The sequence below is a fragment of the Eschrichtius robustus genome, chromosome 16, assembly GCF_028021215.1.
Source record: "Eschrichtius robustus isolate mEscRob2 chromosome 16, mEscRob2.pri, whole genome shotgun sequence".
Taxonomy (NCBI): domain Eukaryota; kingdom Metazoa; phylum Chordata; class Mammalia; order Artiodactyla; family Eschrichtiidae; genus Eschrichtius; species Eschrichtius robustus.
Window position 1 is genome coordinate 69,259,902 of NC_090839.1, and position 144,179 is coordinate 69,404,080.

The following is a 144,179-nucleotide window of genomic DNA, read 5'->3' on the forward strand; positions in this document are numbered from 1 at the left end:
ACAAGGCCAATGGCACGGGCGGGCTGCATGGATGAAAGGTAATGAGTTAATGACACTGGTCGTGTTGATGCACAGCAGGGCTTGGGTATCAGCAAATGTCAAGCTGCCAAGGCCCACGTGGAGAAGAGCAGGGCACCTGGAGCCTCTGAGGGCTCCTGCAGGGCTCCTCCCCATCTCTCTCCTGCATCCAAGCTTTCAGTGCTGCTGGGGACTCGCCCCTGCGGATATATGGTATCATTAATATGGACCAGTGCTCCCTAGAAGACTTGGCTCTGACAAGGCAATGTTACTGTTGGAGTCTTTCTATTGTAAGAGAAATAGCAATGACTCCAGTGGGTGTGGGGAAAAGTATAGGTTCCTGCAGAGGGTAAGTTCACTGGGTGCTTGGTTGTTCTTTGGTTCTGTGGGGGCAGGTGTTAATGAAATGGTCCCTGGGCTGTGGGAGGTGGGCATTTCCCAGCGAGGAGGGGGTGGAGAAAAGGCACCCCTCCCCCCAATTCAAGATGGCCGAGAACACTTTAAAAAAATGCTCCTCCTCAGCGGTTGTCAAAGAAATATTGATTGAAACCAGTACCAGCAATGAATGTTATTATTTTTGTCATCTTTCCACTGATGAGGGTGGAAATTGGTATTACCTTCTTGAAAGCATTTTGGCAATAAATATATTAAACATATCAGTGTTTGTCCCAATCACTGCAGCTGGTACCGGGTCCTCAACCAAGTCCGACCTAGTCCCAGAGGTTACAGAGAGAATGGGCTGAAATTTATTATATTTTAAAAGTAGCTACGTATTTTTTTTTTTTTTAATTTTTTTTTAGTAGCCACATATTTTAAACTACACAAGTGATACATGAATATATGGTCATTATAAAGAATAAAACATTATGGATAAAACTAAAGTTCTCCCTTGGGACCATCACTCCCATCTCTCAAGTCCTCACTTTTGTCAGTTTTGTGTATCTTTTCAGACTTTTTATTTCATATTTGCTGATATATGTGTCTGCAGAAATGTGAAGTGTAATTCTGTGAGGGAGAATTTGGATGTATAGATGATGCAATATTTTATGCCTTTTCCTGCAACTTGCTTTTATCACTCAACAATACGCCTTAGACATGTTTTGTATCTGTACATAAAGGCTGCATAGCATTCCACTGAACAAGTGTCATACTTTATTTAACTGATCATTTATTTTAGGGCAATGGTTTTCAAACTTGTTTATCCCCCATCCCCCTATGCCATCGATAATGGAAGATGTTCACATTCATAACGCATTCTCTAGAGATGCAGAGTTAGACATAATAGCCTGGGACCCTCTGCCCTCACCCTGTCCCTTCTCTTCCCTCTTGGGAATGCATATTGGAATGTAACGGTTGCTATTATTGGGGTAAAACTGAACTCAGTCTTAAAAAAACAAGTAAATCACAGACAGACCTTCCAGTTTAATTACTATTATTGTTAAGCATCTTGGAATGTATCTCATGACTGGTCTCTATGTGCTTCCTTAGTCCCATCCAATAGGAGAGAGAGAAAAACCTCTCCTCCCACTATGAAACTGAATGCTTCCTTACATACTAGGCTATATGGCCATTCTGATTTGGGTCTTCAGGCTCCCGCTGTATAGAAAAAAAGTTTCCCAAGCGACCCATCCTAGCTTATGGAAGTCTATGAGAGTGAGTCTTAAGAGTCAAAGAGTGTGAGGGTAGTTCGGCTCTTGCGGGGTCTGCAAATTGAGAGAGAGGCGAGGAGGCGTTCCAGGCACAGGGGGTGGCCGACACCGAGGAACCCCTCAGGACCAAACCACCCCAGCGTGTGTCCCACCCACGTTGAAACGTGGAGCTGAGTCCGTCCCACTTGTAGCTGAGGGCCAGGGAGAAGAGAGCCCGACTGAACAGGACCCACGTGGGCAAAGTGCTCAGGCCTCACTTGTTGCAGAAAGTGCCCGCACGGGGGTAGGGGGCGGGGCGAGCTGTCCGAGGTGAGCAGACAGCGGCCTAGATGCCAGGTGTCAGCAGAGCTGTGTGCCTGGCTCCCCACAGGTGGTCCGGCAGTGGGGAAGGAGGACAGCTCAGGACCCCCTGTGTTGCAGCAGTGATATCAACAGGAGCCAAAAGGATCTGGACTCCAGGGCTGCTCACCTGGGTTGATGCACTTCTTTCTTCGGAAAGATAATAAACTGTAATGAACATCCCCTAGAGATCTCGGAGTATTACAGAAGGAAGGAGCTGTGGCCACAAAGACATCGTCAAGTACTCAGGTGACTCAGGCAGAGTCACACAGTTTGAATGCTAAATGTTCTCTCCCGGTTCTAACCAGGACACCCCAATCAATCACCATAATAATGAGAGTGAACATTTTTTGAGTGTCTACTATGCATAAACCCTTTTCGCCAAGTCTCTCACTCCATCCTCACAGCCTTACGGGGAGTATTGGCATTCCCATTAGCCTTCCCAACTGGGAGCTTGGAGAGGGGGAGGAGCTTCCCAAGGTTATACCTTGCAAGTGGGATTCGGACCCTGCAAGTCCAGGAATCGGACTCTGAGGCCACCCTCCTCACCTTTCCGCAACAGGGAGAGCCCCTGCGGGGAGGTTGTTGAAAGAAATAAATGAGCTTCCGTGGCTAAGGTCCCTGACACTCAGGAGCTGTTAGGAGGAAGTGCTGTGTGCCTAAACCTGGCTTGCAAAGGAAAGCCCTGGAATCTTCTGTTCCCATGGCATATTTACGAGGATCAGGGGAGGGAAGATATGGCTTCCTTAAGAGAACGCCCCAGCTGGTCGGAGCCTCCTTAAAAAGATGGATGCTGGGGCTGTTGGCTCTGAAACTTGCTTCCAAATAACAGCAGGCTGACTTCTCTGGGTTTTTTTTTAAATTTTATTATTATTATGATTATCTCTCAAATTGGGCAAACCACTTAACTACGCCTCATGTGTTTATTTTGACAGCTGATACATCTCCTGATTCTCTTTTGCAGCTCTACAGAGAAGACCCTACTTATAAACTGAGAACAGGAGAAAAATATTCCTTCCAAGGACTCTTGATGGGGGCAAGATGTGGTCCTGCCCTTCTCTAAGAAGACTCTCCTGAGGCTGCAGTTAGTCTTCCATGTTTTCAACCCTCCCCCACGCCCCAGTTTGAAATTTAAAGTTGGCTCCTCATTGCCTTCTTGTAATAGAGATATTTTGTTTTGTTTTCAACATGGCTTTCAACATTAGCTCTCTTTTGATAAAATAGCACCTCCAATTCCTTTTGGGAAGCCATCTCTCCCCAGCTCTCAGCCTTGATTGCACGGAGGCTGATTGGCTAAAGCAATCAGGCTCCTCTTCTGGCCAGAGTGATTGGTTAAAAGTTGGCCAAGTAACCTGGTACAGCCAGTGAGACAAGAGGAGGTGACTGCAAGGGCTTCTGGGAAAGAAAGGCCCCTCATTCTCTTGAAGGGTGTAAGATTTAGAATTACGCTGGCCATTTTTGCTTCCCTAAGGGGAGAGACTGGAGCTTCAGGATCAAGCCAACAGCATGGAGGCAGAGCATGGACACAAATGCCTTTGGTGATATCACTTAAACTCCTGGATCAAGCTGAGCCTGAAGGTAGATACCTCTGGACTTTTCAAGTCTATGAGTAAATAAAAGCCCTTTTGTGTTTAAGGCAGTTTGGGTTGGATTTTCTGTCACCAGCAATTAAATCAGTCTCAATGATGCATTTGCCGACAGAATGCCCCTGAGGGCTGCCAAGGGAGTGGAAGGAGTGTCCACCTGCTCATTGGAGGTTCAATTTGAAGGTGGGACCAATGTGTTGGCAAAAGTGCAGGTGAAGAGGGGCTCTCGTACACTGCAGGTGGAGTGTAAATTAGGGCAGACTTTTGGGAGGGCCGTCTGAATATACTGTATGTATTAATCTGTGTCCTTTGAGAAGCAGGTGCCAAGATAAATTAAGTATATGCAAAGATTTTATTAGAGGAAATGCCTGTGTGAAAGAAAACAGGAAGGGAGCCAGGGAAGGCTGGTAAAGTCATCAGACTTGGATGCAAGTCTGACTCCCAGTGAAGGAGAGAACGCGGAGGCGTCCTAGACTGTCCTGCAGTCTAACGCAAGTTCTCTCTCTCTCTCTCTCTCCTCCCTCAAATTATTCTCAGGCTTGGTTGCCTGGCTTCCCAGCCCACAGCATCTCAGCAGCAACAACCTAGAAAAGATGGGGGATTCTGTGGGCTGTCAGAGACTGGCACAGTGACACCCAGATATGATAACAGGAGACAAAAATACCTGAAGTTGATGCAGCCCACATGACCCTGAGTCATCAAGAAAAGACTAATCCCCTTGAGTATCTTCTGTTTAAGGAAGCAGGAAAATGTATAACATGGTTTAGAAAGATTTCTATCCAAAGTGGAAAAAGTAGAGATAGTTGTGATGCTTGAGGAATGAGTTTTAGTTTTCTGGAAACGTCACCTATGCAGAGCTCTTCATTTCCCAAAGCTGCCTGATAAATCAGTTAGAGCTGGAAGGGATTGTGTCTCCATTTTACAAAGGAGAAAACTGAAACTCAGGTTAAACCACTTCCATGAGATCACATGGTAAGTGGCAATGGTGAGATCTGAACCAATGTCTTTTTTTTTTTTAAGATTTATTTATTATTTATTTATTTAATTTATTTATTTTTGGCTGTGTCGGGTCTTAGTTGTGCACCCAGGATCTTCGTTGAGGCATGTGGGATCTTTCGTTGTGGCGCGTGGCCTGCTCTCTAGTTGTGGCCTGTGGGTTTTTCTCTTCTCTAGTTGTGGTGCGCAGGCTCTAGAGCATGTGGGCTCTGTAGTTTGCAGCACTCAGGCTCTCTAGTTGAGGCATGCGAGCTCAGTAGTTGTGGTGCGTGGGCTTAGTTGCCCCATGGCATGTGGGATCTTAGTTCCCTGACCTGGGATCGAACCTGCGTCCCCTGCATTGTAAGGCGGATTCTTTACCACTGGACCACCAGGGAAGTCCCCCCAATGTCTTTCTGAAAAACGTTTTTTAATGAAGTGTAGTTGATTTACAATGTTGTGTTAGTTTCTGGTGTACAGCAAAGTGATTCAGATATATATATGAATATATATATTCTTTTTCATATTCCTTTCCATTGTAGTTTATTACAGGATATTGAATATAGCTCCCTGTGCTATACAGTAGGACCTTGTTGTTTATCTATTTTATACATAGTAGTTTGTATCTGCTAATCCCAAACTCCTAATTTATCCTTCCACTGACCTTTCCCCTTTGGTAGCCATAAGTTTGTTTCTTCTATGTCTATGAGTCTGTTTCTGTTTTGTAAATAAGTTCATTTGTATAATAGTTTAGATTCCACATATAAGTGATATCATATGATATTTATCTTTCTCTTTCTGACTTACTTTACTTAGCGTGATAATCTCTAGGTCCATCCATGTTGCTGCAGATGACATTATTTCATTGTCTTTTATGGCTGAGTAGTATTCCATTGTGTATGTATATATGTACATATATATATGTATATATGGCATATATATATATGGCACATCTTCTTATCCATTCATCTATCCATGGACATTTAGATGGTTTCCATGTGTTGACTATTGTAAATTATGCTGCTATGGACACTGGGGTGCATGTATCTTTTTGAATTATAGTTTGTCCAGGTATATGCCCAGGAGTGGGATTGCTGGATCATATGGCAGCTCTATTTTTAGTTTTTTAAGGAACCTCCATACTGTTTTCCATAATGGCTGCACCAATTTACATTCCCACCAACAGTGCAGGAGGGTTCCCTTTTCTCCACACCCTCTCCAGCATTTATTATTTGTAGACTTTTTAATGATGGCCATTCTGATCGGTGTGAGGTGGTACCTCATTGTGATTTTGATTGCATTTCTCTGATAATTAGCACCGTTGAGCATCTTTTCATGTGCATCTTGGCCGTCTGTATGTCTTCTTTGGAGAAATGTCTATTTAGGTCTTCTGCCCATTTTTTAATTGTGAACCCATGTCTTTTTTTTTTTTAATTTTTATTTTTGGCTGTGTTGGGTCTTCATTGCTACGTGCGGGCTTTCTCTAGTTGCGACAAGTGGGGGCTACTCTTCGTTGTGGTGCACGGTCTCTAGGCACACGGGCTTCAGTAGTTGTGGCACATGGGCTCAGTAGCTGTGGCTCGCGGGCTCTAGAGCACAGGCTCAGTAGTTGTGGCGCATGGGCTTAGTTGCTCCGCGGCACGTGGGATCTTCCTGGACCAGGGCTCGAACCCGTGTCCCTGCATTGGCAGGCGGATTCTTAACCACTGCACCATCAGGGAAGCCTGAACCCCATGCCTTTCTGATTCCAGATGTGGTAACACTGAGATGTACCACCCAGATCCCCACCTTCAAGGAAGGGGGCAGAGCGGCTTCCAGCTGTCAGCTCCTACAGGGTCAGCCTCAGCTGCAGAGAGCTGCCTTAATCAAAGTCAACTCCTTGGGACTTCCCTGGTGGCTCAGTGGTTAAGAATCTGCCTGCCAATGCAGGGGACACGGGTTCGAGCGCTGGTCCGGGAAGATTCCCACATGCTGCAAAGCAACTAAGCCCGCGAGCCACAACTACTGAGCCTGCATGCTGCAACTACTGAAGCCAGCTCAACTACTGAGCCCATGAGCCACAACTACTGAAGCCCGCACGCTCTAGGGCCCGAGTGCCGCAACTACTGAGCCCGCACGCCTAGAGCCCGTGCTCTGCAACAAGAGAAGCCACTGCAGTGAGAAGCCGGTGCACGGCAACAAATAGACCCTGCTCGCCACAACTAGAGAAAGCCCATGCAGCAATGAAGACTCAACATAGCCAAAAAAAGAAAAAGAGAAAGAAAAGTCAACTCCCTTCCAGGGGAGCCCACATCAGTGACTGAGTAGAGTACGTGGGTAAAGGCCTGGCCATTTCAGTCCTATGTGGTCCACTCTGATCGCCTCTGTTTGCCCCAGATCTCCCTGCCAGGCGGGCCGATAACTTGTCAGGCTGCATCTCAATTCCGCTTCTTCCTCTGCCTTCCCTTCACAGGTACTTATCCCTAATAAACATCTTCTACTTCAAACCCTGTCTCAGCAACTGCTTCCAGAGAACCCAGTCGGGAGCAAGTGACAAGATGGGGCTTAGAAGCTGGATTGCTTACCTCCAAGCTGGCGATCAGTGGTGGTGTGTGGAACAGACAGCCCCCGGCACGAGGTGGTGTTCAACTGTTCAGACTTCCATGGAGTGAACTGGGAGGGTGAACGGGAAGGGGCTGCACTAGTAGGAGCGAGGTATCAGGCAGCTGACGAACAGAGAAGAGTACCTATGAGCATAACTAGATTGTGGCTACTGCTAAGACTTTGATGTTCTACAGAAAGACAATAAACAGCCCAGGGTCTTCCCTGCTGGCGCAGTGGGTAAGGATCCGCCTGCTAATGCAGGGGACATGGGTTCAATCCCTGGTCCAGGAACATCCCACATGCCGTGGAGCAACTAAAGTCCGTGCGCCATAACTACTGAGCCTGCGCTCTAGAGCCCGTGAACCACAACTACTGAAGCTTGTGCGCCTAGAGCCCGTGCTCCACAACAAGAGAAGCCACCGCAATGAGAAGCCTGGGCACTGCAACGAAGAGTAGCCCCTGGTCACCGCAACTAGAGAAAGCCCGTGGGCAGCAATGAAGACCCAACGCAGCCAAAAAAAAAAAAAAAAATATATATATATATATATAGTAATAATAATAATAATAATAATAAAATAAACAGCCGAAGACAAGTAACAGGTTCTTGCTCCAAGCGTGAAAGCCAAAGAGTCTCTTTGGTTGCAGACAAAGAAGTTCTCATCTCTTGCGGCAGGAGGCAGATCAAGCCTGGGACTCAGAGTGTCCAAACTTCAAAGGGAGTTGAGCTCTCAACTAAAGCAGCGTGATATGCTACCGTCAAGGCCCTGGTTGGGATCCTGACAATGGGATGGGGTCATCTGGGTGGTGCCCCCAAAGATGTTTCCACTTTGGGGGCCATTATGAGTAATGCTACTATGACCATTCATATTTGAATACCTGTTTTCAGTTCTCTTGGGTATATACCCAGAATTGGAATTGCTGGGACCATATGGTATTTCTGTGTTTAACTTTTTGAGCAAGTGCCAAACCGTTTTCCGGAATGGCTTTACCATTCTACATTCCCACCAGCAATGTATGAGTTTGGTGATATTTTCCTTTTCCTTGGGGAACCACCTTCCTCCTTGGGCCCATGTGGTTCAGGTGATGTTGACCCCACCCCTCCTGCCCAGCCATGTGCATCTAAGCAGGGTCTAGCCGACCAGCATATGCCAAAGAGATTGCTTCAAGAATGGGCATGTGCCTTGAGCCAGGCCAGTGAGAGTCAACTCTGAATCTAGAACAACCCCTGGACTTTTATTACTTGGACCAATAAATCCACCATCCTTTATTTATCAAGCCAGCTGAGCTGGTTTTCCTGTCACTCGTCACCAAGTGATCACTCTGTATCTTAAGATTTGCTTGTATAAAATCTCTGTCTGGGAGATTTGTCTCCTCCGTGTGTTTTACATTTATTGAGTGTCGACTTTACATTAGGTACATCTACAAGTCGATGCTGGAGTTGGGCTTGCTCCAAGAGGGCGAGACTGGATCAGTGAATGGTCAGAGCTGCGATCTTGCAGACAAAGGGGAACTTTCGGCTGCAGGTGTTATCATTCCATGACCTCAGAGCTGTGATGGGAAAAAGCAGAGACTCTGCATGAAGGTCCATCCACCACAGTAAAAGTAACCCCGCCATCCCACCAGAGTAAAAGTCCTCTCCCGTAGGTCTGGTGTCTACACTGGCATTCCTTTCTTGCTGATGCTTAATGAGGCTGCTGTCCAGCCTTACTCTCTCATAAGGCTAGTGTTGACTTGCCACTGTGGAGGAGCAGGACAAGCCTCACCCAGAGGCTTGGCCCAGCTCCGGCTCCCAGGATAGCAAGTCGCTGTTCCAAGCCTCCCTCCCCTAATCAGAAAAAGAAAAAGGAGCGAAGTAGGAACGGCAGCAGTTCAGCACTTGGATCTGGAGTAGATACAGGTTTGAAACCCAGCTCCATATCTGCTTGCTGGACAAACTTGAATAAATCACTTAACTTCTCTGAGTCTTGATTTCTTCATCTGCAAAATGGAAATATTAATAGTTTTTACTTCTTCCGATTGGTGTGAGCAGTGACGTTGTTGTTCACGATGATGGTGGTGATTGCTGATACCATGTGCAAACCATTGCAGTCACTTTATGTCTCTTATCTTCTTTTTCCTTCACATCAACCCCGTGAGTTGTGTCATTAGCCCCATTTTGCAGATGAAGAATCTGAGGCACCAAGAGGTTAAGGCACTTACTTTGGGCTACACAATTCATAAGTGGTTGAGCTGGGGTTCAGACAAGGACATTCAACTCCAGAGTCCATGCTCCTACCGCTGTGCTGTACCAACTATATCTCCTTCAATGCTCAGAACAGCCCTGGGGGTAGCAACGATTATTAAATCCATTTTACAGAAGAGAAAAGGGAATCTCAGAGAGAATAAGTAATTGCCTGCAAGGACACAGAACTAGAAAGCAACAGGGCCAGTACTTGTACCCATCTGGGTACTCTTTTCCCTACTACACCTGGGCGCTCCTCCAGGCATCCCTTCGTTCTAATGTCCAGGAGCACGAGCCGCCTCTGGTGCATTGGTGAGATGACATAAAAGCACCATCCTTTGGTCTCTATACAAGTTTCTTTCTTTTTTTCATGCTTCTATCTCTAATGTCTTTTCATCCAAATCACAGTTTGCATGTCAACAACGCACCATTAAACATTGTTTAAAATGCATCCACCATAGGGAACTGCCACGCCCCTAACACCCCCCCACCCCCCAGTGACCTCTGGTCACTCTCCAAGGTGTTGAATAATTCACAGTTTCCTGGCTATCCCTGGCACCTCCCCAGCACCCCTGCAAGAGCCCTGGTCTCAAGGGCACCCACCGCTGGTGGGTCGGTACCATATTTGCACGCAATCCTCCTCTTCTGGGTCCGCATGGATGCCATCGTCTGGCTGGCTCCCATCCCAGTAGCTATAGTCATAGGATGAGCCGTCTGTCCATTCAAACTGCCCTTCCTGGGGGGTTGCACCCAGAGGAAAGGAAGCAAGCCAAGGAGAGAAAGATCAGGCATTTGAGCCAGCTCCAGCTTGGGGTAACATTCTAATACCTCCGTATCTAACAGTGCAGAAGCCCTCACTTTTATCTGATATACTATTATTAACCACCATTACTGAAACTGAGCAGGACCCTACAGGGCCCTCCCAGGTACAAAAGCCCCTCCATGTCCCCTGCCTCTTGTTTGCAGAAAAGCTATAGTCTCCCAGACCTTCCCTGAGTCACAAAAAAGCAGGCTCAAACAGTTAATGATTAGGACAATAGAGTCACAGAATCTTTAGTTCCTTCCTGAAAGATATAGATCACAGTGTCCTATGCACATTCCTGAGTTGTTTTGCAGATATTATGACTGCCACCAGAGGGAAAAAGCTAATTGCATGATGACCAGACTGCAGCCATGACATAAGCTGCTCCGTCTTCAGCAGTGCTGAATCTATGGCTAGCTCAGTGCCAAGAACTGGCCTCAAGGAAGTGAGAACAAACTGACCCTGGAGTTGAAGATTATGCTTAAAACAATCAAGATGATGCTGATCTGACCACCGCATGACCAGTTTCAAGCTGACTGTCGGAGCTGGCTGTGCTGTTCTGCTCATAGCCCCCATGCCTGTGCACCCCTGAAACTCCCCTTTAAAACCTTTGTCTCCTAACCAGCAACTGGGAGACGGTTTTGGGGATGCTAGTCCACCGTCTCCCCAGGTTGCCGGCTTCTGGAATAAAGCATCTTTCTTGTTCTACCAACCCTGTCTCTCGAACATTGTCTTTTGAGCAACGAGCAGCCAAAGTTGAGTTTGGTTCTGGCTCTGGCTGGTAACATTACTAGCTGCCGTTTGTTGAGGGCTTGTTATTACCATGCCAGGTGTGCTTTACTCATTTTATCCTCACCATCCTGCAAAGCAGGCGTTGTCATCTCCATTTTACAGATGAGAAAACTGAGACTCAGATTAGTCTACCCAAATTCACACAGTTAAAGCATTAGTGCTAGGATTCAAACCCGGGTCTATCTGACTCCAGTACTCAAGACCCTGACTGCCATATTAAGAAAAAATTTTTTTTTACCAGTGGGTGGGAGTCACCCTTCATCTCTTTTTTTTCTGTCCAAATAGTGTTTTTCTTTCTTGCTGTGGAACTAGTCTGTCCAATTACAAGATAAGTCCTGCTGGGAATTTGACTGGTGTTGCAATAAATGTGCAAATTAACTATGGAAAGAACTGCTTCTTTGCAATGTCCTAGAGCAAAAGTCATTTCTCCATTTATTCAAGTTTTTAGAGAAGTGTCTCCCAAAGCACTGATGATTTTGGAGGCCATGTCATATAATGGAAACTGCATGCTCCTTCTGGGAGAGAGACTAGAGCCTGGGATTCCAGCTCCACCCACTTCCTAGCTCTGCAATCTGGACAAGTTACTTAACTTGTCTGAGCCTCAGTTTCCACAACTATAAAATAGAGCTAATATTTCCCTCAGAGAATTATTGAGAGAACTGAATGAATTAAAAGCATTAAGAGACTTAGCTAGTGCCTGGCACGTGGTGCCTAGGCTTGAAAAGAAAAATATAAAAACAAGTCCTTTTACTGTATCATTTGTTATTATTATTCTTAGGTCTTGTTATACAAGTTCCTTAACTCTAAGTATATTCATAAGTCAATTTTAAAGTTACTATTATAACGGGACATTTTGGTTTTTTAATCTTACAACTTCTATACAAGTTTTTGCCAGATGAATCCTATTGATTTTTTAAAATATCTATACTGAGTCTGGCCACTATTGATACTTCTGCTACTTTTTTTTTTTTTTTTTTTTTTTTAGTATTTGTTTATTTGGCTGCACCAGGTCTTAGTTGTGGCACGTGGGATCTTCGTTGCGGCATGCAGGATCTTTAGTTGTGGCATGCAGAATCTTTTAGCTGCGGCATGCAGGCTTTTAGTTGCAGCATACATGCGGGATCTAGTTCCCTGACCAGGGATCGAAACCCAGGCCCCCTGCATTGGGAGCGCGGAGTCTTAGCCACTGGACCACCAGGGAAGTCGCACTTCTGCTACTTTGATAGCAACTTCGACCACCCTTAATGAGCTCTCACAGTGTGCCGAGCACAGGCTAAGTCCTTTACATACCTTAGCCCATTTACTTTTTACAACCAGGCACTATTATTGTCATCCCATTTTAGAGCTGAGGAAACTGAAGCTCAGAGACGCAAAAAAAAAAAAAAAAAAAAGTCCCAAAGTCACCTACTATCCAGTAAGTGGCAGAACAGGAGCTGGAACTGGAACCCTACCTGAGGCAGGGCTGGAGGCATACATGCAGGAGAGATGCTCAGGATACGACTTGTCCACGGAAAGTGTGGAGACCAAATCTCCAGGTGGAGTGTGCCGTGATATTGCCAGGTATGAGATCTGGCCCAAGCCAGCCTCTTGGGCCTTATTCTCCACCGTTATTCCACTCACCCCTGCGCCGCTCTGCATCCCAGACACACTAGTCTTTAATGTCCTTGAGTGTGCCGTGATCTCTCCCACCTCAGGACCTTTGCCCATGCTGTGCCCTCTACCTGGAATGCTCTTCCTCTGGCTGATTCCTATTTATCCACTAGACGTTAACTTAAATATCTCTTACCCAGGGAGGCTGTGGCAGTTGTAGACGTGCACTGCTCAGAGCTCCTTCAGGAGGACCAGCTGAGGGAGCATGGTTGACTGAAACCCCCTTGGACCCAGCACTGCATTCACAGTGAGACAGTGCTTCCTCCAGGCTGTTCCCAGTTAGTGACTTAGCATGTCAGGGGTACTAGTGCTGGCTTGCTCCTGCCCAATGTGGGACTCCTGGAATGGGCATCCTTTGCCTGGGGACACCCCACTGGCTTAGCCAAGACTTTCCAGGGTGAGCTGTGATCTAAGGCTCTCCCCACTCAGCCATTCCCTCCCCCTCTTCTTTCACAGGGCTCAGACCCACATCGTGGCCTGAAGGTCTTCCCTGCCTCTTCAACCCTCCCCTCTTTTTTCCTTCGCAAATGTCTTCCCTCAAAAGCCTCTTACCCATCCAATCACGTTTTTGTGTCTGCTTTTTGGAGAACCCAAACCTAAACAGAGGCCACCCCTGGCCATCCAATATGTTCCCATAATACCCTCTTTCACAATGATTATCATAGTCTAACTGGGGCATCATCGTGTCTGATCTGTCTGTGTGCTGGGCACATAGAAGTGACCGGGCACACAGGTTCCATGAGAAAGGCTGGTTAAGTCAAAATGGAATCTTGGCTGGGACTTCCAAAAGGGCTTGATGGTCAGCACTTCCTCACCTGCCTGTGATCATGAAGCCCTGTCCAGATGTCAGCTGGGATCCCAGGAACGCAGCTGTTCACGAGGTCATACACAAAGACATTCTCCTCCCAGCTGCGAAGGTAAGAAACCCGGTAGCCTGTTACTCATTGCCTCTTGCCATAGGATTGAGTTGAAAATGGACAGAAGTCTTTGTTAGCCCTCCCAGACCAAAGTAAACAGAGGATGTGATGCAGTCCTGCTTTCTCCTTTTCCTTTTTTAACTAAGGCACCCATATGGGCTGTCCTCTCAGGGGCATCTCTGGATTTGGTCCAAAAGCAGGACTCAGCACTGTTACTCATCCTAGAAATGTAACGACACTAGCAAACAAGGTGGATTATATTGAAGAGACAAAGAAAGGAGCTGACTTTGCATTGTACACATCAAATAACGAAAATCTCCACTGGGTGTTTTTGCTCTTTCTCAAAAGCCCCCCTTACAGCGCCAGTCCTTACATAGCCTCCTCTCTCCTAATCCTTTCTCACAGAACATCTTCAAAATCTTTTGTTTTGCTGGAAAATTCAGCTCGAGGCTTGAACCTGCATAGCCGACTCAGCAAAACCAAATCCTGCAATTATCAATCCACCCTCTTCAGCAGGTATCTTAGGCTGTTCAGGCTGCTACAACAAAATACCACATACTGGGTGGCTTATGAACTACAGGAATTTATTTCTTACAGTTCTGGAGGCTGGGAAATGAAAGATCAGGGTTCCAGCATGGTCAGGTGAGGGCCCCTTCTGGGTGCAGACTTCTTTCTGTGTCCTCACATGGCAGAAGGGGGCAGGGGAGCTCTGTGGGGCCTCTTTTATAAGGGCACTAACCTTATTCATCAGGGCTTCACCCTCAGAACTTAAGCATTTCCCCAAGGCCCCAACTCCTAATACCATCACATTGGGCATTAGGATTTCAACATATGAATCTTGGGGGCACACAAACATTCAAACCATAGCAGAAGGCATTGGTGTCTTCTTGGGGGATTCTCACCTCCTATTTCAAAGAGCTTATGAAGTAATTCACCCAACAAAAGAAATTGATGGAGGACCCTGGAGGCAGTCTGCTGCCAAAAACAACAGAGAAATAGGGATGGATGAATGGATAGATAGACAGATAGATAGATAGGAACACAGATTTTTTTTCTTCACGTCATTAAAATGTTTCTTGAGCACTGATTTCATGCCAGGTACTATGCCGACTGTTTTATATACATGAACTCATTTCATCCTCGCATCAAACAGGCACAGCGGCAGATGCTACAGGTTACCTACCTCACAGTCATTCCTAATCCTTTTGCCCGTTGCCTACAATCAAATTTAGGAAGGCCAGATTTCACTTTCTCAGCCTCCTTTGCAGCTAACATTGGCCATCTGACCAAGTTCAGCCAATTGGATGTATGGGGGAATTGGTAGAGGACATCTTGGAAATATTCTCCTCCCCAATAAATGGAGAGTGGTGTGTGGAAAAGGCCCCAGTTTCCACCACTGCCTTCCTTCCTGGGGTTGTAGCTGTGTGTGGACATGATACTTGGAGCTGCTGCATTGGAGGCCCTGGAGGGGGGCCAAGGTAACCGCTCACCTAGTGCCCCAATATCCATGAGCCTGGGAAATGTCATTTGCAGGGATGAGAAGGGTGGGCATGGGATGTGACAGAAAACGAACAAATAACAGGCACAGTTCACAGACCCAGAGGGACAGATTCCACTGGACAAGGGATTCCACATTTTTGGCTTCCACATGGCACTAAAAGGTGAACATTGGTGTGTTGAAGAAATCATTACAAAGTAATAATAATCAGCCCCAGACCTAACAAACACCTAACAAATAACTCACTTCAAAACAGGACTATGTTGAGGTACCCTTTACGTTACAACAGTGTATATCTGCTCCCATTGGCGTCTTCTAAATCAGGGGTCCCCACCCCCCCGGGCTGTGGGCCAGTAGCAGTCCGCTGCCTGTTAGGAACCGGGCCGCACAGCAGGAGGTGAGCGGCGGGCCAGCGAGCAAAGCTTCATCTGCCGCCCCCCGTCGCTCCCCATCGCCCGCATTACCGCCCGAACCATCACCCCCGCAACCCCCGCCCTGGTCCGTGGAAAAATTGTCTTCCAGGAAACTTGTCTCTGGTGCCAAAAAGGTTGGAGACTGCTGTTCTAAATGACCGCTCTCTACAGGCTGCCACCTTGTCTAGAACACCCACCAATAGATTTCCTTTTGCTTGAGGCGTTGGTGGCAAGTCAAAGCACACATATCTACTCTCCTTAATTTTGTGTTTGTGGAAGACATTCTTAATCCATCCCAGAAGCACTCAGAATTCTGGCTCTCAGAATCCTTCTCAACACAGTGCTCTAGGCAGTCACATGCTGGCAATTGCTAAACAAATATTGTTATGAACTGAATGTTAGTCCCCTGCCCCACAATTCATATGTTGAAATCCTAACCCCTAATGTGATGGTGTTAGGAGGTGGGGCTCTTGGAGGTGATTAGTTCATGAAGGTGGAGCCCTGTGAATGGGACTAGTGCCCTTATAAAAGAGGCCCCAGTGAGATCCCTTGCCCCTTCTGCCATGTGAGGACACAGCATGAAGATGACCGTCTGCAAACCAGGGAGTGAGCCCTCACCAGAACCTGACCATGATGGAGCCCTGATCTTGGACTCCAGCCTCTAGAACGGTGAGAAATAGATTTCTATTGTCTATCAGCCACCCAGTCTGTGATATTTCTTTATAGCAGCCTAAATGGACTAAGATATTATTAGAGGCAATGGAAAGGAAAGAGGGCGGGTGAGTCAAGGCTTACTCGCCCTCAGAAAGATGATCTGACGTGCGCACGCTAAGTAAGCACTGACCTCTTGAGACACCCATAATTATAATTAATAAAAATAATAACAGCTCCCACCATGGAGCATTGAGTTACCCAAGCACTTGTGTAAGAACTTCAGATCCATTTTTATCTCCTCTAAAGCCCCTCAACCTTAAAGTCAGTGTGACTACTTCTCTTTCCCAGCTGAGGACTCTGGCTCAGAGAGTTTATGGGACTTGGGCGAGGTCGCCCAGGTAGGAAGTGATGGAGTGGGGACTAGCCTAGGGCTGACTGACTCTAATGCCCTCAATCAATGCACATAACATTGCACAGGTTTCTTCCTTTAGAACATCAGCTGCCCCCATTCCCTAAGCTTCCCAAGCCTTCAAGATCCTGATCCAGGACCAGTTCTTCCAGGAAACCTTCCACGAGCACCCTCTATCCAATTCTTGCCCACCTGTAGCACAAAGTTTCCAGGCTCCCCAGGGCAGGCTGGTTGGTTTAGTTTTCTATTTCCGATGGGCTGGTCTCCCCAAAGAGAGAGACCAACACGGACCCACACGACGCCTTTTTTCTATTTGACATCTTATCTCACACCATCACCAGGCTCTGAATAGAGCCGATGTTCCAAGACAATGTGTTCTGTCTAATAGCAGAGTGGTAGATTTCTGGGGACAAAGTGCTCTCCAGTCCAATGGGTCTTTGCCATTGGTCCTACCCAGCTAGGCACTGGCGTCCCCAAGTGCCCCTCTCAGGCACAATTCGGGGTGTCCTACATCAACTGCTGAACATGCATGGTGAGCGGTCAACTGGGGGAGTGGCTGCCCAGGCATTTTAGCACTAGTGCCATCTTTGTTCAGCGGCACCTGCTCAGGAAACTATTTCAATATTTTATTGCATTTTCCCCATATCTGGCCAAAATAACTGGGAGATAGAAAGGCCCAAGGTGCTACTGCAAGTAGTAAGGAGCAGAGATCAAATGAACTTAGTTCAACTGTCACTTGAAGCAAAGATGGAAATTATTAGGTAAGCTGAAAGTATGAAAACCTTAAACTTTAATCAGACGCTCCATGAACATAAGTTGATAGTGTGCTTAATTATGAAGGAAAAGAACAAAATTACAAAGCATGAAAAAATGCCAGAATTAGAAAATTGGATTGTGTCTCAAAGACAAGATGTAATTAGAGATTTTATAATATTGTCTAGCTTTATGGGAACTGAACTTACAACAGATGAATGCATTGTGCAAATTCAACTTTTCTACATGTTTTTGGGAAAGTATTATATACCAAAGTGGAAAACTACCTGTATAAGAGAGGAAATGCTGGTATAACATTTGGGAAACGTTAGTATAAGAGAGAAAAAGAGGGATGTCAGGACTTGAGAAGAGAGGAAGGAGGTAAGTTCAGGCAGAAAAGAACAGGATCTGGGTCAGGGGCTGTTGGAAAACCCCTGAATTTGCCTGGAATCCTTTCTAATGCCTATTAAACCAAGGGATAGATTACATGCACCGTGAGGCAGGCTGAGCCGTCCTTCCTGTGGACTGGCCAAAGGGAAATCTTCATTTGGAATCACTTTTAAATTTACTCTTTATTACATATATTTCATTTTTCTCTATAGGTTGGTTATTTTTGAGAACTTATTTTATCCATCTTTATAAGTGCCAGTCACGTGCTGTGCTCTGTATCACAGGGGGTTTGACCCCTGAAGATTGCCTTTCCCAGGCTTCCATGTCAGCTGCCCTCCATGTAATGGGAGGCACTGATGGGAAGGATGGGAGGGAGAGAGAAGCCAGGGTATTTCTTTCCCTCTCTGCCTGGGGAGGTGCTGGCAGGGGCTGCCTGCCTTCTGTGGCTCCAGCTCCCATAGGACTGGCCCGCCCTCCAGTTAGGGATGGAGTTGGCTTCCTGCTGGAGTGAGTCTCTAGATACACTACTGCTTCTTTAAGTTCTCAGAGTCCATCACTTGTGTATGCATGAAATTCTCTCCGTGTTAAATGTTTGTAGTGGTTCCTGTTTTCCTGGTAAGACCCTGACTACCTCACTATATTCTTCAGCACCACCAAGGATACAGTGGGTGCTCAATAAATCTGCTGGATGAGTTGATGCAAGGATTCAAGACTTCTTTGGAAACTAAGATAGAGGACCCCTTCTCCACTCTTAACAAAACTCAGTGACTCTAAAGCATAAAGAACCAACTGTCATTCTAACTTCAAGTCTCTGAGATTCTTGAAAAATGAGGTAAGATTGTAAATTTGTAGTTTAGTGGCAATGGAACACATCACACCTGGCTTCAAAGAACCCACAAATCAGCAAGGAAGACAGATGTGAAAAGAAGTCACTAAAGTGATGAAGAAAGTGTTCCTGGAGAGGTGGGTGGTGAGTGCAGTCAGGTGCCATCGAGTCAGGGGTGACTTCGGTGGAAAGATGGCAGAGCTGAGTCTGGAAGGTTAAGGAAGTGTCTCCCTGGAGGAGAAGATAGGGACGGGAATTCCCAGTGGAGGGAACAGAATGTGCAAAGTATGCAGGCGTAAATGGGCTGGACCACTTTGGAGGACTTTGAGATGGTGAGCATGGCTGGGGCTTAGGAGGCATGGAGGAACATTGAAGGAGGCCTTGGTGGGTGGGCTATGGAACCCAACTGCTCAGGTTCAAATCCCAGCTCCACACTTTATAGCAAGTTACCTTCTTGGAGCCTCAGGTTCCGTATCTGTGAAATGAGGATACTTACCTAATATGGTTTGCGGGAACTTGATGCTTATAAACTCTTAGCAAATAAATGTCAGTTATTATGTCTTATGTTATGTTCTTTACATACATATTATGTGAGTTATATCATAGGGTCAAACCCCCTGTGATACAGAACAGGGCACAGCACAAGATCGGCACTTACAAAAATGGACCTTCCAGCCTGCTGTTTGCTACCCTTGCTAAATGCTTTGTCCTCTACTGCCAAGGCCAGTTTCAATGAGAAATTGGGCTGAATAAAAGCTGCAATTACCAAAGAGAAACGCCAGTGGGACACACCATTCTCCACACCCCTTTCCAAAGTGGGTGCTTGGTTGGGCTACAGAGGACAGAGGAGTCCACTCACCTGTGGATGGAGGCCAGTTTGGCGGACTTCCTGCCGATGGAGAACTCAGAGCAGTAGAAGTCAGCCTCAGCCCAGGTCTTATTGAGAGGGAAAAATCTATAGCAGTGGCCTTTGAACTCCATCCAGAACAGTGGGCACAGGGAGGCCTGGGGCAGCTCTGGCATGGCTGGGGGCAGAGAGAATACGGATTGGGAAGAAGATTGGCCGTGCAAACGTTGATGCTACAGCTTATGACATCTTTATAAGCATGAAAGTAAAAAGTGTCGCCTTATGATTAACGCATACCTAAAGTTTACAAAATAATAAAAGTAATATGTGCTCATTATAGAATCCTTGGAAAACGTTACTACATTAGAGTGTTTTTCTTCTTGTCATGTTGAATGCAAAGATTTTTTTAAAAATGCAATTGTGATTATACCGACCATACACCCCTGTCAGTATTCTGATTTCTAAAAATTAAGAGTATAAGCATTTCCCCTCATGTCATTATAAATTTTTGTAAACATTGTTTCAAATAGCTCTTTAATATTCCCGAGCGGCCCCCCTAGAGTTTATTTAATCATTCCCCAATTTTGGGATAGATTGTTTTCTCTTTTTAAAAAACAATTAGAAATAATTCTGAGATGAAAAGCCTTGTGCATAAAGCTTTTGCAGCATTTCTGATGATTTTCTGGGGATAGATTTTTAAGGCTTTGATACAATTTGCTAAATTGCCTCCTGAAAGCAATTTATGCTCCCACGGTGATGTCTGAGAGCGCCCATCTCACAGCGCCCTTGCCTGCGCTGAGTGTTGCCACTTTAATGGCAATCTTTGCAAATTTTATAAGCAAAAAAATGGTATCTTATTTCAATCTGCACTTCTGGGCTCTCTGGCCAAGGTGTATATTTCCCTACTGTAGTCAAGACTATTTATATCTTTAGCCCGTGGAACTACTGGGGTTCAGGATGTGTTCTTAATTCTGAAAAGGGACAAACGAAAACCCCATGTTTGAGACACTAAAGTTCTCCAAAGTCTCAGCCCCTCCGGAGGCCTCTTAGCATATACTTTTTTTGGAAACCACGATTGAAGATGACTGACTGGGGGAGAAAGGCATGCTGAGAACCTGCATAGAACTCAGTTGGATGGCTCATCTGTGAGAGCAGGCACCGGGCAGTGGTGAAATTGTTAGACTGGGGTGCAGAAGCCAGGGTCCCAGCTCCAGCTCTGCGCCTGACATGCCATGTGATGCTGGCACATTCCTTCCCTTCTCAGCTGTCCGACTGGAAGATCTTTGGGGTCCTTTTTGTAATGCCCAGGGGTGTGAAATCTTGCCTTCAAAGCCACTGTAATAGCTGGCTGGGCTCATGAATAAGGAAGTAGTGGACCACCTTTACTGAGCATTTATGATGTGTCAAGCACATAGAGGGAAACTGAGACTTAGACAGGTTAAGTGGCTTGCTCAAGATCATCCTGCTGGTAGTAGGCAGAGTAGGGATTTGAACCCAGGCCTCCTGACACCAAAAAGTCTTTAATTTTAAAATCCACATGCTACTTCATCATGGGAAACCAATAGGGCTGAGGACGGTTAATCATGTGTTAGCCCCTACTTCATCGGGTTGCTAGGCCAACTAATTGGGTCAAATAAAGTTGCTGAGTGCTTGGCATGTGTGGACGCTCCATAATAGTATGATTATTAACGATTAGCTCAGGGTTTCATCACTGAGGTTAATGGGCTTCAGGGGTCCAGTGAATCCCTTGAAATTAAATGCAAAATCCAGAGTTTGTTTGCATGTATGTGCACACATACGCATCTATATGAATTTTTCTGGGGAGGGAAAGGGACAGTTGCTTTAGTCAATAGAGCTATGCTGGGACTTCCCTGGTGGTCCAGTGGTTGAGAATCCGCCTTGCAATGCAGGAGATGAGGGTTCGATTCCTGGTCGGGGAACTAAGATCCCACATGCCGTGGGGCAACTAAGCCCGCGTGCCACAACGAAAGATCCCGCACGCTGCAATGAAGATCCCGCATACCGCAACTAAGACCCGACGCAGCCAAATAAATAAAGAGATAGAATTTAATTTAAATAAATAAATAAAGCTTTAAAAAAAATAATAGAGCTATGCTAAGCAGGCAGCTTCCATCTGGACTACCTGTACCTGATGAGAGCCATTGGGCTTCCCTGTTTGATCAGAACCAGCCCTTCCCCCACCCTAGGCAGCTGCACTGGTCAGTCCTGGCTTGTCCCACCTCTCCCCACCAGTCCCTGCCAACTGTCTTTCAGTGTGTGCCAGTATCCATACTGGAGCCAGCTGATTCAGAATTTGCTCTCTTAACCCTCCCTTACATGGCAAAGGGAGAGAACTCTTGCTTATGGAGTTAGGGGTCTCAGGACCTCGGCCCTTCCCTGCCCCTCCCCGGACTTCGGTCTCCTCCTTTCTCAGGTGAGAGCATTGGTCTAGGAGGACATTGCCTCGAAGCTGAGAGGGCTGAAGGACCCCCTGTGACGCTGGGCATTGCTGAGCTCCCTGTGGGGACTTTTGCCCATTCCTTCCACACAGAAAGATTCGGCTGGATCATTCCCAGGGGTCTGCTTTTGGAGCAGTTCCTCCTTTGCATGGATGAGAAGCAGCAAATCATTTCCATCTGCTTTCCACCCATCACTTGTAACCAAGGACACTCATTGGTGAGAACGTGGCCACGTCTGTCCCGGTGTTGGCTGGAATAGTTAGCCCAAGAGTATGATATTTGCTGGTGCTAAACCACTTTCCCAACTCTCACCCATCCTATAATTATTTTGCACCCTAACTATTCCTATTAGAGATGGAAGTAGGGGATGTAACCACCCCAGTTTGCCCAGGACTGTCCCAGTTCTAAATCTGAAAGTGCCACATCCCAGGCCCCCCTTAGTCGATCACCCTGGAGCACTGGTTCTCAACCAGGGGTGATTTTGATTCTCAGGGGACATTAAACAATGCCTAGAGACATTCTTGGTTGTCAAAAATAGAAGTGGTGGTGCTATTAGCATCCAGTGGGTAGAAGCCAGAAATGCTGCTAAACATCCTACAATGACCAGGACATCCCCACAGCAAAGGGTTTTCTGACCCCAAATGTCAATAGAATCCTCTCCCTACATGGAAGGCAGGACTCCAAAATGTAAAATAACCCCACAGGGCAGCAACACAAAACATCACAGCAAACGTCCACATTTCTCAGCCTACCTGTAGTTTCTTTAACAAAAATTAAGCCACACAACCGATTAGAAGTAGACTTTGTGTTATTTTTCTAATTTTGGAGTTAAAATATATAGCTATTATAAACCCATGGCTTAACAGCCCCGGGGCATTGCTAGAACACTGTGTTTAAATTTAATGGTACAGACTTCACCAAAGGATGCTGCAGAGGGGAAGTCTTGCATTTCCTCCCTGAGTTTGGGATGAAGCTGACAAACTTCTTCGTCATCTCTCTGACAGGGAGGATTGCCCCCTCCCCACTCGGCGTATCCTTTCCTGTAAGGTGGGACTCTTCACGGGTCTCCTCTCTGTGAAAGGGTCCGAGTCTCATCACTCCCTCCCCGGTGTGGATGTGAAGCCCGAGCTTCTGTATTAGGGAGGCTGACACCACACCCAGAGCTCTGCCGTGCATGTGCCCGCTGCTTTGGTTTCCATCTCTAACTTTGTTTCCCACCCCTGGTCGCCCTCCTCACTTTCTTGGAAGCCCAGCTTAATTTTCAAAGGATGTTTGTAAAGTTTATCTGTATTTCTGGATGTCTATAGTGGAGACGTTTTCTGTTCTTTAATTTACCATAAGGTCTGATCTGGAAGTTTCCACCCTCGTTGTCCTCTATCTCTTTTTCTTTTCCTTCACTTAAAAAAAATTAAACTTTTTATTTTTGAATAAATTTAGATTTACAGAAAAGTTGCAAAAATATTATACAGAGTCCCTGAATAACCTTCATCCAGTTTCCCCTGATGTTAACATCTTACATTCCCACAGTACATTTGTCATAACTAAGAAATTAATATGGGTACATACTCTTCAGTAAACTACAGGCTTTATTCAGATTTCACCAGTTTTTTCTTTTTCTGTTCCCAATATCCAACCTAGGATACCCCATTACATTTGCTCTACCTTTGTGATTTATTTGATATCAAATATTATAGTATAGCTGTCTTGATTAAAGCTACTGTTCCTTTCTTTCCCCAGAAAAATGCACACAGATGTGTACACACACACACACACACACATACATACACACACACACACACACACACACACGGCATGCGGGCTCTTAGTTCCAGACCAGGGATCAAACCCGTGCCCCCTGCAGTGGAAGCGTGGAGTCTTAACCACTGGACTGCCCGGGAAGTCCCATACACACACAGTTTTGATTAGACAAAACTGACAAGAATTGGCTCGAACTGACCAGAATTGTCTAGCATTGTTGGATATTTGCCCCAAATCATCTTTACCTCCTCCCTTTCCCTCTACGCACATCCAGTCAATTTTTAAGTCTTGTTTATTCCATCTCCCAGCACCTCTCCAATTCCTTTCTTTCTTTCTTTCTTTTCTTCCCTCCTCCCTTCCTTCTTTTCTTCTTTCCTTCCGGCCTTCCTTCCTCCCTCCCTCTCCCTCCCCCACTTCTGTCTCTGTCTCTGTCTCTCCTTCCACATTCTTCCTCCCCCTGTCATCTCTCACAGAGACCTCCTCAATTGCCGCCTGGCTGTTCTTCCTGCCTTATCTCACCTTCCAAATCCTGAGGCATCCTTCCAACACCCTGATCTCATCTCACCAAAGCCCTCCAGGAGTGCCCATCGCCCTCGGGAACAGGGCTCCCACCTGCCCCTGCAGCTTGTCCCCTGTCGCTCACAACATGCTCCAGATTTGCTTCAGCTCCTGCCATTTCTCAAAGCGTGTCCAGATCTTTGCAGATACTTCCCTCGGCCTGTCTTCGGCCAATTCGAGTTTCTTCTTTGAGTCTCAGCCACATGGTGGCTTCTTTAGGGAAGACGAGGTAGGAGCCTCTCTAAGAGCTCCTAGAGCCCCTCATCCCTCCTTTCACACATCCCCGTGAATTCTTGTTCAGTCTGGCCTCCCCCTGCACAAGGTCTGCTGTGATCGTCCCTCTCCCCAGTGCCTGGCACATAGTAGGTGTGCGATAACCAGTTTTGAATGACTAAATGCATGCTAGGGAATCAAATGCTGCTTCTTTGGGTCCACTGCCCCTTTTGGGGGACAGTGGTGAGAAGGGTGTGGGCACCGCCCATGTGCCCTGATGCCTCCAACCTGGTGTATCTTGACTCTAGGATGGCGTGCCGGGACTTTTCTAACTCAGCACCGAAGGCAGTTGACTGAGCCTGGTTTTCCGGATTACTTAGCGCAGAGACTGCTGTGAGGAGCTGTATCAGCGTCACCAGGGAGCTCGTTAGCAACGGAGAATCTCAGCCCCCACCTTCCCGCCCTTCTCCCCACTCCTGGTCCCTTTGATTGTCTCCACCGAGCAAGTGGTGGTTATGGATGCCTGGGGTGAAACATACCAGAAAATGGGGCTGTGACAGGTCACTGCTCAATTACTCCCCTTTCCACCTGGGCAGGCAAAGGCCTTTAATTGGGAGGACCTGGGAGGCAAAAAGGAGCCACTCGCTTGCACCGGGATGATAATGAACTCCACCCTGCCTGGCAACCCCCTACCTCCTTTACCTCTGGGATTTTAGAAACAAGGATTAGAAGGATCTTAGAGGACTTTCTTTTTTTCTTTCTTCTTTTAAAAAAATATTTATTTCTTTATTGGTCTGTGCTAGGTCTTAGTTGCAGCATGCAGGCTCTTAGTTGCAGCACACAGGATCTAGGTTCCCCTAACCAGAGATCGAACCCGGGCCCCCTGCATTGGGAGCGTGGAGTCTTAATCGCTGGACCACCAGGGAAGTCCCTTAAAGGACTTTCATCAACCTGGAACCCAGAGTAGCCTTTGCTAATTTGTGTCTCTCTGGGGAAGAGATCTCTATAGCTTTATAGCTTGACACTCAGGTAGTGATGGTGACATTATAACCAGGGCCAACCCTACTGAGCTTCCGTCTGAGCCAGGCATTGTGTCAGGTGCTTTGTACATATCAATTCATTTAGTCTTCATACATCCTACAAGGTAGGTACCACGATCATCCCCCCATTATAGACGAAGAAACCAAAGCACAGAAAGGTTGAGTAACTTGCCTGAGGTCACCCAGCTCCTAAGTGGCAGAGCTGGGTTTTGAAGCCAGGATGTGTGGCTCCAGACCTAATTTAGAGATTCCTGCTGCATTTAAGCCCATTTCCTTTTGTCTCAATCTTGATGGTCTGGTTCTTTATTCATCCCCTTATTCATTCAACAAGTCTTATTTGAGCACCTACTTGGTCTCAGGTAGTTGGCTATGTGCTGGAGATACTGTGGCACACTACACAGAGGTGACCTCTGACCTCATGGATCTTACACTCTCTGGAGGCTGACATTAAGAAAAATAAGCACAGAAATAAAATGTCATTAATATGCAATTAATATGGATTTGCGTCATGCAGGCAAAAACTTGAGGGAGCAGCGCTCAAATTATTTTGGAAACTGGTCATTTGTTTGCCCCTTTTCTCTCCCTAGTTGAACTGGTGGCCGCCCCAACCCTGCCTTCAGGGTGTCCACTGGTGATTATGACAGGACACAAGAGTGAGTCCCCTTCCGGATGGGGAAAATAAAGGTGTTTCCACAGGAGCACCTAAAAGCGGCACATAACCCAGATTTGGAGATCCAGGAGGCTTCCTGGAGCGGGTGATGTGAGACCCCCACTGAGACCTGAAGGATGAGGAAGAGTCAGAGGAAGAGTGTTTCAAGTGGCGGGCACAGCATGTGCAAAGGCCCAGAGGTATAAGAGAGAAGGGAGCATTTGGAGAATTGCAGAAGGTTCAGCCTGGCTGGGAATTTGAGAGAGGGATGAGGCTGGAGGTGACGGAGGGGAGGGGTGGAAGCGGGGGGCGGGGGGGGGGGGGGAGGGATGCACAAAGAAGCTTGTTGCTCTGGAAACCGAGGCCAAACTACATGGTATTTTACTTCAATTAGCAGCACCAAAGGCCCCCAGGGTCTCCCAGCTGGGGTGGGAGTCAAAGCCTTTGGAAGCTCTGAGCTTGTTAAGGAAAGAGGACATGCCATCGGAGTTCAGGACTTGTTTTTTTAATCTCTCTCTTTTTAAAAGAATAAATTGTCACCTTCCCACACGATCTGGCTGCTCGCTCCCCTGGCCCCAGTCCAGCCGCCCACAAACACACTACCCTGCTGCCTCCTGCCCAGATCAGCCTTGAGAGCCAGCTGGGAGTGGAGGGGGAGGCTCTGGGGGCCACATTGGCGGCCTCCCCACCCCCCGTCACTACTGGGCCCCAGATGTCCCAGGGGGTCGGAAGTGTCTCCCAGTGTCTGGGAAGGCGGCCACTGGGAGGGCTCTGTCACCTTCGTTGCCTGCTGTCTCCCTGGTCCACACATCCCACCCTCAGTGGGCCCTTCCCAGTGAGCCCTGGCTCTGGGGTGCAGAACTGCTGGTCCCAGGCCTCTCATGCCTCAGCTTTGCTTTCCCTCCTTCCAGGCTGCTCTTGTGCTCACATGATACAAAGGAGACAGTACTGGGTGATTTTTTATATTGCTCATAACAGTGGCCATTCATTGCGTGGTTAGTATAACCGTCGAGACCAAACTGGGAGGGGTATCTGTATCATCCCCATTTTATAGGTGCAGAAACTGAGGCTCAAAGACGTTAAGTCACTCGCTCCCACAGCTAGCAAGTGGCAGTGTCAGGATGAGATTAAAGTCTGATGGACTTGAAAATTCCTAAGCACTACAGTGCCTCCAGAAAACATCTTTTTCTGGTCTTGGTTTTCTCATTTGGCAAGACAAATATATTAAACGCCCAATTTAACAGCATTATGGACTGAATGTTTGTGTGTCCCCCTCCAGTTCATATGTTGAAGCCCTACCCCCCAGTGTGATGGTATTTGGAGCTGGGGCCTTCAGGAAATTAGGGCTACATGATGTCATAAGGGTGGACCCCCATGATGGGGTTAGTGCCATTAGGAGAAGAGGAGAGACCAGAGCTCTCCGTTCTGTGGCCATTTGCAAGCCAGGAAAAGAGCTCTCACCAGGAACTGAATTGGTCAACACCTTAATTTCGGAGTTCCCAGGCTTTAGAACTGTGAGAAATAAATTCCTGTGGTTTAAGCCTCCCAGTCTATGGTATTTTGTGATAGCAGCCTGAGATAACTAAGACCAACATAATTAAGTAATAATTCAATGTTTCCTGGGTGCTTATTTGGCTTGAGGTCTGTGCCCTCAAGTTGCTCACAGTCTGGAGGGAGGAATGCATAGCACACATGGCAATGAGTCCTCATATACTAAGGGACATTCTAGAAATATGCAGAGGGCTCTGTGACCATAGAGGAGGGGTAGGGAATGGGTTAGAGTGTCCAGGTTGGGGTACTCTAGGATCTGACTCTGTGATACAGACTGGAGGGTGGGGAAGGGTGTACTCTAGGAAGTAGGGACACCCAGTTGCCCAAGCCTCTGTGCTCCAGCCTCAGAGCTTAGACTCTGGAGTTAGATGACTCCAGTTAGAAACTCACCTCTTTGTGCCTCAGTTTCCTCATCTGTAAAATGGGCATGATGATAGTGCCTACTTCACAGGGAAGCCAGTGCCTGGCTTATAGTAGGTGTTCTAGTAAACATGAGCTATTACAACAGAAACAGCCTGGGCCCTGGAATAATCCTGGTGCTGAGTGCACAATGCCAGTTTCTTGGAGGGGAGAGGAAGAGGCTACAGAACTTGACTGATTCTCCCTTCCCACCCCTGAAGCCCTGCAGAAGCAGGCCCTGAGCATCAAAACGCTTTGCTAGAATTTCCTTTGCTGTGGAAAGTTCTTGGGCTCAGGAGCCAGGAAAAGGAAACTTTTTTATGGTTATGGTTGAAGATAACAGCAAATATTTATGTAGCTTTTACCAGGTGCCAGGCCCTCTTTTAAGCACTTAATATTTGTTAATCCACTTAAACAAAGTGATCAAAGCCAGGTTCAGAGAAGGGTTTTAGGAAAAGGATCTAGTCTGGCTAAATCCTTCCTAGTCTCTCAGAAGTGTCTAAAGGTTTGTTTCCAAAGCAGATCTAAGGGTATGGCTGGGTTGCACTATTTGCGTATATTTGCATGTTCATGAAGGTCCAGAGCAGTGGGATGAAGGATGGAATGACCCTGTTCTGTTTTGTACCTAAAGGCTCAGGATGCAGGAGAGGAAGAAGAACCAGGCCCACTTTCAGTAAGGAGGGCTATGGTTGTGCGCCCACCTTCATGGTCTGCAAGGGCTCACCAAGACCCCAGATAAGGCCTCCCTAGTGACACATCAACACGCACACTCACACGCACACACACACCCACTTGACACACGCACACACACTTAACTCACACGTTCTCTTCTGCATTGAAATCACTTTCCTCTAGCAGATTTATCCACTCAGGCTTGAACTGGGCTTTCTGCTGGACTGGATGGATGATGACCGTGGCCAGATTATTTGGCCTCTGTAGGCCTCAGTTTCCACAGCTGTATTGTGGAAGGATTGGGCCAAGTGGATTTCCGGGACCCTTCCTTCCAACTCCAACTCTGAGGTCTCCAAAGTTGCTGGGTTGGAAGGGATCTCAGTCTCCTCATCTGTAGAGTGGGACTGAGGCATGGGGCTAGATGTCTGGAAGTTCCTTTTTGAAGGCATTTTGTCACAGCAGAAAACTGTGTCTCCTGGTCAATTCTATCATAACAGCAACAACCACAGTGGCAGAAGTAGTAAGGTAATAAGCCATTTTTCAAGTGCTTTCTATGTGCTAAGTGCTTCACTTGCATGATCTCATTGAAGAGTCCCCAAAACATCTGATGGACACCACTATCATCCTCACTTTCCACAGGAGGAAACTTGAAGCTCAGAGAAAGATCCCATGGTCACAAGCTAGTGAGAGAGAGAGGACTCCCCATCGCTCCCACTCTCAAACTCAGCCTCAGGACTTTCCTCTTATGCTGGGCAGAAAGGCAAGATCTTGGAACACACGAATATCTTTCAAGGATATTTTGTCCAACTTCTCTCCTGCTCACCCATTGCACGGATGAGGATATTGAGGCACAAGAGCAAGCAGGCAAAGACACTGTTATGGACTGAATGTTTGTGTGCCCCCCAGATTCCCATGTTGAAGCCCCAACACCCAATGTGATGGTGTTTTCATGGGGTCTTTGGGAGGTGATTAGGGTTAGATGGAGTCATGGGGCCCCCATGATGGGATTAGTGCCCTTATAAGAAGAGGAAGAGAGACCAGAGCACTCTCTCTCTCTGCCATGTGGCTACTTGCAAGCCAGGAAGAGGGCCCTCACCAGGTAACAGATCAGGTGGCATCTTGATCTTGGACTTGTAGCCTCCAGAACTCTTCCTGTTGTTGAAGCCACCCAGTCTGCGGTATTTTGTTATGGCAGCCCGAGCTAATACAGACACTCAGAGAGTTTATGGCAGACCAGAGCCCCTGATGCTTGCCCAAATGAACTGACCACCCGTTATCTCCCATCACTAGGGTTACCAGATTAAAAAAAAAAAAGAATTCCCAGTTAAATTTGAATTTCAGATAAACAAGAAATAATTTTTAGCATAAGGTATGTCCCATGCAATATTTGAGACACTTACAGTAAAAAATGGTTTATTGTTTATCTGAAATTCAAATTCACCTGGACATCAGGTATTTTATCTTGCAATCTTATCACCCCACTATTTAAATTCCCCTCAACACTGTAACTGCCCAATAACATGGCTTTATGGGGATCTTACGGATGTTTTATTAGTGTTAGTTTTATTTTAATGGGGATAGAAATAGTATCTCTGCCACAGAGTTATTGTGAGGATTAAATAAATCCATATGTAAAAAGTGCTTAAAACAGTGCCTGGCATATAGTGAGGGCTACAAAAGTAGCAATTGTTGTTATTGGTATTATTATTATTATAGCTTTAAACCATGTTTGGAAAGAACCCTCCTGGTAGAGGTGACAGGCAAGATCCTCCACCTTGAAGGGACTGAAGGACTCGGGACTCTTCCTACCCCAGAGTCAGCACCCTAGCCTCCCTACTGCAAGGGTGAAGAAATTGAGCTCATTTGAAGCCCTGCGTCCTCCAAGTGGGACACTGGGAGGCCACATGCCCGAGGCTGATGGGCCCCAATCCCTGGGGACACAGAATGTCCGCAGAGCTGGGTGTCACTGGGCCAGGCCGCCAGGGAGGTCACTAGAGGGACTATGTCCTCCTGCCTGCCCAGCTCCCTGGGAACAGCTGTCACAGCCAAGGTGGGAGCGGGGAGCCCAGATGCCAAATCCCTAACAAAAATACCATCTTCAGATCTTCCTGTGGTGCCAGGCACTTTCCCCAGATTATCTCATCTCCCTTGCACAGTAGCCCCAGAGGGTGCTATTGTGACCACCGTTTTCTGAAGGAAACTGAGGCTCAGAGAGGTTAAGAAACTTGTGCCAGGTCATACAGCTTTTAAGATGCAAAGCTGGGATTTATCACCAGGTCTCTTCGCGTCTGGCCCTAGCACAATGCCCATGAGCTGGAGGGAGAGGAGCTGGAGGGGCTGACAGGAGGCTCAGCTTGGCCCCCCCAACATTCCTTGGGTCGGGCAGGCCTGCAGCCCAGGCGGCGAGGCCTCACTGACAGCTCAAGCATTTGCGGGGTGTCCTCCTCTCCACCTGTTCCCGGCCCTGGCCCCGTGCTCACCTGGGCTGATATTGATGTCCGTTTGCGGAAAGGCCTGCGCGGAGAGGAGGGTCAGGACGGCCGCGGCCCACAGTCCCCACCTCTGCATCCTGGGCCCCGAGAAAGCCACCTCGCGGCCTGAGCAGAGGAGAGAGGCCCTGCCGTGGGAGCTCGGGTCCTGACGGCTCTCCTGCCCAGAGCTCAGGAGGACTGGGTAGACCCCAGTCTCCTCCCCCGCCCCTCCCCTAACTCCTGTTTCCTCCCTGCGCGGCCGCGGGCAGCTCAGAGTGACAGCCTGAAAGCTGCCCCTGGCCGGCCCCCTTCGGAGAACTCAGAGGAAGTGCAGCCCTGCTTCCGAGCCACCGAGTGGCCTTGGGCACGTGCTTGCTTCCCTTGAGACTCTGTAAGATGGGACAATAGCAGCGCGCACATCCCAGCCTGGCACAGCAGGTAAAGCATCTCTGAGCCCTAGGAGGAAATAGTACCAGAAGGTAAAAATACAAGTCAGCATCTAGGGCAGAGGTCTCCTGGGCCAAAGCCAGCTCACCTGTGGATGTGATTTGTTGGGTCCATGCTGTGCTTTAAAATTTCTAAAAATTCGTTGTCAGGGTGTAAGATCAGGAGATTTTAAGTATAAGTCGAGATTTCTGCCTCTGCTGAGACTCTGAAGATCTGAGAAGACTTAGGCCTCCTTTGCACATGGGCACAATTACGCAGCGCTGAGAAAGGCCTCCCCCTGCAGGCGGGGCCCCAGCGCTTCGGCTCAGCGGGGGCCCCAACGTGTCGGCCCAGCTCCAAGGGCATTGGATTCCCCGCAGCGAGGAGGAAGGGCAGGCGCGTCACCTCCTGCAGGGTCTCTTGGAGGTTAAAGGATGTGCCGGTAGAAGGTTCTCGACACAGAGGAAGTGTTCACCAAAAAGAAGCAAACGTTATCATTAGTGTACAGTTCTAGCATGTTCAAACTTAAAATAGATCCGCTGGTGTTTCATTGGAATCTCACTGCACTTACGAATTGATACCTCTAAAAATCAGTCTTTGTGTATCCTCTGCCTCGCTGAGCCTCACTTTCCTCCTTTATAAAATAGGGGATAATAACAGTACCTACCCCACAAAGATTAAATGTAATAATTTGTAATACTTAGCATAGAAGCTGGCAAGTAGTAGGTGTTGAATACCTGATGGCAAATTTTTGCTATGATTGTCACTGATCCAGTGCAGGTCTTTTCCTGGCTTTCCCTGCACACTCCGTCCTTTCTCTCCCGAAATGCTCAGCCAGGTGCCCTGACACTTTGTGTGGCTGGCATCCACCAGGACTCAAGCGTGCCCTAGTCGCTCACTTTCTCTCTGGAACACCTGCCACTGTGCCTGTGAGGAATAAAACTCGTGCCCACGCAGCGTGTTTTGCCGGCCCACACGGGGCTGAAAGCCTGCCAAGGCCTGACTCAGGCTACGAGCACAGCCCAGGCCCAGTTTCAGCCATGGCATAACTCATGTCTACCCGTTGTCTCAAAGCTTTGTGCTGATGCACCCCAGAGCATGCACATTTATTTATAAAGACATACGTTTATTATATAAGTGATGTGCATCGTGTCTGTTATAAAAAAGCCCTCCCCCAAATTGACTTTTTAAAAAAGTTGATACAAACTATAAAAATGGAAGAAAGTTGGAAGGCTCTCTCCCCACTCCCCATCATCTGGTGTGCTGACTGTACATCAGAGGCCCCTGCTGTCATGGAAATCAAACACCCTCTGTGTGAATGAACCAGGGGGAAAAGGAGGGTCGTCAGATGCAGGCCGCTGGAAATGCTTTTGAAAAGTGGAGGAGCCTTTGACTTGGCAAATAAACCTCCTAAATGATCTGTGTTGATAATACAATATGTGGTGGCTGGAGGTTTTGGTAAGTTGGTTCATGCCCCCTCTCTGGATGGAAACATGTAAAGTATTTGTGACACGCTCATTCCCAAGTGTGGTCCACGGACCAGCAGCATCGTTATCTCCTCGGAGCTCGTTAAAAATGCAGAACCTCAGGCCCCACCCCAGGCCTGCTGAATCGGAATCTGCATTTTGACTAGATCCCCAGGGAGTCATATGTACATTAATGTTATGAAGCATTGTTCTAGACAGGGGTAGGCAAACTTTCTAAAAAATTCTGTTTTTTAAGAAAAATTGTTGGTATTTAAGGCGTACAACATGATGACGTGATATACATATACATAGTGAAAGGATACCACAGTCAAACTAATTAACATATTACCTCGTCGCAGGGTTACTTTTCGTGTGTGGTGAGTGCACCTGAAATCTACTCCTTAGGAAATTTCCAGTGTTCAGTACAGTGTGAGGAACTATAATCATTATGCTGTACCTTAGATCTCTAGACTTATTCATCCTACATAACAGCAACTTTAAATTTTTTTCTGTAAAGAGCCAGATAGTAGTGGCTTTGCAGGGCACATGGTCTCTGTCACAACTCTGTGAAAGACTTTAGGAATGGGCCTGGCCAGGTTCCAATAAAACTTTATTTACAAAAACGAGCAGTGGGCTGGATTTGGCCCACGGGCCATAGCTTGCCACCCCTTGCTCTAGACCTCAAGTTTACTGGCTAGAAAATAGACAATTTATTCACTTAACAAATAGGATCTTTGCTGCCATTTGGAGGTTGTAGAGGTCTCTCTGTAACACAGTATATATTTTCTGGGTTCTTAAAGACATTACTCTTCCCCACCCCCGGGCCCACGCGCACACACACACGCATACACACACTGTGCTCATGGTGGCCTGGGGGTTCGGTGAAGATCTATTTCTTTCTTCCTATCATCTGTCTGCCTATCTATGTATCTCCTTTAGTTTCTTAGCTTTTTAAAATTGTCATTTATTTACCAGTAAGTAAAACAAAGTTCCCTTCCCCTCACCACCACTATAAAAGGGACAGTAGAGGCTAGTGTATTTCATGCCTTTCAATCCAGGCACATCTGTATCTGTGTTCAAATTCCAGACCTGCTTCTGTGTGACCACACACTGATTATTTAATCCGTCTTAGCTTCAGTTTCCTCATCCGAAAAATGGGGACAAATCAATACTTTTCCTCATACAAGTGCTTAGAACAATGCCTGACACATAAATGCTCAATATATATATATTGTTAACTACCATTACATCACTATGGAACCTTCAAAAATACTGAATAGGAAGGTATAAAATTGAGAAGCAAAACAACTTCCCAAAAGTTAACCCCTGCAACCTTCAGCGCAATGTCTTCCAGTCTCTTTTCTAGACATAAGTTTTAAATTTTTACTTAGTGGTGCTCATTCCTGAATTATTTTAAATGGTATTTTTGACCATGAAAAAAGAAAAGGTATCCCACTGGTGGTGGAAGACAGGCCACCCAGAAAGGAAAGGAATTCTTCCTCTTTCCCTGCAGTGATTCCCAGCTTTCTGAGAGTAAAATATCAGTACCCAAAATAGCTGTTCCTGGTGCCCTGGGAACCATCACATCTGGGCAGGGCTGGGCAGAGGTCATAGCTTCTGTCAAGTCCCAGGGGGTAGACTGGAGTCCTGAAGGGTTCTGGAGTCCCCAGAGATGAGACAGCTCAAGATGGGCCCTGGGAAAATAGATGCAGATTTAAAACTTCACACCACTGTTTCTACTCTACCTCCTTCCTTTGAACTCAGGTCCCCGCACCCCAAAGAGGGTGTGTAGGTGGCCCATGCATCTCCTTTCCCACCTCCTGGCTGAGAAGGAATTAATTAAGATGCTAATTAAACCGGGTAGGTGGCCCACAATAGGGCACCTGGGGTCCAGGTTTCTATAGAAACCAAGTCATTTCTTCACCTTTCAACACATTTCCCTCATCTCCTGACAAACTATCCTTGGAGACATGGATGGCTCTGACATCTGTGCTTCTGCTGTTCTCTCCAGTCACTCAGCAAACATTGCCTGATGTGTGCCCAGTAGGAATAGCCATCAAGTGCTGTGTGTTAAGCCTTTGCAGGCATTATCCCGGCTAATCCTCACATCACATACAACCCTATGGGGTAAAAACTGTCATCCTATTTTCAGATGAAACAGCCCAGCAGAGCGGTCAGCCACACCAGCTCTGTATAAGTTTGTTAGGGCTGCTGTAACAAAGGACCACAAACTGGGTGGCTTAAATAACAGAGCTTCATAGCCTCATAGCTCTGGAGGCCGGAAGTCTGAAGTCCAGGTGTTGGCAGAGTTGGTTCCTTCTGAGGGCTGGGAGGGAAGGAGCTCTCCTTGGCCTGGGTCTCCAGGCCTCGCTCCTTGCTTGTAGATGCCGTCTTCCCTCTGTGTGTCTGTCTCTGTGTCCTAATTTCCCCTTAATATAAGGACACCAGTTGTATTGAATTAGGGCCCACCCTGATGACCTCATTTAACCTTAGTTACCTTTAAGGACCCTATCTCCCAATACAGTCACATGCTGAGGTACTGGGGGTTAAGGCTTCATGAAGTATGTGAGTTTGGGGGGAGATACAGTTTAGCCCATACCAGGCTCTAGAGTCAGCTGGGCCTGGGCTGGCATTCTAGCTCTAATGCTCACTTGCCACTTAATCCCATGAAACCTCAGCTTCCTCATTTATAAAAGAGGAATAATAACACCGCTCACGTGGGTTGCTGCATGAGGACTAAATGAGATGCTTAGCATTTGGCACGGTGCTTAGTCAGCCTCGTGGTTATTGTAAATGAGGGGAGCAGATGCTGGGGATGCCCCACTCCCAGCCCTCGGCCACCTGAGTTCCCCCGATGCTGAGGTGGGCTGGGCCATGCAGAGGGACAGCTGACTTGCTCAGGCACATGCCCCTCATTCTCTGCCCGTGGAGTTCTCGGTGCTACCCAAGCTGGCTCAGCCCACACAGGACAGTCCTATATTGCCAATCATTGAACGCCTCCGGGGCTTTACCCTCAGGCCCTGAGACATGAGGGGCAGTAGTTAAATAGTCCAGCCTCCCCACAGCGATCATTCTCAAGCGTATTCTACGTGGGCCCCCAGCACGACTGAGCCCCAGCTGCCCACAATGCCAGTTAAAGCAGCCTTTGCGTTTCTCCTTCCCCTGACTTATCCTTCCATTTATGCTTCCTGGGCTCACCTCCCAAATAAACCATTGGCACCCAAGTCCTTGCCTCAACATCAGCTTCTGAAGTGCCCCATGTAAGATAATGAGGAAACTGAGGCCCAGAGCAGCTCCGCGGCTTGTGTGAGGGCACAGGTAGGGTGTGCTGGGCCTGGGGTGTGAACCATGGCTTCTCTGGCTCCAAAGCCCACGGGCCCAATCACCGTATAACCTCATCTCTGGTCCTGAATGCCTGTCCTGTATCTGTCTTTCCTCATTCTGTTTGTTCTCTCATATTTTTATCCTCTTCTGTACAACCATGGGAAGGAAGCCATTTTATAGAGAAGGAAAAGTTTCTCTTTTTGTCTCCTTACAAACATAACCTAACTCAACCTCCCTGCCTTTCCCCCTTGACCTCCATGCCATCTCCACTCCAGAGTGAGAGACACCAGAGGGACCCACGAGGGGGCCCTGCAATGTCCAATGTGGCCAGAAGGGGTGAAGCCATCTCAGCCCACAGGGGGTTTACCTAAGTCAAGCCCCTTTTATTGGGCATGGCCAATAGAAAGCTAAGTAGCCATGACTCTTGCCCTGAACAAGCAAATAGTTTTATAGAAAAAAGCATTACTTTCCGCACCTGGAAAATGGGGATAATAATAGCTTCTTCATCAAAAGGTTGTTGTGAGAACTAAACAAGACTGTGCAGGTATTGGGCTTAGCACACAGTAAGGCCCCAAGAGTTAAACAGAAATATAAGCTTCTTGTGGGGAGCTTCTTGTGGGGAGGAGCTTCTTGTGGGGAGCTGTCATTTCTGTCTTGGAAAATCAGGAAGTGGTAGTTTAAGCTGGGTCTTGATGATAAGTATGAGTTGGAACTATTAAGCTGCTGGTAACCATGACGCTCACTGAATGGGGAGAGCCTGTCCAGGAGATAGCGTGATCAACAAAGCCCTGATTACTTCATCTGAGCCCCTGGATCCAGCTATGCCTGAAGCCAGGACTTCCTTTGTTGCTTAAAGTATTTTGTGTTAATTTCCTGTTGCTTGCAATGGGAGGGACCTAACATAAATCCTCATCTTCTCTTTGCACGGGTTCTCCTGTCAGTCGTCAGATGAATATATCTTAACGTTTCGACTGTTCTTCCTTCCCAGACCACACACTAATCTTACCAACAGTGTCCAGCGTGACCGGTTGTCTGGTTATACCCACTGTGGCCCTCGAGTCTTCCAGCTGAGGCCGTAGGTATCATGGGACAGAGACAAGCCATCCCTGTGTCTGGTCTGAATTCTGGAACCACAAAATCTGTGAGCATAATAAATACCAGTGCTTTGAGTCGTTGGGATGATTTGTTACACAGTGGTAGGAACTGAAATACCCTCCTACCCTCCATGCCCATGTTCATGAAGAAAAAGATAACTCAAATGCATGGCACAAATAGATAATCTTTAATTTCAATAAATAGCTCCCCATTATACCAGACAATATGCTGTGGGAAAAGGTACAGAAGCATCCAACAGAGAGAGAGATCTATTCTAACTACACTAATTTCTTAGCACGAGAGAAATGACTTTGGTTCACACACAAACACAGGGCGATCCTCAGGGTGTGACGAGGAGGGGTATCGTCTTGGATGGGGGATGCGGCAGCCGTGGTGGCCATTTTATTCCAACTGTACTTTGCTGGTCTTCTGTGAGTCACAATCGCCATGATTCGGTCAAAAAATGTTACTTCTGCTCTATCATATTTTATTTACTTGACTTACACACACGCTACTGTTACTGAAGGTGGGGTCTTGACAGACGGGAGGACGCTGGGTGAAACTTCACTGACGGGCGAGGCAGAGAGAAGGGAGTACTCATGACTGAGGTCCCGGCCCAGCGCCTTGCTCACTAAGGGGACACGCAGGCGCACACACGTGCTCACCTGAGGGCACACACACCAGAACATCCACATACATACGCACAGGGAGTCCCCAGAAAGAAGCTAACACAAGGACGAGTTCAATTAAGCCAGGAGAGCCTTCTTACACTGGAATATTTTTTGTTGCCATTTGGTTTCTCCAAATAGTCTAATCTATTTATCACATCCACTAAGGAGAAGACAGAGTACTTACACTTTTGGGGAAAGGTACCAGGTGTGAAGAACCCCTTAGGAACGGCAGCCCATTCAGAAGTCACCCAGTGGGTGTGCATTTTGGGCATGGGGGGTCAGGCCTCCCAACACTGGCCAAACTCTTGGAAAATTTTGTCCCCATGGAGGTTGGCACCTTTGGGGAGGCCCTTTCTCTGGCCTGAGGTTGAAAGTGCATTTTGGGGCAGGGGAATCCACAAGAGCAAGCACTGCCCATAAGTCTCAGAGCAGAGCCCACTCAGCTCATGACCTACGGACGGGACTTCTGGAAAGTTCTCAGGCCTCGCTCCTTGAGGGCGGCCAGTTTGTGATCAATGGTCAGCTTCCTTTCAGTTCTGAGAGGAGTTGTGTGTGTGTGTGTGTGTGTGGTGATGGGTGCGTGTGCAGGTGTGGATGTAATAGTATACATATATGGCATATTTTTTGTCCTAAGTTTTCTTCCTTTCTTCACAGATGAAAGCTGCCTTCCCTGCAGCCCTCAGGTCACCTCCAGCGACGCAGGGGACACACGGTCACACTCGGCCCGGGACCGCAGGCTGTGCCACTGCTCCGCGGCCGTGCGGTGGGCACTGAGCATCCGCCGCCAGTGGTTGGATTCTGAGGGGCCCGAAGAGTACTGGCCGATGACGATCCTCCCGATGAAGTCGTTGCTGCTCTTCATGTTGTGGCCGAACACTAGCCAGAGGGGCGAGAGGAGGAGGGGGCAGGACAGGAGGCAGGAGCAAGACAGAGGCGTTAGTCTCCACACTCCTCAACTGCAGATGCAAGGTCCTCGCTTTCAGGACACTGTTACTTTCAACCATGAGAATTCCCCGATTCCCTCATCATCCTCCCACGAGTTCCTTGGCTGCAACTTTAAACTTCCGACCCATAGACTCACCACACTGTCCTCAGGGCACTACAGCCGGACAGTCCTGGTGGAACTGCCAGCCACCAGTGGAGTCCAGCTGAGCACTTAAACCAGGGTTCTCAAGCCCGGCACTGTTGACATTGGGGCCTGGATAATTCTTTGTGGGGCGTCCTGTGCACTGCAGGATGTCCAGCAGCACCTCAGGCCTCTACCCACCAGATCCCAGTAGCACCCACCGCCCCCAGCTGTCACAACCCCAGAGTCTCCAAACATGGCCTGGTATCCCCAGGGGGTCAATTCATCCCAGATAAGAACCACTGGGCCATGGGGCCAGACATCCTAGGTGAATCCTGGCTCTGTCATTCAACAGCTCTGAGACCCTGAGACAAGCAAAGGAGCCCCCGTGACACTCAGTTTCCTCCTCGGTTACACAGGAATCTTAACAGTACTTTGAGAGCTTTCAGTGAGATAATGCACACTGTGCCTGGCACTCAGTAAGTGCTCAATAAACACTACACTGCTCTTTTGATCCTCAATTTCTACCTCTTGACCTTTTACAAAAGGGACTTAGGCAACAGGGGCAAGTTTCCTGAGAGAAAGGGCTCCAGCAATTTCTCCTCCCCTTGTTGCACTGCATGTCTCTTTGGAAGGCTGTTAATTCCCATGCAAGCTTAATTTGTGTCTTTCAAGCCTAATGAGATAGTTAGCTTGATTTATCTTCCCAGCCGAGTTCTGCCTAATTCCTTATCTGCATGTGGGTAGTCCAGGCATGCCATCTCACTAACGGGGAAGCAGGCTGTGTCTGTGTTATAAACGAAAGACTACAGAATGGGGACTATCACAAATTCACCCAGCGTGAGCAGAGCACAGGCAGGCTGGATCCCAGGAGGGATGCCCATTATCAAACAAACCAGCTAAAATATGCAGCCCAAAATAGAGCTTGAATGCTAACAAATCTCTGTTTTCCCCTGTGGGGCTCACATCAAGAATTCCAAATGTAAAAATATGGGGAAAAAAAGAAAAGTGGAAAAACAAAAACAAAAATCCCATCCATTGTCTTTAAACCCCAAAAAGACCTAGAGTGAACCAGGCTAAGTGAAACGCTGTGCCATCTCCATCAAGAGTGTCCCGTACCTGTCAGCTCCGTGAACAAAAATTGGACCATGTATATTTTTTGTACATTTGGTAAAGTGTTCACTATGCATAGGTAGACCTTATTTATATGAAAATCCCTTACAGAAGAGAAAAATTAGGAATAGAATCTTTGCTTAATAAAGGAAATTGCTGAGAAGCTCTCTGATGCATCTGAAAAAAAAAAAAAAAACTTTTTTGAATAGGTAACATTCAGGCTCTTGAACTACACCTAGTGGGCAATGTAAGGTTTAATTTTCACCAAATGAAAACAAGTTACCAGAGTCCCCTTCCCCATGAGCCTCAAATCTAAAGTAAGACATTAGGAGACCATTTCAGGCCCCATTTGGTTTTCTTTCCTGGGGGCAAAATGTTCTATCTTCCTCTGCCTCTCCAAAGCTCAAGAATGAAAATGCAGAAACATTCTAGTCAATAGGTGTAGGTTTTGCTTCCTTGGCAAGTGGTTCCAAGAAAGGAAATCTCAAAGGTTCTCATGCACTGTTGGTGAAAGAGGAAGCACGTTCAACTTTTGGGGGAGGTTCACAGTATCTGCTCAAAATAAGAATGTCATTACTCAAGATCCAGCAATTCTACTTCTAGGGATCTGTCCCATAGAATTATCTGCTCAAATGGACAAAGATAAACGTACAAGAATTATCCACTGTAGCAGGGGTTGGCAAATTAGAGCCGTCAAGCCAAATCTGGTCTGTACCAGTTTTTTGTAAATAAAGTTTTACTGGAACCCAGTCAAACCCATTTATTTACATAATGCCCGCAGCTGCTTTTGTGCTACAGCAGCAGAGTTGAGTAGTTGCAGCAGAGGCTGTGTGGCCTGCAAAGCTGAAAATATTTACTAGCTGGCCCTTTACAAAGAAGTGTGCCAACCCCTGCTCTAGAACATCATTTGTGAGAATGAAAAATGGAAACAACAAAAACACTTCATGATGAAGTGTGGCTGAGGCTTGTTGGTGCCCTGCCTGCCCCCTCAGCCCACCCCAGGGGCTACCCATAGCTTCTGTTGCTGGCATCCTACCATGAGCGCCCGGTGCTCTCTGCCTGGGACATGCCAGTGTATGCTGACAATGTGACTTCTGGTAGGGGCCTTGGGCCACTCAATAGAAACGTGACCTCTGAAAAGGCTGGGGACTAGGGTCAATCCAAATCCTAGACACCAAGGCTTCAGTGCTCTTCCCTGGTTGGTGATCCTCGGAGCATGCTGCCACACGTCGTTACTGGGAGAATTAAGTGCTGTCCATACACAACTGGAAACTCACGGCCGGTCTCTCCTGGACTCTGCCTTTTGCTGATTTGAGTCTGTATCCTTTCACTTCAATAAACCGTAACCAGGAGTAAAACAGCTTTTCTGAGTTCTGTGAGCCCTTCTAGAGAATCACTGAACCTGACGGTGGTCCTGGGGCCCTCCCGAGCTGCAGTTACCCATGCATCAATCGTCCTTGATTGGGGGCTTCCCTGGTGGCGCAGTGATTAAGAATCCGCCTGCCAATGCAGGGGACACGGGTTCGAGCCCTGGTCTGGGAAGATCCCACATGCCGTGGAGTAACTATGCCATTGTGCCACAACTACTGTGCCTGCGCTCTAGAGCCCGTGAGCCACAACTACTGAGCCTGTGTGCCACAACTCCTGAAGCCCGTGTGCCTAGAGCCCGTGCTCCGCAACAAGAGAAGTCACAACAATGAGACGCCCACACACCACAGTGAAGAGTAGCCCCCGCTCGCCACAGCTAGAGAAAGCCCGTGCACATCAACAAAGACCCAACACAGACAAAAATAAATAAATAAATAAATTAATTAATTAAATAAATTTTAAAAAAAATCGTCCTTGATTGGCCTGCCTCCCTTCCTGGTCTCACTTCCCCAGCCTCTTATTGGTGTTTCCTGGGATCACCTTCCTAGCAGCCTGCACGCACCCACGTCCTTGTCTTAGGATCAGATTTGGGAGCACCTAAACTAAGACTGGAGAGGACTAATCAAATAATTTCTGATGTGACAATACCATGGAAACCAGAACCATGGTAAAAAATGAGACAGACCTATATATACAAGATGGAAACATCTCCAAGACATATCGCTAGGAGACAAAATCAAGTTGCAAAACAGTATACGTAAACACAATCTCTTTTTGCTTAAGAAAATGTTAACATATAGAATAGAAAACAGTATCTGGAAGAATATTCACAAAATTGTTAAGAGTAGCTCTCTCTAGAGAGAGGAAACAGAGAACTTGCCACTTTCTCTACTTATTATGTAAGTATGCACAGTTTGAACTTCTTACAAGAATATATTATTTTGGAAAGAAAACAAAGGAAAAAATAAGTCGATATTAGACAATCAACATCGAAATCACCAGAAGGGGCAGAAGGATGAACGGAAATCTGATAGCCTACGTTCCTTATCCCAATGTGCAAAGTAACTTGGCTTGGTAAATCCCTCAGCACTTGAAAGGTGGTCGCTCCTCAGTGATTCAGCCCTTCTGATGGGAAGCAGTTGCTGCTATGGCCATCTGACCTAACTGGCAGGCTTTGGGACTTGCAAATCACTTGGTAAAGTTATGGCAATCTTGACAGTCTTTTAAAAACCATACATTTAAAATGCAAATTATAACAAGCTGAATAAAACTAATGACTTCTATCATAAAAGTTGCCTGGGAGAGTATCAAGATTTGCCATCACTGTAAATTCTAGGGAGTGTGAGAATAGGGAATTAAGACTGGATATTTCTTGAATCCAGAAAGGGGCTCAGAGACAGGAGACCAGATACCCCTGACCACTCCACTTTGTAGACAGGGAAGCCAAGTCACTGAGCAAGCTGGTGAGACACTCGCAGTATTTGCAGCAAAAAACCTGTAAAGGAAGCAAATTCCTCACAACTAGATCCCTACATTTCTCCTCTTTAGAAACAATAACATCTAGAAATTTTGTTGTGAGGCACCCCAAATATCCCCACTGGCTGCTATGGGGGACTCGTCTCACTGCAGTCAACAGTATATACCTGCAAAATGTATAGGCTCTAATTTACCCTCATCATCTGGAGGGAACTTCAAAACAACCTTTACAAACCAGAGAGTGACAAAAAGGCATAGATGTCAACAAGGACCTACTGTATAGCACAGGGAACTAAGCTCAATATCTTGTAATAACCCATAATGGAAAATAATCTGAAAAAGAATGTGTGTGTGTGTGTGTATGTATAACTGAATCACTTGGCTGTACACTTGAAATTAATACAACATTGTAAATTAACTATACTTCAATTAAAAAAAAAAGGCATAGATGTCACAAAGTCCACGCACAAAACCTGTGAAGAGGGCACCTCACACTTCCTCTTAGATCCTATTTATTCTTCATGGCTTTAGACATAATTCAAATAAACTTGGTCATGTGGTTTCCCCATCTGGTGTAATTTAAATTAATCTGGTAGACTGTGACTACCAGACAGATACCAGAACTTAAAAAAGTACAACAGAACCAGGGCCATTTGATGAAGGGGCAAACAACCCTTTTCTCCTTCATAGAGCCCGGGGAAATTCACTGTGTGATCATTTATTTTTATAATTAAGATTATGAATCAGTAAGAAAGCTCAACGTCCTGGTTAATGGGTCAAAGGAAGTACAAACAGTTTTCTATCTAACAGTTAAAACTTTAAAGCCTTTTTTAAAAAAAAATAAATTTATTTATTTTTGGCTGCGTTGGGTCTTCTTTGCTGCGCGCGGGCTTTCTTTAGTTGCGGCGAGCGGGGTCTACTCTTCGTTGCGGTGCGCGAGCTTCTCATTGCAGTGGCTTCTCTTGTTGCGGAGCACGGGCTCTAGGCGCACGGGCTTCAGTAGTTGTGGCACACGGGCTCAGTAGTTGTGGCTCGCGGGCTCTAGAGCACAGGCGCAGTAGTTGTGGCGCACGGGTTTAGTTGCTCCGCAGCATGTGGGATCTTCCTGGACCAGGGCTCGAATCTGCGTCCCCTGCATTGGCAGGTGGATTCTTAACCACTGCGTCACCAGGGAAGTCCCTAAAGCCTTTTTTAAAGTTTAAGGGGAACGCGTTTGGCGAGTAGAAAATTTACTCACACAAAACCCCTTTAGTGCCCCTCCCCCAGGGATCAGAGTACAGCACCAGGCATGCCAGGAACGTGCTCTGTGCCCTGTCACACTGTTCTCTCTCTAACCTCGACAAACCTCAGGCACCCTGACGGCCACAGTCTCCAAGGATCACCCTCTGTGTGGACCAGTGAGTCACTGAAGTCCAGCTCTATCCTCAGACAGGGCGTGGACACACCTGGCGTATTCTACTTTCTGAAATTTATCTCTAAAGAATCACCAACATATTGAAACCATGTACAAGCTCCTGTGTCCTTGTCATGTTGCAGCAAAAATAGAAATGAGGTTTTTTTCTTTTCTGACAAACAAGGAAAAGAAGGGAACAATGGGTAAGCTAGGGAAACAACATAAACTGGCCTGAAAGAGTTAAGCAATCCTAGTTTTACTTTAACTGATACTTGTCCTTCACAAAGCTAACTCCTTAAACACTCTCTGACTCATGTGAATTACATCCTGCACCTGGTATTTACATCCCCTACACTCTCTTGTAACAATTTACCCCTTGTAGCATTCTTCATTTCAGAAAGAAGGTCACCAGTGATAACCCAGAGATGAACAGACCTAATTACTGGGCTGCCTGACGCCAGCTGTGACTGTTTTTAATTTTTGCAAAAAAAAAGAATATAAGGCCGTCACTGCTTTGATCCTCATCACCTATCCCAGACCTCAGACTATAAGACCTCTCCTGGGACTCCCCTGGTGGCACAGTGGTTAAGACTCCGTGCAGGGGGCCCGGGTTCGATCCCTGGTCAGGGAACTAGATCCCACATGCGTGCCACAACTAAGAGTTCCCGTGCCACAACTAAGGAGCCTGCCTGCCACAACTAAGACCCAGAGCAACCAAATAAATAAAATGTCAAAGAGAAATGCACACTTAGATATACATCCCAAGGAGGGGAAAAAAAAAACACCTCTCCTAATTCCCCGAAGAGGGGGGCACAGTTCTTGAGGCACTAGCCTGCTGAGTTCCCTTTTTGTCTGGCAAAGAATAAAGCTACTCTTTCTCCTCCAAAACTCTGTCTCCATATCTTATTTCAGCATCCGTGTAAAAAGAGCGCATATTTTGACATCAATATCTGTCTGCTTCTGTGGTGCCGATTGCCATGGCAATTCAGGTTAGGGAAACACAACTGGCAAAACAAAAGCATGATAAGAGGCACCGATGGGCTCAAGGCTTTGAAGGAACATGGAGAGTACCACTGCTTTATGAAGCACCTACTATGTGCATGGCCCAGGGCTAAGCATATCACATGGATTAACTCACTTACTCTTCATATCAACCCACTAGAATGGGGTTTCTCACCCTCCGCGCTGCTGACACTTGGGGCCAGATCGTTCCGTGTTATGGGTGCTGATCTGAGCACTGCAGGATGTCCAGCAGCACCCCTGGCCTCTGCCCACTGGATGCCATTAGCAGTCCTCTCCCCAGCTGTGACAACCCAAAGTATCCCCAGACATTGCCAAACATAATCCACCCTTTCCCCTTCCACTGAGAACCACTGCTCTAAGGCAGCTGCTGTCACCGGCCCATTTTACAGCTGGGGAGCCCGAGGCCCAGAAGTGCAGGGAGAGCCCTGCTCCAGTCAACATCCACGTGCCCTGAGTGAGTCAGGGGCACGTTGAGGCTTTCACGTGTTGATATGTGCTGTAAAAATGATTTTGTTCTTTCCCACAAGAGCTAAACTCTTTTGGTTGCTAATTTAGTTTGCCAAGGCAGACGGTTCTGGAAGGGAAGCTGGACGACTTAGAGTGTGGGTGTGATAAACACTGCAAATGAAAAGGAAAGAAAATCTTGATCTTTACCAGTGGGAGCAGACTTGGCAGCTACCCAGTTTGCAGGTTTGGTTCACAAGGTGACGCCTCCACCTGCACAGAGACCCCCGCCTCGTGGAACCCCGCCTCGTCGCTGTCCCCTGCAGTCCACCTCTGGACTGAGCACGCTCCCGCATTTCTGAAAAAGCTGCACGAAGCTACCAAAACCCATCCCAGCTGCTTCACGATCCTCCTGAACTCCTCACTGTGGAGGGATCCCCACGTTTCATCAGGCTGTTCAGGAGTGATCTCAGCCCTTGCAGGAGCCCAAAGCAGTCTACACGCCCCTGCTTCCTCCCCTTCCCCCTCCCCACAGGCCACTCCACAAACGTACCCATTCTCTTTTCAACTTTTGCAAAACTTCCTCAAATTACAGTTGGTCCCCTGCATCTGTAGCCATGAAGGCCATTTCATATAAGGGACGTGAGCAGCCACGGAGTGTGGGATCCAGGGTAGGTCTGGAACCACCTGCCTGCAAATCTCTGTTTTCTTCTCTCTGGAACCTAGAAGCTGTTTCAGGTTTTTCTTTAAAACCAGGTAGATCATTATCACTTCCCTGGGCCTCGGTTTCCCCATTTACACAATGAGTGGGTTTACGTAGGATTTAAGGTCCCTTTCAGCTCTGAGATTTCTTCAGTTCTAGTTTCATCCCTGATTTAAGGGTGATGCTTTTCATGCTTTCTTGGCTCATTTTGTGATTCATAGCAGCTGCATGGACGGAATTTTTTCTCCATGTTTTTCCTTCTAATAGTCATCGTGACAATTTAGATAGCAGTATTACAATAATTTAAAATCAGCAATGCCGAATCCTGACATCAGGCACTGAGCAAAGTACTTTATATATATATATATATATATTTTTTACCTTTAATTATTATTTATTTATTTATTTGGCTGTGTTGGGTCTTCGCCTCTGTGTGAGGGCTCCCGCCAGCCGCGGCAAGCGGGGGCCACTCCCCATCGCGGTGCGTGGGCCTCCCACTATCGCGGCCTGTCTTGTTGCGGAGCACAGGCTCCAGACGCGCAGGCTCAGTAGTTGTGGCTCACGAGCCTAGTTGCTCTGCGGCATGTGGGATCCTCCCAGACCAAGGCTCGAACCCGCGTCCCCCGCACTAGCAGGCAGATTCTCAACCGCTGCGCCACCAGGGAAGCCCCTATATTTTTCACTTAATCAACACCACATCCTATTAGGGAAGGTGCTATTTATACACCCATTTTGCAGATGGGGAATTAGAGGCTCAGAGGGCTTAGGAGGTTGAGCGTCCAAGGTCACACAGCCAGCATGGGCATAGAAGGAATTGAAATTCAAAGCTCAGCATCATTTCTCCTCCTTCTGTCTCAGAAAGAAGAGACTTCTCAGCCATTCCCCCCTTCCACTGACCCTGACACAAGACAAAGACAAGATTAGGAACAGAAATATACACAACAGGTCCTCAAGTCAGCATGTCAAGGCAGAGGTGCCAAGAGTCAGAATGGTCCTAAAACCCCCTCACGACAGTGCCGTGTTGGAGACCTTCATACCATCACTCTGGGGTCCAGCAAGATCAGGTTAACCTCCAACATCTGAATGGATGGCTGCTTCTTCAGGGGCGCAGCAGACAAGGAGGTTGTATTATGTTTAGGGACTATTGATATGTAAAGTATAATAATAGCAGCTAACACTTATATAGAGCTTATCATGTGCCAACCCTGTTCCATGGACTTTGGATACACTAAATTATTTAGTCCACACAACTCTATTTACAAGGAGAGTACTATTATTATTATCTCCTTAGGCCTAGAGGTCACACACTGGCATCATGGTCTGCCTCCCTGAAGATGGACCTGGAGAAAACCCTAAGCAGGCTTCGGTCACTTGGGTGAAAAATCCTGGGATCCCAGTACTCAGAGGTGATGTGGAAAGGAAGATGTGGGCTCCAGGTGGGCACATCTCCTTGTCTCCCTGGACTACTCGCCTTCAGAACCCCTCACCCCATTTAAAGTACAAGGCCCAAGAAGACCTAAATAGACATTTCTCCAAAGAAGACATACAGATGGCCAAGAGGCACATGAAAAGATGCTCAACATTGCTAATTATTAGAGAACTGCAAATCAAAACTACAATGAGGTATCACCTCACACCAGTTAGAATGGGCATCATCAGAAAATCTACAAACAACAAATGCTGGAGAGAGGGTGTGGAGAAAAGGGAACCCTTTTGCACTGTTGGTAAGAATGTAAATTGATACAGCCACTATGGAGAACAGTATGGAGGTTCCTTTAAAAAATAGAATTACCATATGACCCAGCAATCCCACTACTGCGCATATACCCAGAGAAAACCACAATTCAAAAAGACACATGCACCCCAATGTTCATTGCAGCACTACTTACAATAGCCAGTCATGGAAGCAACCTAAATGCCCATGGACAGATGAACTGATAAAGAAGATGTGGCACATATATACAATGGAATATTACTCAGCCATAGAAAGGAATGAAATTGGGTCATTTGTAGAGACATGGATGGACGTAGAGACTGTCATACAGAGTGAAGTAAGTCAGAAAGAGAAAAACAAATATCATATATTAATGCATATATGTGGAATCTAGAAAAATGGTACAGATGAACCAGTTTGCAGGGCAGAAATAGAGACACAGATGTAGAGAACAAACGTATGGACACCAAGGGGGGAAGGGGGGGTGGTGGTGGGATGAATTGGGAGACTGGGATTGACATGTATACACTAATATGTATAAAATAGATAACTAATAAAAAAAAAGACCTCTTTAAGTAATAGAAGACATGAAGAGATGAAAAATAAATAAATAAAATAGAAAAATAATGTCCAAGGCCCAGGGTAGAGGCCCGTTTTGCCCAGGTCTGCAGGCAATGATGGCTTAAAGTGTTGGATTCTTTAATCCAGTGGTTCTCAGCTGGGGCCAATTCTGCCCCCCAAATTTGGCAATGTCAGGAGACATCTGGATTGTCACACTGGGATGGGGGGTTACTACTGGCATCTAGCGAGTAGAGGCCAGGATTGTTCCTAACCATCTTACACTGCACAGCACCACAACAAAGAATTATCTGACCCCAAATGTCAACAAGTGCCAAGGTTAAAAATCCTGCCTTAAGGGAAAAGCATGGGTTTTGGGGTTTCCCTTCATTAACACCCAATCCATTGTCACCAAAGGAAAGTCCCTGTGACCCAAGTGGCTACAAAGACCTACAGGGAAAAAGAGCTGGGAGGGGAGAGGGAGGGAGAGAAGTCACCTCTCTGAGATAAAGAGGGTTTGGGAGCTCAACAGAGAAGCAATTCCAGAGCAAATTCAGGGTGAGAGGAAACCGGGGAGTGGCAGAAGGGACTGCTGAGAATGTCGCTGTGGCTTATGAATCAGATCTTCCTCCTTTCCCAAGAGAAAGAAGTCAAGATTGCAATCTGTTCTAAAATTCCTTCGGACCACGGCCGGACTACTTCTTTGTGTCTGTGTGGAAACTGAGCCATGTGGAGCCTGCGTTTACAGGGATGACATATGGGTTGAAGAATCACGTTCAGATCTGTGTGTGGATCACACTGTCTAGGAGGAAGCATTTAAAAGTGTGACTGTAATGTAATGTGCTTGTTTTTACATGAACAACTGAAACTTACACGTCTGAATGAGGATCATCTTTGTAATATTTGTTTAAGAGATGCTGGCATTGCTTTGGGAGAAAATGTTCACTGCAAACTGTCTTCCGAGCTAGTTATAAGACACCCATTGAAGCTTTAGAAGATGCCCCTCGTCTTCTAAAATAACTGAGAAAATAAAGGAGAGATACCACGAACATGAGAATCACTTGGAAGACTTTTAAAAGTATCAGTGCCTGGGCCTCACCCCAAGAGATTCTGTTGATTGGTTTAGGGGTGGGGGACTGGATGCCAGTGTTTTTCAACTGTTCCCCGGGTGATTCTCATGTGTGGTCAGGTTAGACACATTGTATTAGAAGCAGATCAAAATATCCACTGGACTGGTGGCTTAGCTGGGGAAAAACCCCACACGTTTGGTGTCAGAAATGTTGTGAGTAGAGAAAAACAGACAGTTTTTTCTTTTCACTGTGTTCCAATAAAACGTTATTTATAAAAACAGGGAGTGGGCCAGATTTAGCCCATGGGCTGTGATCTGCCAATCCCTGATCTATCTAGGGCAGTGATGTTCAAAGTATAGTCCCCAGACCACCGGCTTCAGCATCACCTAGAGCCTGTTAGAAATGCAAGTTCTCAGGTACCATCAAGGATCTACTGAATCTACTGGAGATCTACTTGCCCTATATAATTTTTCCTTATTCCCCAACAGAGTCTCTTTCTTAACCTTCAATGCGGGTCAATGCAGCAATTGCCTTGAATCCTAGCTCAAGACAAGGTGTCAAATCCTAGTGATAGGTGGAAGCCCAGCTGGGATCCAGCCAGAGTGACAGTGGTAGAGCTGGGGTTGAACTCAGGTCCTGATGACCTCCTGGGTCCCTACTCTTAACCTCTCTTGGCATTTGCAGCATTCTAAATCATGCTTTGAAAGAAATAATGCTGATTTGGATGGGCACATTCTAGTATGTTTAAATATCACCCTACTTTTAGAATAGATACATAAATTGTTGTATAGTTAAACACTGAAATACTGTATTAAAAATGTGATGGGGACTTCCCTGGTGGCGCAGTGGTTAAGAATCCGCCTGCCAACGCAGGGGACGCGGGTTCGAGCCCTGGTCCGGGAAGATCCCACATGCCGCTGAGCAACTAAGCCCGTGCGCCACAACTACTGAGCCTGCGCTCTAGAGCCCGCGAGCCACAACTACTGAAGCCCACGTGCCACAACTACTGAAGCCCACGTGCCACAACTACTGAAGCCCACGTGCCACAACTACTGAAGCCCACGTGCCACAACTACTGAAGCCCACGTGCCACAACTACTGAAGCCCACGTGCCACAACTACTGAAGCCCACGTGCCACAACTACTGAAGCCCGCGCACCTAGAGACAGTGCTCCACAACAAGAGAAACCACTGCAATGAGGGGCCCGTGCACCACAACGAAGAGTAGCCCCCGCTCGCCACAAGTAGAGAAAGCCCACGTGCAGCAACGAAGACCCAATGCAGCCATACATAAATAAATAAATATATAATTAAAAAAAAAAAAATTGAAAAAAAAAATGTGATGAAAGGGGACTTCCCTGGTGGTCCAGTGGTGAAGACTTCGCCTTCCAATGCAGGGGGTGTGGGTCTGATCCCTGGTCGGGGAGCTAAGATCCCACATGTCTCGCGGCCAAAAAACCAAAACATAAAAAACAGAAGCAATATTGTAACAAACTCAATAAAGACTTTTAAAAAAACGTGATGAAAAACCACAAGTACACATAATTATATGAATAAATTTCATAAGGATGATGTTGAGTGAAGGAACTGGTATGATTCCACTTACACAAAGGTCAAAAAGAGACAAAATGAATGTATGATAAGAAAAGTCAGCACAGTCCCTGGGGGAGGGAGTAGTAATTGAAAAGGGCACAAGGAAATTTCTGGGAATGCTCTTTTTCTTGATCTGAGTGCCAGTCACATGGGTGTGTTCGTTTTATAAAAATTCATGAATTGTATCTTTAAGATTGATGCACTTTTCTATATGTATACTACACTGCAACGAAAAGTCAACTTTAAAAAACAAACGAATGGGGCTTCCCTGGTGGCGCAGTGGTCCTGCCAATGCAGGGCACACGGGTTCGAGCCCTGGTCTGGGAAGATCCCACATGCCGTGGAGCAACTAGGCCCGTGAGCCACAATTACTGAGCCTGCGCGTCTGGAGCCCGTGCTCCGCAACGAGAGAGGCCGCGATAGGGAGAGGCCCGCGCATCGCGATGAAGAGTGGCCCCCGCTTGCCACAACTAGAGAAAGCCCTCGCACAGAAACGAAGACCCAACACAGCCATAAATAAATAAATAAATAAAATAAATAAACCCAACGTTAAAAAAAAAAACAAAGAAACAAACGGGACTAATGTCTACAACTGACCTTGAAATGCATAGGAAAAAAATGAATCAAGAGATAAATAGAGAGATGGAGAGACGTGTGATAAAGCAAGCAGAAAATGTTCATTGCAGAATCTAAGTGGTGGGAATATGGATGTTGACAGAACCATTCTTTCAAAATTTTTTAAAGTTTCTTAATAAAATGTTGGAATTAAAAAAAAACCCCAAACACACAAACAGCTTAACTGTCCTACTTTTATATTTTGTAGCTTTTGCTTGCTTCTTTATACCATAGAAATATCAATTTCCAGGTCTGTGTGCCCATTCCGTTCACAGGCTGGTCACAGGGCTGTTGGATCCTGCAGCAGGAAGGCAACTTGGTGAATCACTGGGGACACAGAAGTGAGCAGGACAAGACTTTCTGGGGAGACGGTAAAGACCCCCCAGTGGGTCCTGCCAGCTTATCCCAATGACCACAATAACCAGACCACACATGGCCAGAAACACTGTCCTGCGCCTGAACCGAGGGGTCTCACACCCTGATGATCTGTCTACTCGCAACACCAAACTAAAGGTTCAAGTTGACTTTGGACCACTGACCACAGAGCAAACCCCTGCCTTCAATGCCGTCCTCCTTCCATATGATCTACACCACAAGTCATTCGGGAAATGCAAATTAAAATCACATCCAGTTGTTTCATTAAAAAAAATTACGTACATAGAATAAAATCCATCCATTTTTAAGTATACAAAGTTTTCTCCCTAGTACTTAACATCATTTCTACTCGGCATAACTCAGCGCTTTGTTCACTGCCTGTTTTGTTTACAACATTCAAGCACTCACTGGGATTTTTGTCTGATTCCTTCACTGATGTATGTACAGAGCCTGGCTCACAAGAGGTACTCAATGAATATTTGAGTTGAATGAATATATACATTAATATGGAAAAATATCCAAGATATATTATGTGAAAAGAGCGAGTTGCAGGAAAATATATTTATATATTTTGGATGTTAACAACAGAGGATGGAGATCTATGCATACACACATGTGCACACATGTCACACACACACACACACACAAGTGCGTACATTCCTGGAAAGAAGGCTACAATAAGTTGTTAAGAGTAGTTACCTTTAAGTAGGGGGACTTAGGGATTTTTACTTTTTATTCTACTCTCTCCTGTATGTTTGTATCATACACACATATGTATTATATATACATATATGAATATACATTTACATGTACATATAATAACAACATAAAAAAGCCTCCAGTACTCCTTGTCCCATGTAACCCCTTCACGTCACCACATGCAGGTGACATGCACCCATAAACCACAATGTGGGGTGCAGTAGAGACCTGATTGAAAAATACTCCGCTCATCTTCCCAGGAGGGTCGCCCAGCCCTGTCTCCCGCTGAGCCAGGCCACAGTGCATCTGCCCAGGCCACACTACCTGGGACATGGGGCTTGTTTGCAGAGCAAGATGTTTCTGTCTGGCCCAATGTTTATGGGCAGAAACAGGGAAGCCGTTTGAAACCCTGCACAGATGAGCACGAATTCAGCCAACAGGCTCTGCCCCGGAACTCTTCACACTTAGGCAGCTAAAGCGAAACTGCTGGGAATGATGAGAGGTTAAAATGCCATAAAGAGAAGAAACATGCCCCAAACAGGCGCATTACAGGAGCAGACCGGCTCTGAGCCCACACCAACCTGCCCTTCACAGCTCCTGGCGGAGGCCAGCACCTCACCCGCAAACTCCAAGGAGACCAGCAGCATTGCTACTCCAGCTCAGGGGGTCCCAACCTCAGCACCCCTGACGTTCTCCTCTGTCTTGTGCAGTGTAGGATGTTTAGCAGCAGCCCTGGCCTCTACCCACGAGATGCCAATAGCTTCCTCCAAGTTGTGACAACCAAAAATACCTCCAGACATTGCCAGATGTCCCCTAGGTGACAAAAATCAGCTCAGCTGAGAACCACCCATCTAACAGCTTTTCTACTTGAGCAGGTGCCCGGGGCTTGCCAGCCAAAAGGTATTTGGTGAATATACTGCAAGGACTTCTCTTGTTAGGCTGAATTCCCCAAGCCTGGAATTTGGTGGTGTGGGATCGCCCACTGACACTGATCATGAACTCAGGTAACAGGTGCTCAGAGAGGCAGTGGAGCAAGCTGGTTCAGGGTCCAGGCTGGCTCCTTTGTTTGCCTCTTGGGTGCCTGTGGCAGAGACAATCAGGTGGTCTCCAAAGCCTTTTGGAGATGGTAATAGGAACATACATACCAAAAATTACCTTAAACGTAATTTAAGCCAAAAGACAGAGGCTCGCTGAATGGATACAAAAACAAGACCCATATATATGCTGTCTACAAGAGACCCACTTCAGACCTAGGGACACATACAGACTGAAAGTGAAGGGATGGAAAAAGATATTCCATGCAAATGGAAATCAAAAGAAAGCTCGAGCAGCAATACTCATATCAGATAAAATAGACTTTAAAGAATGTTACAAGAGACAAGGAAGTACACTACATAATGATCAAGGGACCAATCCAAGAAGAAGATATAACAATTATAAATATATATGCACCCAACATAGGAGCACCTCAGTACATAAGGCAACTGCTAACAGCTATAAAAGAGGAAATCCACAGTAACACAATAATAGTGGGGGACTTTAACACCTTACTTACACCAATGGACAGATCATCCAGATAGAAAATTAATAAGGAAACACAAGCTTTAAATGACACAATAGACCAGATAGATTTAATTGACATTTATAGGACATTCCATCCAAAAACTGCAGATTACACTTTCTTCTCAAGAGCACACGGAACATTCTCCAGGATAGATCACATCCTGGGTCACAAATCAAGCCTCGGTAAATTTAATAAAATTGAAATCAGGGACTTCCCTGGTGGCGCAGTGGTTAAGAATCCGCCTGCCAATGCAGGGGACGTGGGTTTGATCCCTGGTTCGGGAAGATCCCACATGCCGCGGAGCAACTAAGCCCGTGTGCCGCAACTACTGAAGCCCACCCGCCTAGAGCTAGTGCTCCACCACAAGAGAAGCCACAGCAATGAGAAGCCCGTGCAACACAATGAAGAGCAGCCCCCCACTCTCCACAACTGGAGAAGGCCCACGCACAGCAACGAAGACCCAACACAGCCAAAAACAAAAACAGATTATTACCTTAAAAAAAAAATTTAAAAAAATAAAATAAAATTGAAGTCATACCAAGCATCTTTTCCGACCACAACGCTATGAGATTAGAAATCAATTACAGGGAAAAAAACATAAAAAACACAAACACATGGAGGCTAAACAATACGTTACTAAATAACCAAGAGATCACTGAAGAAATCAAAGAGGAAATCAAAAAATACCTAGAGACAAATTACGATGAGAACACGACGATCCAAAACCTATGGGACGCAGCAAAAGCAGTAATAAGAGGGAAGTTTATAGCAATACAAGCCTACCTCAAGAAACAAAAAAAATCTCAAATAAACAATCTAAACTTACACCTAAAGGAACTAGAGAAAGAAGAACAAACAAAACCCAAAGTTAGTAGAAGGAAAGAAATCATAAAGATCAGAGCAGAAATAAATGAAATAGAAACAAAGAAAACAATAGCAAAGATCAATAAAACTAAAAGCTGGTTCTTTGAGAAGATAAACAAAATTGACAAACCATTAGCCAGACTCATCAAGAAAAAGAGGGAGAGGACTCAAATCAATAAAGTTAGAAATGAAAAAGGAGAAGTTACAACAGACACTGCGGAACTACAGAGCATCATAAGAGCCTACTACAAGCAATTCGATGCCAATAAAATGGACAACCTGGAAGAAATGGACAAATTCTTAGAAAGGTATAACCTTCCAAGACTGAACCAGGAAGAAATAGAAAATATGAACAGACCAATCACAAGCAATGAAATTGAAACTGTGATTAAAAATCTTCCAACAAACAAAAGTCCAGGACCACATGGCTTCACAGGTGAATTCCATCAAACATTTAGAGACGAGCTAACACCCATCCTTCTCAAACTCTTTCAAAAAATTGCACACGAAGGAACACCCCCAAACTCATTCTATGAGGCCACCATTACCCTGATACCAAAACCAGACAAAGATACTACAAAAAAAGAAAATTACAGACCAATATCACTGATGAATATAGATAGAAAAATCCTCAACAAAATACTAGCAAACAGAATCCAACAACACATTAAAAGGATTATACACCATGATCAAGTGGGATTTATCCCAGGGATGCAAGGATTCTTCAATATACCAAATCAATCAATGTGATACACCATATTAACAAACTGAAGGAGAAAAACCATATGATCATCTCAATAGATGCAGAAAAAGCTTTTGACAAAATTCAACACCCATTTATGATAAAAACTCTCCAGAAAGTGGGCACAGAGGGAACCTACCTCAACATAATAAAGCCCATATACGACAAACCCACAGCAAACATCATTCTCAATGGTGAAAAACTGAAAGCATTTCCTCTAAGATCAGGAACAAGACAAAGATGTCCACTCTCGCCACTATTATTCAACATAGTTTTGGAAGTCCTAGCCACAGCAATCAGAGAAGAAAAAGAAATAAAAGGAAAATTGGAAAAGAAGAAGTAAAACTGTCACTGTTTGCAGATGACATGATGCCATACATACAGAATCCTAAAGATGCCACCAGAAAACTACTAGAGGTAATCAATGAATTTGGTAAAGTTGCAGGATACAAAATTAATGCACAGAAATCTCTTGCATTCCTATACACTAACAACAAAAGATCAGAAAGAGAAATTAAGGAAACAATCCCATTCACCATTGCAACAAAAAGAATAAAATACCTAGGAATAAACCTACCTAAGGAGGTAAAAGACCTGTACTCAGAAAACTATAAGACACTGATAAAAGAAATCAGAGATGACACAAACAGATGGAGAGATATACCATGTTCTTGCATTGGAAGAATCGATATTGTGAAAATGACTATAGTACCCAAAACAATCTACAGATTCAATGCAATTCCTATCAAATTACCAGTGGCATTTTTTACAGAACTAGAACAAAAAATCTTAAAACTTGTATGGAGACACAAAAGACCCCGAATAGCCAAAGCAATCTTGAGGGAAAAAAACGGAGCTGGAGGAATCAGACTCCCTGAGTTCAGACTATACTACAAAGCTACAGTAATCAAGACAATATGGTTCTGGCACAAAAACAGAAATATAGATCAATGGAACAGGATAGAAAGCCCAGAGATAAACCCACGCACCTATGCTCAACTAATCTATGGCAAAGGAGGCAAGGATATACAATGGAGAAAGACAGTCTCTTCAATAAGTGGTGCTGGGAAAACTGGACAGCTACATGTAAAAGAATGAAATTAGAACACTCCCTAACACCATACACAAAAATAAACTCAAAATGGATTAGAGACCTAAATGTAAGACCGGACACTATAAAACTCTGAGAGGAAAACATAGGAAAAACACTCTTTGACATAAATCACAGCAAGATCTTTTTTGATCCACCTCCTAAAGTAATAGAAATAAAAACAAAAATAAACAAATGGGACCTAATGAAACTTAAAAGCTTTTGCACAGCAAAGGAAACTACAAACAAGACGAAAAGACAACCCTCAGAATGGGAGAAAATATTTGCAAACAAATCAACGGACAAAGGATTAATCTCCCAAATATAGAAACAGCTCATGCAGCTCAATATTAAAAAAACAAACAACCCAATCAAAAACTAGGCAGAAGACCTAAACAGACATTTCTCCAAAGAAGACATACAGATGGCCAAGAAGCACAAGAAAAGCTGCTCAACATCACCAATTATTAAAGAACTGCAAATCAAAGCTACAGTGAGGTATCACCTCACACCAGTTAGAATGGGCATCATCAGAAAATCTACAAACAACAAATGCTGGAGAGGGTGTGGAGAAAAGGGAACCCTCTTGCACTGTTGGTAGGAATGTAAATTGATACAGCCACTATGGAGAACAGTATGGAGGTTCCTTAAAAAACTAAAAATAGAATTACCATATGATCCAGCAATCCCACTACTGGGCATATACCCAGAGAAAACCATAATTCAAAAAGACACATGCACCCCAATGTTCACTGCAGCGCTATTTACAATAGCCAGGTCATGGAAGCAACCTAAATGCCCATCGACAGTCAAATGGATAAAGAAGATGTGGTACATATATACAATGGAATATTACTCAGCCATAAAAAGGAACGAAACTGGGTCATTTGTAGAGACGTGGATGGACGTAGAGACTGTCATACAGAGTGAAGTAAGTCAGAAAGAGAAAAACAAATATCGTACATTAACGCATATATGTGGAACCTAGAAAAATGGTATAGATGAACTGGTTTGCAGGGCAGAAATAGAGACACAGATGTAGAGAACAAATGTATGGACACCAAGGGGGGAAAGCTGCAGGGGTGTGGGGGGGGAGTGGTGATGGTGGGATGAATTGGGAGACTGGGATTGACATATATACACTAATATGTATAAAATAGATAACTAATAAGAACCTGCTGTATAAAAAATAAAATAAAACTAAAAAATTCAAAAAGAAAGAAGGGCTACAAAACCTCAGCGTTTGATCTATTACAGCTGCTAGCCTTACCTTAACTAATACAGTGCCTTTTGAGCAGGTCACTTGAGCTCTCTGAGTTTGCTCCTCTGTAAAATGGGAATAACACTAGTACGTTCCTCATTTGGTTGTTGTGAGGAAAAATTGAGAGAGTGCTTGGGACAGTGCCTGGAACATACTGAGCCTTGATAAAGGCTGGCTATTATGATTAGCGGGGAGAAGAGCTACAACTGAATTCCTGCCTCCCCCATTATCTCTTCTGTGAATTCTTTTCCAAGTCACACTCAGTAACCTGGAGAAGAATGATTTGCTGCCGTCCTGAAATGCCTTAGCGACACACTGGGATTTTAGGGATACTTCTTGTAATGAGGCTGGGGACCCTCACTGTATCACGCGGTTGTCCAGGCATCTCTTAAGTATCTTGGCCTCTCCGTACCAAAGAGGCCACTGAGAAGCCAATTTGACCCTGCACAAGGATGGAAGAGGACCCCACCCACGAATCATCCACAGGCTGCCTCTCCTCTGCTTCTCCAGCCCCGATAAAATGAAGTAGAATAAAATCTGAAAGCAGACACATAATGGGAAGTTTGGCACCAAGCCAGTGGATACCCTTCCCGGATGCTGTAACTCAGGATCCTAAAGGGAGTGGCTGAGAGTTAAGCCCCCAAAGACCCTCCCTCCCAGGCCAGTGTGGGCACCAGCTCCTGGACACAGAGGGAAGGATGAGCCCTTCCGCCCACTCTGCTTATTCTTCACCCACTTGTATGCTTTGTTTGTTTTTTTTTTTCTGGTAAATTATGCCCTTGCCTAAGGCCATCTCTAGAGATAATTGCCATTATAAGTCAACTACATTCTGTCCTGATTTAATGCAGGGGGCGGGGGTCAGGCAGACACCCAGGGAAGCAGTTTTCATGTCAGCTTACAAACAGGGAAAGAGAAAATTACACCCACTGAGCATCTGCTGTGTGCTAAGTGCCCTGCACTCACATCAGCTCACCCATCCTTCGTGAAGGCAGAGCCCCATCTGCCTTGCTCACTTCTGTTTCTCCGGTGCCAAACAGTCCTAGGCACACGGGAGGTTATCACCTAAGCTCCTGACCATGGCCCCTACTTAGCACTCTGACCTCACTGAATAAGTCACTCCCCTCATTAACTATGCTCTCGCCACTGTACCGTCTTTCTTTTCTTTGAACAAAACAAGCTCATTCTTACCTCAGGGGCTTTGCATTTGCCATTTCCTCTGCCTAGAATGTCCCTCTCTCCCATATTTGCAGGGCTGCTCCTTTCTCAGCTTACGTTACCCAGTTTAAAGTAATGTTCCAGGCCCTCTCTGTTGCCTTACTTTACTCATCTTTAGGTGTTTATTTATTTCTTGTTTGTCTCACCCCAACTAGAATGCCAGCATCATGAACGGATGGATTACTTCTGTCTTTCTGCTATCTCTCCAGCAACTAAGCACAGCAACTCAACATAGTAGAGACTTGATAAATATCTGAGGCTGTAAAACCCAGCGATTGAGAGCCCAGATTCTGGACCGAGATGACCCGAGTCGGAATCCTGGCTCCAGGATCTTGAACCAGATGCTCATCCTATTGCTGCCTCAGTTTCTTCATTCTTCATTAAAATGATGACGATGCCCATGTCACAGTGTTTCTATGAGGATTAAATAAGTTAATTCACGTGAAAACAGTTGGAGTAGCTCCTGGCACGTAGGAGACGCTGTGTATGTATTTGCTATTATTATTGTTAAAAACTGAATGAACAGGGTCGGGGAGGGGAGGGGGGAGAGCAAGAAAGAAGTCAAAAGGTACAAACTTCCAATTATAAGATACAGAAGTATAGGGATATAATGTACAACAGGATGACTATAGTTAACGTAGTATGATACACGGGAAGGTTGTTAAGAGAGTAGATCCTAAGAGTTCTCATCACAAGGGGAAATTTTTTTTCTTTTTATTTTATCTATATGAGATGATGGATGTTAATTAAACCTACTGTGGTGATCATTTCACAATACATGTAAATTAAACCATCATGCTATATGTCTTAAACACATACACTGATATATGTCAATTATTTCTCAATGAAACTGGGAAAAAAAGAAATCTAAAATAAGAAACCAGGAAAAAAAACTGAACAACCCCAAGGTAGATTCTATGTGCATCTGAAAGATGGAGAATGGAGGCTCAAAGATATTAAAAGGTCCTGCACAACGTGATACAGCAACCAAGCTCTGGAATCTGGTTTTCTGATTTCTAAGCCACAGCTATTTCCATGACAGTGAAAGCTCTCCTCGAAATATACAGAGACAGGTAACACTATAGCTTGTGCCCTGCAGGCCCTGGCATTTTAAAGGTTAAGCCTTCTCCAGCTGACTGGCAGCTCTGGGTTGGTGAAGTCAGGACAAGGCAATGGACAGAAGGGATATCTGGAAAGGATACTTTCGATTTCTGATTTTACTTCACGCACAAGCCTTCACCTCCACCGCCCCCGGGTGCTGGCCTTGGCTGCCCGGCCTGACTGCTGGCAGCCAGCTCTGAGGCACAGGCGAGGCTGAACCTGGCCTCCACTGGCTCCCCCTTCCCACTCCATGTAGCTCAGGCCCTGCAGGGACACATATGGCTGGATAAATTCCCAGCCCCCTGATGGTCTCCCCCATGGGGACTTGCCTGGAACGAGGCTTCATCAAAAGGCACCAAAATCGTTAAAAAACCATGCAAATGGAATAAAAATCCCCAGGAACCCTGGCAGCTGGCCTGGTCTTCAAAGGCTGCCACTGGAACCCAAAATGAATGTTTAAGATCCAGCCAAGTTTTACCGCCTGGGTGGACTCTGGCAGCCTCAACGAGCTCTCTGGAGAAGAGGCTGAAGTGCGGGTGCCACTGCGGGCTCTGTGCTCTGCCAGGGGAGCCCCAGGGTGACGGGTCTCAGCTTCCCTCTCCTGATGACTTGGCTGGAGTTCTGCGTCTGCCCACATCCAAGGTCAAAGCCACAATCCGCAGAGCCCTCACCAAGCACTGTGCTAAGCATGTTACATACAGGATTTCCTTTTGTCCCTGCAACACTCCACTCTGTGAGGTGGCAACGGAGATGTACAGATAAGGAAATCACAGATAAGGAAATCGTGGTTCAGAGTTAAGTATTTGCCGAGATAGAGGATGGTCCTTTACATCTAATCCACCAGCACGTTCTGTTGACTCTGCCTATATAGTTACATCCTACCATGTTACTTCTCTGAAACCCTTCTGCCACCTCCCTGGTCCAAGCCACCATCACCTCTCCCCTGGACCAGCACCACAGCCTCGCACATGGTGGGGAGCAGCCCCACTCCCCCTCCTGCTCTCCTTCAACCCAGCTCAACAGCTGGAATACTTTAAGATGATACTTTTGGATACTTTATCCAAATCCTATCACTTCCCGGTCAAAACCCCTCCAAATGTGTCTGGAAGCACTTAGAAAACAATTACAAGCTTCTTGCCCTACAGGCTCTATTTGATCTGTCCTCTGCTACTTCTCCAAACTCATATTGCCTTCCTTGCTCTAGATATATTGGGGTAACGTGGGAGAACAGAGGAAAGGTCTTCTTGCTATTCAGACTGTGGTCCTCACACCAGCACTGGTGTCATCCAGAGCTTATTAGAAATACAGATGCTCAGGTCCCCATCTCCGACTTACTGATTCAGAATCTGCATTTTAACAAGATCGCCAGGTGATTCATATACACCTAAGTGTACGATGAACAGTCAGGAAGGCTTTGGAATCAAACAGATTGAGTGGGAAGCTCAGCTCAACCACTCACCAGCTGGGTGACTTGGCACAAGTGACTAGTTACTTGCTGTGCAGTGAAGAATTCACCTACCCAAAGCAAGGTGTGGTCAATGCCCTTGGCTCCTGGGAGGTAATCTCCAGGCCCCTGGAATGTCCTGCGGAGTGCCTTTGTGTGTCTCGGGGCTCTGGCCATGGGACTAACAATGGGATTTATGATGGGAGCTTTTGGGCTCGCAGTTCAGTTCAGACCCCTGGAGAAACTGATGACTAAGACATGAGCTGGACCTCCGGGAGGTGCTAGAGATGGAAGGTCGGCCACCGGACAGCGTGTGATCAAGCCCCAGTCAGAACGCCGGACATCAAAGGCTCGGTAAGCCTCCCTGGTTGGCAATACTCTGTGCACACTGTCACCCTTAGTGACCAGGAGGAGGTACCGCTGCCCATGACTCCACGGGGAGAAGATGACGGGACCCTCTGGACTCTGCCCTGTGCGTCTCTTTCCTGGGCTGATTTTAATTTGTACCCTTTTGCTATCGTAAAACTGTAGTCTTAAGTAGTGCTTTCCTGAGTTCTGTGTGTCAGTCTGGTAAATTATTAAACCTGAGGGTGGTCAGAGGGACTGCGAACTTGTAGCCAACTGGCCTGAAGTGAGGGTGGTCCTTGGGACCCCTGAGCTGGGGACCACTGAGCCTGAAGCGAGGACAGTCTTGTGGGGATGTTCTCTCAGGCTCTGCAGTTGACTCAATTCATTGCACTTCCCTTCTCTGAGCTTCAGTTTCCCCAACTGAAAAATGGCCATCAAGAGATCACACCTTATATGGTTGTTGAAAGATTAAATGAGATACTGAGTACATAGGAGCCTCATGATAACTACAAGTATCGGTATTACTGTTCCCATTGTTCAGACAAGGAAACTGAGGCTCAGAGACGTAAAGCAACTTGCCCACAATCACACAGAGTGTGAAGCCAGGTCTGGCTGACTTTGTCCACAATGCAATACTGTCTACTCATGACTTGCTGATGTTTTCTGGGAAGGGAAGGACAGTCGTGGTCCTGCTGAGCTGGGGTCGTCCACCCTCATCCCAATGCTCCCCACTGTTTCTCTTCTCTCCTTCTGGGATTCATGTGACATAAATATTAGACTTCTTAATATTTCTCCATAGGTCTTTTTTCCCCTTCTTTTCGTCTTCCCCCACCCCCAGAGAATTTTTTTTATTCTCTGTTGTTCAGATTGCCTAATTTCGCTTGATCTCTCTTCAAGTTCATGAACTCTTTCCTCTGTTTTCTCCATTCTGCTATTGAGTCCATCCAGTGAATATTTTATTTCAGTGACTGTACTTTTCAGTTCTAAAATTTCCATTTGGGTTTTTTTTTATATCTTCTATTTCTACATCTGTTGATCTGCTGTCTTCTCTATCTTATCGTTCTTTTTAAGAGGGTTCGCTCTTACTTCCTGAAGCATGGTTATAATAGCTGCTTTAATGTCTTTGTCTGATAATTCCAATACCTGGGTCATCTTGTGGTTGGTGTCTGCTGATCATATTTACTCTAGGAACTTGCCAGATTTTCCGGTTCTTCATAAACCAGGTAATTTGTATCCTGGACATTTTGATCTTGTATTATGAGAGTCCAGGTCTTGTCGAAATCCTATTGAATATGTTGATTTTTTTAGCTGTAGCAGGCAATTGATCAAAGATTAGGTTCAGACTGCAAGTTCTAACCTGCCTTCATGTGCTGTTACTCCGATGCCAGTTCAGTGTGCAAAGCCTTCGCAGTGCTATTCCTATCTGTGCCTCACGTGTGTCCCCCAGGGGTCTACCCTGTGATTCAGTTCTCAGAGTCTCTGATACACCGTGTAGGGCCATCTCCACTCACGTGCAGCTTGGGATGAGCTCAGGAATTCATACATAAGCTTATGGGATCCCTCCTGGAGCACCTCCTCTCTGCAATCTTTCTCATTCTGGCTTCCAGGGGCCCACTTTCAAGGCCCTCTGGCTAGAAAGTGGAGGCTTTAGTCTTCCCACTCTGCCGCTCACTGCGCATGACTGGGTCTGGAGCCAAGTGCCTACTGCCAGCCCCGCACACACTGCCAAACCCAGGGCACTGAAGGCAGCACAAGCCGGCCTGGTCCTGGGGCTGAGTCCACACATCTTCAGCGTCCATCCCTGGATCCTGGACGCCGTACCAGCTGGCAGCTTTGGGGTGACGGTGATTAGGTGAGGGAGACAACCGCAGGCAGCGGGGCTGAGCTAGTAACCTCAAAAGTGCCAGCGTTTCAACTCACACACACTGCGATGATTAAAGCAGCAGGTATGGATTTCTAAGTGGTCACTTCTGGGATGGACAGGTCCACATGATGATCTGCCTTTAATTCCCATAATAGTAGTGATTTGCTAGATTTTACACAAGAGAAAGTTGGGACTCAGAGAGGTGGAGTCATTTGCTTGAAGTCACACAGCTGGTTAACAGTGAGGCCAAGATTCAAACCCAAGTCTGTGTAATTCCAGGGTCCACTCCTCTATGGCAGCGTCCATTAATCTCACCATCATCATCAATCTGGTATCGCTCTTTTTTTTTTTATAGATTTATTGATTGATTGATTAATTGGCTGCGTTGGGTCTTCCATTGCTGCGCGCGGGCTTTCTCTAGCTGCCGCGAGCAGGGGCCACTCTTCGCTGAGGCACGAGGGCCTCCCATTGTGCTGGCTTCTCTTGTTGCGGAGCACGGGCTCTAGGCGCGAGGGCTTCAGTAGCTGTGGCTCGAAGACTCTAGAGCGCAGGCTCAGTAGTTGTGGCGCACGGGCTTAGCTGCTCCACGGCATGTGGGATCTTCCCGGACCAGGGCTCGAACCTGTGTCCCCTGCATTGGCAGGCGGACTCTTAACCACTGCGCCACTAGGGAAACCCAATCTGGTATTTCTTGAGCACTAACTATGTACAAGGCACTGCCTAAAGCTCTTTATATGAATTGTTGAGACTGGAATGTTACAACAGGGGAGGAAACTGAGGCTCAGAAGAGGGATATCAATTACCCAAGGTCACAGGCACTTGCTGAGTGGTAAAGGTGACATCTGAACCAAATTGCATCTCACTTCAATCCATACTCTGAGTAGCCATGCGACCATCTCTCCAGGAGGCGGAGCTAGGCCTGGTACCGAGTGAGCAGGGCTGGGAGAGGAGAAGTCAGAGCCTGCTGGAGGCTGCAGAAAGGGGGTGGGGCATAGGTGGGCCGAGGCCAGATGCTGGAGAACATCTGCCCCAGAACAAACCCACAGCATCTCGATCTCAACGGAGTTTCTGGCTCTCACAGAATGGCTATGCCCCTCTCAGACCGGCTTGCCCTTCTCTCCTCTGCTAGAAACCCACTGCTCCACTTCCCAAACCCCGACACTTTTCCAGCATGTTCTCTGTTGCCCATTCAACCCTGAGGTCTTTCCAGGTAAGAGGGCGGCACACTGTGCTCCAGACCTCCCCTCTCATTTCTCCTCCACGCCTCCCCACCCGTCTCATCTCACCAGCAGATGCAATTAACCAATTTGATGCTACAGCTGCAGAAAGCCAAGCAATTATGGAAAACAGACCAGGTGCCTTGGAACTCACTCTCACAGAGGGGCCTGGGAAACCTCCAAGCAGACAGTGGGGTCGGGAGGGAGGCGGAACAGGACAGGCAAACGCTTGCCAACCCAGGCTGTGCAAGAGATCCACTTGGGAAGTTTTGATAAATACACACACACACATCCACGCACACCCCAGATACAAATGCCCTGGCTGATTCAGCTGCTCTGGGCCAGGGCCTGGGCATCAGGATCTTTTTAAGTCCCCACGTAATACTAATGTACAGATGGGATTAAGAAATCTAATGACGTGCAGAGGTGAGGATCACAGCTGGAGAGTCTGATTCTTTCTAACACAGGCAGATAGACTGTCACTCACCCTGAGGCACTTTCTGGGTCTCTCCATATCTGCTCCCCAAAGCATGGTCTGCAGACCTGCAGCATCGGAACACCCGGCTGCTGTTAGAAATGCAGAATCCCAGGCCCCGCCCCAGACAGAGTCAGAATCTGCATTTTAACAAATCCCTGGGGAATGCCTGTGCATGTGAAAGTTTGAGGTGCCATGTTCTCTAGTCCTAGCTAGAGACACTAAGAGTTGGCAAAAAGCTAGGAGTGTCATTCATTGCCTGGCTTCCCTTCCCGGCGTGCTGCAGCCGCTCGGCACTGGTTATCACTGACAGGCCCCCTTTGAAGCCTATGCCCAGGCCAATTCCTGCAGCAGCTGCCTTGAGAAATTCTAGCAGGACAGGAGGGCAGCAGGGCATGGGTTAGCGCCCGTTAGCACCAGGTTGAAATGTGAAGTCGGCCTCGATTTCTCCTCCAGCCCTGCCTGATCTCCTCTCCCTCCCTACACCCTTCAGCTCCCAGCTCACATGTCACCTCCTCTCACTCCCCAGACTGGCTCGGGCACTTCTGCAATAGGCCTTGCTTCTCTGCTTCATAACCCTTAGGCCAACTCACAATTACATCGCTTTGCTGTGGCATTTGATTGATGTCTCCCTCCAGAAGAAAGCTCCATGAGAACATGTGTCATGAACGTCTGGTTGTCTACTGAATAAGGAGCATCTAGCACAGTGCCAGGCACATAGTAGGTGCTCAAAAAAAATTCATTTGGTGGGGACGGACACCTGGTTAGCTCCTGTCTTGGGCAGCTGGACCCTGCTCGCCCCCAGCTCTGCCATCAGAGACCGCCTGTAGGCAGCGGGTCCCCACTCCTGCTGCCCCCAGGCATGGGGAACCTTTTCTAAGCTAAGTGCCTCTTGACTAAGGTCGCCAGATGAGTAAGAGCTTTGAATGCTTTTCAGAAGGCCAGGAAGCCCAGGGTACTTAGGGGAAACAGAGACATAGGGCCAGAGGAGCACGACATAAACTTTAGTTCCTTCTAACCTAGCGATCTCCCCCAAACTTCACCTCCAAGCAGACAGAGGGTCTTCCTCTGACACTCAGAAGGAGAGGGACAGGAAGATGAGACAATACCCCATCCAGGTAAGTCTGTAAAATAAGTCCTTCCCTTTTTGGACTTTCCACAGAATCTCAGACTCTAAGTTGACAAAGTGGGTAGAACATATTATTTATTTATGTATAATTACCCGTCTTCTTTCAGAAGCTTTAAGATGGCATCTGGCTGCATAAATCTGGTGTCTATCAAGTAGTAATAATAGTAGCTAATACTGAAGGAGCACTTTCTCTGAGCCAAGCACCATTCTAAGCCTTCACATATATTAACTCATTTTGGGCTTGACAACATCTACTGACGTAAGGGCCACTGTCCCCATTTTACAGATGAGGAAGCTGAGGCAAAGAGAGGCCGAGGAAAGTGCCAAGATCACGGAGTGAACCCTGGGCATCTGGCTCAAGGGTCTGGCCCCTAACCACTGCATTTACCCCCTTAGGGAGGATAGTCTGCAAGGGTCTGGCCCCAGCATCCAGGAACTACTCTGAACCACTGGGGTTCTGCGGAGCTCAAGCTACATTTCTTGTCTCTCTCTTTTTTTTAAATTGTGGTAAAATACACATAACATAAAATTTACCATTTTAACCATTTTAAGGTATACGGTGGCATTAAGACAATTCACATTGTGCAGCCATCCATCACCACCATCCATCTCCAGAATCTTTTCATCCTCTCAAACTAAAACTCTGTACACATTAAATACTAACTCCCCATTCTCCCCTCCCCTCTGCCCCTGGTAACTCTATTCTACTTTCTGTCCCTATCAATTTGATTACTCTAAGTACCTCATATAAAGGGAATGACACACTATTTGTCCTTTTATATCTGGCTTATTACTTAGCATAATGTCCTCCAGGTTCATCCATGTAGGAGCATGCGTCAGTTTCCTTCCTTTTAAGGCTGAATAACATGCCACTGTATAGACACACCACACTTTGTTTACCCATTTATGCATCCATCAGTGCACACTTGGGTTGCCTGCTCCCACCCCCGCTCTTTTTAGCTGTTGTGGATAAGGCTGCTTTGAACACGAGTGTACAAGTATGTCTGAGTTCTGCTTTCAATTCTTTTGGGCATATGCCCAGAAGTAGAATTGCTGGATCATATGGCAATTCTATTTTTAATTTTTCGAAGAGCTGTTATCAAGCTACGTTTCCTTTTTTCTTTCTTTTCTTTTTTCCTCCTACTTCCAATAACAGCCCAGTAAGCCCAGTGGCCAACTCCACTTGACTACCTGGAAGGCCTCTGGACCTCAGGCTGCTGTCTCAGGAGTCAAAAAGCAATTTTCCCCCTTTCTTTTAAACTTCAGCTGCAGAAATCACCTGATTGCAAACTGCAGAAGAACCCTCATCCCACACAGGAAAGGAACTGCTCAGAAAGCCCAGCCCACCAGCTAATTACAGGCTTTTACCAGGGTTCTCCACAAATGCTTCAATTGCAGATCAACCTTCCTTTTGTTAGGAAGTGTTTGGAAACATCCTAATGGGCTGGCTTCCAGATGCTTAGCCTAGAGGTGACAGCTCTTTCCCCCTAGTTGATAAATAAAGCAAGTTAGAACCTTATGCATTTGAATTCAGGAGAATCACAGCTTTGCCTAGATAGATACCAGCTTAATCCACATTTCTTTATTATTCCAGCCAGTGGCCTTTATGTAAAATGCCACCCCAGCTGGGATTTCCACTCAAAGCTGTGGCTTGGAAGGCTGACTGACCATTAGAAATATCTGGGGTGCTTTAAAAATATAGATATTTATAGAGAGCCCAGGACCCCGGCTTAGCCCAGCTGAATCAGAGTCTCTGGGGTGGCATCTGGCCACTGGTAGCAGTTTAAAGCTCCCAGCTGATTCTAAAGTACAGCCAGTCTTGAGAATCCCTTGCTTAAGGGGGCACAGAGGCCTGCAATCCTTCCTGCTCTACAAAGAATATTTTCAATGGGCTTTTAACCTGAGGAGAGAAACCCGAGCTAGGGGCCTGAAACGCCAACCTTTAAAGGAGAGAAGCAGGTCTTCCACAAATGGAGAGCACAGGCCTCGCTGATGGCCGCAGCTGACAACTGCCCCCTAAAGCTGGGGGAGGGTGGATGTCAAATGAGAGATGTACGGTGGGGAGGTGGGGCTGGGAGCGCCACTCCGGTTTGAGGCTTCTGCCGTATTGGCCTCACATATGGGATTCAAGGGGTTCAAAACACCTCTGAACTATGTACAAAATTTTCTGTCCCTCTGTGTATTTTTCTGGGGAGGGTACTCCAGAGTTCATATCACATGCTCTGAAGCTCTGTCACACACTCCTACCCCTCCCCCCAGAATGAATAACCTTGGCTTTTTATCACAGTATACCATGTGATGGTATATAATACAGTTATTAAAAACAAAGAGTTAGATCCATTCATATTTGCATTGACCTGGAGGGACTGGACACATTCATTGTTAATAAAACAGAAGCAAGTTTCAGAGTGACGTTCACAGAATGGTCCAGAAACCTCCACAAGAGCAGGGATTGCTTAATACACAGTTCTGGAATGAATGAATAACTTTTTAAAAGAACTGACTCTTCCGTATGTGGATGATGTTTGTGTGATCAAGGGGAAAAGTGTGGAGTGAGACACACCAGGACATTAAAGGTGGCGACTTCAGGGAGAAGGGCCTGGAAGGAGGGTGAGGAAGAGAGCAAAATTTCCTTTTAATAATAGTTAACAGTTAGCTGAGGGCTTGCTCTGTGCCTGGCACGGTGCTCAGCATTGATTATGAATGGATCTCATTTAATCTACATCAAGTCCTTTGAGGTCTCCTCGTATGCTTATCCCTGTTTTACAGATGAGAAAATCGAAGCACGCATGTCTTGCCCAAGGCCACAAAGTCAGGACCCGGGCTATGCATTGAACCCCTCTGTTCTTCTGATTCTCCGTCCATACACATCCTTCGGTTGTATCACTCACAAGCATGTGCTACTCTTGTCATAAAATTTTAAGTAAAATACAAAAGTGTCAGGACTTTCCACACGGGCTCTCTCAATGCAACCCGCCCCCTGCCCGAATCCCTTCCTGATCTAAAGGTGCAACGTTAAGTCCTTTATTCTCAAGAGGGTTGTAGGAATCGATATTCCATACTTGGATCCAGTCTTGGTTCAATATGGTTCCCACTGCCTGCTGGCTACTTTTAAGGAGTCAGTGGAATCACTGTCTTGTCTTGACCTGAAACCTTCCAGGGAGTGGGGTCCTTGTCTGTTGGTAACTCAATCTGGACAGAAGCCATCACAGGCTCTATCAGAAATCATTACATCTGCTAGGGCAGGTGGCCCTGATTAGATGCAGACGCGCTGGGTGACAGGTCTTGAGAAAGCCCAGAACCAGCCTGCCTCGGAGGGGTCTTGGAGCACGGAACATTAGCAATCTTGGGGATGAGAAGCAATAAGCTTGTGCAGCGGAAGGATTGCATGCAAGGATTTTTCAGCCATGGCCTGCTTTCTTGGGAGACCTGCACCAAGGATTCTAGACTGGATCTGAACAGATGAAGGTTTCCAATTACTCTGGAGCAGGACTCCTCAAAGTATGATGTCAGATCCCTAATGCCAGCACTACTTGGGTGCTTGAAGAAATGCAGATCCCTTGATCTTAGGAGCTAGCAAGACCAGAGCTTGAATCCTGACTCTTACCAGCTTGAGACCCTGGGTGGATTGCTTATGTTTTAGGCCTCAGTCCCCTGCCCTGTAAGCGGATGAGGATGATGTTGACTTGACAGGGTGGACTCTGATGAATATCAGCAATAATATAGGTGAGGTCTGTGAAAAGGACACAGGAAATAATAACCATCACTTCTACTAACTACCTTGTGCGGGGGGCGGGGGCAGCTTCTAACATAGCTCCAATGATCTCTGCCTTCCAGTATCCACACCCTTGTATCCTCCCCTCCCCTTGAATGTGAGCTGGACCTAGCGAGTTGTTCACACCCTTGTATCCTCCCCTCCCCTTGAATGTGAGCTGGACCTAGCGAGTTGTTCACACCCTTGTATCCTCCCCTCCCCTCGAATGTGAGCTGGACCTAGCGAGTTGTTCACACCCTTGTATCCTCCCCTCCCCTTGAATGTGAGCTGGACCTAGCGAGTTGCTTCTAATGAGTGGAGTATGGCAAAAGTGACAGGACGTCACTTCCAAGACTGGGTTACAAAAAGACTCGAGCTTCCGTCTTGCTTACCCTCTCTTACTCCCTCACTTGCCCACTCTAATGGAAGCCATCTGCCATGCTGTGCACCGCCCTATGAAGCAGCCCATGTGGGCAAGGTCACTGGCCAACACCCAGGAAGGAACTGAGGTCTCAAGCCAACATTTTGCAAGGAACTGAATCCTGACAACAACTATGTGAGAGAGCATGAAAACAGATCCCCACCCTACCTCCAGTTGAGCCTTCAGATGAGACTGCAGCCCCTGCCAATACCTTAATTGCAGCCTTGCCAGAGAACCTCAGCCAGAAGCACCCAGCAAATCTATGACTGGATTCTTGACCCACAGGAACTATGAGATAATAAATGTTGATTTTTTAAGCCACTAAAGTTTGGGGTGATAACTAATACACTCTGGAAACAGTAGATTAAATTACACGCTGCAAACAATAGATTCAGCCAGAGTGTGGCACCTGAAGCCCCTACTTAAATACCATGTCCTCTGGGCAGCCTTTCAAAATCCTCCTCTCAGAGTTAGGTGATCCTATTTTCTCATGTTTCCCTATTAGACCATAAGCCACTTGAATCATCATACTGTCAAAGCTAACACAGCACTTACTATGACCTCAAAGACACACTTACTTAATCTTCACGACAAACCTATGAAGCCAAGTACTATTATTGCCCACGTTTTATAGATGGAAGAAACTGAGGCTCAGAGAGGCTAAGTCAGCGGTCCCCAACCTTTGTGGCACCAGGGACCGGTTTCGTGGAAGACAATTTTTCCACGGACGGAGGTTGGGGGTGGAACGGTTGTTCAGGCGATAATACGAGCGATGGGGGGGATGGCTCAGGCAGTAATGCGAGCAGTGGGGAGCAGCAGATGAAGCTTCCCTCGCTCCCCCGCCGCTCACCTCCAGCTGTGCAGCCTGGTTCCTAACAGGCCGCAGACCAGTACTGGTCCGCAAACCGGGGGTTGGAAACCCCTGGGCTAAGTAACTTGCCCAAGACTTTAGTAATTATGTGGAAGTGCCAGGAAATCTGGCTCCAAAATTTACATTTGTAATAATTATACTTCGTGGTTCTATGAATCTTTTCCAAGTCCACAAATGGTGAGTTCAAACCCAGGTAGCTGAATACCGGATGTGAAGTTCTTAAACATCACCCTCTCTATATCACCTTCTATCCCTAGGACAATACACTGAATATGCCTCACCTGCAGTTCATCAATGTCTGGAACATTACCTACCTGTAAACACTAGGCTAGCATTTTCCAGTTCTTCTTGAGGAACTTTGAAGCTGAAGGATTCATTGTAGAAAGGATCAATTGTGCCTCTTAAGAAGGATGTCTTCTTTGTTTTCACAAGCTTGAGTCCATGTACCAGCTGGATTTTCACAAAGGGATCTGAGAATTGGATGCAGAATCATAGTGTTGGAGATCAGGAAACCCAATCCATCCATCCATCCATCCATCCATCCATCCATCCACCCATCCACCTATCCATCCAACTTCCCATCCATTTGACAGCCCAACCACTGACCCATCCTTTCGTTTCTCATCAGTCCATCCATTCCAGGTTTCCACTCCTCCTTTCATTCATCCATTTTCCCATCTATCCATCTATTATATATTCTTCCTTTTTCCCATCCGGCTGCTTATCTGCTCACCCCTTTCTCTCTTACTCTAGCCATTCAAAATTTACTGAGCTCCTCCCGTGTGTCAGGCATTGTGTTCATTTTACAGATGAAGAAACTGAGGACTCAAGACAGGAAATGATTTCCTTAAGATCAGGCTAGTGGAAGAAGAGCTAGACCTAGAGTCTGTCCTAGTTTTCTGCCCTTAGAGACCCATTATCATGTCAGTGAGCCCATAGCCCATACAGGGAAAAACAGAATTATAACTATCATTCTCAGATCACTTTATGGTTTACAAAGAGATTCATGTACATTATCTAATTTTGTATTTGTTTAAACAACCCAGTGAGATGAATACTGTTATTATCTCAATTTTTCAGATGGAGAAATTGAGGCTTATAGAGGTTAAGTAACTTCCCCAAGGCCACATTATTTATAAGCAGTAGAACTAGGCTTTGGTTCCAGGCAGTTTGACTCCGGAGCCCTTAATCATTTTATCATACTGACTCTCCCATTGTGGTGATTCTGAAACTCTCCAGCCTTAATACCGTTCCCTCTACTGGCCCCTTCAAAACCTGTTTTTATAATGTGGTTTTTGAGAATACAAGTTGTCTTCTAAATTCAGCTGTCACTTTATAGCAAAAGTAAGTTCTTTTAGCTGTTGCACTTAGAGAAGACTGTATTTCCACTACTGAGCAACCATGGCTGCTTTCATGATAATATCCTTTGCTGTCATGGGAAAGCTACATACAAATGGAATGTAATCTGTTCTACTTCATTAAAAGTCATGTTTGAATTGGTGTGTTGTAGGCACTTTAAATACAACGGTCTTTTCAGAGCTGGGATTTATAAAGACTTATGCTACTCTTGAAAAGAGCTGGGAAAAGAACCTCAGGGCGTGTCCACTGCTCTCACAGATTAGAATGCATGGTCAGTGCACGCTACCGCCACCTGGAGCATGGTGTCTCCATTACATGCATAGCGTCTGGAAAGGCAAGTAACTTCCTTGGGGCTGCATATGTATACAAAGAGGATCTAGATTTCAGTAGTTATCACACCTGGTCTCGGTCAAACCCCTGCTTCAAATGGAGTAACTGGAATGGTATCGCTTACCTGCCTCATCCTAAGAAACAACCGATCGTTTATTTTTCCTCTTGAACTAACATCCTAGATCTGGATGCTACTTTACCCTCAAAGGGTCGTATTAATTAATAGTATCCAGGATGCAGAAAAAGAAAATCAGGTCCCTTGTGTCAAACAAACATAGATGGCTTGTTAAAGAAATGGGGGAAGGAGAGGCCACACAGTACCTGAACCTTGGCTCACATCTGTCTGAAGAAGTTGCTTGGCTCGAATGACATCAACGTTCAGTCTCCCAGCACTCGGGAGATAATTCAGTGACAGAAGCAGCTCCCCCAGTTCTACCTCATTCTGCGGAGGAAGGATATGGTCAGGAAGGTGCATTTTTTGGGTATTCTTTTTGTACCTATCATGCAGGAAACTGATTCTAGCAGCTCACAAATGGACTTCTGTGGGTGGATCAGCTGACAGTAAGTGCCTCTTTCTTTGACTTCTTTTAGCCTCTGTCCCCACTTATTTTCTTCCATCTATTTCAGAAAGTTTGTTCTGCTCTTAGAATGTTTCAGAGCAGCCACAATATAGTGAGAACAAAAGCATCAATAATGATAATAAAAAAATGCTACATGTCGAGCTCTGTGCTAAGTACTTAACGTGTAATTATTAGTTCAATCTTCATAACGAGTCTGTGAGATATGAGTATTACATTTAATAGGAGAGGAAACTGAGGTTCAGAGGAAACAGAGGCTCAGAAACATGTCCAAGGCCACACACAGCTAGAAAGTGGTAGTGCTGGCACTTGGAGCCAGGGAGGCTGATTCCAGATTCTCTGACCATTGTGCTATTCTGCCTCCCTGCAGGGTAACAGGGAGGAAGACCACCTGCAGGGAAACCATCCAGGTGAGAAATCTGTTCTCAACCTGCAGGCTGAGTCCACAACAGAGCCCATGCTTCTCGCCTCACCAAGGCAAGCTCAGACTGTGACATCCCTTGTTAAAGAGTACCCATTCCTCTGCTATCAACACCACCACACTCATGGGAAATTCACATACGCACCCAGTGCATGACTCCATACTTCCAAAAGTACCTAGAAACAAGAGGCCTCCACCTCTCTATCCCTTTAAACATTTTTTTAACTGTAGAAAATTTCAACCATATACAAATTAAACACGCCAGTTCAATGAATCTCCATATACCCATCACCCAACTGTACCAATTATCAACATTTTGCTGAAGGATGTTTCATCTTGTCTTAGTTCATACAGGCTGCTATAATAACAAAATACCACAGACAGGGTAGCTTATAAACAATAGAAATTTATTTTTCACAGTTCTGGAGGCTGGGACATCAGGGTGCCTACATGGTCGGGTGAGGGCCCTCTTCAGGGTTGCGGACTTCTCCCTGTATCCTCAGCAGAGGGCTGGGAAGCTCTCTGGAGTTTTAGTAAGGGCACTAATCCCATTCAAGGGGGGCTCCACCTTCATGACCTAATCACCCTCCCAAAGGCTCCACCTTCTAACACCATCATACTGGGTGTCAGGATTCCAACATGCAAATTTGCAGGTGGTGGGGAGGGGAACACAAACATTCAGATCATAGCACATCTATACCCTGACTTGTGAAAAATTTTAGCTGAATATTTTAAACCAAGTCCCAGACATGACGTCATTTTACCTATATCTCTTTCAGAGTGCATTTCTAACTGATAAGGACATTAAAACAAATACTTTTAGTATGGGAAATTTCCAATCATATTCAAAAGAAGGCAGAAGAGTATAAGGAACCTCCTCATAGCCACCATCACTCAGCTTCAACAATTATCATCACATGGCCAATCCTGATTCACCTATCCCCTCGTTCAACTCCCTGTATTATTCTGAAGTAATTCCCAAACATCACATTATTTCATCTGTAATATTTTAGCATGTATCTCTAAAAGATCAGATTGATCTATCTGCCTATCTATCTATCTGTCTATCCATCCATCCATCCATCTATCCATCCATTCTTCATCCACCAACCCACTCACACACCCATAATTTCTATCCCTTTTGGTGTCAGTCATTTGAGCAAATTAATGCCAAGTGGCAGCTCTAGAACAATGCTTCGTAGATACTCAATAAAGATGTGTTGACTAGATGAAGAGTCAAACCAAAAGATTTCTGAACCGAGTGACTTAGTCCCCAAACAAGAAACAACCTTGTAAATTAACTCAGAGGTTGCAGACTGGCAGCCTGTAGATGCGTTTTGTTTGGTTCACATCACGTTTAAACAGATAATTCCTTGCTAATAACTGTAAAATTTAAGAATCAAGATTTTTCACACTAAGAAAAGTCTGAATTTCTTGTCTTTCTTGAAAAACAGGAAGGTCTGGCAAGGCTGGGCCCACATTCCCACCTGGCAACATCTGGCCACAATGCAGTGCCCTCTAGATGGGACCTGCCTCTTCACATCACTGGGTCCCCACCTGTTCTCCTTCACCCTTTAGGTTCCTGCTGTCCAGCTCTGGGCACATAAGCTTGCAGATTTTTCAAGAAAGAAACGGCCAACTCAAGTGTCCTGAGTGATCAAAGAAGTTCAGAGCCCTTTACGTACTTGCTAGGGGTTTCATTCTTGTTCTTGAAGGCCTGGAAGATGCCGCATCTTCAGAGCATGACCCTGAAGACATATTTGTCCTCAGGCAAGGAATGCTGTGAATTATGCTGGTGCCCAGGCCATGGAGAAGCCATTCATGTCCTGTGGACTTTTTGTTCCTCCCAGGTTTATAAGTCAGAGTGATGCCTTCCTTGCTTCTAAAACAAACCAGCATGTCCTTTGATGATGTAGCTGTAAAGACAGGGATCAGGACTTGCAGTTCAGTCAGCTGAGCTGCATAAACGGGGCAAAAAATGGATTCAACCAATCTAGTCGTCGAGGGTAGTTTGTTTAGGGATGGGCTCAACTGAGGAACAATTTAGGATGGCAAGAAATTAGCCTACGCACACGGACCAGTGGTTCTCAACTGGGGACAATTTTGCCCCCAGGGGACATCTGCCAATGTCTGGAGACATTCTGGGTTGTCGCAACTGGGGTCAGGGATGCTCCTGGCACCCTTCCCTTCGTAGGATACCCAAATCTAGTGTAAGTCCCGGACCCCAAACAAAGAATGATCCAGCCCCAAATGGCAACAGTGCTGAGGTTGAGAAACCCTAGATACACAAGAGAAAGGGGGGTAGATGTCTCTTTTGTGATAACAAGAAAAGAGTAAATATTCTTTAACCCAATAGTTCCATTCCCAGCAACTTACCCCACAGATATCCTCAGACATGTGTGTCGGGATGTGCACACACAAGGAGAATGAAGACAATATCATGGCTTCCATAGATTGCTTGTGGGCCTACTATGTGCCTGGACTGGGAACGGGATACGGTCCCTGCCTTTGTAGAACATACACTCTGGCAGTGAAGACAGACAGGAAACAGACTAAAAAAGCCATGAATGAGGTGATTTCAGATAATGTTGAGTACCAGGAAGAAACCTCCTGCAGGGTACGGGAGGTGAGGGGCCTTTCTGGGGATATGGAAATGTTCTGTATCTTGATTGTGGTAGTGGTTACACAGGAGCATTTGCCCCCAAATCAATAAACTATATATTTAAAATGTATGTATTTATTGTATGTAAATTATACTTCGATAAAGTTGATTAAAAGGAAAGATCTAAAGTAAGCAAGTAGAGCAGAACATTAGCCCTTGTCAAGTCTGGGAGATGGGTACGTGGGTGCTTGTTTTATTGTTTTATGTTAGAAATATTTCATTTAAAAACACAAAATAAATATTAAAAAAGAAATCAAGAAAAGTTAGGCAAGAGAGTGGTGACCGACGGGGCACACGTGGGGACGGCCACGTGAGCCAGGGTGGTCGGAGGGCAAGGCCTCTCTGTGAGGTGAGCTTGGAGGTGGGGGACACACCAGGCAGAGAGAACAGCAAGTGAAAAGAGGGAGAAACCAAGCCGGTGTGTTCAAGAACAGAGGGAAGGCCAGTGTGGCTGGAGGGTGAGAAGAGGTGGCTTCTGGAAGGGTCCCCGGAGCCAGAGAAAGCTGCCCAGCGGCTGACCCACCCCCGGTTGCCAGTTCAAGAGATGGATGGAGAGAGAGGGGCCTGAGGCCAGCTCCTGAGCTGTCAGCGCCTAAGAGGCCCTCAAGCCCTCTCTAAGTGGAGAGTGCTTTCTGGAGTGGACAGAGCTAGAGAGCTGCTCTTTCCCTCCCCTGAGGCCATTGACTGAACCCTCAAGGAGGCAGCTTCCTGGTGTCATCACCTTTCTAAGAAGGTTGTTTGTCATCTAAAAGCTTCTTTTAGTCTTCCTTCCCTTAGTAGGATACAAGCTTCCTGTTCTCTCCCCGTGCTCCACCCCCAACACAAGCATATCAAGGTTTTCATGTTCTATTTTTCCAGGGAAGCCGTTCCATTGATCGAGCCACTCTTTCTGTCTTGGGAGTGATCAGTTTGCAAGACAGCTGTCTGGAATTTGGGGAACAGTTGGTAGAAATGGAAAAGAAGGCTAATTGAGCAATATCGAAGGGCTGATTCATTTAACAAACATTTATTCAACAGTTACTGGGGCCTGGGCCTGGAAAGTCATGAACATGGTAATTACAGCAAACCTTTATGGAGAAATCACCCTAGGCCAGGCACTGACCCCGGCAAGTTAAGCCTCAATCTCATTTCTTCCCCTCAATAGCCCTAGAAATTTCCATTTTACAGATGGAGGGATTCCAGCTCAGAGAAGCCAAGTGACTCAAGAAATCATAAAGAAGGACAGGATGCAAGCTCAGCCCCTGCATTAACTCTCACACCATGTTGCTGCCAATTAAAGCATAATCCCAGCCATCAACAAGTCAGTCTGTTGGGGAAGACTAGGGAAGGTATAAAAAAATAAAAATTCCAGGGGCCTCAGGCTCACTAGGATGGTTATTAAAAAAACAAACAGAAAATAACAAGTGTTGGCACAGATGTGGAGAAACTGGAATCCTGTACATTGCTGGTGGGCATGTAAAATGGTACAGCTGCTCTGCTGTAAACTCTAAACAGTTTGGCCATTCCATGAAAGGGTTAAACATACAGATACCACATGATCCAGCAATTTCACTCCTAGGTATATACTTAAGAGAACAGAAATATGTGCACATGAATTTCACAGCTGCACTATTCACAGTAGCCAAAAGGTGGAAACAGCCCAAATGTCCATCAGTGGATGAATGGATGCACAAAATGTGGTCTATCCATACAACGGAATATTATTCAGTCATAAAAAGGAATGAAGTACTGATACATGCTACAATGTTGTGTAGATGAACCTGAAAAACATGATGCTAGGTGAAAGAAGCCAGACACAAAACCACATCTTGTGTAATTCCATTCATGAGATATCCAGAATCGGTAAATCCATAGAGACAAAAAGCAGATTAGTGGCTGCCAGGATCTGGGAGGAGGGGGAAATGGGGAGTGACTGCTTAGTGGGTACAGAGTCTCCTTTGGAGTGATAGTAATGTCCTGGAAGTAGAGAGAGGTGATGGTCACACAACGTTGAGAATGTACTAAATGCCACTGAATTGTACACTTTCAAATGGTTAAATTGATGTTATGTGAATTTCACCTCAATTAAAAAAATGTTATTAGGCTTCCCTGGTGGCGCAGTGGTTGAGAGTCTGCCTGCCAATGCAGCGGACACGGGTTCGGGCCCTGGTCTGGGAAGATCCCACATGCCGCGGAGCAACTAGGCCCGTGAGCCGCAACTACTGAGCCTGAGCGTCTGGAGCCTCTGCTCCGCAACAAGAGAGGCCGCGATAGTGAGAGGCCCGTGCACCGCGATGAAGAGTGGCCCCCACTCGCCGCAACTGGAGAAAGCCCTCACACAGAAACGAAGACCCAACACAGCCAAAAATAAAAATAATAAATAAATAATAAATAAAAAATTAAAAAAAAAATGTTATAGGTCCTAACTGTTAATGAGCCATATGAACCAGACCTAGTGCAAGACTGAAGCACAACCCAGTCTTGGGAGGGGCATGATTAGGGAAGGCTTCACTCAGGATGCACTTGAGTTAATCCCTAACAGATAGATAGGATGTGTTAACTAAGGTGATCACGGTAGTCACTTCAAAATGTATACATCTATATATGTCACCACATTGTACCCCTTAAACTTACACAATGTTCTATATCAATTATATCTCAATAAAGCTAGAAAAAAGAAAGATAAGTAGGATTTTGTCCAGCAAATATTGCAGGGAGGCACACGCCACACCGATGGAACAGAATGAGGGAACCCCTCACTGCAGCCCTGGCACCTTTTGCTGCTCTGATCCTGAAGGTTCTTGATTTCATAACATAAAGTCCCGAGTAACTTGCTACTGATAATAAAGTAGCCAAAGAGGGTTAATAATTTGGATTTCTAAAATAAATTAGTGAGGATTCTCCTTACAGATAATGTCTCTAGACATTGCCAAAGGTCCCCTCAGTGTAAAAGCGCCCAGCTGAGAACCACTTGTCTACCAGGATCTAAATAATCTGACCCCTGCTTACGTCTCAGACCTCATCCAGCTGCCACCTCTGCCTTCTCTCTATCCCTTGAAAACAGAAGACCGTTCCTACCCCAAGGCTTGCTGTTCCCTTAGCCTGGGAATCTCAACTCAAATGTCACCTCTTCTAGGCTTTCCATGACCACCCAGTGGACAAGAGCCCCCTGCCTCCATCACTTTCTATCACATCACCTTGTTTTATTTCTTTCATGGCACTTGTCCTTGTCGGATGTTTTCCTGTTCTCCATAAAGGCAAAGACAGTGTCCGTCTCTCCACCACTATATTCCGAGCACGTGGAAGAACTTCAATCCAGGGGCCACGAGAACAAGCTATGCGGCCCCAACACGGAGGCTTCCTGCACCACATCCTGGTGCGAGAGGGGTCGTCAGCACAGTGTCTGTCACCTGTCCTACACAACCTCCAGAGAATTGAAGCTGAGGTGGGAGAAAGGACCTGGGTGACTGATCGACACTTCTACCTTTTCCCGTTTCAAGACAATGTCACAAATTGGCCTCGTTTCCTTTTTAAGAGCCTGGTGAGCTTCATTTGGTTGAATCACGTGGGGTGGGCTTGGGAGAACTGAAATAGACCGTCCGTAAATTACTCAAATGAGTCCAGAAGCCACCCTGCCAGCCCCCCAGCAGCTGGCTTGTGCGAACGCTGCTCCTCTCTCCACCCAGAGGAAAATCCTGTCTCTCTGCAGCCTCTGAACACAGCTAAGTTCTAATCAATAAAAAGGAAATCAAAGAAAACCATTTGGGACAAAAGGCACGTTCTGGGGAAAACAACAGCCCAGCTCTCCTCCTGACATACTTCCTCTGAAGTGCTTCTAATGGCACCCTGGCTCTTGCGCACCTAGCAGAGGGTTTCGGATGTGTGCAGGTACTTTTAACGATGCCCAAACACAGCTGCTGTGAGCCCACCGTCTTTGTTCCCGTGGGTCAGGAGAAACCTTTTGTCTCTTAATTTACTGCACAAACAACATTAAAATAGGAATGGATTTTTTTAAAAAGCAAAATCCAACCACAATCCCGGCATGTTACACATTTCATCAAATGCTTTCTTTTCTCCACCACCCCGCTTTCAGATTCTTTTCCAGTCCTTGTCAATAATCAAAACAATATTTGCATAGCTGCATTGACAGCACAGGTGAATTCCGAAATACCACCCCCGACCATTTTAAAACTTAAATAAACAGACACACACATTTTCCAAGTTATTACCTAGACATCACAAGTATCATTTGTAATGTCTACTTAGAATATTCCATTAGGCTGAAATACTGCAATTTATTTTAACCATTTTCTTATTGCTAGGTACTTAGGTTATTTTTAATGGTCTAAAATAGGGCACTTTGGCACTTTTCTTCTTTTAGATTACATCCCTCTAATAAAACCCAGGGGTGAGATCACTGGGTCAAAGAATTTATTAAAACATATCAACAATATCCAGATATTTTTCTGCCATTCAGTAATGAACTGCCAGACTGTTTGTGAAAAGGGCTGAACTAACCTCAGAGCCACCAGGAGAGGGAGAGGACAGGAGTATCACCACCACATCACCAGCACTGGGTCTTAACACTTTGACAAATGGGTGTGGGATCAGTGTGGTTGCATTTCTTTGACTGAGTATCTAGCCATATATCAATTTAATTACATTTCCTCTTTTACGTGGAAACACTGACTTTCTGTGTGAGTTCAATGCCCCTCCTCGATATATGCCCATGTTGTGGTCAACAATATACACTTCGCACTGGATTGTGTTTGTCTGTTACTGTCAGGTTTTCTAATTACTGCTGTCCAGTGGATATCTTACTATGGATTTAGTTTGTATTTCCCTGACTGCCAAAAGGACTGAGCATCAGCTATTCATTTTTTTCTCTTCTATGAAAACCCTGTTCATTTCTTTTGGCCTTTTTTTTTTTAAAGAAAACTAGGTGTCTCTCTTTTATTTATTTATTTATTTATTTAGTTAGTTAGTTAGTTAGTTAGTTATTTGGTTGCACCGGGTCTCTCAGTTGCGGCAGGTGGGCTCCTTAGTTGCGGCATGCGAACTCTCAGTTGTGGCAAGCATGTGGAATCTAGTTCCCTGAGCAGGGATCGAACCCGGGCCCCCTGCATTGGAAGCATGGTGTCTTAACCACTGGGCCACCAGGGAAGTCCCTTTTGGCCCATTTTTCTATTGGGCATCTACTGATTTATAAGAAGGCCTTTAAATATTATGGCTATGAAATTACTCACCAGTTATACGTTATGGGTTGAATTGTGCCCTTCCCCAAATTCGTATGTTTAAGTCCCATTCCTGAGTGCCTGAGAATGTGACATTATTTGAAAATAGGGTTGTTGCAGATGTAATTAGTTAAGATGAGGTCATAGTGGAGTAGGGTGGGCCTTTAATCCAATTAGAGGGAGAAATCTGGACACTGACATGCACACAAGGAGAACGCCATGTGAAGACTGGAGTCAGGCTGCCACAAGCCAAGGAACTACCAGAAGCCAGGAGAGAGACCTGGAATAGACCCTTCCTAGAACCTTCAGAGGAAGGGTGGCCCTGTCAACATCTGGATCCCCAGAACTGTGCAACAGTAAATTGCTGTTGTTTAAGCCAGTTTGTGGAACTTTGTTACAACAGCCCTAGCAAACTAATACATGTGTATAGTTTTCCCAGTTTGTGGCTTGTTTTTTACATTTTTTTTTACCATGTTTTCTGATGAGCAGAAGTTTATAGTTTTAAAGTGGTAGAATGCATTTATCTTTTTCCTCTATGGTTCATACTTTATGACTTTTTCAGAAATGCTTTGCTATTCTTAGGTCATAAAGATATTCTCCTTTTTTTCCTTCTAAAACTTAAAGTTTGGCTTTTCAAAAAGTCCTTGGACCATCTGGACTTGGTTTTGGTGTATGGTGTGAGGTAAGGCTCTGTTTTCATTTCTGAGGTAGTGACCCTCTTTTCTCCTATCTTTCTGCCCATGAGTCTGTCAAGGGTAGTGATTTTATGTTACCTCCGTCCATCTCCCCAGGTATAGAACAGACTCTGGGTGAATGCTGGCCAAGAGAAACGTTTGTTTATACCCTGTGTATGAAGCTAAACCTTCCAGGGAAGATGGGAGAGAGGCTCAATCTTTTGATGTCTGAGAGTTTATGTCTAGCGCTCAATGGCTGTCCAAATTAGATCAACCTACTTCAGATCCACTCAAGCATCTTGAAAGAGTGAGATACAGACTCTATTCTAAATTGGGCCCCCAGTGAGCATCTTGTAGCAAAGACAGCTGTTCTAGCAGAGATGCCGCCATAATATGCAACACTATCAACCCAAGCCTGAATGGCAGACATGAAGCCCTGTCTCCAGCTACCCAGCGTCCATAATGAAGGACCAACAGTGGACAGTTAGGGAGATCCCCCTTTAGTAGAAACAGCAGCAGCAGCATCCAGGATGGGCCAGGACACTTGCAGGGAAGTGGCTGGGAGAAGCTCTGCCAGCCAAGGGAGGGCTTTCGAGTCAGCAGGGTCCAGCCCTGGACCCTTCTTTCGTCTGCTCATCCCACTTCTGCACAGAAAGCCCCCCTCTGCTTCTCTGTGTCTTAGGCACCTAATTAGACCACCCCTTACCCATCCATCCAGTCCGCAGATATTCATAGAGTGTCTACCACATGTCAGGCACAGGGCTAGCATACAGTAGGTGCTCAATAATTATCTGTTGACTGGGCAGTCATGCTAGACACAAAGGACACAGCAGTAAGCAAGACGGTCAAGGTCGCTGTAATGCAGTTCCTGATAGTCAACATTATTTAATGAATTATTATGCAGAACTAATTAATAATGAGATGATTTAATTAGCACTGTGGTGTGTGCTATGAAGAATAACAGGGTGCTGTGGCAACCGACTTTCCTAAGACTCCCCTGCAGAAGTAGGAACAGGAGTTAGAGGGCCAAGGAGTTAGAGGTCCAAGGAGCAGGTCCACTGAACAGCGGAAAAGGCCTATATGGACAAGTAAAGGGGGAGGGGCTGGGGTAGGGCAAGGTGCAGAGCTGAGGCTGGGGGAGAAAGCAGGTCAGCTCATGCCTTGCAGCCAGGTAAGGAGTTTCGACTTATCCTGAGGAATAGGGAGCCACAGAAGGCTTTAGACAGAATCACCTAATTCGACGTGCATTTTTAAAAGATCTCTCTGGCTGCACCTCCTTCCTCTTCCGATGGAAGCTGTCTCTCCTTCTGACTCCCTCTTCCACTCATGTTGTAATTATTCACTTCTCTGCACCTCTTGTAACAAACTCTTTTATGAGGCTATTTTACTTTTCATGTACTATCATTTCTCCGGGGCAGGGCTGCACCTTCTATGTTCACCCTTACCTCTCTTTCCCACCCCAGTATTTGGAGGTAGGGTGGTTGGTATGCGTTGAATTGTGTCCCTGAAAAAGATCACGGAACCAAATCTCCCTCAAGGATTCCAGAAGGAACCCGACCCTGCCGACACCTTGATTTTGGACTTCCAGCCTCCAGAACTGGGAGAGAACACTTTCCTGTTGTTTTAAGCCACCCGATCTGTTGTCACTTGTTACAGCAGCCATAGGAAACTGATAACAGTGGTGGTATAAGGAGGACTGAGTCACAGCCCTACAACCCAATGCCAGCTCCACCACATACTCACTGTGTGGCCTTGGACATGCTGCTGAACCCCTCTGAGCCTCTTTTCCTCTCCTCCTGGGGAAAACGGGGGGCATAATAAGACACCCCACGAAGTTCTAGTGGAGACCAGCTCTTCTTGCAGTTCTGTCGCCACGCACGACAGGGTTCTCACCTACCTTCCCTCTCCCTCTAGCTTCTGTTTCCTGGTCTTCATAGTTCCTCATCCTTCTCCCCTGCCCTTAAATGCAATTTTCCCCAGAATTCAACTCATGGTCACCTTTTCTTTTTACATTATACAGTGTTTCTTGGTAAATGCTGTCGATGCCTAGGGTTTCAACTATCATATTTTCTGTGTGTCCCAAACATGCTGATTTCTTTCAAGTTCTAGTCCTGCCTAAGCCTTATATGTTTTCTTTCCTCCTTCTCCTTTCCTTTCTTCCTTACTTGCTTCTCTTCCATAAATATTTTTATTGAACATCTATTATGTTACCAGGCACTGGAGGACCAGCAGTGAAGAAGACAGAAAAACATCCCCATCCCCTTGATCTTCACATTGTAGTGGAAGGAAGAGATAATAAAGAAATCAGTTTGCAAAGTCTGCTAGTGGTAAGTACTGTGAAGAAAAATAAAGCTGCCTAAGGGGATAGAAAGTGATGGAGCTGCTCTTAAAGAGGAAAGTCAAGGAAGGCCTCTCTGAGATGGTGACATTGAGGGCAGACCTAAATGAAGAAAGGAGGGAGCCATGCAGGTATCTGAAGGGAGAGCATTCCAGGCAGAGACAGCAAGTGCAAAGGCCCTGAGGCAGGCCCATGCTTGGTGTGTTTGAGAAACCCAACAAAGTTGGTATGGCTGGAGCAGAGTGAGGGAGGCCACCAACAGGGAAAAACAGGTTGGAGGGAGAAGGGATTGGGTCTTGTTTAGATTTTTATCTTGAATGAGATGGGAAACCACTGGAAAGTTGGAAGCAGGAGAAAGACCTGAGCCGATATTCATTTTACTAGATTCCCTGGCTGCTGTGTTGAGAATATATTGAGGTAGGCAAACGGATGAAGCAGGGAGACCCATAGGAGAGTTACGATAATCCAGGTGAGAGGTGAAAGTGGCCTGGACCACACAGTCGGAGTGGAGGAAACTGGAAGTGGTTGGTAGGGCTGGCATGGTTTGCTGATGGTTGAAGGATAAGACTCCTAGGTTTAGGGGTAAATGCTGATACCACGGATGGATGTGGAGAACATGTGTGGAGGAGCAATCTGGGGAGAAATCAACAGTTCAGTCTTGAACGTATCATGAGTGAGGTGTCGGCCAGCCATCCAGGCAGGGGACAGGCCTACGCTTACAAAGTTCCATGTTTCCATAGCTGCCCTCATCAGAAGCATCCCTGGGGGATTTACGGGGCCTCCCCAAACCTACTTGATCAGATTCTTCATAGGAGGGGCCTGGGAATTTGTATTTTAAACAAGTACCCCAGAAAAACTGATAACACAGGTGTTTCAAGTGATGGGATGGGACACAATCACTTAGGGAGTTTAACTTTAGTCCACAGGAAATCTCCACGTGGATGTTCCACGGCCATCCTCAAGCCCGGCATCCCCAAATGAACTATCCATCACCACCCCCACTCATCCCCACCTGTTCCTCACTGCCCAGCTCCCCCAGCCAGCAAGCCCCTCAAACTGAACAAGATCCTGGAGGCCTCCTTCACCCTCGTCCCCTGTGTCACTTCCAACAACTGAACATCCTCGACTCCGAGCCCACCCCTGCCCTCAGTCACAGCAGGACGCCTCGCCCACTAGTTACAGGCCAACCGCCTCTGCTCTCACACTTCTCTCAGCCAGTGCTTCTCAACCAGGCTATGTGCCCCCAGGGGACATTTGGCAGTGCCTGCAGACAGTTTTGGTTGTCACAACTGGGGTAGGAGGTGCTACTGGCATCTAGTGGGTAGAGACTAGAGATGCTGTTAATAATACTCAGTCCCGCCTAAAAGAGAATGATCTGGCCCAAGATCAGTAGTGTTGAGAGTGAGCTCTAACCTATCTGGTCTAAACACCCCAGAGGATTAGCCGAAAATGCAACCCTGGCCAGGTGTCTCTGCTACTTGTCATCTTTCAGTGGCTCCTGCCCCCATGCGCCCCTCAGGATAAACGCCATCTATGAGGTTCTTCACTCCCCAGCTTCAGTTTTCCTCCATCTCATGCTGTGAAATTCCTTGTAGGGTCCGACTATGTGCCAGGCAAACGGAACATCCCAGACCACCCAACCTCCCTCCATGCTCCCACCCCACCCCCAAGTGGGGACAGGGGCCCCTCCCACAGGCCTCAGACTCTCAGAGGAAATGCTACCAACAGGTCATTCATTCCACAAACAGAAGCTCTGCTCTGAGCCAGGCGCTGGCACAGCACTGGGCATAGAGCAGTGAACGTGTCCCCCAGGAACCTGAGCCCAGGGAGGTACCAGCGTAGAGCACAACTTAGGACACTGGGTTCTAACTGTCTAGACCTTCTGTCTAGACTGAGAGTCTGCACTAGAGCTGGCCCATGGGAAACCCTGCTAACGTGTTCGCTAAATAAATGTACAACCGCAGTAGAAAATATTGACTGAATACTTCTGTACCACACGTGGGGTGGAGCGTGTGGCATGTATTATCTCATTCAGTTCTCAAAAGAACCCGTTGATAATGATAATGATGCCGATGATGATGATGGTGATGATGTTGATGCTGATGATGATGACGACCAACACGACTGAGAACACACCATGTGCCAGGCCCCGAGTTCTGCGCCCTTTCCTTTATTTTCCCATTTAATCTTTACTACAGCCCTCTGGGAGAGGGACTGTTATTATCCTCATTGCACATATGAGTAAACTGAGACACTGGGAGGTTAAGACTTGTGCCTGACCTTACACAGTGAGCAGGGAGCAGAGCCAGGGTGTGATACAATGAGAAATACGTATTTGGTCTTTGTCCCCAGTTCCTGGCATACATCTCCTAAAACTCTTGGGATCTCTGAAGTGATGAGTATCTTCTGTATGCTAATAAGATAACTGATTTAGGCTGGGGGTCCCAAAATAGCTTCAGGATGGAGGCTGGTCACCGGAAAGACCAAGGCAAGATTAGAGGGTTGGAACTCTCAGCCCCAACCCCCATCGTCTGGGAAGGGGAGAGGGTTTATAACAGGGTTTAGAGAGCTTCTGAGTTGGTGAACACACTGAGGTACCGGGAACATGGTACCCCTGGAGAGGGCATGGACGCTCTCCCCCCTCAACCCACCCAATACCTCGCCTTAAGCATCTCTTCCATTTGGCCATTCTGAGTTGTATTCTTTATAATAAACTGATAATAGTAAGTGCCTTCCTGAGTTTTGTGAGCCATTTTAGCAAATTATGGAACCTCAGGAAGAGGTCGTGAGAACCCCTGATTTACAGCTGGGTGGGTCAGAAGTATGGTTGACAACCTGGGACTTGCACTGGGCATCTGAAGTGGGGGCAGTCTTACGGGACTGAGCCCTTAACCTGTGGGGTCTGAGCTAACTCCAAGCAGTTAGTATCAGAATCGAACAGACTTGCAGGACTCCCAGTTGGTGTCTAGAGAAATGGAGAATTTGCTGGTGGAGAAAAAACCCCACACATTTGGTGTCAGAAGTGTTATGAGTAAAAGCAGTTTACTGCGTATGAACCTAAGGAGGCTGTCTCCAGACTGTGCCTTCTTGACAACTATGCTCTTGGGCTTTTATCCCCATTTCCCCCACTGAAAACTAAGGCTCAGAAGAGTCAATTAACTTTCCCAAGGTCACATAGCAAGTGGTCCCTATGACAACACTAGTGTCCTAAGTGCTCAGTAAATGTTTATTGAATAGATGAAGGCATACTTACACTTGGTCAAGTCTGGATCAGAACTCAGGTCTGTCAGATGTAAGTCTAATACATCTATTGATGGAAGGAAGGAAGGGAGGAAGGGAGGAGGGGAGGAAGGAAGGGAAGAAGGGAAGAAAGAAGGAAGGAAGGGAGGGAGGAAGGAGGGAAGGAAGGAAGGAAGGAAAGAAAGAGGAAGGAAGGAGGAAGGAAGGAAGGGAGGGAGGGAGGAAGGAAGGAAGGAAGGAGGAAGGAAGGAAGGAAAGAAAGAAAGAAAAAGACAGAAAGAAAGAAAGAAAGGAAGGAAGGAAGGAAAAAAGGAGGGAGGGAGGGAGGAAGGAAGGAAGGAAGAAAGGTAAGCGCATTTCCTTTCTTACATCTGCTGCCCTTAAAAGCCCTCACTTATGAAAATCCACACTTTCTCTCAGTCTTAGGTTTTGGAGGGGCCCTATAGGATGCATCTGTTATTTCTGTCTATTTAGCATCCCTCCCACTTATCAGAACCTCTTTGGCTGTGGTTTGGGTGGGGCTAACCCCGGGCATTTGACACCCGCCCACCCCCCACTAGAGTAACTCCTCCTCTCGCTGGCCATGTGACCAAACCGCCCAATCAGAGTCCTCCCCCATGGGGGATGCGGGAGATCCAACTCTAAGATTGTCCCCAAGACTGGTGCACACACCCGCCCCCCCAGTTTACCCTCCCTGAACAATCAATCCCCTCTCCTTGCGTGGGTGGGACCTGTGTAGAGGATCCGACATCACTCTCATGATTAGGTTACATTAATGAAAACGTAAAGGGAGTCTGCAGATGTAATTAAGTCCCTCATCAGTTACTCTGAGTTCACCAGAAGGGAGATCATCCTGGGTGGACCTGGCCTCAGCAGGCGAGCCGTTTAAAAGAGGATTTCAAAGTCAGAGATAAGGAGCACCAGCAAACACTCTCCAGTTCAGGTTCAAGCTGACCCTGAAGAAGCTGCCATCTGTAGAGAAAGCCACAAGGCAGGAACTGCAGGAGGCCGCTAGGAGCTGAGGGCTCAGTCTACAACCACACAAAACCGAATTCTGCCAATAGCCAGGGAGTCTGAACGAGGCCCCCAAACCTCAGATGAGATCAAAGTCCCAGCCAACACCTTGATTTTAACTTGGTGGGGCTCTGAGCACCCAGCTCGGCCATACCTGGAAAGCGTGAGATAATGAAGGGGTGTTGTTTTAAGCTGCTAAATTTGTGATTGTTACGGAGCAATAGAAAGTGAATACAGGGTGCCAGGCTGTGAGCTGGCTGGTGGCTGTCTGATGATAGAGGCTATCTGAGGGATGGAGAAAGAGAGAAAGGTGGCCCTGAGAACAAGGCTCGAGCCTCTGGATCCAGCTGTGCCTGAAGCTCGGGAAACTCCAGGGGTTCTTAGTTCCCTGAGCCAGAATCTCTCCTCCCATCTCCTATAAAGGAAGCCTGAGTTGGGGTTGTGTCCCTGGTGGCCCAAAGGGTCCCGACACACTTCACAAATGTCACAGGAGGCAAGTCCCAGCCCCCATTCCCGCCAGAAGATGAGGGGCGGCCGGCCTCTCCATGCTGCAGATAAGCAGTCTCTGTTAGCACCCTGTTGCCACACAGAAACCAACTTCCTCTATCACACAAGCTTGAAGTGCAGGTAGTGTAGTCACCTGGACCATCCAGGGGTGGCCGGGGCCTCAGTAGGGCCTGGTGCTGAAGGGGACCTTTGCCATGGGCCTTGAGAACGTGTGAGGGGCCATCGAGAGAGCCCTGGATGGTGGGGAGTTGGAGCTATTCCCCAGCGGGTTCCCCCACTAGGATGTACAGCCTTTCTTCCAGATGTGTCTGCAAGCTGATCCGACCTTCAGCCTCCGTGCACCGACCTGTCTGCCTAGTTTAATTCCTGTGCCAGTTCAAAGGGGCACCAGAGCCAAGGAAGCTGGCAGAGTCACCAGTGTGGGCAGAAACACTTCAGGAACTAAATCCTCCATCTCATCTCTCCCTCTCTCCTTTACCCCAGCACTGGGATTACACACATCCTGAGGCCAAAGCCAACTGAAGTAACTGTCCAGATCAAACAGGGCCACGCCTTCTGGGGGTGACTGACAGCACCTGCCCAAGACACCCAGCCCAAGGTGCAGGCCCTCTGGATTCCCTGTGTCCTGGAAATCTGAAACTGGAATGGAGAGAGAGAAAGAAAGCAACCCCACGTCCTTGGATCCAAGTCAATCCATCTTCTCGTTCTAATGCTGAGCTGTCAGAACAGACACCACCAGCCTCCTGTGGCCACTGAGCACCTGAACGATGGCTACTCCGACCTGAGCTGTGCTGTAAGCATGAAATAGACAATGGAGGCCACGATCTAGTGCGGAAAGAAGATGTAAAATTTCACACTAAAAAAAAAAAATTTCACACTAATAATTTCTGATGATTACACATGGAAATAACATTTTAGTTAGATTAGATTAAATAAAATAGTACAGAATAAATTTCATCTGGTTCTTTTTAGTTTTTTAAAATGTGGCCACTAGGCGATTTCAGATGACATAAGTGGCTCACGTTATACTTCTGCTGGACAGTGCCGCTCTAGAAAGACGTTTGTGGAGATCTGCTCCAAAGGACCCCAGAGCTGCCTGGGAGCCTTCAGGCTTCAATTCTTCCTTTGCTTTTATGAACTACTCCACTACCCTTTCTATACTGCCCTCTTTTTCTCCCAGAGATCCTGGTATGAAGCCTGGCTCTGCCATTTACTGTGTGACCTTGGGCAGGTTCGCTAACTCCCTGACGTCCGTTTTCTCATCTGTACAATAGGGACAGTAAGAGCACGTGTCATATATAATTGATGAAAGAATTAAATGGGTTAATATATGGGAAGGGCTTAGAGCCCAGCATTTAGTAAGTGGATCTATTATTTTATTTATCATTTCCCTTGAGGTGGCTACAGTCAGATTTGCTGCTGCTTGAAACGAACAGACAGTTCTCCTTTGGTCCCACTGATTTTCACCTTGTATCACAGTTACTGATGGCCCTGCTTGTTTCTCAGAGGCACTTCCAGGTCATGAGGAAGTACTGAGCTCCAGAGTCACCTAAGTTCAAATCCCGGCTCCAACATTTATTCCTTGAACACCGAGGCAAGTCACTCATCAACTTGAACCTCAGTTTACTCTTGTGTAAAATGATCACTGTACCTCACAGGCTCGTGTGATTCAACGGGATCATGCATGGAAAACGCTTCATGCAGCGTTAGGAAACAGGGAGCACTGACAAATGCTTACTATTGTTATACAGTCGTTCCTTGGTATCTGCAAGGGACTGGTTCCAGGACCCCCTCAGATACCAGAATCCACGGATGCTCAAGTCCCTTATACAAAATGGTGCAGTAGAGTTGGTCTTCTGTTCCGCATCCACGGATTCAACCAACTGGGTCTGGATTCAGAACTCCTGTATATGGAGGGCCGACTGTACTACGATGAGAATCTTAAAGGAAGGGATCAGGTCTCACTCATGTTGGTAGCCCCAGAACCTGCCCTCTGCGTGTGCTCAAGCAATCGGGACAGCCCGTGGAAATTTTCAACCTCTCCCTCTTTGAAGAGAGCCCCAGCATCCTCTCTGGGGTGCACCGCCAGATGCCTGGACCACCCAGCCTGCCAGCCACTCAGAGTGACAGCCTCACCTTCTCAACCCCAGCTGGAGTGGATGAATGGCTCGGCTGGCAAATGTTGCTTTAATCTCCTTGGTCAAACTCAGTCGCACTCCCTCGGCTGGGAAGATTTTAGTGCAATGATCATGGTAACGATTGACAGTGACATTTACTCAGTGCTTACCAGCAGTAAGCGCACGTCAACTGAGGCCCTGCCACATGCAGGGCCTGTGTGAACAGCACAGGCGTTATCACATCCCACCCTAACCCCAACCTTTGAGGTCAGGGTTGCTATTCCTGCCATCTTCCAAAGAAGGAAGATGAACCTCAACGAGACAGGGTGGTGGCCAAGAGCAGATGCTGGGATTTGAATGGAGCCTCCTTCCTTCACTGACTGCATGGCCTTGGGCAAGTTACACAAACTTTCTGTCTCACTTTCTTTAACTGTAAAATGGGGAGAATGATAGTCCCTGGTGGTTTTCTAACTTACACGGAAAGCCCCAGAACAGTACCAGGTCTGTGGGAAGCACTCGGAGTCAGCAATTTCCATTATTACCAGTGACCTTGAGTAACTGCCCAAGGTCACACCGCTGGAAGTGGCTGGACTGACTCTGGCCTGAAGATTTTGGGACTGCTGGGTCGTGCTCTTGACCACGACATGGCACCACTGTATACACGTGTCAGGCTCTGTGCTTTGAACCTCACATGAACTGCCCATGAAAACCCTCTGAGGTGTTGCTATGATCAGTGGTGTGTTGGTAAATGTTTCATTGAATGAAATTCATTCAATTTCATACACAGTGGCTGATTTTCAATCTGCCAGTGTGAAGTCAGCGGGTTTGTGAAATTCCTGAAAATAACAATTGACTATACAGCTTGAACCAGTTCAAGCTGGTTCCAGCACACCACATGATTCCCATTTTATAGACAAAGAAACTGAGGCTTAGAAATGATAAAGTTAACTTTTCTGGACCCATATCTGTAGAAGGTGGCAAAGCTGGGACTTGAACCCAGGTCTGTATGACTCTAGGGCCTGTACTCTCAGCCACTATAGATCCCTTCCCTTGTGGGGTAAAGCAGTATGTGCCAGTAGTGAGACCTCCTGCCTGCTGATCAGGTGACCTAACTCTAGTCTCCTTTCTGTCACTGAAAGCTGTGTGACCTTGGATAAGTCACTCAACGTCTCTGTGCTGCAGTTTTCTCATCTATAAAATAGGATTGGTTCAAATCATCCCTGGTTCCCCTTCCAGTTCACATTATAAACTAGGACTCAAAAGCTCACTTTAAGGCCTGAAATGTAAACTACACTTGTATTTTAGGAGGAAGAAACAAGAAGGACCACATAGAAAGAAACTTCTAGTTAATGCTGCCTTGTAAGGTTCTGGTCTGTGCCTAGCCCTGGCTGCATAGTGGTGCCAACACTGCTGGTCACCAAACCTGGGCAGGAAACCCTTTTAACTAACACACACAGAGGACAGGTTTCTGCCAAGAGTGTCAAGGCTGACAACAGCTCAGGACAAGTTAAAGACGGCTTCTCATTAGAAAACTGACATACGCCTTGTCAAGGGCCTTGCCTATTTAGGTATCAGGTGGTCAGTGATCACCAAATACAGTATGCAGTCAGGAGAGGCTGGGGCATGTACGGCCCCAGGCAGATCCCAGGTACTAGGCCCAATCAGCACATGCCTCTGGGTACCTCAAATCATCACCATTTTTGCTATTAAAAAATGTCCTAAATTCCTTCTAACTTCATTTGCCTGGGGCATGGTTAAGACCAAAGTAGCACATATTGAAACACGAATTGAATTCTAAGGCCAGTTCCTCATGGCTCAATCTCAATTGCTCCCCAACCTCTCCTCCCTCTTTTTGCCCTCCTCCCTCCTCAGTTCCCTCCCCAACCTCCTGGTGCCTGAGCTCCTGGTCACCACTATTCAGCATATAGTGAAGGTGCCACGTGCTTTGCGTGTCAGATCTTGGTTTATCAAGAGGCAATATAATGGAGTAGAGTGGCTAAGTGCACAACCCTGGAGCTGGACCAGCCTGGGTTCAAATCCCAATTCTGTGGCCTTAGGCATGTTACTTAATGCATGCCTCAGTTTCCCCATCCATAAAATGGGATGATGATAGTAGTGAATACAATAGAAGCCTTAGCACCATGCTTGGCACATGGTGAGTGCTATGTAAGTCAGATGTTGCTATTGTTATCTTCACAATGTTCCCCCAACTCTCCACACAGTAAGCATTATTATCCCTAATTTAAAGGTGAGGAGTTGAACCCAAGTTCATTCAGCGGTAAATGGTGAAGCCAGGACCTTAACCAGGTCAGTCTAACTCAAAAGCTAACACTCTTTACACAATGATATTTATTCAATTCAAAAAACACCTATCAAGTTCCTTCTAAGTGCCAAAGATACAGAGAATAAATAACAAAAGCTGATGTTATGGAGGGTCTGGCTAAGCCTTTAGCTGTGCATGGACAGAATGTGGAGGGGGACTTTTCCTGTTGATGCCAGAACTGGCTGCCTGGGCCCAAAGCTGGGGACTAGAGAGAGGCAGCAAGGGGCTGGCAAAAACTGGGCCCAACACCTCCCTCTGGGATTTTTAAGAGGCAGAGACCTGGTCCTGCAGTTTTCAAAACCATCCTCCTTTCCCACCTCTATAAGCAGAAAGGAGGTACTGGCCGAGTGGGGAGAGCTGGGGATTTTCCCTGTCCACCCACTCAAAACCGAGAGAGACCGGCTGCCAAGAGGGTCACTTGCAAACATCAGGCGCCTCCTCAAGAAGGGGAGACCGGCGCCTTTTTCTCCATGGGCATCCACTTAGCCAGGGGTCTTGCTCATCTGCTTTGCACCTTCCTGCCCAGAGGAAAGAAGAATGGACAGGGAAGGGGGAACGTGGAAGATCCTGCACTCGGAGCCTTCGACGTGGCAAGGTGAAGTGTGGCGATGCTGAGGGTGCACCCCAGCCCCCGGCCCTGACCAGCCCTCAGACCCTCTGCCCACAGAGTCTCAGGCCACCAGGGTCCTCTTGAAACCCAGTCCCCCTAAAACTGAGTTCCTCTGCTGAGTTTATGATGAACTCTCTCTATCCAAAACTTTACTCCCTTTCTTTTCCTGAACCTGTTCCCCTCAAGATTGAGGACTACCAAAGAAAAGCGGGGATGGGAACCATATACAAGCCCCTTTGCAGTAAAAGCCTTTTGCTTTAGTTTCCCAGGCCTCCCTTTGATTCTCTGAAGGCTGGCTCAAGACTTCATGATTAGGAAACGTGAAGATGTAGAAACAGAATAGCTATTGGGCCGGGAAACTGGTACCAATTTAGACTATAAATCCGCCACACAGCAGGATCACCCAACTCCCAGTTCCCTGAAAGACACAGATACAGGCCTGACACACAGTCCTAAGTTGTTTTTATAGGAAGCTGACCCCCTCCAGATGGAAACTGCTGATCGCAAGAACATAGACCCTAGGCTGGTTGAAACCAGAAGGCTGCTGATGATTGAAACTTCACCTTGATGCCAACCAATCCGAGAATTGTGCACGAGCTGATCACACACCCTGCAGCCCCCTCCCTCCCATTGCCTTTAAAACCTCTTCCCTGAAAGCCATTGGGAGGTCGGGTCTTTTGAGCATGAGTTGCCCGTTCTCCTTGCTTGGTGCCCTGCAATAAATGCTGTACTTTCCTTCACCACAACCCAGTGTCAGTGGGTTGGCTTTACTGCACGCAGGCGAGTCGACCCTGGTTTAGTTTGGTAACACTCTCTCCTCAGATGCATAAGGCAGGCTGGAGGAGCCCAGGGAATTAAGCGCTTCTGGAAACATCCTTCAACCTGTGCCTGCTGGGAGCTGGTGAACACATGCCCCAGCGCCCCCCACCCCTGGGGAAGCCTACACCGAGAGCCCAGGAGGGTCACGATTCAGATGCCCACAGTGGGAACTTGCCTGATAACACTGGTTCTTCTTGGCATCACCCCCCAAATAAAATACTTGCACTCAAATCTTGATCTCAGGGTCTATTTCTAGGGGAGCTCGACCTAGGCCAATAGATGACTCTCTCAGGGGGCAGTGAGCCCCAGAGAAGGGAGCTGGGATTGGACCATCTGACTAGGGCCCACCCTCCAGGGCTGCTCCTCTCCAAAGGGACCCCAACAGTAAGAGGCCATGGGAGACACTCCCAGGGCTAGGAGTCCACCCACCCACCGCCAGGATGTTCCAAATAGTTGACACATGCCTGCCACCAGGGCCAGCTCTTGAACCGTGCCTGCCAAGTTCTTCAGTGGGGACATTAGCCAGAGACGCTTCAGCAATAAAGAGAAAACTGTGGCCACGGCAGTGAAATAAGGAGACAGTCATGCTTCCTTCTCTGAAACTGCACTCCTTCCCACTTCAAGGCCTCCAGTGGTTGTGAGAATCCACACTCCACTGTGCGTGAGGAGGGCAGGATGAGGGACGCCAGGTCCCTGAGAATCCTCCCTGGGACTTCTGGAACTTTCGGGAAAGAGGATCTCTCTTTCCACTGGTGTGGCCCAGCTGGCAGGAGGTAAGCCCGGGTTTTGCTTCCCTGGGGAAAGGGCCTTCCTGAGAAGAAAGGCAACGGACGAAGGTGGCGCTGAGGAACATTCCAGCTGAGAGATTCCCAGGATACAACCTGGACCCCAGACTCAGTGGAGCCTGGAGCCCACAGAACCACAGACTTTCCTCTTTGACCAAAGCCAGTTTGTGATGGGTTCTGTCGGCTGTAACCAACATTTTGGGAGCCACCTAAGAAAGTAAATCTCTTACTTCAGAGTCATGCAATTTTTCTTCTACTGCTCAATCAAAACAGCAGTCCCCACACTGACACTCAACTTGGTTACCAAATCAGACTGTCCCCTGGCCTCTTCCAAAGATCCAATCAGTTTGGTGCTCCTGAAGAAGGCCACCCTCAGACTCTGAAGGCTCTCCTAAGGGGCTCCAAGCAAACACAGAATTCCTTTGAATGGCTCCAAAGGTGGAAAGAAGCAAGATACACACTGATATAAAAATCTGGGTATACTTATGAGAAATACAGTCTTATCACATCCAAGTTACATGGGGTAAGTCAATTTACAAAGTCCTCAGCCAGGACTTCCTCCTAAATAGATTATTTCATAGCGGTTATGGATATGGGCTTGCAGTCAGTCTCAGGTTCAAGTCCCTACTCCAGCTGTGCAATTTTGGGTAAGTTTCTTAACCTTCCTGAGGCTCAGGGTCCCCATCTATAAAATGCAGGTGCCAGTGCCATCCATCTGGTGGGGAATCCTTAAGTATTACACCGAGCCCAGGGTCTGGTACGTGGTGAGAACCAGAACACGCTTATTGCCACCACCTCTGACTCTTATGCTGCAAAGGCAACACACACAGACTTCACTTCCTAAGCCACAGGGCCCTGAATTATAGGCACTGAAGGTCTAAAAGGCGTTCCTTTGGACAAAGCAAATCTCACATTAAAGCAGTTTTCAGAAACATAAATATCCAGCAGCCAGATGTGCAAATATCACTTTTGACTAAGCACATTTTCTTTTTCTGGGCTCAAATCAAACATTGTTCCTCAGCAGGCAATGTGGCTTTGTAATAAAAGATACTACACCCCACATGACTCAGAATTATCCCCCAAGAACATCTAAGAGCACGCTACCCGGAGCCTGCTCCTTTCCCAGATGGCTCCATAAAATACCATCCTAATGGCAGCCTATATGGGGCTTGCAGGCAGCCAGGCCAGCTCGTTAAACCAACACAGCAGCCGACCAGCGAGACCCCATCTCAGACCTGTCTGTCCAGCTGCAACAGCCAAGCCCCTTCAACATTCCACTGGCCACCCAATTGCTTCCCAGAATGAGGTCCGCAGTTCACTTACGTCAGACTCTCCCAGCACATTCACTCAAGTGCAGGTTCACCCAGGACTTAAGAAATCGGAATCCAGGAGGCTGAGGTCTGGGAACCCCACAGGTACAGCTCCTGGCTGATTCTGATGCTCGGGACGTAAGGCAACAGCAGCATTCCCCGTTTGAGAACCCCCCCTCTGCTTGAGAGCCCTCATTTACAGCACCCCTGAAGCTGGAGTGTAAAGGCTAAGGGCTGGCTCTGGGGATCAAAGACTCTGCCTTCAAACTGTCTCCCAAGCTGGCCACTTGTCCACTCCCCCTCACACCCGGGTCCGGCCAGCACCACCTCCCACCTGGAAGCCCGCAGCATATTATTCCTAACTGGTGTTCCCCAACATTTTCTTATGAACGTTATCAAATACAGAGAAGCTAAAATAACTGTACACCGAACCCCTTTAAATACATCACCGAGCTCGAACAATGAACAGTTATTAATTCTGCAACTAATATTTTGAAAATATGCTATATTTGCTTTATCGCATATCTATCAATCTTTTTCTGAGTGCATTTTAAAGTAAGTTGCAGGCATGAGTGACCTGAACACTTCAGCAGGCATATCATTAACCAGAATTTGATGTTTATGGCTCTTTTATTTTTCAGATAAAATTTATATGCAATGAAATGTGCAAACCTTAAGTGATGAGTTTGACAAATGCATACACCTGTGTATCCAACGCCCTATCACTATTAGTCTAGAAACTTCCGTTTGGCCCCTTTCCAGTCAATCCCCTTCCCCAGTCACAACCACTGTTTTGATTTTTCACCATAGATTAGTTTTGTCGTTTCTTGAACTTTATATATATGCAATCATCTGTATGTGCTCTCTTGGGTCTGACTTCTATTTCTCATAATGGTTGTCAGCAGGATGTTCTACTTAGCATAATGTTTGTGACATTCATTCATGCTGTATCAGTCCTTTTTCCTTCTTATTGCTGAATAATGTTCCATTCTATGAATATACCATAGTTTGTTATCCTTTATCCTGTTGATGGACACCTGGGCAATTTCTAGTTTGGGGCTATTACATGTAGAGCTTCTTTGAATATGCATATACAAGTTTTTGTGTGGACATAACATTTTCATTTCTCTTGGGAGTGGCACTGCTGGCTCGTGGGGTAGATATCTGTTTAGTTTTACAAGAAACCACTAGAATTTCTTCCTAAGTGGTTACATCACATGATATACCCACAGCACTGCCTGAGAGTTCCAGTGGCTCCACATCCTCAGCAACATTGGATGTTGTCAGTCTTTGTGATTTTAGACATTCTGGTTAAGTGGGTTGTAGTGGTATCTCACTAAGGTTTTAACCTGCATTTCTCTGATGGATAATGAAGTTGAGCACTTTTCTATGTGCTTTTAGACCATTTGCATGAGTCTTCTTCTGTGAAACATCTGTTCAAAATTGTTGCCCATTTAAAAACTGGATTTTGTCTTTTATTTTTGAGTCATTGGAGGTTTTTTTTTTCTTTCATTTTTTAATTGGGGTATAGTTGCTTTACAGTGTTATGTTAGTCGGAGTTCTTTATACATTTTGGAAATATGTACTTGTGGGTCCCCCAGGAACAGTTCTCTCCAGGCAGCCTGGCTGGGTCACCCCTCCTTCTCAAAATACTCCAAGGCTTCCCGTCACCCCTAGGAATAAAATCCAAGGCTTTACCTCAGCCTACAAGATCAATGTGATGGGGCCTTTTAAGCCAGTTCAACCTCAACTCCTGCTGCTCTCCCCTCACTCACTCTCCACCAGCCTTCAACACACTCTGCCTCAGGGCCTTTGCACTTCCTGTACTCACTGTTTGGAATGCTCTTCCCCTGGACATCCTCCAGGCTCACTCCCTCAACCCTTCCAGCTCTCTACTTAAATGCCATCTCCTCACCCATCTAGAACAGCTTCCCCACTCTCACCACTCAGCCACCCCTCTCCAGCCCCTTATCCTGCTTTATTTCTCCTCCTGGCAGAGACAATGCCAACAGGCATGATGTGTTAATTCATTCACTGAGTATCTCCGTCCACTAGAATGTAAGCTCCAGGAGGGCAGGGGCTCTGTTTTGCTTGCTGTAGAGAACCAGTCTAATGTCTTGGTTATGGTACATCACTTTTTAAGCCAAAGAGCCTCAGTTCTACCACTCAGCACAGAAAGATTACTTAACTTCTCTCTGCCCAGTTTCCCCACTTTGTAAAACGGGCCCTTGTGAAGACAGACAAGTGAGCACATGTAGAACATTGCTTGGCTCATGGTAGACACTCAGGAAACTCAGAGAGAAATCAGTAGTCCCAGCCCCTAGAACATGACAATCACCTAGCAAATATTCATTGACTAAATAAACGGCTGGTTTATATACGTACAATATTTTTATTGTATATTTATAATTTTCCTCAATTCGAGGGACTTTCACAGCCAGACGCTACTTTCTCCTGAGAAGAGTTTATAGCCCTAGAGATGCACTGCAAGGGAGTGGGCAGCAGGTACCATGTCTCCACTTGACACGAGCAAACCAAGACCTATGAGGTTACATGACTCCAGTCACAAGGGAACTAGTGAAAGGGCTGGAACAAGAACTCTCGTTCCTCCTAATGCTCTGTGAGGTTCTGGCATGCCCACGGGACCTCTGCTCTTTCCACCTCCCTCCCCCTTCCTTCCCCAAACCACATGATCTCAAGAGAAAATGAACGTCCTTCATCCTGAATATTTTTCTGGCTCAAAAAAAGGTTGAAGAAATAACTGCACACCCATGTTCATAGCAGCATTATTCACAATAACCTAAACGTGGAAGCAACCAAGCATCCATCAATGGACGCATGAAAAAACAAACAAAACGTGGTCTATCCACACAATGGAATATTACACAGCCTTCAAAAGGAAGGAAATCCTTTCACATGCTACAACATGGATGAACCTTGAGGACATTATGCTAAGTGAAATAAACCAGCCACAAAGAGACAAATATTGTGTCATTCCACTTATATGAGGTATCCAAAGTAGTCAAACAGAAAGTAGAGTGGTGGTTGCCAGGGGCTGGGGCCAGTGGGGTGTGGGGAGCTACTGTTTAATGGGGACAGAGTTTCATTTCTTGCAAGATGAAAAGAGTTCTGGATATGGGTGGGGGGTGATGACGTGTGGGTATGTACTCAATACCACTGAAAGATGGTTAATTTTATGTTATGTGTGTTTTGTCACAATTATTAATAATTTTTTTAAAAAGAGTTGAGACTACATGGATTTCACCTCTAAATGGCCAAAGTATCAATTCACTTCAATCCACTTGGATGAGAGAATTTCTCTCAGCGGCCACTATAACTTCATACCACATCAATCACACCACACACTTCGTTATTTCTATGTCTTCATTTCCATTATCTTTTGGCCCAGCGTTCTCAATGTGACCAAAAAATCTGCAGTAGATCCATTAGCTGCTAATTTCCTGAATGTCAAGATCAAAGACACAATGTTCAAAGGCACAAAACAACTGGGACATTCTGCCGTGAGCCAGAAGATGCCTATATGCTGGCCCTACAAGCCAGCAACCTATAGGTCCCCACGGGGTCTCCACGGCAGAGACCATAGAACTAATAAACCTTCAGAGTCGCTCTGACCCACATACCGCGAAGTCAGACTGAAAACGAGAAACTGCTTCCACCCCCCGCCCATGCAACTGCATCTTCGGAGCGCTCTGGTGAAGGCAGACGCCTGTCTCCAATGGAAATCAGCGGTGATGGCCAACCTAACGGCCTGGGCGTACTGTGTGAGGATTTCGTTTTCTGTCTCCAATGCAGGCCTATTTTGCTTGATGTGGATTTTTGTTCAAAACTGGTATCTCCTTTTTCACACTTGGAATGAAAACCAAAGCAGCTACATGGAGATCTGCCCATCACATCATCTTCCCCTTGGCCCGACCCCGACCCCTGACAACTGTCTCTCCCTGGAAAACCCTCCTTCCCCAACAGGGAACAGCCCAGCTCCCGTCTTGCCTGTCATGGCAGACCCTGCTCTGTCCCCCCAACCTCCATCCTCCCCTTCACCCCACAGCAGGCTTTCTCACCCTCAGCACTACGGACATCTTAGGCCAGATCATTCTGTGTTGTAGGATCTATCCTGTGCATTGCGGGATGTTTACCAGCATCTCTAGTCTCTACCCACCAGAGGCCAGCAGCAGTCTCCCATCCACCAAACCCAAAACGTCTCCCAGCACTGACAAATGTCCTGGGACCAAAACTGTCCCTGTTCAGAACCACTGTTCCATAGTATAGAGGCTTCAGGGAGGCCCAGGGCTGCCCAGCTGAAAATCGGATTTCCCAGTATGGTCCCCGCCAATGACTGACAATGTGGGCTGGCTGGTTCCCTTGTCTGAAGGAGGAAATGCTGCAATGGGATCCAGGACCCAGAGTCCCCTCCCCACCACACACCAGGCTGAGGCTCAGCCTTGCTTGGCTGTCACCCTTCATCTAGACCACTTCACACCCACCCCTGAAGGGTTTTCTCTTGCGTCCCATTTTGGGTTGAATTGTATCCCCCAAAGTGTGTTGACCTCCTAGCCCCCAGTACCTCAGAATGTGACCTTATTTGGAAATAGGGTCGTTCCAGATGTGATTATTGAAGATGAGGTCATCCTGGAATAGGGTGGGCCCCTAATCCAGCATGACTGATGTTCTTACAAGAAAAGACACAGACACACACAGAGAGAAGGCAGGCTATGTGAGGGGGAGGCAGATGAGAGTGATGCAGCTATAAGCCAAGACTGCCAACAACCAGAAGCTAGAAATAGGCAAGGAAGGATCCCCTCTAGGTTTCAGAGGAAGCACGGCTCTGCCAGCACCTTGATCTTGGACTTAAAGCCTCCACACTCTGAGACAATAAATTTCTGTAGTTTTAAGCCACCCAATTTGTGGTGCTTTGTCACAGCAGCCCTAAGGAAACTAATCCACACTGAAATCCTATCTCAAGCTCTGCTTCTCGGGACCCCAACTGCAGACAGCTGACCTTCCCACTCAAAGAGTATAAATTCCAGAGCAAGCTTGAGATGGCAGATATGAGTCCATTCTTCCCTCAATTTCCATGAGCCTTTCTTTACATGAGAAAGAAGAAGGAAGGGAGGAAGGGGGGAGGGAGGGAAGAAGGAAATTTACTTTGGGGATCCTTCTTTCCTCCATCCTCCACTCATTCAATAAATATTACTGAGCACCACCACCTGCCACAGGCACTGTTCCAGGAGCAGGGGAGGGAGCGGTGAACACATAGACCAAAGTCACTGCCCTCACAGGGTTCACATACTAGCAGGGGAGGCAGACCATAAAATGTACGGTCTACTGGATGATGACAAGTGCCATAGAGAAAAATAAAGCAGGAGAAGGGGACAGGGAGTGCCCGGGCATCTGATACAAATGCTCCCATGGTCCTGTCTGGGCGAGGTCTCAGCTCAGGCAGAGACAGCACACCTGGTGCACCCCAGCACACCTGGGCTCCTTCTCTTTTCTGCCCCAGCCCTTCTGTGAGGTTTCGGGAGCCCACCTGGCCAGTGTGCTAGGACGGGGTCCACGCCCATCCCAGTGCCAGAATGGCAACCTTCAGAACCACCACTGACTTTGACGTTCCCTCCTTCCCTGTCTCCTCCTTAGCCCTCACTCCTGCTTCTTGGGATCACCTCCTAAATTAACGATCTGCACCCAGGCCCCTGCCTTGGCCTCAGCTTTCAGAAAAACCAAACCAGGGCAGATGGGCCAGGAAGACTTTCCACTTCAGGCAAGGTAACCTTTCAGCCAAGACCTAAAAGAGCCAAGGTATGGGGATGTCCAGATTCTCTACCTCCAGGGCCTTCCACTGATGTGAAGAGTGGAGCTGGCAATTTGGAATTTATTTTGTCAGGTGGGTCTCCCTCTTCCAACATAATTTTCTTGACAGTTGAAAACCGAGTGATATCAAATATCGAGGAGGATACACAGAAAGCACCATATATATCCTGATCGTGTGACGGGAAAGAGGATTTGGGATTATAGCAGACATTGCCAACATTGTGCCCACCTTCTCCTGACCGTGACCACTTCAGCCTGCCAGCTCCTGCACTTTTTTTGCATTTGTGGATGTCAAAAGTCTCTGTACCTGCCAGCGTAACAGGACAGAAATACCAGGAAATGAACCTCCCCATACCCCAGCCCTCATTCAGTGGCTGATAGGAGGTGCTGTACAAAGACCCCGGCTCCCTCACCCCTTAGGCGGAAAGGCTCTTAGGTGTGTGTCTGACACTGGCTCCCAGTTCCCCCAGCAGGTTTCAGCTCCATTCACCCACAGTGGTGGTCAGCTCAATAACTGCACCCTTCATGCGACTTTCCCACCCCCTCCTGGTGTTTCCTCTGGTGTCACCTCCCTATTAAATGACTTCCCCTGCCTCAGGGTCTTCTTTTTCCTGGGGAATCCAAACTAAGAGAGTGATAGCTTTGAAGATGTGTACACACACACACACACACACACACACACACACACAGTGGAATAGCCCCTCCAGTCCTCATGTTTAACACCTGCACCCCAAATGTGATGCTATCTCATCAAATCCCTGGCCAGCAGAGCTCAGCTTTAGAAGCACCTTGGGGACTTCCCTGGTGGCACAGTGGTTAAGAATCCACCTGCCAATGCAGGGGACACGGGTTCACGCCCTGGTCCGGGAAGATCCCACATGCCGTGGAGCAAATAAGCCCGTGCGCCACAACTACTGAGTCCGCATGCCACAACTACTGAAGCCCATGCACCTAGAGCCTGTGCTCCACAACAAGAGAAGCCACTGCAATGAGAAGCCCACACACCACAATGCAGAGAAGCCCCCGCTCGCCACAACTAGAGAAAGCCCGCGCACAGCAATGAAGACCCAACGCAGCCAAAAATAAATAAATAAATAAATTTATAGAAGCACCTTGATGTATCTGATGCAAAATAATCCCATCTGCATTACCCAGGATCATTGTCCCGGCGTGGATGGTCTAGACCAGCCTCCAACTGGTGGGGTTTTTTCCTTCCCATACACTCCCCTCATATCTTTCCACCCACAGTGGGGGCACTGCTGTCCTCCAGCCCACAGAATGCCCAAGGGAGGGACCCTAAAAGCCCCCCGGTGAGACAGCCTGGTCCATGGGTGGCTCCCCAAGCAGCCAATTGCTCTTCCCTGGGCTGGAAGAGGGAAGGAAGCTAATCTCACAATTTGCCTGAAAAACATCCATCTATCATCCCGTTCTTCAGTCTTCATTTTATTTTTCCCAAATCAATTTCTGAAAGTCAAAATGACTGATGGCTTCATACCCTGGACAATCACCCTCCTTAGTAAATAACCCAGCATCAATGACAAAGAGCTCCCAGGGCAGTGGTGGCTACATGAACCCATACACATGATAAAATTTCATACAACTACACACACACACACACACACACACACACACATACACACAGGGCGGTGCATGTGAAAACTGGTGAACAATTGCATAGGGTCTGTAGTTTAGTTACCAACATCAGTTTTCTGGTATCGCTAATGCACTCGGATCGTATCAGATTTATCATCGGGGAAGCTGGATGAAGAATACACAGGACTCTCTGTACTGTTCTTGCAACTTCTTGGGAGTCAAAAATTATTTAAAAAACCAAAGGTTTTAAAAATGCAGAAAAAAAAAAAAAGTTAAATACTGAGATAAAAATAATCATTTTTTAAAAAGCTCCCAAGAGGAGACACTGCCAACCCACCCCTTACCTGAGAACTGGGAATCAGCGCCTTCCACCAGTGTCCGCCCTTCACCAAGTCGACCTCGCACAAAGGCACGGCCACCTTGCCGATGACACAGTGGCGTGAGAACTTATCAAAGTCCAGCACAGTCAGAAGCAGGGTCCTCCTCTGCGCCTCCAGGAACGGGATCTCGAAGGTGTAGCGCTCCTCGAACACGGGCTTCTGGGTCTTGCGTTTGACCCCGGTCTGCTTGGAGTTCTTCTGGTCCGGCAGGAGGCAGATCTTGACGTAGGGGTTGGAGTGCGCCATGTCCTGGCGCGCGCCGTCGTGGGAGATGGGAGGTGGCAGGTCCCTGGCCTCGATCACGCGCACCGTCAGGTGGTTGTGCAGCAGGTCGTACTGGGTGCTGAAGTGCAGCATGCCCAGCTGGTACTTGGACAGGATCTCTGCGTCCGTCAGAAAGTCCACGTCGTCGCTGTTGGAGCCGAGGGAGTACAGGCGGGGCTCGAACTTTCTGAAATAGTCATCCGGGGTATAGGTCCGTCTGAGCACCGAGGGCTGGATGGGCTCCTTCTTGGCGCTGAGAACGCCGAACTCGATGGGTTTAATATCGATGAGTGGGGAGCTGGGTCGTCTGGAATCTAGACCTACACACCCATCAGAAATAACAATGAACATCACACCAAGTACCGGACCGGACCTGGGCCGATCTGTGAGGCTGATGACATTTCCCGGATTCTCACACTGTTCGCTCTGTTTCATGATGCTCTTTGCCAGGTGCTCTCCACTCCCGGAAATCCTCTTATTTACTCTATGGGAGGCAGCCTGGCGGTACAGCCATCCCCATCGCCATCATCACGGCAGCTAAGCGCCAGGCACTGCCCTAACTGCACTGCGTATATCCAGTCATCTAATCTTCACAAGGTATTAGCCAGTGACTGTTATCTCCACTTTACAGATGAGGAAACGGAAACTTTAAGTCACTCGCCAAAGGTCACACAACTAGTAAGAGGAGGAGTCAGGAGTCAAGCCCCACCTGTCTGGCCCCAGAGTCTGGCTCTAACCATTACCCTATACTGCCTCCACTTTCACAGAATAGGCTCTGGGGCCAGAGTGCCTGAGTCCAATTCCAACCCGGCTACTTCCCAGTGAGTGTGACTCTCTAGCAATGAGCCATGTGACTCCGGGCACATTTTACACACTCGGTTTTCCCATCTGAAACATGGAGTCAATCACAGCAACCGTCTCAAAGACTGCGGTGAAGATTCACTGAGCAACGCACAGAGAGGGCTCAGCACAGAACGTGCACGTGGTTAAGAGGCACTAAATGGTAGCTATTACCCATCTTCAAGGATCACATTCACACCTCGTCACTTACGGGGTACCTCTCCCCGGCAAGCAGCAGAGTTCACTGTTCCCAGGTTCATCATTCCAATCTCTGCTCATCCCTCTATTCTAGCAATGAGCTCATGGCATTCTTTTTTCATTTTTAAAGCACTTAATTGAGGCATGATTGACATACAAAAACCTGTCTATATTTAATATACACAGCTTGATGAGTTTGGAGATAAGTATGCACCCATGAAACCGTCACCACCATCTATACCATAAACGTATCCATCACCTTCAAAAGTTTCCTCCTGCCTTCTTTATTTATTTAATTTTATGTGTGTGGTAAGGATATTAAGATCTACCCTCTTTTTTAAGTATTCCATACAGTACTGTTAATTTTATGCACTCTGCTGGACAGTCAATCTCTAGAACTTACTCATCTGGCATAAGTGAAACCAACGCCTGCCTGGTCCCAGCTCCCCCTGGTACATATTCTACTCTCAGGGCTTAGGAGTTTGATTATGAGATGCCTCGTATTAGTAGGATTGGTATTTGTCTTTTCATGGCATCTTGTTAAGTGCCCAAAGCCTGTCTTGCTGGCTAAAATCACGAGCTTTTGCCGGTGCGTGGCTGCACTCTCTGATAAATGTGTGCTAAGGGCAGTCATCTCTGTATAGAACTGGGCACGAGATTTAGGAGTCATCTAGACTAGCGCCATCCAAGAGAAAATAAATGCGAGCCAGATACAGATGTACAAGCCACAAAGGTAACTTAAAATTTTCTGGTAGCCACAATTTTTTAAAACTACAAAGACACAGGTAAAATTAATTTTAATATTTTACTTAAACCAATATATCCAAAATATAATCATTTCAATATGCACTCAATATAAAAACATTTTAGTGAGACACTATAAATTCTCTTTTTCACGCTGGCTTCAAAATCCACTGGGTACGTAACAGGTGCGGGGCATCTCAGCTCAGCCGCATGTGGGTGGTGGTCGCTGTAGGGCACAGCGCGGGGCAGGTCAGCCCTCTCATCCTACAGACGGAAAGACTGAGGCTACAGAAGCCCGACATCCCCTCCGTTTCACTATTTCAAGCCCTTGAACTTTACTTCCTTCTTCTTCCCCACCTACTCCCGGGAAAGATCAGACATCAATCATTTCCAACTGAGTGGATTAGTTTCATGAATTTAAGCTTTTTCCCTGTTCAGTGAATTTCAGACATCAGTTGAACAAGACAGAGGAGGTCCATTTGGGGAGTGACAGGAGGTTGGGAGTCTCTGGGCTTTCTCCTCCCCACCCAAATCATGCCATCTGGTCAAACACACAGGTTATACATCAGAGTGGACAAACTGAGTGGCCTGAGGGCCACATTCAACCCAGAGGTACATTCTGTTTGGGTTTAAAAGTAAGGAAGTTTCATATAAAAACCCAGACTGCCAGTTTCTCTTTCCAAAGATCAGGCAATACAATCCCACATGGCAAGAGCTGAGTAGTAGCTGCCCCCGTTCAATGAGACATTAGCTTCCTAACTGGCCCCAATCCCCACCCTGCCCTAGTACAAGGCCAAGAGTCGGCTGCCATTTGTCACTGCATTAGGGTGATATTTATCTCTCTCCAACCCTCTGCACTCAGTCACTGACACAATCCATTTGGCCCCTGAAGTCACTTGAATTTGCAAGCCCTGCTGTGTAACATGGTAACTAACGCTTGCCTTTCGGGGTCCGAAATGATATATGCTGACAATGTCATCAACTGAGCCAATTCAATGAAACTTGTGATCAGTACTACAAAAATCAATCAAAATGATCGCTTCTTACTGAACTTGGAAGAAATCAGGTGCGATGCCCTCCTTTGTCACACTGCCATTATCTCTCTGTCATCTTGTCTCCTGGACTGTCACACCACTTCACCCCCTCCCCAGAGATGACCCTTTCTTTCACGTCTTTCCCGGGGATACTCCTGAGTGTCTGGGAATGCCAGCTTTCTCCATTTGTCCTGGGGACCCAGATAACGGGGGTGTACTTCATGGACCCTGAGTGGCAGCTGAGCAGCAAGGCTTGCTCGAGCCAAGACCCCTGACAGTCACGGCAGAGAGGCTTACTTGAAATCCTCCGGGTCAGGCTGTACGTAGACTTAGATGTGTCTGAGGACGAGCATCTCCGATCTGGGGAGTTGGTCCGTGGGGTCAGCGGGACTTCACTGGCTGTGTGGACAGAGTCCCCGTCCTTGTCACTGCTCCGGCTGGCCAACCTGCAGGAGAGAGGAGGTCTCAGTGATTGTCAGAGAATCCCCAGGGACTGGCATCTCTGTCCCGTGGGAGACAGACCCATGACGAAACTTCTCGCAGACCCAGTTTATGCAACTTGGAATAATGCAAATTTGAAATAAACTCTCAATAGCCGTTAACTCTCAATAACGTCTTGCTTGTTGCACAAAATGTGAAATGATATAAATGAATATTTCCCAATTTAGAACAATCTGCCAAGAATTTGCATAATTTCAAAGCTGAGGTTGGGGTTGGGGGAGGGATATGTAAACTTATTCAGGATATTGCCACACGGAGGGTGCCACTTTGACTAAACCAAGACAAGACCTGTCAATCTTCAGTCTGGAAGGGAGAACGTGGCTGTTTATATGCATCAGAACTTCTGCAAGTGGCTTTTGGCAAGAAGTGTCCCGCTATTTCAACAGTCACTGTGTCTATAACATCTTTAAAAAATATCCTAGGGCTTCCCTGGTGGCGCAGTGGTTGAGAATCTGCCTGCCAATGCAGGGGACACGGGTTCGAGCCCTGGTCTGGGAAGATCCCACATGCCGCGGAGCTACCAGGCCCGTGAGCCACAACTACTGAGCCTGCACGTCTGGAGCCTGTGCTCCGCAACAAGAGAGGCCGCGATAGTGAGAGGCCCACGCGCCGCGATGAAGACTGGCCCCCGCTTGCCACAACTAGAGAGAAAGCCCTCGCGCAGAAACGAAGACCCAACCCAGCCAAAAAAAAAAAAAAGTATATCCTATAACAATGTCACTCAGAGTTTCTTAGAATGGCAGGGCTACGGCTACAAAATGGCCCTGAGAATCAATGATTTAAGAACAACATATTGATGTGTAGAAACAGCTGCGAATTAGCAGCAGCCACAACTCAGTGTGCTCCCAATAAGGATGAGAAATGCTGAAAAAATGGAAAGCACTTCGGGGGGCGGCGGTACAAGGTAGTAATTAAGAGCTAGCTCAAGGCAAGTCCCTCCCTCTCTCTGTGCCTCCATCTCCCCATCTGTAAAATGGGACTAATAATAGTACCTGCCTTACCCAGTTGCTGTGAACACTGAGTTAACATATGTAAAATGCTTAGAACAGTGGCTGGTATGTTGCAGGTAAGTGCTCGATACATTTTAATTGATGTTATTACAGCAGAGGTGGCTTTAAGATCCCCCAATACTCACACAGCTACTAAGGACGCTGGGAGGGGGAAGGAGCGGGGAGACAGCCTGCAAAGTGGCCATGAGATTGATGCCGCCGATAGCAAGCCCCTCCGTCATCACGGCCGTAGACCAATACCTTCAAGACTGCATCCCCCCACTTGACATTTAAACCTGAGGCGAAACGAGTCTTGAAAAATGCAACTTTCAAATTCTATAAGGTCTGCAGATGCAGCCTGTGCATGACATGAGACTGATCTGATGTTCCTCCAAAGCTAGGGTGCCAGCCAGGACAAACGGGCATGTTACGGGGCGAAACGCCCAGTCCTTGCCTCCCGCTCCTGGTCTGTAAAAGGAGAATGGAGCAGATGAAATGTGGGGCGTGGAAGGGAGCAGGGCAGAGCACAGAGATGCGATCATGCTAGGATCATGCTAGGATCATGCAAGGATCATGCTAGGATCATGCTAGGATCATGCTAGGATCATGCTAGGATCATGCTAGGATCATGCTAGGATCATGCTAGGATCATGCAATCCTTCTTCTCTCTCTCCCGTAAATGAAAGTAGCAGCATCTCCCAAGGAAGGCAGGACCAAAACGTGACGGCCACTGGGGCCCCTCCACCTGCATGGCCTGTTTCCCGGCTGTCATACCTCACCGAGGCCGCTGCCTCCACCTGTGAAGTCCCATCAGCCTTCAGGGATCAGCTCAAATGCCATTGCTTCCTGAAGCCTTGGTTGAGTCCTCTCAGACACGGTAGCAGTGTATGCCCAGCCCACCCCTGTCCCTTCTGCAACCATCAAGCCTCCGTGCCCTCTGTTCCTTCCGCCTGGAATGCTCTTCCTGCCCTCGTCACCTGTCTTGTTCCTCCTCATCATTCAGATCTCAGCTGCAATAGCACCTCCTCAGAGAGGCCCCACCCTGTCCCGTCACCTCCTCCCACCCCCGTCAGTCCTTATCCCTGCACCTTCTTTTTCCCACCTCAGCACATAACTCTTCTTCAGTGTGGCCTGCCTGCTTATCTTCTGCGTCTGACACTGAGCCATAGCTCCACGTGGGCAGGGGCGGTATCTGCCTTATTCACCACTGCCCTCCTTGCCCCAGCACGGCACCTGGCACGCTTGGGGTGCTCTGATTTATTTTTTTCAGTGAATGGGTGAATGAATACACGTTTCCAGTGGTTCTTACCTGACTTACCTTGTGTCACTCTGATCTGAGTGCACGCCTTGTCACTCCTCCCATAACAGGGTACAGATCTTAACGGTGGGATCTGTACTTACTATGATCAAAAGTACCAGCTGCTGAGCACCTACTATGTGCCAGGCACTGTGCTAAATGCTCTGTATGAACCATCATTTCATCCTTGAAACAATACAGGACTTAGTCGTTATGAACCACCCCCACCCCCTTTACAGACAGGGAAATGGAGGCCCCAATCGGGTGGAGGGAGGGATGGAAAATTGACCTGCACCACTGTGAAATGGCAGAACCCCAGTGGAATCCAGCAGTACCAGACTCCGGATCACATGCCCCACGCTACAGAGCTGGGTATCCCCTGGGAGGCCTGTAAGAGCCCTGCACTTAGTAGGTACTCAACACATGCTTGTTGGACAAAGAAATAACCTAATTCACTCTTCAGTGAGGGTCTTTCTGGCACTGCCCCAAAAGGAACCAGTCGGATTGTACCATTTTTCTGACCCTCACCAGCCCAGCCCAGCCCAAGAAAGCTGGGGGACCCACACGATGGAAGCATATGTGACAATTAATGGTGTGTCCCCCCAAAATCACACACACAAAGGGCCAGCTCATCTGCCACACGCCACCCCACAGAGAGGCATGTTCTGTGGTTCTTGGTTCAAATGTCACAGTAGGAACAGCACTACAAAGCCTGTACACTTGACATTTCTACTCCCTGCCTGTTTGATAACATGCAACTGCCTGCTTGGTAAATAAATCTGAGGAAAGCAGAAGCTGTAAATTCTCTTTTTGAAGGATTTAACCTACCTCCCCTTTACAGATTTCTCCTAGTATTTTGCATGATATTGACAGTCAAAAATGTACTCAGTGCTGCCCAGGATTCAAGGAAGACCTGGGTCATCTTAGGAAGCACGAAGGTCATGTACAGCTGCTCAGACTGTACACTGCACTACTCTAGGTGGTCCCATTCATAATGACCACCACGTGAAGGGCACCTCCTGAAGCTGTGTGGTGTGTTGGCTCTGCTGGAAGGTTCCAGCCCACTTCTCTGCTTGTGGCATAACCAAAACAAGTGTCTTCCCTGAGGGTCCCACCCTAGAAAAAATCCCCTGCTTGTACAAAGGGTCAGCAGCCTGGGCAAAGCAAAACTATCCTCCAACTCAGTGGCCGTGCATCTGTAACACTCAGCATCTGGGGCAAACAGATACCAGGCTGTGATTTTCAATGTCTATCAGGGGTCTACTCTGGTTCAGAAGAAAATCCAAATTCCTTAATCTGGCATTTGAGACCCTACACGACCTGAGCTCGCAGGCTCGTTTTCTATGATCCCCCCGATTCGTGGCGCTTGTCCACCCTGGATCCAGTCACAGCATCCAAACTGTTTACTACCCAGGTCTGCAAACTACAGGGCCAAATCCACTGCCTGATTTTGTAGAAGTGTTATTGGAGCACAGCTATGCCCATTCACTAATGAACTGTCTATGGCTGCTTTTGTACTACAAGGATAGAAGTGAGTAGCTGCAACAGAAACTAAGCCCATGAGGCTAAAATATTTACTATCTAGCCCTTTACCAGAAAAGTTTGCCAACCCCTGTTTGACTAGCTTACTAGTTCATGTGTTTCAGGTGGAATAACCCTTTCCCTGGTTCCAGGATGGTCAAGAAACCCAGGAATGATCCCAGCACTTTTTCCTCCAAGCAAAAGTGACTGGATCAAGTGATTGGCACATGACCCGAGCCAGGGCAATGAGAGCCTTTCCTGATACATTTGTTGCTGTTAAAAATGAGGCAGAGAAAAAACTAAGCTTAAGAATGAGGCCAAAACAGAAGAAACAGAAAGAGAGAGAGTGAGAGCACGTACATGCACGCCCATGACATCATTTGAGCCCCTGGATCCAGCTATGCCTGCAGTCATTCTCCCAGGATTTTTCCATAACAAAACTCTATGCAAGACTGTCATATGGGTGTGCAGGGTGTGAATACACAAACTGAACTTATATACCTGCTGTATCTCCTATAATAGAGTTTAAATCCCCTGAGCATGGGAACAGGACTCTATCTAGCCTTGTAGGGCAACCTCTAGAAAAAAACCACCAAAGAAACTGAGATTAACTTTTCGATAGCATGACTGGTACTTTCAGGACTCAATTTCCGCCTGCAGGTTAGTCAGTTGGTCAACAGCTATTTTTTGGAATGAACAAGACAGCCCTGCCATAACAGAGCTGGAATTCTTCTGAGCATGGCTTTAAAGACACCAGATGGGCTGAGCCAACCTCTGTCACTGGAAAATGGGAATGATCCCTTGATTAATGAGTTGGTTTCACCAAACATCTCAACTCTATGCACACCTGCAGGATTCAGGCTACAACCTGTGAGTAATGGAAGGTTCCTTAACATTACCTTTATCAGTTTAAAGAATCTCTATCAATACCTAATAATAATAGAGATGAATACTTACTACTGTGCTCAGCACGTTACATGCATATCTCATTACTCTCAACAGCGACCCTATAAAGTAAGTTCTATTACTTTTCCTACTTTACAGATGGGGAAACCCAGAATAGGGTAAAAAGAATCACTTACGTCTATGATTACCAACAAGGTATCAAGCATCTTTAGGTACTTTTCCATACACTAATTCATGCAATCGCCACAACCACCCTATAAGATAAATACTATTCTTTTTATCATCCCCATTTGACAGATGGGAAATCAAGGCACAGAGAGATCAAGCAACTTGCCCAAGGGAACAGAACTAGAAAAAAGTAGGAGAAATAGGATTTGAACTCACAGAGCCTGACACAGAGCCATTTTGCTATGGAAATATTTGATACTTGCTTCTAAGAAAATAAGAGGACTGAGGCATGACCCCCAACTTGGAGGGAAAGATGGGGCGCCAGAAGCTTCTGGAATCTTAGCCCAAGGATTTAGCTGAGACAGCACTGGATCCCCACTGAGGCTCCAGCTGTGGGCCCTCACACTGTCTTCCCACCTCTCTGAGCCTCCCCTCTGTATCATGAGAAGTGGCACTTGATGATTCCCAGGCCCTGGCCCTCTAGACTCAGCCCAGACTCTCCGGCCACATTCCTCTCCCAGCCACAGAGAGGTGGACCAGACACGTGGCTGAGAAGCTTCAAAACTGCGTTCCCAAAATATCTGAGCGACTGGCAGATGGAGATGTTGTATGCAGGCGCGGGAGGAGAACGAATTGGAAATAAAACGAAAGATGCCAGAGAGAACATAAACAGCGAAGGAGGACACGATGGCGACTGGAGGTTCTTTTCTGCTTCCCTGTTTCTGAAGTTCCTGCTCAAACCAGCAGAGAGGCACTTGTTTGTTCATGCTACCCACACCAAATACTCATTGAGCATCTAGTATGAACCAGGCACGGGCCAGGTGCTAGGACAGTTTGTCATATGGACTTGGATTGAAACCTTTAGAATTTGGACATCCCTTGAAGAATATAGATGCTCACGGATCTCTTTTTCTGCTTGGAATGACACTCAACGTGATTAAAAGTGCCCACATGCTTAGCATTAAACAGTTCATATCTCAGAAGGCCCGATGTGAAACCAGCTAAACTGAAGCCCCACCCCCGGCTGGTCTCACCAGCTTGCCAAACGCAATGAGGCACAGAGCACATCCCATCAGCAACTAAGAGGTCGATGGAAACTCAGCCTTTCCCCCTTTCACACCCCAAATCCTCCTTCCCATGCCCCAAACCCCCTCGCAGAAACGGAGAAAAGAAAGGTCTTAAGATAGCTTTCCAGGAAGTTCGGAGCAGTTTTACTTACAGCCAGGGAGGAGTCTGGGCAGGGAAAGGTCCCAGAATTTCAACTTCATCCTCACTCGACTGGCAACAGCTGGATTCATAGCACTTCTGACAGCAGTGCCGGCAAGTCCATCTGCAGAGCAGCAGATCGGAGATTCTAGAAAGAAAACCCTGAGGCCATTGGGGGAGGTGGGCAGTGGAGAGGGGCAGAGGGGAGGTGTAAAGGGTGGGGAGGAAGAAGAGGAAAAACACCCAAAATTACAAGCAGCCGATCCCTGATGAGAAATAACGACATTCAGGAGGTCTGTCTCCACCACTGATCACTTAGAACAAAATGTTTTCCATTTCTATTTACCAACTGCAGGCACAAAGATGGCAAACACCAACCCGCCCGAGCCATTAATAGCGAGCAAAATATTTGCAGGTATTTTCTTTTGTAGTTTATGTGAACGTCTTTCTTGACATGTGCGTGGTTTATTCAACATCGTGAGGGCTATGAAATATGTCCTCAAAACACAATGAATATTACTTTGTCTTCTTAAAAGCAAAGCAAAAATATTTTTAAAAAATAATCTCATGACGTGAAAGTAAACAGAGATAATCAAATGGAATAAGTAGGGGGTGGGAAGGAAAACTTATCTCATCAACTAGCATCTTTTCACCGGGATCTCCCTTTCGTAGAAGGGGATTGAAACTGTGCCGTTATCAACATCCGGTTGCTGTTTAATATTCAATATCCCCGCAGCCCCACATAAGGCTCCAAAATGACAAGCAAGCGTTTCTTGATTAGAAGCCAGACCAAACAAATCACCGAATTAACTCACCTCGTTTAAAGGTTCCAACTGCCCTTTTAGAGATCCACGTGAAGCCAAGGGGCGCAGAGGGCGAGGGGGGCGACAGAGAGAGAGAGACAAGACCAGTTTAGCAATATTCCAGCAACCCAAAAAAAAAAAAAAAGCCCTGCTTCTTTCCACTTACCATCCTGGGAAGGGAGCTGACCTCCTAACAAGGTGTTGCTACCTTCAGGGTTGCTGGTAGCCTCCTGGCTAACCAACACCGAATAAATGGGAAACTTTAGCATTTCGATTTGATTTGCACCGTATGCTGTTATGAATCAGAGAGGGTGGATAGATAGTCATGCTATCCAATGCAGCCACACTTCAGGAGAGGAGCAAACCTTCCTATACAGAAATAGCCATGAAGCCAACCCAAAAGGACATGATTAGCTAACATGCAGGCAGGCACAGCGTGGATGTGACTTGGCTCCCCCACCCTCCCCGAGGCCCTACCTTCCAATTCTGCTCCAATGGTGGGGAGTTTCATATGACCACCCACAAATAGAGGGAGCCAAAGAAAAGAAAGCCAGAGTCTGGTCCTCGGGAAGAAGGGAGGGGCTCCCTCCCTTCTTCAGCCCCACCTCCACCCCAGTTTCTTCTCTCCGGTTCCCAAGGCACAGGCTCCCGCCACCCGCTTCCGGGAGAGAGTCTTAATGGCTTTCCAAACGGGCCAAGTAAACCAGGTAGGTTAGGAGGAGTCTCCCATAGAACTCAGAACTTTGAGTCAAGAGGGAGAAAGTTAACTGGCTTTTTCAATTCCCTTGCGAGGAGGAGAAAGTCTTAATTTGGTACCATTGTATGTGACATTTTTCTAACAGTTGCAAATTCCATACCCGCCTTCCTTTTTAAACAGAGAGCAGACCCCAGGCTCAGAGCCTTGGAGATAGCCTACCCATCTAGAATCCAAGAATGTGGCATTATTCTCATTGTGTTTATTTTTCCTGTTGCCGGCTCTTTATATCACGTGACCCTGGTTTTCTATTATGGTAATGACATAAAGTTTCCTTTTCATACTATTTTTTAAAGTTAAAATAAAGTGCAAGCCCATTTATAGAAAAAAAATTAAGTGAATAACAGCACAGGTGGTTCGCAGCTCATGAAAAACTCAAAATCCTTGAAGTGATAAGGGATTTACTGCAGCTTGGGAAACAAAGTCTCGGGCACTAATCACATGGAGGGGGGTGAGGCGGAGGGTACGAAACTGAGTGAAAAAGCACTAGTCCTGGCCTCACCAGTGGCCAATCATGTGACTTGGGCAAGTAGGGGTGGTGGGGGGCACTCTGAGCCTCAGTTAACCTCTTTTCTTTAGTGGAAGGGCTAAGCTAGGACACTATGAAAATGCTTTGTCCTGCCCAGCTGCACAATATCTGAACCCTTTCTGTGGCTTATGAGAACCAGACGGTTTGTCAAGTCCAGTTGGAACCTGCTAGGCACCGGGGACTGTCCTGGCCAATACAGTGGTGAGGTGAACAATGCAGCAAAAAGCTATGCCCTCGTGGGGCTTACATGAGAAAGTGCTTTAAGATGCTTACGGTAAAGTGCAAGGATAAAGTGATGCTTTTTCACAACAAGCCAGGCTCACAGGGAAGTGTCTCTTGGGTATGTAGTGATCAACAGAGACCCATTTCTAAAACCATGATAAGCAGAGGCAAGGCCACCTCAGGGGCCCCAATGAGGTATAACCACACAGCTTTCTCAAGGCCCAGGTGCAAGGTGACTGTCAGGGCGGCAAAGAGAAACCAAGGAAGATGAAGAAAGAGGAGAGGGAAGATGCTCTGAGGCTCGCAGGCATGCCGAGTCTTTGAGGCTCGGTTTCATGTGTTTGACCCAATGGAGGAGAAATGACTCAAGCCAGAAAAAAAAGGAGGAAGGAGGAGAACCCAGATATTCTAGAACAGGGGGTGCAAGCTATGGCTAGCAGACCAAATGCAGCCTGCAGCCTGTTTTTCTATGGCCCTCCAGCTAAGAATGGTTTGTATATTTTTATTTGGTTGAAAAAGAAACTTAAAGATGAATACTTCTTGACTCATACAAAGTATATGAAATTCAGTTTCAGTGTCCACAGACTTTTACTTAAACATAGCCATGCCCGTTAATGTACTACTGTCTATGGCTGTTTAGTGCCAGAGTCAAGAAGTTGTGCAGCCCTCCAAGAAAAAAGAAGTATTTACTATCTAGCCCTTTACAGAAAAAGTTTTAACACCTTGTTCTAGGAGGAAAGTCAACATCACCGGGCCATCCTCATACCAGATGCTTAACAAATCCCCCACCGATCCCCACCATCCCCCCTTTTAGGCCTCGCCACGACCCCTAAGCACCTGTATGGCCTTGGGCAAGTCACTTAATTACTCTGTGCTTGAAGGCAGTCATTAAGACCCGCAGAAGCCGGTTCTAACGTTGTTCCTTTCTCACTGCATTGTGCACTCTGAGGGGCAGGGACCTGCTGCTTTCTCAGCTGTGCCCCCACTGCCCATACATAGTAGGTGATCAGCCAAGTGTCTGCTGAGCAACTGTCGGACAGCGCCCCTCCCGACAACATCCACACAGTAGGTGAACAGTAAATGTGACCTTCATTGAACTTGAAAAGATGACCTAGGGATTCCATAAAAGAGAAGTCAATGGAGCGAATCTAAGCCAGGAGAGGGATGGGGAGGCTATGGCCTAGGTGGCAGAGCAGAGTTCCTGGCAGGTGGAAAAGTCTAAGGACATGATGAGGTGATGCGTGAGCCAAAGGGGGACGAGGGGACCGGCAGCAACCCCAGCTGTAGCCGAGGGGAGAAGTGAGCCCAGATGCACCCCGATTGTGGGAGCCTGGAGGCTTCTCTGCCAGGCTGAGAGGAGCCAACCCCAGAAGCAAGCAGCTCAGCGGGTCTGACTGCATGACCTTGGCGCTGACCCGTTGCCACTTCCCCCCCATGTATTGAGACGAAAGGTCTTTCAGTCAAGCAGCGCCCCCTCACCACCCCCCCCTAAAAAAGGTGCTTGTAAATTATTTCAGCCTAAGGATTCTTGGGGGTCCACAACTCCCAGACCCCAATGCAATGGCCCAAAGTAATCGGCTGCCCCCCAACACCACCAGCGCGCCTCTGGTGTGTCCCCCACCGCTCAGCACCCAGTGCCCGGGAGAGACGACGTCCTTGTCCCTCCTGGCCGGAACAGGCTCCCTCCGCCGGCCAATTAGCCGGAGCCGTCACCAAGGCAACGGCAGCTGGCGGGCCGGGCGGCTGGCGCGCCCCGGGCCGCCCTGCCCGCGGCGCCTCCCCTGGGGAGGGGTGCATGAGGAAGGGGGTGGGGGAAGGGAGAAGAAAAGTCCGCCCCACCCCCATTCCTTCCCCAAGAGGCGAGGGCGCGCGTGAAGAGTCCGCTTAGGGCCCTTCGTCCCGGGGTGCGGGGGTCCCCAGCTTCTTCTCCTGGGGCGCACCCCCCACTGCTGCACAGGTAGCCTGCGCTCAGACACCCTTTTTCTCCAGGCAAGTTTGTGGCAGCGCAGCCGTGTGCCCTCCCTCCCGCGCGCTCACAGTCGCAGGGGGCGCGGCACCCCTCACCCACACCGCGGACCTGGCCCCCCGGCCTCAGCCCTACCTGAATGTACGCCATTTTCGCCCGCGCGCACTCACTCCGGCCCGGGCATGGCGCCGCCACGGCCACTTTGCCCTCGCCAACCGGAGGGAGGGGAGAAAGCAAAGGGGGAAAGAAAGAAAAAGGCAGCCGGGTGGCCCCAGACGTGACTGGCGTGGCTGATGAGCGGCTCCCGCCCCTCCGTCGGCCGCCCCGTCCTTGCCTTCCCCTGCGTTCCGGCTCCCGGAGTCGGGGCCGCCTCCCAGGTTGGGAGAGCTCGGGCGCCCAGGGCCTCCTCCTCGGCCTCCCTCGCTGTCCCGCGCTCCCCCCGAGGCGCTCCCCAGGCTGGATAAAGGCCGGGGCGCCTGGGGAGGGAGCCCGGGGCAGCCACGGAGACTGCATTGACCCCGGCGCGGGCGGGGCCGGAGACGCTGGGGCCCGTGCGCGCCAGAGGCGGGGGAGGGGACCGCGATGGGGAACGGGGTGGGAGGGGGCGGTGCGCGGGTCAGCCCATCCGGTCGGCACCGAGGCTGGCACCTACGAAGAGCAGGGCCTCCGAGGCGGCCGTGAAGCCGAAGGGGCACGTGCGGTCCAGCCCACCTTGTAGTCTGGAGCTGGGAGAGTCCTCCCCATACAGCCCTCTCCCAGACCAGGTTGGAAAAACTTTATTCCCGCCCCCCTCCCCGACGCGCCTAGAACTGTTGCGGTGAGGAACGCAAAGGCCAAACGAATGGGAGCCTCAAGTTAAGGTGGGGCCTTGGGCTCCCCGAGGGAGATACAGCGGCCAGGGTGGCAGGGGCGCGCGGAGAAACCGGTGCGTCCTTTTACCCTAAAGACCTGCCGGACTTGCGCCCTGGGCGCAACAGGTCTGGCGCGGGACGGCCCAGCAGCGCCACCCAGCGTCGCTCCCAGCGTCCTGCGTCTCTGCCCGCTCGAAGCTCCGCGCCAGCGAGCGTGCGCCCCCGGGCGTGTCCACCCGCCAGCCTGCCTGCCCTCCTGGCTGGGACGCTCTGGGCCTGGAGGCCTCCCCCAAACCGGTCCTCCCACCCCAAGGCCACAGAGCTGGGGCTGGGTCTCCACTGAGGGATATGAGGTGGAACATTACCCTTCGCCGGTTCTCTTTTTAAAATGCCAAGCCATCTCCAGTTGCCAGTTACCTCCAGCTGCCAGTCACCAGTTTACCCGCCTTTTTAATCTCCCGCTGCCTCTGTCTTTTCATCAGTAAAAATAGCATAAAATCTCTGCCCTGCCTTTCCTCCAGGGCTGTCTTGTGGGAGTAAATGAGGAAATTAATGCGGAGGTTATAAACAAAAGGTGTAGTATACATATGTGTAAATATTTTGTGTAAATATCTAGCATACATATACATTTCTAAGTATGATATACTACTTCATTTGTAGCACATGGCATGTAACACATGTTGAGCGATTATAATTCCGCAGGCACCATGCTCAACCCTTCACAAGCATTTCATCTTGTCCTCCTCTGCCTTGCGTACTCCTATACACCTAGCAGAGTGCTTGACTCCTCTTAACTTTATGAGGGAGCTGCCGCAACTATCCCCAGTTTACAGATGGGGAAACTGAGGTGCACAGAGGGAAAGCCACTCTACCAAGTCATGACAGCTGGCAGTTGGTCGCACTGGCATTTGAACCCACATGGTCTGTACTCCTAACAACTTCATGGTATGTATCCACAATGTTTCTTTAACACTGATGGGAAGTGTGCTTGGTGGGGAGTGGGCTTCACAGAGGAGGGGTGCCCACTGGGATAGGTGCTCCTTGGGGGGACTTGAGGGAGGTGGAGGAGTTTGCCAGGTGTTCCCATGAGGAATAGCTAAGCTTTTTGAGACTGTGCCAGGCAGGGCTTTAAACCTTTTAAAACCTTTTACAACAAATTCAATCTTTTAATTCTCTGATATGCTTGAGGTGGGCACTATTACTGTCCCACTCTTTAGATGAGAAAAAAAGGAGGCACAAAGCAGTGAAGTTGCCCAGGGACTATATATACAGCGTCGAGGAGCTGGAATTCAAACCTAGACCCCTTAAACGGAAATCCTTCCCTAGCCACTGCCCCACATTGCTGCATAGTGCCGGATATTGGGGGGAGGGGGATGAAATCCTTAGGGTTAGTTTGGAACCTTAATCCGTAAAGACTTAAAACTGTCTTAGAATACCAAGCACCCCTCCTCCAATGAAGGGGGTTATCTTAAATGGGGATAATAGAACCTACCTCTGGGATTATCAAATACTTTCATGTATGTCAAGCATCAGCATGCAATGGGCACTTAATAAATGCTTGTTGAATGAACAAATGGATGGTATTAATAGCTGATATGGGTACCTCCAACTCTTGAGTCGTTATTATGATCGAGGGCTGATCACTTCACGTGCATTCTTGTGTAATCCGCACCAGAGCCCTACAAAGTGGGTACTATCATCGTCCCATATTACAGGTGAGGAAGCTGAAGATCTGAAAGGGGAAGGGAGTTGCCCAAGGTAAACAGGTGAAAAGTGACAGAGACAGGAGAAAAATGCAGATCTGGTTAGCTGTAAAGGCCCATTTCTTTAGGGCCTGCACCATCCTGCCTCCAATGAAAGAAGGAACAAGAAATCGGTCCTAAGTCATTCATCAGGGGAATGCCAGACGTCACTTCAGGGTCCCCAGCTCTGCGAGCCTCTACCTGCCCAACAGGGGACCTGCGGTCCAGCTTTGAGGTGTAACCTGGACTCAGACCAAGGCTGTGCCCGTTGGATAAGGCAGCGGGCACCTTCACGGGTCTCGGTGGAGAGGCCCCCAGGCCAGTACACTGACAAATTCATGGAATTGCATGTGACCTGTGGTGTGATAAAGGGAGGCCCAGGGGGCTGTCGGGGTACTGAGGAGGGGCCCTAACCTGGTGTGGTGACGGTCAGAGAAAGCTTCCTGAGGGGTGACCTTAAGCTGAGTCCCAAAGAACCGAGATGGGGAGATTATTCTAGAGCCCAGTGGTGCTTAATTGGGGTGGAGGAGTCCATGAACTTAGAAAGGCATAAAGTTACATCTCCATGGTCACTGACCTGGGACTTTGTCACCAGTGGAAATCACATATATTCCTATCACATTACAGTTGTTGCTTATAACTTGACTTTTCATTGACACTCTTTACTGTTTGAAAATTATAGCAGTTATTAGGCCTCTGCTCTAGATCTTTCTATTTAATGCATTATTGAAGAAGCACATACATTACCATATTTAAATTTAAATTGGTTTTAATATTTTGATAAATGTATATTATAATTTCATTATAATTCCATGTATCCTGCTTTATGATTGAAAAGACATTATTTTGAGGTGGGGTCTATAGGCTTCCACAGACTGGCAGAGGGGTCCATGGCAGAGAAAGGATTAAGAACCCCTGGAGGTCGCATGTGCATTAGCTTAGAGATGAGAGTGGGAATTCCAAGTAGCTCTCTAGCTGAAGCGAGGGGAGGGTGGTACCAGCTGAAATTCAACAGGTAGGAGGGACCAGGGGCCAGGTAGTCTGGCAGCCTTGTGAGTTACCCCATAGAAGAGCAGGAAGGGTCAGGCTGAGACAGATTTCTGGCATGTTTGTGTGTGTGAGTGTGTGTGTGTGTGTGTGTGTGTTTGTCTGTCTGTCTGTCTGTCTGTGAGCACGAGTAGACAAGCCTGAAGGCAGGGAGGCTGTTGCAGCAATCTGGGTAAGAAGCAGTGTGAGTCTGAACCAAGGTCATGGCAATGAATCAGTGGCCGAAACTGAATAAGCAGTGATGAGGTGTGGAAGGCAGGGGAGGCTGGAGGAGGGCAGGTTTGCTGGGGGAGGGATTGGGGTTTTGTGTTTGGATATTTTGAACCTCAGATGTGTATTGTCTAGGGTTCCTGAAATAAACCCAGTTCAATCCAGCTTGAGCGAAAAAGAGCTTATGGGCTTATTAACTTGGAAGGCCAAGGGCAAATCCCACAGAGATGTCTGGATTTAGGGATGCGGTGAAGTCATAAGGACTCACTCTCTCTCCGTATCTTCTCTCTGAACATTGGATTTTTTTCCCCCTGGAGTAGGTTTGCTTCACATGGCAGAAAAATGACCACTAGTGCCTTGAGCTTATATTTTAACAGTTTACGCTCCAAAAGGAAGAGAGACTTTGTATGAAATCTTAGGGAAAAACTCTAAATGGTCCTGCTTAGGTCACGTGCCTACCTATGGACCAAGCAGTGTTTCCAGAGGACCCAGCACTCTGCTTGAGTCAGCCTGGACCAGGTGACCAGACATATGTGGGTATCATGAGCCATGACCCCATAAGGACCCAGAGAGGGGCAGGAGGGGTTCTTTAAGGGATTACAGGAGACAAAAATGCGCACAATGATACAGCAGTGGAACATCCAGGTGTAGATGCCCAATGGGCAGGTTCGATGGTTCCAGAGTTCAGCCCCTCCTAATGCAGAAAGACACTCAGAGCTGAAGATCAGGAGATGAGGCTTCAGTCACCTCCTGGTGGCACTCCCAGGCTTATCTCAGTCTACAGCGTCTACAAGGAACCTGGCCTCTCACATTCTCCCCTCAGAGACCCAGCCCTGGATGGCAGACACAGGCACATAATAATGGTTTTCTCTTCAGGATCCTTAAGAAGGTAGTTAGAGGTGGCACTGCAAACCACAGAGCTCAGGATACCTATTATAACTAAAAAGCACCAGAACGGCAAAAGCAGTCACTGGCATCCATATGGGCAACACACATTCTGGTTAGGTGACTTTCTATTTCTGCCATACAGGCTGACGGCATTGTCTCCCAAGTCAATTTTAATTATACAGCTTCCAGAACATGCCATTTAGCTCCTGTTTTAGCTGTGCCCGTAACCCTGGGCAGTGTTTCTGAACACACGGAAGTAAGAAGGCTCCGGGCTAATTAAATAGCTGGTCTGGAAATAGGAAGGGCGGCCCCAGGGCTGACATAAGAGAGCAACCCTCTGAGTGACCCTGCATCGGAGTCAGACCCCTTTCATCTCCATCCTCACCAGGGGTAGTGTGGTTTGACAGCTTGAAGTCCAACCTCACCTACATAATAACTGTGTGGCCTCAGGTAAGCCATTTAATCTCTGGGAACCTCAGTTTTCCTCACCTGCAGAATGGGTATAATGCTTTCCTCCCAGGACAGGTGTGAGATGAGGCCGATGAGAAAAATGCATGAGAAACACGAGCGCATAGTTCAAAACTAGTGGCTTCTTTCCCCCATAGCATACATTTAATCTGCAGCCACGGTGCCTCTTACCCTATTTTACAGTTAGAAGGGAAGAGTGTGTCAGGGGGGAGGAAGGGATAATGTGGAGGTTAAAATCCTGACCTCTGGGGTGAGCCGGGCCTGGGTCTAAGTCGTACCACCTGCCACTTAGAAGCTGTGTGACTTCACACCTGTCTCTCTGTGCGCCTCACCTCCCTCCTCCATGAATGGGATGCTAACAGCCACTGTTTCATGGAAGTGAGGATTCATCCCTTAGCACAGTGCCTGCCACCGAGGAAGGTCTCAGGAAATGCTAGCTATTACTATTTTTTATTTTCAAAATATATACACACTACACAGACAAGTCACTATTTTTACTAGTCGCTGTACTAGATGCTTTGTTTACCCTGAACCATTGTCCTTTTCTGTTCATGGCCAAAAAAAGAGAAGAAAGAGAGCTGTATCACACACTAGGACATTCGTTCTCAAACCTGACCGCACAGAAGAGCAGGATGGGGGCTGTCTTGTTAATTTCCCATTCTCAGACTCCTCAGCAGAGATTCTGGTGCAGTGGGGTCTGGGGAATCTGCATTTCCTAACAAGCCTCCTAGGGTAGGCGACGCAGGTGGTCTAAAGTTTGACCTTGACCTCCGCACACTATAACACCATCTTTGGACTTCCCTGGTGGCGCAGTGGTTAAGAATCCGCCTGCCAATGCAGGGGACACAGGTTCAAGCCCTGGTCCGGGAAGATCCCACATGCTGTGGAGCAACTAAGCCCGTGTGCCACAACTACTGAGCCTGCGCTCTAGAGCCCCCGAGCCACAGCTACTGAGCCCGAGTGCCACAACTACCGAAGCCCACGCGTCTAGAGCCCGTGCTCCGCAACAAGAGAGGCCACCGCAATGAGAAGCCCGCACACCACACAGAAGAGTAGCCCCTGATCGCCGCAACTAGAGAAAGCCTGCATGCAGCAACAAAGACCCAATGCAGCCAAAAATAAAATGAATTAATTAATTTAAAAAAAAAAGAAAAGAACATCATCTTTATGTTGGTCACACACTTCCTACCGAGGAAGATGGTCACGAGCAGCCAGGCTGCCCCATGAGTGTCGTTCCATTGGCTAGAAAGGATCAGGTGGAAGATTGCATGGAGGCAGGGGTGGGCCTGATGGTGTCCATAATCCCTCAAGATGTTTGACTCACCGGTGATGCTTGACCCCCAGCTGATCCCTGCATCCCACTGGACATCTCCTTATCTTGCATGCTGTCTGCTGGCATCACTTCTAAGGGTCTTGCTCAGATGAAGGAATCTGAAGGTCTAGCCTTTGAAACCCCACTGAAGCCCCCAACCCGTAATACCTCCAGCCCTCACACTGGTTCAAGAATTTCTACCACATATGCTCCTGACTAAGGCTGGTAGCTATAGTCAGCCAAACCCTCTCCGCCCTGTGATTCAGAAAAGGGTAGCTAATTATTTAGCCTTGAAGAAGGAAAATCTGAGGGCAATTTAATAATGGGCTGCAAACATATGAAGAGTTATTAGCAGGGAGCTGGTGACCACCTGTTCCCTCTGTCTGCCATGGCTAGGAGAAACGGAGATGGGATTTAACTGCAGAAATAAAACAGGACACCAGGGTAGTCATGAGCGTACATCACTAATGTGATTTCAAGGGGCAGCATATAAAATCTACCTTCCTAGCATTTACGGCAAGGAAAGAGCTTTGGATCTGATGTGTTGTCTCCCCGCAGAGGCCAGAGAAAGGCCTGAAGCTGTGAGCCACTTCAAGACAGGGATTTTGTCTTACTCGGCCCTGAGCCCCGGCACTGGGCACACCGCAGACCAGCGGTTCTAAAAGCAGGGTCCCTAGACCAGCAGCAGCAGCAGCATTTGGGATCTTGTTAGAAACGCAGAATCTCAGACCCCATCCCACATTTACTGAATCAGAAACTCTGGGAGTTAAGGGGGACCAACATGCTATGTGTCAACAAATGATCCAGGTGATTCTGATGCCACCACTGTGTGTTCCACTAACCTGGGGGTCTTATTAAATACAGTTTCTGCTGCAGTAGGTCCGGGGTGGGGCCTGAGATTCTGCATTTCTAATGAGCTTTACGTGATGCTGCTACTACTAGTCGATGGACCGAAGTTTGAGTATCGAGGATCCAGAACAAGTCAGCTCATGTCATTCCTCTGCTTAATACCCTCCAATGACTCCCTTCTCATTTAAAGTAAAAGTCAAAAGGCCCCACCTAACCTGGCCCCCATTACCTGCCCTGCTGTGCTCGTCTCTTCTCCCCTACACCTTGCTCGCTCTACTCCAGCCACACTGGCCTCCTCGCTGAACACCCCAGGCAAGCTCCCACCCAGGACCTCTGCATTTATTCCTTCTGCCTGTTACACTCTTCCCCCTGGGGTCCCCCATGGCTCACTCTTTCGTCTCTATGACGGGCAGCTTCTAGGATGGTCCATAGTGATCCTGCCTCCTGGTATTGACACCCTCTCATAATCTCCTACCACTGAGTATGGGTAGGACCGATCACAGGCAATGAGACATCAATTCTGTGATTAGGTTACATAAGGTAGTAATTTCTGCCTTGGTAGCAGATGCTTTTCCTTGCTGGCTTTGATGACCCAAGTTGCCATGTTGGAGAGACCCACATGGCAAGGAAATGAGGGGTGCTTATCTAGGAATTGAGACCCTTAGTCCAACAGCCATAGAGGAACTGAAATTCTGACAACAACCATGTGAGCTTGGAAGCAGATCCTTCCCCAGCTGAGCCTTTGGGTGAGACCCCCAACCCCAGTCGACACCTTGATTAAAGACTTGTGAGAGACCCTGAAGCAGAGGGTCCAGCTAAGCCATGCTTAGCCCCCTGACACACAGAAACTGTGAGATTATAAATGTGTTGGTTTTTTTTAAATTTTTATTTTTTAGATGTTTGTGGCAGATGTATACAAATGGATTCCTTTTAGATCTATTTAGTAGCCTTGATGAACTCTTACTTGCTTTTAAATTCTTTTTTTTTTTTAATATTTATTCATTTATTGGCTGCATCGGGTCTTAGTTGCAGCGTGTGGGATCTTTCACTGTGGCAGGCGAGCTTCTCCCCAGTTGTGGCGCACGGGCTGCAGAGCATGTGGGCTCTGTAGTTTGTGGCACACGGGCTCTCTAGCTGTAGCTCGCATGCTCAGTAGTTGCAGCGCACGGGGTTAGTTGCCCCGTGGCATGTGGGATATGAGTTCCCTGACCAGGGATCGAACCCGCATCCCCTGCATTGCAAGATGGATTCTTCACTGGACCACCAGGGAAGTCCCATAAGTGTTGTTTTAAAGCAGCTAAGGCTGTGGTAATTTGGTAGACAGCATTAGATACCACAACCTGCTTCAGGTTTGGCTCACATGTCACCTTTTTAGTCTGACCTTTCTGACTTTCCTCTTTAAAGTAGCAACCTTTCCATTCTGCCAAGAACACCCTATTCCTTTTCTCTGCTTCATTTTTCCCCATAATACATAGCACCTTGTGACATATAGTTGTCATATTTTTATGGCCTGTCTCTCCAACTAGAAGTAAGCTTTCTGATCTCAGGGTTTGTTTTCTTGTTTGTTTTTTGTCTTTTTCTCCCATACCCATATCCTTAGTACCTAGAGTAGTGCCGAGCACGCAGAAAGCGCTCAGTAATTTTGTTGAACGAATGAATGAATTCTGCCGACAGTCTCCCTCCACACAGTGGACACATAGCAGTGATGGGCACCAACCTTAGTTTTTCACTATAGCAACCCTGGTGAGAAAAGAGGTTTTTCCAGACATTTTTATACAGCAGTCCTCACTTATCTGTGGTTTCAGTTACCAGGGGTCAACTGTGGTTCAAAAATATTAAATGAAAAATTCCAGAAATAAACAATTCATCTGTTTTATACTGCATGCTATGCTGAGAAGTGTGATAAAATCTCACGCCATCCGATTCTGTCCTCTAGGCTGAGAATCATCCCTTGGTCCAGCATGTCCCACCCGTTAGTCACTTAGTAGCAGCTCGGTTATCAGATGGACTGTTGGGGTATCTCAGTGCTTGTGTTCCAGTAACCCTTATTTTACTTAATAATGACCCCCGAGGCGCAATTCGTGTTGCTGGCCATTCGGATGCGCCAAAGAGCAGCTGTCAAGTGCTTCTTTTAAGTGGAAAGGTGAAAGTCCGTGACTTAACAAGGGAAGAAAAAAATTGTATGCCTTAGTTTGCTAAGATCTACAGTAAGAATGAATCTTCTATCCACAAAATTGTGAAGAAGTAAAAATAAATCTGCACTAGTTTTGCTGTTGCACCTCAAACTGAAAAAGTTACAGCCACAGTGTATAAGTGCCTAAAGGTGGAAAAGGCATTAAATTTGTACAATAAGATATTTTGAGAGAGAGACCACATTCATATGACTCCTGTTACAGTATATTGTTAAAATTGTTCTGTTTTATTATTGTTATTAATCTCTTACTCTGCCTAATTTATAAATTAAACTTTATCATATGTATGTATAGGAAAAACATAGTATATAGAGGGTTTGGTACTGTCTGTGGTTTCAGGCATCCACCTGGGGTCTTGGAACATATGCCCCACTAACAAGGGGGGCTACTGTGTGTCAATCCAGGAAAGGACTCATTGGGCCCACCTGGCTCTTGTCCCACCTTATTAAGGGAAACATGGGAAAATCCCTTATACAGAGACTGAGACCTTCGGACATCCGTGTATCAATCTGCCTTCTCAGGAGTAACGGATAAGTCTTAACACTCTATCCATCATTGTCAAGCAAGGTTCATCCGGAGACCTGGGTACATTTTCTTCCAAGAAAGAGCTTGCCTCTCTGAGGTGAGGAAGGAGAATTCAGCATTGTCTACAGAGCCCTTGCCCTGCACGAAGACTTGTATGTGAACATTCAGAGCAGCACTATTCATGATTGCCCCAAAGTGGAAACAACCCAAATGTCCATCAGTGGGTGAATGGATAAGCAAAATGAGGATTAGCCATGTAATGCCTAACTTAACAGCAAAAAAACCCAAAAAAACAAAAAAGCAAGGGACTTCCCTGGTGGTCTAGTGGTTAAGACTTCGTGCTCCCAACGCAGGGGGCCTGGATTTGATCCCTGGTCTGGTAACTAGATCCCGCATGCTGCAACTAAAAGATCCCGCACGGGGCAATGAATATCCCGCACACTGCAACTAAGACCCGGCACAGCCAAACAAACAAACAAACAAACAAACAAATTAATTAATTAATTAATTAAAAGTCTTAAAAAAGAGCAAACTACAACATGGATCACCTCAAAAGCATTCTACTAAGTGAAAGAAGCCAGACAAAAAAAAACACATGTATTATATGACTCCATTTATATGAAATGTCCAGAAAGGGCAAACCTATAGAGATAGGAGGGAGTTAGTGGTTGTCTGGGGCTGGCAGTGGGAATGGGGAATGAATGCAGCTGCAGTGGGGAATGGGGAGTGGTGATGGAAATGTTCTAAAACCATATTGTGGTAATAGTTGCATGACTTTGTGAATTACTAGAAATCACCGAATTTATACTTAAAAATGAGTGAATTTTATGGCATGTAAATTGTACATTAACAAAGCTATTTTTAAAAAGAAAAGAAAATGAAAAGCCCTTGCTAAAAATCTTTTTTGCTTCTATGTCTAAAGGACTTCCTCTCAAATTCTCTTTGAGACTTATGCTTCCTCACTTTTTAGATGTCTGTTTCTATGAAAGATCAATGAAAAGCCCCCACTGGTTTCCCAAATAATATAAACGAACACAATAAATTAATAAATAAACAAACAAGCAGGCCTTGTTTCTGCCCTAAGGCAATAAAAAGGTCATAACATTCTGACCTCTTGAAGTGGTTTTCTGCTCATGTTTGCAGACCCTTTGTCGTCTGACTCTGTCACTGGGTGAACTGCACCAGCTCCAGGGGTCTGTGCCCATCAGAGCAACTGAAGAATCCACATTCATGTAGGAACAGGAAGAGTACGAGTAAAATCTTGCATTGTGATTACAGGAGTTTGAGAAAGAGTGAAATAGTCTGATTAGTCTGTCTCTTGGTGACCTGCAAATTCCATCTCAATGCAATCAGAGGACAGAGGCAGCTTCAACTTTGGCAGCCCCTGGAGCAAGCGCAGATGCAAGGGGGGATGGAGCGCTCGGTTTGGCACCGCCTCGGTCAGGTGCCCATGTAAGCACTAGGGACGGCACACCAGGAATGGCAGCCCACTGGAAACACATGGAAAAGGGAAGGGAAGTTCCCACAAAGGAAGTAAGGATGGTGAGGAGGCAGCAACACCAGATAGCCGTTATATTACTGCCACATGTGGAAAAATCATAATAGGGCAAGATATCCTATGGGCAAGGGCAGCCAGTATGGACTTCAGAGAGCACAGGTCTAACAGCTGCTCATGGGGAAATGCCTTCCTGGTTATATTCAGAGCCACCTTGATCAAGGGCAGCAAGATTTTCCTTTCTTAGGGCCAGCCCCATACACGTACATGTCCTCGCTCTCCACTCAAGGGGACCTAAAAGTGTTGAGGATTCTGGGATAGCCTGTGGTCCAAAGGTGGTGGTCACTGGATGATCCACACGGGCAGTGTGAAAACAGCAAACCTCATTTAAAATAAAATCAAGAAGCCAGAAGGGGGAGCTCTCATGCCCTGCTACTCCATGTCAATCGCCTCCCGGAGGGAAGAAGGTACCTTGCACTCCTGAGCAGGAAATGCCAAGGCGGAATTTCTCCTAGCACAGCAACAGTGCCAGTGAGAAATGCCAGCCAATGAGAAATGTCACTGCTAAGCTAATGAGACGTCATCACCACCGTGAGTTCCTACTTTCCCCCAGTGAACTGTCCTTTAAAACAGCCCCTCCCAACTCCTTCCTTTCCCCTATAAAAGCAGGCTCCCTTCCTTTGTTTTCTGGACATGCTTATGGTTTATGATAGATTGCATGTCCCCAATCACAGTACTTTGCTGTTCCCAGGTAAACTCATTTGCTGGTAAAATAACTAGCTCTTTTAATAATTTAAGGTCAGTTTTAAAACTGTTGACAGTTTTTAAGGTCAACAGCAGGCAGTTCATTGTCCACTGGGTCCTTTCCACCCCTCACCTTTATAGTTATGCAGGAGTGGCTACCCATAATTTTCAGGGCTCAGTGCAAAATGAAAATGAGGGGCCCCTTGATCAAAAGCAAGCACAGGGTCTCTCTGAGCATGGGATCTGTGCCACTGCCACTAAAGCTGGCCCTGTCCTCATGACATAAATGTCTTCTCCCTTGTCCTACTTAGAAGACTCCGGTACCCCTCTCTCCCCCTAGTCACTTGTGCCCCCCTCTTCCTTCACCTCTGGCTCCACTTTTATCTAGTATTGAAAACTAAAAGAACCAACAAAAACAAAAACAAAACAAAAAACCCACCTCCCCTGCAAGTTTAAATCCAAATATCTCTGAGGCTAAAGAGCTCTGCCAGGAGAAAGAGTTTTGCATTTTAAGTACCTTAAAGTATGTCTTACAGTATTTCTCCTCATCCTTGCCTAGAAACGGCCCCAGCATTTTTCGTGGGCCTCGGGTTGAAGATGAGTAGCTTCCTGAATGGAATCCCAGCCCCCAGGGCTGTCACCACTTGGTGATGTTTAATAATAACTATTTCCATTTATTGAGCCCTTACCCTGTGACCAAGTACAGTCCTACACACTCCACATACATAGATTCCGTTCCATCCTCACAACAACTCTGTAAGCCAGGCACAAAGGCAGTATCCACTTTTCAAGAAAAAAACTGAGGCTAAGAGATATTCAGCAAATCATCCCAGGTCAGACAGTCAATAAGTGGCAGAGCTGGGGTCTTGAGTCCAGGTCTGACAGGGAGCAGAGTTCCTGCGACGCCAAACAATGTTTTATCATTCCATTTCTAACCCCACAGAGTCCCGGAGACTGGACACAGGGCAAATGAAGCCATTATTATCTCAAGACGCATGTTGATGCCTTTTGCAGTGCTCAAATTCCATTAAAACTGATCAACTTTGAAGGTTACCATGGAAAAGAAAATCAAAGATAGGTCAACCAAAATGCTTTTGGTGAGAACCAATGTCAAACCCTACTAGACTATCCATGTTTCTAGGTTCAGAGTTAAAATCTCTGAAGCTTGAGCGATAATCTTCCTGAATAAAGCAAATGGGCAATTAGTAGAAATGAATAAGCGTAAACCACCCTGCAGAGAAAGGATGGGTTGGAGATTGCTTTAGAGAGCTGGAGAAGAGGCTGTACTAAAATAGTGGAAACTTGCCCAGTCTTCCCTAAAACACTGTTTGAATCATTTATTCCGCCAAGTGTATTGAGCATAAATTTCTATGAGCCAGCCAGAGCGTGGGGAATGGGAGATTCAAGGTGGGCCATTTCCCAGCCCAAAGGCCTCCCATGGCCCCCATTGCCTACAGGACAAATACCACCCCATTGACCTGGCATTCAAGGCCTTCCCTAAACTGACTTCATGCCATCTTGTAGAGGGAAGGCACACAGTGCATGCAAAGCTGGAGAAGGCGAGGGATCGTACTGGGGAGAGCTGAGTTAAAAGAGTGAGGTCAGGCATTGGGAAGGGAGAAGGGTCTCCTGACTGTCAGTTAACAGTGGCTCATCTTTGTGTCTGGGCTGACTTCACTGTGTGGGAACCACATTTTGCCTTCCTGACCGCCCGAACCACAGACCTCCCTGATGAGATCAGATGCCCCATCACAGTCTCAGAGTGGATGGCGTCTGACACACAAGCTTGTACCCCTTGTATGGGGCTATATGTTCAGGCCACCCAAGATGGCCATTCTCTTGCTCTCTGTACATCCCCTGCTCGACCAGTCCCTGCTTCACCTACGCCTACTCACATGACTAACCTTCTCTCTTAACCATGGAGCCTAATCAGTAAATGCCTACATACCTGGCCTGACCCCAGCTTGTGACTGTTCTAATCTTTCGATGAGAACTATCTCCACTATGATAGTTTATCAAAGAGGTGTGCCCCTCTGCTGGTTTCCCTGGCAACTGATGAGCCAACCTGAGGTCAAGTCCCTCTATAACTGGTAAACCACCCCCCACGCTGCCCCCATAGCGAAGCTTGTTGCCATGTCCTGCCCGCCGTGCACTGCACACAGTGGGGTGTCACTCCAGGACCTTGCTTCAGACATGTATGATCCCCCATCCATTAAACCATTGATGTCTCTGTCACTGACTCTGGGCTCTTTCTTCAGTCTTGAAGCTGGGCAAGAACAAGGGCTTACAGGCCTATGGGGTGCAGCCCAACACGGGGTATGTTCATTTGGTAACCCTAGGCCTTTCCCTGGATCTGGCGTGACCCAGAGACTGTCCCTGCCCCTTGGGCCCCCTCCCTCTCCAAAAAAAAAATGCTGCTGACCCAGTGAGTAACCAAGTAATTCCTGAGGGGCCTGGTCTGCTTGATCCCAGGCCTGCTCTCACACTGTCGGTTCAGCCAGTTTCTCAGAGAGAGGTACACCTACTCACCCATCACCCCATCTTGCTCAACTATTACCTCTTTCACTTCTCTGTTTCCTGAACACCTACTACAGAGCTTCGCACAGTAAACTGCTGGGAACAGTATTGAATCAAGTTCTCATCCTGCCTGTTGGAGTTTTTATCAAGCAGCCTACTTCCTTTTTTTTTTCTTGAAATCCTGCCTAGGGAAAAGAACAAGAATCCACTGCACACAGCCAATTTACTACATCTGCCTGTGTCCTCAACAATAGCCTGTTCCACTTTAAAAGGCATGACAATGCCCTGGAGTCCCTGGTTGCAGAGCTAACCCCCCAAAGTTGTTGAAAGCCAGGGCCCAAGACCCAGCTGTGCCGTTCCGATGTTTGCTTTTCAGGAAAGTAATTTTTCTGAATGGAACCCATTCTGCTATCTTAGGAAGGGTAAATCTTTGGAGACTACTCAGCAGGGGTAGCCCCAGAATTTTTACACTAGGACACGAGTTGGGTCTCTGGTGGGAAGGAGGATTGAAAATGAGGATATTGAATAGCACATCAGATTAAGAAAATGTCAGCTGCCCATATTAAAGAGTGGTGGGCTGATGGAAACTGAGGGATGGGGAAGGCTAAAGCCTCCCCCTACACCCCCAGCAAAACACACACACACACACACACACAATGCTGTCCCCTTGGAATCACCAATGGTATTCGGGTCTCAGGAGTGGAAACCACAGACCATTGGAAGGATAGTTATTTGGGGTTCAGTGTTGATCCCAACAAATGTAGTAGAATTTTAGGATCTTAAAACATCGGAGCTGGCTGTGACATGGCATAAGATGAGTATTTCAGAAATATTTCTTAAAAGTTTAGCAGTGTTGCCAAAACTCAGCCTCTGTTCACCGGTGCCAGAGAGAAATGTGGAGACAGAGTTTTGGGTGAAGTAGAGAAGAATAGCTTTATTGCTTTCCCAGACAAAGGGGGCCACGGTGGGCTAATGCCCTTAAAACTGTGTGTCCCCTCCTGGAGGGGGTAGTGAGGAGTCTTATAGTGTTCAAGGAGCAGGGCGTGATCGGTTTGTGGACATTCTTCTGATTGGTTGGTGGTGAGGTAATCAGGAGTCAGCATCATCAACCTTCCGGATCTAACTGATCTGGGGTCCACGTGCTTGTGGGCAGCAGACAGTTAACTTCTTCCACCTGGCGGGGGTTTTGGTATCTGCAAAACAGCTCAGAGGACGTGGCTCAGAATATTATCCACAGTCCTTGAGGAGGAGCTAAAGGTCCTTGACTTTGTTTAATGGCTAAAGTATTATTATTTTGTCTTGCTTGACTGTTTTCCTTTCTCTCTGCATTTTCTCACTTCTCTGATTAAATATTTTCTTTGACTAAAGTTTTTCTACAGACAGAAGGCCGGCAGAGGACATGGATAGGGTCTATTCTGGGAAGCCTCATAGGATCCTGCTTGGTTACAGTAGGAATTAGCTTGGGTTGAGATTTTGCTCATCTTTTAGACGCTACTGAGATCAGGGATCCAGGAATGCCTGAATCGTGCCCCTGTCAATCTCCTTATACCACCCCGTCACTCCACCTCATTCCCAATGTTACTTAGGGAGCCACATGCAAGGAACAGTAGCTAGATTGGAATCAAGACACTTTATTAATAGTTGAACCTAGACCTAATAATCACCAGCGTAAAATTTCCTTTAAATATGGCACAAATGAACCAATCTACAAAAGAGAAACAGACTCACAGACATAGAGAACAGACTTGCGGTTGCTAAGGGGGAGAGGGGAGGGAGAGGGATGGAGTGGGAGTTTGCGGTTAGTAGATGCAAACTATTACATGTAGAATGATAAACAGCAAGGTCCTACTCTATAGCACAGGGAACTATATCCAATCTCCTGGGATAAACCACAATGGAAAAGAATATAAAAAGAATGTATATATATGTGTATAACTGAGTCACTTTGCCGTATAGCAGAAATTAGCACAACCTTGTAAATCAACTATACTTCCATTTTTAAAAAGGAAAAAAATAAAACTCCCTTTAAAAAGGGAGCACTTTTCTAGAGCACTCAGTTTAAGCTCTAGAATAAAACGGGCTTCTTAATCCCCCGCCCCCATCCATGAATATAAATCTTGGAGCCTGCCCAGCCTCATGGAGTGGGGGAGGGGCTGAACAGAGCTGCAGCCATTGCCACACAGTGACCCCTCCCACTAGTGACCCATGGCCCAGGGAGTGTCCTGGACTCTCAGGGAGCCGACTAGCACCTTCCCCTCATAGAGGAACTAAAAGGGTGATGGGCAGTGGGGCTAGGCGTGATGTCTGAAGAGTCCTCTTTGTGGACGTAAATAAATCAATAACCTCTCAGGCACCACCCAACCCCCTTCACTTTGCATGAGAAAACCGAGATCCCCAAAGGAACAGTGGCTAGCCCAGGGTCACACAACAGGACCACTGGCACAGCTGGAGTGAGAACTTGGGTTTCTGATTTCTGATTCAGAGCTTGGCAGCTGGATTCTCTTCCCAGCTGGACACAGTCTCCAAGACTGTTCAACTCTGTAAAAGAATGAAAGGGTCTCAAGTGACATCGAATCTCCTGGAAATGAAAGCAGCACTCCCCTTGGCCAAAACAGGATCACATGGATACCCCTAGTTGCAAAGACGTCTGGGACAGCAGGGAATAGTATTTCCCAACTGATTGGCTTAGTGATCCATAGTCTAAGGTGAGCCCACTCCTACCTGGAACTAATTCAGAGTAGGCAAAAAAGTAGGGGGGATAGGTAACTTGTAGGTAACATCGTCCATATTACAAATGAATAGCCTGATATTAGAGACGTAAATTGATTTGCCTAAGGTCACAGCTAATTAATGGTCAAATTACATTTCTCCCTTGATTCCCGAGTTTGAGCTCTTAGCTGCAATGAAACACTGACTTTCAGAAAGAAAACAAAAATATGCGACTCTTCAAAATTTTGGAAATCTAATCATTTTTAAGTCATCTCAGTTCAAAGATACTTGAAATTTATACACATTTTTCATTCAAAGCAGCAGGAGATCATTTTTTCTTCACAATGGAAGGATGTAGGACAATCAAACTTCACACCTCCAGGAGGCGCTACTCACGTGGGACCTGCGTTATTAGCACCCTCTAAGTTGTGCAGTGCACAACCTGCCCAGCCACAGATATCAAACGGTGCTAAGTTTAATCTCTCTGGGCTCCAGTTTCCTCATCTGCAAATTGAGCTGGTTGCTCTGGAATGATTCTGAGGTCCCTTGTGAGACCTTACAATACTGTGACAAACCATGTGTATTCACACAGGAGAATAACAAATAGACCAGGACAGGAAGGTGTCATGCTTTCCCAGGAGGCCTTGCTGGTGCTTTGCCAAATTGCAGCATAGAGATGGTTCTGATATTCCCCATATTGCCCATAATACAGCCCTTTCGGTTGTAAAACACCATTGCCAACAACCCAGAACTCTCTGGAGCTTAATTTTTCAGAAACAAAGTATGTCCTTATAGTCACATAAAAGTGATGCCTCTTCCTTGTTAGACTAGCAGCGAATAGGGTGCTGATCCTTGAAGGACACTCTTCCTGGGCATGGTGTCTGCTATGAATTGGCATGACCTTTCCCCCTCATATCTGTCTAGTCCCCAGAGGCATAGGCCCTCTTATTACATTTTCTCAGCCTGGAGTTTAGCTCCACAGGCAACCTCCTGTCATTTGTTTGTCTGATGGATATCATTTCTTCTAAGAATCTAATTAGGATCTTTTAAAGGGTTCAGCCTGGGAGTGAGGGAATTAACTATGACTCAGAGTGTGTGCTTTTCAAAGCCAAGCAAAAAGTTAGATGATCATTCATTTGATTTATTCATGTATTTATTCATTCCACAAGCCCTGACAATGCACCTTTTCTGTGCCAACCTCTGCTGGGAGTTCAGGCAAGTGGATAGAAATGGATGATTTCTGGGCTTGCCTGGTGGCGCAGTGGTTGAGAATCCACCTGCCAATGAAGGGGACACAGGTGTGAGCCCTGGTCCGGGAGGATCCCACATGCTACAGAGCAACTAAGCCCGTGCACCACAACTACTGAGCCTGTGCTCTAGAGCCCGCGAGCCACAACTGTTGAGCCTGCGTGCCACAGCTACTGAAGCCTGTGCGCCTGGAGCCCGTGCTCCGCAACGAGAGAGACCACCATGGTGAGAGGCCCGCGCGCCATGGCGAGGAGTGGCCCCCACTCGCCGCAACTAGAGAGAGCCTGCGCGCAGCAACGAAGACCCAACGCAGCCAAAAATAAATAAATAGATAAAAAGAAACGGACGATTTCTTTCCACCTTGGAACTATTCAGCCACATATCACAAGTGCGCTCCACTTAAAGGAAAGTGATTAAACATGGCACAAAATGCCATGGGTCCACCAAGTCACCTTTTAGTTCCCTCTTTTTGGGGGGTGGGGGTCAAAGAAGGTTACATTTCACAGCCCCTCTGCAGCTAAGTGAGGCCACATAACTAGTTCTAACCAAAGGGCTCTAGCAGAAGTGACCAGTGTCATGAAGAAGCAGGGTGCAACCTTCCATTCTCTCTTACCCTGGCTTGGGGACCAAGAGTGCAGGGGTGGAGGTGTCTGAATATCTGTCAGCCTGAGTCTCTGAGTGAGGGGTTGGAGCAGAGCCCCACCCCTGCTTCCTCTACCCTAATTCACACGTGTAGCAGGAACAAGAAATAAACATTTGTCTTCTTAAGCCACTGAGATTTGGGGATTCACTTATCACCGCTACATAACTTAGCCTCACCTGACTAATCTAAAACCTAAACATTTAAACCAGTTAAAGTGGTGGTGATGGACCTGGGGAGAACAGTTATATACCTCATTTATTTGGTAAATGTTTACAGAGCACAGACTATATGCCATATACACTGTTGTGGTTCCAAAAATGAGTAAAGGATTGTCTCTGTCCTCATGGAGCTCATGATTTGATCATAATCATAACATTGCAGTGTCTGACACATAGTAATTGCTCAACAAATAATATTACTACTCTAACTGAAGCTCAGATATGAAGAGATATTCACACCTGTAGTGCACTCCCACCAGCACACCAGATTGTAACAAAACAAAAATGTATTAGGAAGTAATCTGTGCCTCAGATTATGTCTTTTTGTTGTGCATCTCATGCAAACATTTTGGTAGCCTATGAAAACTTAAGATAATCATTTAAAAAAATCACAGAAAGTTGCCCTTTTATAAGAAAAGGCAGATAAACACACTTGACCTCACTTCCAACAATATGCAACTTTAAAAGAAAATCAGAGTTATTAAATACAATATGTTATCTCGATTGGATCCTGGAACAGAAAAAGGACATCAGTGGAAAACTTGGCAAAATCCGAATAAAGTCTGGAGGTTAGTGAGTACCGCTGTGCCAATGTGAATTTCTTAGTTTTGACAAATGCACCGTGGTTTTGGAAAATTTAACATTGGGGAACTAGGTGAAGGGTATACTGGAACTCTGTATACTATCTTTGCAACTTTTCCATAAATGTACAATTATTCCAAAAGATTTTTAAAAATCAGTGATGTTTCCCAGGTTTGTACTCTACAGATGATATAAGCGAGGTGAGTCTGTGTGTAGGGTAGCCAGAAAAAAATACAGGAAGCTCAGCTGAACTTTAATTTCAGAAAAATACTGATTTTTTAGTATAAATATGCCCCAAATCTTGCATGGGGCAATAAATACATTTTAAAAAGGTATTAGTTGTTCGTCTGAAATTCAAATTCACCTAGGGTTCTGAATTTTTATTTGCTAAATCTGGCAACCATATCCAGATGTAACTTGATAAAGAAGTAGAAATAAACCTTATTATTTAAAATGATACTACATAGACTGTAGATTCTAACATGTTATTATTAATATGAAAAAGCATTATTCCTCGTTTCACTTGTCTGATATTAATTAATTATAACAGTGAGGCAATCTATATGAATGCGTTATTAAAGGAGTTAATGAAAGAAAGACAGGAAGGAGGAAGGAGGAAGGAAGGAAGGAAGGAAGGAAGAAGGAGACACGAATGGGTGAATAAATAAATAAATGAGTGAGTGAGTGAGTTGAATGAGGGGTATGTGTCCCCAAATTCCAAGAGAGAAAAATTTATTGGTATAAATATTAAAAATACAATAGGGTGGGCTTCCCTGGTGGCACAGTGGTTGAGAGTCTGCTTGCCAATGCGGGGGACACGGGTTTGAGCCCTGGTCTGGGAAGATCCCACGTGCCGCGGAGCAACTAGGCCCGTGAGCCACAGCTACTGAGCCTGCGCGTCTGGAGCCTGTGCTCCGCAACAAGAGAGGCCGCGACGGTGAGAGGCCCGCCCACCGCGATGAGGAGTGGCCCCCACTCGCCGCAACTGGAGAAAGCCCTCGCACAGAAATGAAGACCCTACACAGCTAAAAATAAATAAATTTTAAAAAATTTAAAAAAAAAATACAATAGGGCTTTCTAAGATACCTGCAATCCACTTTATAAATTGAGACAGATTGAGATGAATTGGATGTCACAGTTCTAGTTACAAAGGCACCAGTGTTGCAACACTTTACTCAAGAAGGAAAAGGAAACCAGGAGCATGGTGAAATCTACTCTGAAAATGGTACTTCAAGGAACCTGTGCACCCTTCTCCCCACAAAAGGATAGAGTGCTTTGCTCATGATTTTTATCTACAAAATTTAATATAAAAATTTCTGAACATACCAAGAAGTCTAAAGAATTTTATAGTGATCGCATAAACTCGAATGTGTCCATCCCGCTTTCCATCTGTTAATCCATCTTGAGTGTTGATACATTCCAGAGTAAGTTGCAGATATCAGTTCACTTCCTCCTAAATTCTTCTCAGCAAGATTATTATTCCCCAGAATTCAATATTTGCGTATAGGTAAAATTCCAAATGGTAGTTCGCACACATCTTTAGTACACCACTTAATGGGTTTTGACAAAGGCACACAGCTTCGCAATCCAAACCCCTATCAAGATACGGAACATCTCCATCACCCCAGAAAGTGCTTTCATGTTCCTGCTTTTCTCATCCATGCTGATCTTCACCTTTGTAAAGATATCTAAAAGGGTAAAATTAAAGGCAAACACACATAATTCTAAAAGAGCAACTCAAAGTGCTGCAAGCCATGGGTGGCAAGCCAGGAGGTGGGGGGGGGGGTGCCACTTACCGAGCATCTTCTGTGACCGAGGCACTGCAGATGCAGCAGTGAACTAAACAGCCCCCAAAATCCCTGCCCTCACTGTGTTTCTATGCCAGTGTGGGGAGTGGGTGGCAATAAACACAGAAATAAGCAAATATATGGATTTCTAGATAGTGATAAGTGCTACAGAGAAAAATGAAGCAGAAAAGGAAACTAGTGGGTATGAGGCATGGGGACGTGGGGTTGCGATTTTAAAGAGGGTGGTTAGGAAACCTCACTGGGTGACAGTTAAGCAAAGACCTGCAAGTGGCAAGATGTATAGGAAAGTGTGATGAAGGAATCCATGAGTGTATTCGTCTGCCAGGGCTGCCATAACAAAATAACACAGACTGGGGAGCTTAAACAACAAACATTTTTTTCTGAAAAGTTCTGGATGTCCCAGATCCCACGGTGTCAGCAGGTTTCTCCTAAGGCCTCTCTCCTTGGCTTGCAGATGGCCACCTTCTCCCTGTGTCCTCACACGGTCGCCTCTCCATTTACGTGTTGTCTGTGTCCTAATCTCTCCCTCTAAGGACACCAGTCACATTGGATTAGGACCCACCCATCTGACCTCATTTTACATTAATTATCTCTTTAAAGGTCCTATCTCCAAATACAGTCACATTCTGATGTACTGGGCATTAGGACTTCGACACAATGAATTTTGAGGGGAACACAATTCAGTCCATAACAGTGAGTGAATGAATGAATGAACAAATGAACCAGCCTGCTGCTTTGCTTCTGGGTGAGAAAGTGAAGGTAGCCAGAGAAACATGAAGAGGAACAAAGGACAAGGAACAGGCAGCCACACCAGGAGAAAAGCTGAGGCTTTGACATGTGTTGTTTTTCAAATCCCTCTCGGCCAATTCAAAATGTGCTTTTTTCTGGCTCTGGCTCTCAACTATTTCCAGAAGTGGTTTTATTAACTGCTGGCTTGCAGCAGGAAGTGGTAGAGGAAAACCCTGATCTTGGAACCAGAAGAGCTGGGTTCTGTATCTACTCTGCTGAGTGACTTTGAAGAAGTCACTTAACCTCTCTGCTTCATCTATAAAATGGAGATGAGAATCCTGCCCCTTCACAGAACTGGCAGAGAAGTGAAGTGAGGCAATCGGCAGGCAGATGAGGGCGTGTAGCAACAGGGCTTAGTAAACAGGGAAATGTAATATAAATAAAAGCGGAAGGTATTACTGTGAAGCTTGCAGTGAAAACTACTGCAGACAGCTCATAGCTGGGGCCTTCCAGCCACTTCAAAGGGAGTTTATTAAACTCTAGTCCCTGTCCTGGTTGTTTCCCCTCAATCCCCAGGGCACTCAGAGAGCTGGGAAAGTGCAGGCTGGGGAGAAGAAAGGCCTATAAAAATGGGAAGAGCGGTTGACCGCATCTCAGGCGCAGAACTGGCCATTCCTGCCTCACCAAGGATTCTTTACACACACACATACATATATA

General features: G+C 46.9%; 2 protein-coding genes across 2 annotated transcripts; both read right to left on the bottom strand.

Moving 5' to 3' along the window:
* Positions 1–8,582: 8,582 nt before the first annotated feature.
* Positions 8,583–31,189, bottom strand: CLEC19A (C-type lectin domain containing 19A). The gene is made up of 5 exons (XM_068565263.1): positions 31,102–31,189; positions 19,335–19,500; positions 13,431–13,524; positions 9,975–10,107; positions 8,583–8,698 (listed from the first exon to the last, which is right to left on the bottom strand). The coding sequence occupies exons 1-5, from the start codon at positions 31,187–31,189 to the stop codon at positions 8,619–8,621; spliced, it is 561 nt and encodes a 186-aa protein (XP_068421364.1). The 3' UTR covers positions 8,583–8,618.
* Positions 31,190–38,753: 7,564 nt separating this feature from the next.
* SYT17 (synaptotagmin 17) lies at positions 38,754–120,155 on the bottom strand. Its single transcript, XM_068524781.1, has 7 exons — positions 120,085–120,155; positions 116,425–116,559; positions 110,121–110,269; positions 106,708–107,327; positions 74,655–74,775; positions 72,959–73,114; positions 38,754–38,950 (listed from the first exon to the last, which is right to left on the bottom strand). The coding sequence occupies exons 1-7, from the start codon at positions 120,153–120,155 to the stop codon at positions 38,754–38,756; spliced, it is 1,449 nt and encodes a 482-aa protein (XP_068380882.1).
* Positions 120,156–144,179: the final 24,024 nt, after the last annotated feature.

Coding starts and splice junctions, on each gene's coding strand:
- CLEC19A (XM_068565263.1), bottom strand. CDS start 31,189: ATGCAGAGGTGGGGACTGTGGGCCGCGGCCGTCCTGACCCTCCTCTCC. Junction 10,108..13,430: donor GGCTTCATGATCACAGGCAG/GTGAGGAAGTGC, acceptor GCAACCCCCCAG/GAAGGGCAGTTTGAATGGAC. Junction 8,699..9,974: donor ATGGTACCGACCCACCAGCG/GTGGGTGCCCTT, acceptor TTCCCATCACAG/CTCTGAGGTCATGGAATGAT.
- SYT17 (XM_068524781.1), bottom strand. CDS start 120,155: ATGGGGGGGAAGTGGCAACGGGTCAGCGCCAAGGTCATGCAGTCAGAC. Junction 110,270..116,424: donor GCCCAGACTCCTCCCTGGCT/GTAAGTAAAACT, acceptor TCTCTCCTGCAG/GTTGGCCAGCCGGAGCAGTG. Junction 38,951..72,958: donor TGCTAGCCTAGTGTTTACAG/GTAGGTAATGTT, acceptor CCCTCTGGCTAG/TGTTCGGCCACAACATGAAG.